Source organism: Neomonachus schauinslandi, chromosome 1, assembly GCF_002201575.2.
Source record: "Neomonachus schauinslandi chromosome 1, ASM220157v2, whole genome shotgun sequence".
Classification (NCBI taxonomy): Eukaryota; Metazoa; Chordata; class Mammalia; order Carnivora; family Phocidae; genus Neomonachus; species Neomonachus schauinslandi.
This window is the reverse complement of record NC_058403.1, coordinates 138,872,998-138,991,359: the sequence shown is the minus strand read 5'-3', so window position 1 is coordinate 138,991,359 and position 118,362 is coordinate 138,872,998. Positions and strand designations below refer to the sequence as shown.

The 118,362-nt window shown below is 42.2% G+C and overlaps 1 protein-coding gene across 2 annotated transcripts; it reads right to left on the bottom strand.

Moving 5' to 3' along the window:
* Positions 1 to 26,161: 26,161 nt before the first annotated feature.
* Positions 26,162 to 117,729, bottom strand: LRRC3B (leucine rich repeat containing 3B). 2 transcript variants are annotated; one of them, XM_021678814.1, is made up of 2 exons: positions 117,640 to 117,729; positions 26,162 to 27,429 (listed from the first exon to the last, which is right to left on the bottom strand). In XM_021678814.1, the coding sequence occupies exon 2, from the start codon at positions 27,263 to 27,265 to the stop codon at positions 26,486 to 26,488; it is 780 nt and encodes a 259-aa protein (XP_021534489.1). In that variant the 5' UTR covers positions 27,266 to 27,429; positions 117,640 to 117,729; the 3' UTR covers positions 26,162 to 26,485. The 2 variants fall into 2 exon arrangements, with proteins under 2 accessions (XP_021534489.1, XP_021534488.1); XM_021678813.1 differs by lacking the exon at positions 117,640 to 117,729 and adding an exon at positions 115,348 to 115,517.
* Positions 117,730 to 118,362: the final 633 nt, after the last annotated feature.

Genomic DNA, 118,362 nt, shown 5'->3' with positions numbered 1-118,362 from the left:
GAAGAAGAAGAAGAAGAAGAAGAAGAAGAAGAAGAAGAAGAAGAAGAAGAAGAAGAAGAAGAAGGAGGAGGAGGAGGAGGAGGAAGAAGAAGGAGGAGGAGGAGGAGGAGGAGGAGGAGAAGGAGAAGAAGAAGAAAAGTCCTAGCTCCTGTTAGGGACTTATGCAGGGAGACCAACATATGTCACTGGTTTTGTGAACCTCAGGATGAGTGTATTTACCTCTTGCCTTCTTTAGAGTGGGTTGTGTGTTGAGTGTGGGTGGGGGAAGAAAATATGAATATAAGCTGGGGTTGGATTGTTGAGGGCATCTAAAACCGAGGTCATAAAATTGAACTTTATTTCATAAACCCCAGGAAGACGATAGGACTTATGAACAGATAATCCATGACCTCCGTGAAGGGAGAAGTTCCCAGAATGATAAGCCCTTGTCTCTTGGTTTCATTGAGGGAACTCACTGACAGAGAAGACAATGATTTGTCAGGGACCACACTACTAATTAGCAGCTGTAAGTAGGACCAAGGTGCTCTGATTCCTCGTCTTGCTTGTATCACACCCTTCACATTATTTCCCAAATGCCTGATGCTTGTAGCAAAATTCGACTGAGCGGCAATGTGTCCCAGACACAGCTGGACCTTGGCTCCTCACCATCATGTCTATTTACTTCATTTACTTTCTTTGTTCCATCAAGGCAATTGGCTACAAACAGCATATGAACCAACAAATGAGTGAGCTCCCAAGGGGCTGGCATCACCACATGGTGCCACCTCAAACTCCTAACTTTCATTTGCCTCAGAGAACTCTTTGGTTGGCTGTGTGCTGGGCCGGCACTCTAAAGGACCCAGTTGGGCATAGTGTGTTCGATGGTGCTATTTGTCATCACGTAAAGAAACTACTCTGTATTGTGGCAGCAAGAACGCACCTTGGTGCATAGGTGCTGGGTTTTTGGTGAAGGAACAAACAGTTCCTGAGGCTGCAATCATTCTGCTGGCTTAAAAGAGGACTTTTGGGGCACCTGCATGGCTCAGTCAGTTAAGTGTCTGCCTTCGGCTCAGGTCATGATCAGGGGTCCTGGGATGGAGCCCCGCATCAGGCTTTCTGCTCGGCGGGGAGCCTGCTTCTCCTCGCCTGCTCCCCCTGCTTGGCTCTCTCTCTCTCTGTCAAATAAATAAATAAAATCTTAAAAAAAAAGAGGACTTTTGTGGCCTGCAGCATGCTGGCCTCTTCCGTTTACTCTGGAGGCTCTGGTCCCATCGGTCCCTCCATCTAGTGGTGTATCTCCTTAAAAAATGACTGAAAAATGGAATTTACTGAAATCCCAATCCAAGACCTTCAGGCAGAACTGAAAATCGCAATGAGACACAGGCATCTAGCCAGCACAATTTAACACAATTAAAAAAATATTCTCCCCAGGAGAGAAAAGTCAATCACTTTTTAAAGCAACACAAGAATTCTGATGCATAAATTAGGACTTGAGTAGGTGTTAGCTTCCGTGAGTCAAGTGTAGAGAGACCATGAATGAAGTCCAAATGGAAAGGATCACATAGTAGTCTTTCAGAAGAACACCTGCTATCAGTAGCCAGATGACGTGGGAATGGCGATAAAGAGCTTGATACGAGTGGGGCAAATATGGAGTAAGGGAAGGAGAGCAGACGGTGGCTTACTGTTGATTCTGCAGCCATATGGAGCCCAGATATCACTTGGGCCCTTTCTTCCTTTGGAGATTTTGAAAAATGTGGCTCTCCTTGAAATCTCCAGATTCCCAGTCACAGTTCCTTCTGGCCCCCTCCACACTGACCTGCCGTGTTCAATTTAGACACTGTCTAATTCTAGCTCGTTGTTCTGCTCTACCCTCTGCCTATCCTCAGGGCTTGTTGGGGGAAGCCACCTATGCTTATTAAAGTCTTGTGGGATCCCAGAAGGAGGGTCCATCTCACACCCCCTAACTCATGACCTTGCCTGCTGAATGCTTGGCCCATCCAACCTCCACGTATCCTATTTACCCTCTTGTCACCTATGAGCTTCCTTTCCCAGGAGATAGTGGAGTCCACAGCTGTGCCTGGTTATAAGTAATGGGATGGTATACTTGATAGAAAACCAAAGAAACTGCCTTTCTAAACAAAGGAGACAAACTTTAGCTTCATTTTATTTGATGTAGGTGTTCACACTATCTCTCCCCTACCTATCTTCAGGAAAAATCACTCTTTGTTGACAGCAACCTCACTCAGTCATTTCTATGCAGTGATTTACCCCCAAAGTAAATTATTAAACAGGTACTTTATACAATATTTTGAAGCTGCCTTAGAATCATTTCTGAAATGAAACAGTTTGGATTTATATGAATGGTGTCCTCTTTATTACTTTACAATAGAAAGAGTCCCAGTTGGGGCACCTGGGTGGCTCAGTCGTTAAGCGTCTGCCTTTGGCTCAGGTCACGATCCCAGGGTCCTGGGATCGAGCCCCGCATCGGGCTCCCTGTTCGGTGGGAAGCCTGCTTCTCCCTCTCCCGCTCCCCCTGCTTGTGTTCCCTCTCTCGCTGTGTCTCTCTCTGTCAAATAAATAAAAATAAAATCTTTAAAAAAAAAAAAAAGAAAGAGTCCCAGTAAGCATTTCCTCAACAAATATTCACTTTTTAAAAAACGTTTACTCAGAGCCTGGTTTGAGCCAGACTCTGAGGTCAGCACTGAGGACAAAAGAATAAGACTAGGTTTTATAGGATTAATAGGAATTTATGAGGAGAACAGAAGGGACAACATCTCGAAGTGGCCAGACCAGTGAGTTTAGTCCTTTACAGGCCCCACTTCCACTTGGACCAGAATACAATTATTCTCTCATGCGAAGTTTCCCTCTATCATTCAGAAACGTGCTTGATATGGAGGTAACTTCTAGACGGAGGGTGTGTTTTGTTTTTTCTCCCAAAGATGTTTGCTTTGTAAGCCTTGTCTCTTTGGAACACCTTTGTCCACTATTAAAGGATTTTTAACCAATAGGCACTGGTTTGAAGGTATTTGTGTCAGGGCGCTGAGACCTTTTCAAGTCCTTTTTCAATCACATGACACAAAGTAATTGGTCATCTTTCCTCTAGTACCACAGGACATGGGCCCAGGAAAAAAATGCTTATAGACTAGTGAATAATTTTTACATATTTTGGGATCCAAGCCTACAAGTAAAGGCTTTAGTTTGTTGTTGCATACAATTTTGGGTATTTTTCATACATTTTTCCTCCTTTTTTTTTTTTGGTATTTAAGTTTTTTGAAACCAGTATGTTTATCTAGATTTCAAGCAAACACAAAGCTCAAATAGAAAACTGTGTTTTTATACCTGCCAAGTGCAATCAGTCCCATTGATGACCATGAAGAGTTGGGTTGTTTTTAAACATTACTTCAATAATTCACAGGTTTGTGTTTAGTAAACAGTTTGTGTTGTTTCTAATACTTTGAAAAAGAAAATTCTTAACTTGAAAAATGACAATTGCCTTGTTCAACAAACCCTTCTTAGGTGCTACAGTGTTTTTTGAGTTTTTCCCTCAAGCATCCATTGCCCCCTTTGTCTACTGTAGTTACCCTAATTTTCCTTTGGAATTCACTCCTTTCATATTTTAAGGAATGTTATTTGGATAAATTTGATCATAACAAGCTCCAGAAGAGAGATCTGATTGGCTTAAACCCTACAGCATATCCCTTTCTGCTGCCCATACTTCATTGGTTCAGAGATGAGTAAGTGACTGAAACTGGAAAGAAGACTATTATTGGGGCTTCTGGACACAGATGCTTTTTTCTCTTTCCTGGAAAACATTCTCTCCTTTTCAGAATGCTATTTGTTAGGGTAGGAGGTGTAGAATTATTGCACTCATTCTAAACCATAGCTGGAATTAACACTGAACCATGAAAGGCAGAGTGGACAGAAAGAAACTAAGTATTTGACTACCTCATCCTTGCCTCTGGATCAAGCTTCACCTGCAGCTAGACTTACCTCTAGATTATTCAAATTTCCTTTACGTTTATGCCTATTTGAATTGCATTTTTTACAACTTGCCACATTAAAAAAAAGCCTGACTCATGCTTATGTCTCCTATATAATGGGTATGGGGCCACATAGATAAACATAAGTCTTTGACTTCAAATAATGAACAGCTATTTGAAGGAGAGAAAAAAAAAAAAAAACAAAAAACATAGAGTGATGCTCACAGTACAATGTGATAAGTGCTGGTGTAAAATCAATAGGTAGCATTTAGAGTAACCCAATCAAAATATTTAGTTGACAAGAAAAATTCCTTCCAACAACATGGTTTGGCATAGAGGGAGATTGGCTGTAACTGACCCTGAATTGAACTATAGCTTTTGGTGAAGTTGACTACAGGTGCTAAAGTCTATCATGATGGATCTTTCTGGAGCTGACCACTTATTTTTCCTGGTGGAAGACCTCCAGTTGAGTTATACCAATCTCCATCCTTCAACCACCTAGTCATTCTGTCAGAAGAATATTGTAGAATCCCAGAAACCTCTCAAATGAAAGCAATTTGTCCCTGAGAGGGCATTGTTTCTACATGATTATCCTAATTGCTGTAGATCTTTTTCTTTCAAAAGAAAGTGGATCAATCCTTGTCCTCCCTAAACTTTTAAAGTGATAAAAATCATCTACAAGCTGAGCTGGTCGACTAGAAGTTTCGCAGACAAAAATAGAAAACTTCCCACTAGTCACTAGTTTCCATTTCCCCCCCTTCATCACCAGATCCAAAGAAGCTGAGAAGTCTTGAAGCATCCTATAACCGAAATGCCACATTCCGTCACAAAAGAGATAGGATTGCATGGGAAGGAGCGTCTCTTTGAAAATTCAGAAAAAAGAAAACATTTCTAAAGAAATTTTGTATAGAATATGTGCTAGGGAGGCTCTGCACAGAGAAGCAAAAGGGAAAAAAGGAAGGATAGGCTGGTAAAAGAGACAGCAAAGAGAGGCTGAAAATAGAAAAGATAATGATAAGCATACAGAAGGGAAGTAATAGGGTAAAATAGGCAATTAGAGGCATAAAACAATTTTTTTTTCAAATTGTATGTGCATACTATTATTGTGATGGCTACTCTTCCTTGATCTTACTTTTTGATGCAGCAACATTTATAAACAGGATAAAAAAACTTTAAATCATGCAGTGTGTTAGGCATCTTGATGGAAAGACCTGCTTTTTGAGAATAACGCAGCAAAACATTATGTGGCAGAGAAAAGCTTTTATGAAAAGTTCCCTTTGTGTTGACTGAGGTTTTGCAAATCTGCCCCTAACAGGAGGATTTGCAGTTGGATTAGCCAGATCAACTTGCTGAGCCAAGGAATGGTTTCTTCTATCCTGATTTTTTTAAAACCTAATGTTTAAACCCAAATCCTACAACATTCAAGTAGAATTTGTTGACTGGTGATTTAAAGGAGAAAAAATTCAATGACTTGGACTCAAATCTGGGCTTCAGTAAGAATTTTAAAAAAAGACTGGCGGATGGGTGAAGGGTTCTGGTGCGAATGGGCCTGTTTCCAGAATGGTATGACAGTGATTTTAAGGAAAGTAACTTTTTACAAATGGTTCTTAGCATCACTAGAAACCCACATGTAATTATAATGAGAAATAAAATGAAACAGGATCTCGTTAGGAAACTGAACCTGAGCTTCACTTGCATGGAATGAGCGAAGTATGAAAATGACAAGAAGGTTGTTAAAGTTTAAAATCCTCTCCCTTTTGAGTTAGCAGAGATGCTATTTATAAGACAAGATGTTTTAGAAATTTGAGAAAACTTGGCTCTCCCCGCTCACCCAGGCCAGCACCAAGCCTTGTCCTCTCTGGAACCTGCTGCGTGGGGGAGTTTCAGCACTAGTTACCTGGTTTAGATTCACCAGGCCAGTCATTCAGTGAAGGGGGCATTTCCACAAGCTGTCCTCCCACGTTTCCGCTGGAGGGAGAGCAGAAAAGGCCCACCGGGTGGTCCCATGGTCTGGGCTAAGGTGATGGGTCTGATTTTCCGGAATGATTGGAAGGCTTCAATTACAGTTGATAGCACGTGCAGGTGCCTGTGAAGCCCTAGGACATTCCACGATCTATTCCAACATCCTTTACCCTGAACCATCTCCTACACGCCATCATCTTCCAGTCCACTGACCCAGGTGGGGTCATGTTTCCAAGGCTTTATTTTGCCTCTTATATTTTATTTCTCAGCCTCATTTTTTCCCTTCAGTTTTACTTGTCATTCCTCAATCCTGACTGCAGGCTCCTCTCTGTCAGTTATTCTAGCTGTCCTCCAGAACATTTTACTTTCAAGGCTCTTGGGACTCCTATCAATTGTAGCCCACTCTCTAGTTGGGACTCTGAGCACATTCAGACCCTGCCTTTTTTTTTTAGATGTGTAGGTTTAGAGCCAAAAGAGGGTCTAAGAAACTTGAGGGCATCTTTTTTTTTTTTTTAGAAATTAATGAATTTTATTTTTTAGAGCATTCAAGGGCATCTTAAATTTGTGCTTTTCTCCTGAGCATTGTCCTGTACTCCTATTCATAGCCACGCTCCTCCCTACATCCTTCCTGACGAAGTGCCAACTAGCACCAGCTTGACGGTCCTTAGCAGGTGGGAACTCACCAGGCATAGTGAACACTCAAAACATTGTGCGGTGTGGTGTTTCTGAGCGACGCATTCCCCTTTGGAGCCGCTCTTTCCCGAGCCAGACCCGCCTCCTGGTAAGTGACACCCAGTGGCCCTGAGCCATCTTTCCACAGCTTCACTAAATTAGCTCCAACCCACTTCTGAATAAACACTCTGCACATATTTGAAAATCACAGCACAGCTTCCCCTACGTTCTCAAACTCAATCTTATTTATGGACTTGTTCTCATGGCACCCTCCTAAACATCTGTGTTTTGTTAATGTTCCACTTAAGATCTTTGTCCCAGAGATGAGCGTACTCCAGATGAAAACCAAGCAGTGAAGGAGAGGCAGACAAATATGGCTTTGACTCTAGACTCTCTATTTCATTTGGTAGCTGATTATGTTAGTTATAACTTCCTCATGGCTAGATTATAAATTCATTAAGGCCAGAGACCCTGGCCTCATTAAGGCCTGATTTTCTGTGTGCATAGAGTCTAGCCCTGGACTTGACCTAGGTTTTTTGAATAATATAATGAATAAAGGGCAGCAACCTTACCCCATTGACTTAATTTGCACTTGCATTCAGCAAAAATACGTACACCTTTTACCTTTATTACTCCTATTACATCAAATCGCCCCAACCTGAACTTGTGCAATTAATTTCTTAGACCAAAGGTGTGGAATATTCCATTTTATTTTTTTAGCATTTGTAATTTTAGTTTGGATCTTATGTACTATGTGTCTTTTGGATCCAAATTCTCTAACCCCTTTCATTGGCTAGGCAAGTGTGGACTGGCTATAGTATGGTGTTCCCCTTCACACAGTTCTATCAAAGGAAGCAGGACATGGCATGGAGTATGTTCCTGGGGAGAGCTGACAGCTAGAGAACCATGGATTGCCTTTTAATTTCTGTTTTACGAACCACATCTCCACTCTTGAGACCCTTACCCTTCCCTTATGTTTCCCGTGTGAATTTACAAACACCTTCTGAAATATGACTTCCAAGCTCACTGCTGTGAGCTTGGTCTGTATGGTCATTTAAAGAGAAGAAGTTGCTCTATGTCTGTATGGTCATTTAAAGAGAAGAAGTTGCTCTATTGGACAGAATAACTGGCAAAAGTGGGGTCTAAATGCAAAAATGTTACAAGGACCCACAGACCACAAAAATGGGAGCTCATTTTATCTCTTGTAAGCAGGGGATTTAGGCCTGGCTATGAAAGTGTGGTATTGAGAGGGGACATCTTCCCCCGCTCCCAGTTTTATTGAGCTACAACTGACACGTAACTTTGTAATAAAGTGTGATTTGATAATGTATATATTGTGAAATGGTGAGTTTTGTTTTTGTTTCTCTCTCTCTCTCTCTGTCATTATTGACAAAAGTACAGGGGCTTCTCCAAAATTCTGAAGGCAGTTACTGACTAGTATATATGCTCCCTGGTGGCTTTTTAAAAAGATTTTATTTATTTATTTATTTGATGGAGAGAGAGTGAGAGAGAGCCCACAAGCAGGGGGAGCGGGAGAGGGAGGAGCAGAGTCTCCGCTGAGCAGGGAGCCTGACGCAGGGCTTGATCCCAGGACCCTGGGATCATGATCCAAGACGAAGGCAGACGCTTAGCTGACTGAGCCACTCAGGTGCCCCCCCCCCCCCCGCCCCCGCCGGTGGCTTTCTGACAAGAAAATGGACTAAAGCCTTGCTACTCTGAGTGTTGTCCATGGGCCGGTGGCATCAACAATACCCAGGAGCTTGTTAGAAAGACAGAATCATGGGCCCTAACCCAGACCTACTGAGCCCGAGTCCGCATTTTATCAGCATCCACAGGTGATTTCTCTGCATAGTAAACTGTGAGAAGCACTTGAGTTCTAGGAATGGGATTTGTAATAACCCAAGCAACTTCACAGAATACTGATGGCTGTATTCCACCCCTACAGAATTCTGATTTCATTGGTCTGATCTGTGACCTGAGTGGTGGGATTTAAAAAAAAAAATTCCCCAAGTGATTCTGATACGCAGCTCAGTTTGAGAACCATTGCCATCAGTAGTATAGTTTCTGTAGATCTGCCTGTTACTACGGGCCTGCTCCAAATTCTCAAGCTCCTGAGGAATTGAATCCGCGCTTCCTAGGAGCTGCCTGACGTGACAATGCACCTTTGCTGTGGTTCACAGTCTTGGTTTCACATTGGAATCACCTGGACTGATGCCCGGGTCCCACCCATCGAAATGCTGAGTTAACTGCTCCAAGTTGTGGCAGAAGCATCAAGACTTCTCACGTTCCCCCAGGTGATCCTAACATGCAGCCAAGATCTGGACTTCCTGGACTTTCTCAAGGCCCCCGAGCCCAGGACATTTTGCCTTAGTTCCTCTTCCCTCCCTCCCTCTTCCCCACCTCCATTCCCTGTGGAATTTCTGCAGGTGCTGACAAGGCAGACCTGCCACAGAGACTTTTCTCCCTTTGGAGTAAGGTAAGCACCCGTTCTTTGGGCCTCAGACTCATGGGGCCTGACACAAGGCAGTTTTCCATTCGCTATTTGACTTATTGGTCATCCTATATACCGGACCCAAAGTGATTTCCTCTATTTACTTGTTCACATTGATCCAATCAGTTCTGTAACTGAAAACATAACTGGGATATTAACCACAGAAGGAACTCCTTCCACCTCCTTTCCTTGCTCATAGGTTGGCGCTCTAACTGTGATCTGTGGGAAGAGACATTGGCAGGTTGGAGGAAATCAACCTTCCTGTATTGTCCACTGGGTAGTTGGTCTCAGATGGAAAGCTCTTCTACCTAGTGCTGGCATTGAGGGTGCTATTTCTGCCCACCAGTGGTCAGGAAGGAAGGGAATACCTTCTCCACTCAGTGGATCCCAAAGAGGGCTTAAGTAGTCCTTCACTAAAGGGGTTTGAGGGATAACCCTAAAGGAATAGAGAGCGGAGGTAGGGGGAGGGTGCATGGCAGCCCGCCCTGCACCCAGTTGTTGGTAATGTACATGAATCAGGCAATAAATACCCCGTAAGCCTCTGAAAGGAGGTGCCAATGATGGACCTCCTTGTTACTTGTTTGTTTTTATTTTTTTCCCACTTCCTAAAATTTTTCCCATTAACACTTTTTCATTCAAGTGTCTCCATTGTCCATTTTTTTCTTTTGGGAACTGCCAGATTTACCAAGAATCTGATCAAATCTTAGTCTCCATCTGTCTCTCCTAATGTCTCATACAATTTACAATCTCTGGCATTATTTGATAATGTTCTTTATCCTCTGGTTTTGGTGTCCAAGGCTCCCACAGTGAGGGGGTTGAGCTTGGCTCCCAGGCACTCAGGATGAGGGATCAGGGAAGTTGAGAGGGAAAGGATGAGAGAATGTTTTACTCCAAGAAATGGATGGGTCTCTTCAGGAATATCTAAAATCTAAACCCATCACAATACTGCAAAGTTGAATTTCCTTCTTGGATTTTCAAGTTTGGACAACTTGAAAAAAAAAAACTGTTTCTCATATTAATTTCATTTTGACTTTCTTTCTTATAAACTAACAACTTGGTCTTATAATGACTGACAAAGCACTCAGTACTTTCCCTGAGTTATATTTAAAAAAAAAATCTCACATTACCATAACAATGAGACTTTCTAAACTCAAATCACAAATCCCTAAACCATGAAAAGGCTCAGTCAATGCCGCACAATGTTAGTCATCCCGGTTTTCTATCTGAAGAAAGGAATTATACACTTCAGATTATTTCGAAATTGTGAGATATTGAGGCAAATTCATCATACATCAACAGGTATTGTCAGTTTGATTTAAAAGTGAAGCCTCTATTTCAAAATAAACTAGGGAACTCTGTGTGTGTGTGTGTGTGTGTGCGCGCGCACCCACATAGGTTAAAAATGGGTACTCAGAGGCTATTTACACCAGCCATAAAACATTTAAAAAATATCAGTAAGTGGCTTGTATCTTTGCTATCTACAATGGAGTTGGGACAATTTCTCAAAATATAAAAATTTATTTCATTCTGAAGTTTAGCAACTCTTTTTAGGTTGCTAATGTGGTCTTGTCCATTAATCCAGGCTTCTCAGACTATATTTCAACTTCTGATTCCAATATTTTGACATAGAACCACACCCCCAGAGTAGCAGAGAAAGATTTAGCTTCAAGCCTTTTCCTAAAAGCATGACTCCTGGTTTCCTATTTCTATAATGGGATTTTTTTTTTTGCCAGTTTGAAAGGTACCATTATTTTCTTTTAGTGATCATATTTTATGTCGCATTTCAATTTCTGTGCCTCAAATATTTGTCACCTCAACTTTGCTTTGTCAAGTCTTCATTACACCATGGCTCCCTTTTTATTCTGCACATAATGAAAAGGAATGTCAAGGGAAAACTGACACTTTTCATGAGTTTATCCTGAGGGAGGGCTTCATTTCCATTGTATCAACGATATTTTAGTATCACACTGATTACACTAAATTTCACAGAGAAGAACGTGCAAAACTGATAATGTTGCCCTTCAAAAGAGAGCTAAATGGGATAAAATTGCTCTCTCTTTTCACAAGAAATCCTTTGATTTAATTTGCATACTTGGAGAATGACCATTTGTTTTCAAAGCTCACAAGCATTTCCTGCAGGACATCATATGCCTGTGCATCTACATTTTTGCTTGTTACTTCTGAAAATAAGTTGCAAGAAACATGGAAGGTATTCTACAAAGAGAAAGCATAGCCATCTGTTCACCCTGTTCCACTCCCAGCTGACTCCTCATTTTCACCCTCTTCTCTTTTCAGACTCCTCTTACCCCCCCCCCCCCTTCCCACTTCCTTCATGGAGCCATCACCAACTCTTTCTTCCCACACTGTGTTCCTTCTTGCTCCTTGATTCTGGTTTTTGTCTCCTCAAATACACTGTAGTCTCCTTAAGCTTAGGGACCATATTTTATAATCCTTGCACTCTTACTGTGTGCTAGGTGCATAGTAAATTCATTTGACTTTTGCATTCGTTCATTCAGTCAATAATTCATTCAACCATGTTTGTTGGGAGCCCTCTAAATGTGAAGTGCTATGAAGGCAACAGGGAACAATGCAGTCACTCCATCTTATTTAGTGTAATTGTTGAACGCTCATGGTGAAATGTTTCTTAGGAAGCAGTGGCAGCCAGCAACTGAGGATGTGAGATCTTCATTTCTGGCTTCCTAAGAGCTCTCAGAGGTCTTCTCCGGCACTCAAGCTTCTCCTCACCCACCGGGCTTCCCGGGAAGCTCCCAGGGTGCCGAGACACAACCAACCACTGGGACGCGTCCATGGGTCATCCCATGAGTTCAGAGTGGGGAGAGACACCCCAGAAATTTTGAGGAATTATACTGACTGTGGATCCTGACTTTTCATTCCTGTTTTCATTTTATGGGCCACACTGAGCAAGAATCATACAGGCCAAAAGCTCCTTGGTTTTTTCTAGCCGTGGTACTCACTCCTCTCCCTTGGTCTCAGCGTCCAAATGTCAGCTCTGGGTAGCAGAAGACAAAGGACGGTCACCTCTCTCCTTGGAGGGAAAATAACTTCAAGGGGTTTCTAAGAGGCTGGAGAACAATGTTAAGGTTTATTTTTCTTGAAACTTAGGCCATCATTTACCATTTGTTATTTGCAATGGGTTATGTATTTTGATGGTCTCTTCACCACATTGTATTTTGTGTATGTATTTTGATGGTCTCTTCACCACATTGTTGAGAGAGAGATTCCTGCACTCTAGGGATGGCGAAACACAGGACAGCCAACCCTGAAGAGATAAGGTCAACAGCTGCATATTCATTGCATATCTGCACATGCAGGGGAGGAGAACACTGCACACCATGTAGGGTTACACAGGGTTGTGCTTACGGATGGAATAAAACATCAGGGCTGTGGGAGGCAGGTTTTGAAGTATCAAGAGGGTGAGGTGCCCTTCATTCCCATGGGAGGAAGTGATGGCTTGCTTGAATAATTCTGAGAGCCGGCAGGAAACAGTTGTAGCTCACTATTCAGGTAAGCAAGGACTGTGCCTGGTCCCCATGATAAGAAGTGTTGTTTGTCTAGGTGATATTGCCCATGGGAGTGGAATGGTGGAGAGGGGAAGTAGCACTTAGGCCATTCGTGTCCCTCCCCATTTTACCAGATCTCAAAGCAGCACACAATAGTGAACCTTAACCTAGGTTTTCTATTTAGGTATCTTACCTTGCACCTGACACAATCTATCTCATTTCACTCTCATAATAAGCCCAGGAGATAGTTATTATTATTTCTCACTTCATATTCAAAGTAACCTGAAGTTCATGGTATTTAAGTCACCCCAGGTGATTCCCAGGAAATGGAAAATTCAGGATTCAAAGCTGGTTCTATCTTACTCTATTGCTGTGACCTACGAAGTGACTCAGCTTGTGAGGGACACTTTGCAAATCATAACAGGCTATACTTCCAATTAACAATGAATTTTGACACCAGGATGTGAATAAGAAAGTGAAACGGAAATTCTTGATTCTCCTGCCACAGACTTATCTTCTCAATGAGCTGCAGCTCCACCGATGGGAAGCCCTTGGGTACAGTGAATACCTTAGTTCTTAAGCGAAGTGCTAATTATCTTGCAAAACCTCAACACATTTCATTCCCTATGGATTATGTGTCCTTTGAGTTTTATGAATTGTTCAAGCCAATCTCAGGAAGATACTTTACAATAAAATGTAGACACATGATTTGGCATGGTTCTAATCAATCTTATGTATGGTGATTTTTGGAAATAAGCAAAACATTTTCCCATATTCATGCCTAGAGTCATTTGCTTTTATGAGAGAATCAGATTGACACACAAAGGTGGCATTTTGGTATTGACGAAGGGTTTGCCCAAAGAATTTTTACAAAGGAAGAGTGTGGATTGTTTCTATGCACATCACATACACAGTGCATTTCCTCTTAAAATAAAGTGTGCCCTCCAGGCTTAGAAAGCAGTAACCCTGATCTATTTCTCCCCATCAATATTGGGGGTCATTCACTTATAGCAGTAGGAGAATCCTTGGGGGCACTTTTTTGCTCATCTCTTTACCTGTAGGTGTACTCTAAGGTTATTTCTTATGGATTGTAATAGTCAGCTATTGCTGCCATCAAACTGTATACCAAACAAACTAAACATCTCAGTGGCTTAAAAGTGTTATGGACTGAATTATGTCCCCTTAAAATCCATGTGTTGAGATTCTAGCTCCTCTCCCCTCACTGTGACGGTTTTGGGAAGTAGGCTTTAGGGAAGTAATTAAGATGAGACGAGGTCATGAGGGAAAGTCCTCATGGATGGGATTGGTGCTGTTAGGAGAATCCTGAGTGAATGTGTTTCTTCCTGCTGGGAGGACACAACCAGAAAATGGCCATCTATGAACCAGGAAGTGGGCTTTTACCAGACACCCAATCTGTTGGCACCTTGATCTTGGACTTCCCAGACTCCAGGACTGTGAAAAAGAAATGTTTGTTGTTTAAGCCAACCAGTCTATGGTATTTTTGTTATAGCAGCCCAAACAGACTGAGACAAGGAGGAAAGATTTTAATTCTTCCTGCTCACAGTTCTGAAAGTCAGCAGAGGTGACTCTGCTTCAAGCTACCAGATAATCTGTTTCGGGAAGTTCAAGAAATCCATTTCATGGGTCTATCATGCTCCTTAGCCCCCTGGCTGAGATACACTTTCTCATGACAAGTAGCAGAAGCACAGGAGAGTGAGGGGAAGCACTGGATGCCCCTTTGAGGCCTGGTGTCTGCTACGTCTGTCCAAAAAGAGGTACTGTAAGTCACTTAGCACTAGGTAAGAAGTGATGGGAGCATGGTCCAATCTATTACAGGAGTACTTGTTTTCCTCCTATTGGCTTTGAAATTGTACTTTCTAATTCATATGTATATATATGAAAGGCACTTCAAAATGTCACTTAATTTAGGCAAGGCTAAATCTCTGGGGGGAAAAAAGGATAAAATCATACAGGATTACTTCCTTCCCAAAGCTGCTATTTTTCTTACTTTTGATTTTTGTTTTTTTCAGATGAATCACAAAATTGTGTTTTGGAGACATCTCTCAGGTTTAGGAAAGATAAAAAATCTCATATTTAAGAAAAATTTACTGCATACTTTCTCAAAGAGAAGAGTGTATGTTATGGCTATAGCACCCAACCTGTCACAGAGAAGAATGAAATTGGAACATTCACGAATTGGATTCAGCATCTACCCATAATGTGATACATTATAATTTATTGTCTTAAGGAAGACCCTTTACCTCGACTGTAGCTATTAACTCTTTTTTTTAAAAAAAGATTTTATTTATTTATTTATTTATTTATTTATTTATTTATTTATTTGAGGCAGAGAGAGAGAGAGAGAGTGAGAGAGAGAGAGCAAACACAAGCAGGGGGAGGGGCAGAGGGAGAAGGAGAAGTAGGCTCCCTGCTGAACAGGGAGCCCTATGCAGGGCTTGACCTGAGCCTAAGGCAGATGCTTAACCGACTGAGCTACCCAGGCACCCCTATAGCTATTAACTCTTAAAATGGTTGGTAGCTTCTCTGTACTGGCAAAGTACTGTAATCTAGGTGAAAACCAGACATTCATGTAGCTATTAAATTGCATAGTCTATTACTTATGATGAACAAGAGTTATTAAATCATGGCAGCTTGGCTAAGACATACAAATGATTAACTTTGATGAATCCAATGTCCCTTAATTTGAAGAACTTCCAGCTTCACCTCCCCATGGCAGGGGGTAGCTAACATCCGGCATGTTGACAGCACTGACGGCTTGGAACGGGATATGTGATGTTAATGCTCAGAGATGCACCTGCGGCAGGACTCCATGTATCAGAAGACTTACCAACTCGGGGACCCTGGTCACTCACTGAAGGTTCTTCTGGTATACATTCTTACTTAGGGAATGAAGAAAATAATGATGCATCATGTTCTCAGGCTTAGATGAAGTAACCCAAGTATTAATTATCATGATGATGAAAACACACAGACCGTGTCCGCCTGGCCCAGAGCAGCATTGTGAAGCTAGCACTTGGCTTTGTGGCCACCCGTGTGGGGTTGCCTACTCTGCCATCCTTACTGTACTTTGGAGAAGGTGTGACCTCACGTGAGTTCATCATCCCTACGTGCTTCAGTTTACTCATCTGTGCAATGTGAATCATAATAGTGTCTACCTCAGAAGGCTGCTCTGAAGAGTAGCCAAGAAAGTCATGAAAAGTGCCAAGCATGATACTGGCACATAGTGATTGCTCAATACGTTATCAGCCGAATGTTGTTTTCATTATTTTGTGGAATCATGTGTTAAATTTCTGCAACACCAAAGGGTCCCAGAGAATATTTTGTTATACTGAGTCTTAAAATCAATATACTTCATCTTATTTTTGACAACTAGACAATAATCCTTTCATAATATAACATTTTTGATTGTCCTTTTGGACTCCATGATGTGACATGTGAGTGGCATGGGAAAGAATATTCCAGTTGTTTCCATCCACCCTTAAAGAACATCTCCTTTTGTGAGCTCAAGGTACAAGCATCTCACAGCCTAATCTCCTGAATGAAAGTGCAGAGATTGCCTGGGCTTCCCAAAAAACAGTTCACCACATATGTGGAGATGTGGGAGGAGCTAGAAGGACAGAGATTCCAGCTGATTACTATTCTCAGGTCAAGGACTAGACAAGATATTTAATAAACTGCATTAATGTGAGCAGAGTCATTTCCCTGCAAGGTGATAAGTGGTTGCATTTTTTTTATTTAAAACCTTCATTAGAAGAGGTCTTCAAATAAAATGAACTTTCTCCTTTTCTGACAACCAAAAGATATGAGATCATTTCATCTGCAATGCGGTTGAAATCAAACCTATTTTTAGCTACATCAGGTTGAGCCTGACAGTGAAACCATGTGTCCTGGCTAGAACAATTAGGTTAGTTTTTTGAAGTTTCATTAAATCCATGTATTTTCATTGAGTCCATTATTTTCATGTATAATCATTAAACATCAGAGATGGAACACAGCTATAGCCATAACAGCTACCTTGAGGATGGTGAGAATGATGAGGAGGAAGAGGAGGAAGACTAAGAGGAGGAGGAGGGCAGCATCTACAACATACCTGAACTCATCTCCCAAACACCTCTTAAATCCACCTGCTTTCTGGCTCCACTGTCACAATCCCTGCCCAGGCCACTAGCTTTTTCCACCTGACTTTAGTGCAACAAATACCTGGGTTCCTCATCTTTGATCATCGCTTGGTCCCTCTGCAATTCCTCCTGACCACATCTGCCAGAAATGCAAGGCTGATTACACTCTCATACCAGCTTTGAACTCTTCCGAGTCTCATAAGAGGCAGGGGGAGTTTTCAGGAATTCATGATAGAAAAGGCAGGAACCTTGTGGAGTTGGGATTTGGGGGTGGAGGCAAGAGAACTTTCTGGAAAACTGGACAGGACTGGTCAAGAAGAGCTATGTTGGCATTAAGGGGTTTGGCCTGGGCATTACAGAGGGGTAAACAGGGAGCCGTTAAGTGTGTCTGAACAAGTGTATAGGATGTCCCACTTATGTAGAATTTTGTATGTGTATGTAGAGAGAGAGAGGTCCAGGAGAAAGTTCAAAATGTTGAGCCGTTTCTTCTGAGTGGTGAGATTTGGAGGAATTTATATATTTCTTCTTCGTGTCCTTTAAATTACTCTCATTTTCTACATGATTCTGTATTCTCAGGTTTTTAAACATTGATGTTATTTTCATCTTGCAAGCAAAATAAAGCACGTCTTTTCTGTTGTTGTTGTTTTTCTTAACCACATCACAAGGCCAATTAAAACCCTGGGTTAATTGGGCCTCTCTACCCCGGTAGGCTTTCACAGTAGCTCAATCTGTGGCACCACGAACTGTGTTCTAATAGGCTTCCCACAGTCGCTGGCTTCGAAGTTTCTTGCCTACAAAAGTCTTTTGAGTCTCTTACTGGCTGAACCACAGTGGCTGCTAGCTAAGGGGAGCAAGCCGACTCTAATTACAGTGTTTTTATTGCTCTTTGAAAGGCGAGAGGCAAGAGACCTCATTTACCATGCTGGTCCGAGTTTTCAGAGACCCTAATCAGGGAAGCAATCATTGGATTGTAAACTGAGCCCATCTACTGTGAAATTGCTGGAAAGGAATTGATAAAGCTTCCCAGTTTTAAGTCCCTGCTCTTAAGGACAACTACTGTAATGGAGTACTGGAGATTTTTTTGCTCCGAGGAAAATTCCTAAGGAAGCTGGGGCAGGGGATGGAGTAGGAATTGGGCTGAAATTAAATATAGGGCACACTAATAATGATATCATTCTTCCAATTAAGATGTTTTATTACCTATGGCCATTTTTTCCCCTTTAAAATAGTCTTAGTTAGCTGGAAATGAAGCACTATCTGATCATTTATTCATTTTGTCTCTTTTGTTCTCATATATCTACATGAAAGTCCTCATTTCTCAGAGTTGTTATACTTACTTTTTAGTATGGGGCATTTCCAGAGCAAAGAGGTAGATACCTTCCAAAGCAAAAGTGTCTCCAAGAACTAAGGGCAACACAGAAAGATCCAGATATGGGATGGCATTAATTAATTGCATTTTCTAAAATTTTCTTACATTGCTTCATAAGGAAACCTTCCAAAATACTCTCTAGAAATCAAGGGTTAATATAATGTATTAGTCCTCTAAGGCTGCCATAACAAAATACCACAGACTGGGTACCTTAAACAATAGAAATGTATTTTCTCTCAGTTCTAGAAGTCTAAGGTCAAGGTGTCGGCGGGTTTGGGTTTTTCTGAGGCTTCTCCCCTTGGCCTGTGGACAGCCACCTTGTTGCTGTGTCCTCAGATGGCCTTTCCTCTGAACACAAGCATCTCTGGCATCTCTCTGGGTGTCCTAATCTCTTCTTACAAGTACACCAGTCACACCAGATTAGGACCCACCCTAAAGGCCTCATTTTAACTTTATTATTTCTTTAAAGTCCCTACCTCCAAGGATAGTCACCTTGTGAGATACCAGGATTAGGACTTCAACATCCAACTTTTGAGGAGGACTCAATTTAGCCAATAGCATGTGGCATCTGTTGAAAGAGTAAATGGAGAAAGAAAAAAAAAACCACACCAATAAAGCACTAAAATATTGCTTGTGCTTTTATAATGTCAGCAACAGTGACAATATTATCTGCCAACTTTGAGTAGAGATGAATATGGGATTTTTTTTAATCCCCAAAAACCAAGTGTCCTCTGGAAACAGATCATTGTCCTTCTCCTTATAATTATCCGAGACCTCTCCAAAAGTGTTCATGCCTCATAAATGAGAAGTGGATAGAGCATGAGCTTTGGTGTCAAGAGAACTTCTTGCAAGTCTGAGCTCTTTCACTTATTACCCAGAGACATGTTGGGCAGGTCACTTAGCATTTCTGGGTCTTAGTCCCCGCATTTGGAAAATGACATGATCAACTCCTTCTTGCCACAGTGGGTGTTGCTGATCGCATCAGCAGAGGCTGCTGGGGGGCTGTGGAATTCTGAGGCTTGAACTTGTGTTTGAGCCTGAATCTCATTGATTAAGACATAGTTTCATAGGAAAGGATGATTGGGTATCAAACATTTTGAGCACATAAAAGCCAGGGGGAACAAATTATTTAAAAAAATCAGAACTTAAGCAGTACCAAATAGGAAATGAGTTGGAAACAATCTCTAAATTTGAGGGCAGTGTAAAAGGCCCCAAGTAAATATAAATGTTTTTCCTGTGTCACTAAATGAAAGGTTTGAAGGGTCTTGAAGAAATACTTAGAATAAAATAGAAGCATGCAAATAATACATTTAAAACAATCAGAATCACCGATTACTTACATGTGACAGCAGATTAAAAGCAAGAGGCAATTAAACTATAGCTGGATGGACCAGGACATCAGATGTGGTTACTAAATTAGAAGTGCAGAGTTTTTTTTTTTTTCTCTTAATTTTCTGGCATGTGAGGCAAAAAACGGAAACTTATATTAACTGTTCACATGACACTCATTCTCCATGAGGAGACAGCTGTTTACTTTTGTATGGCAGCAAAGTTTTGCCAAGCACGATGTCTGAGAAGATATTTCCAGCACAGAATGTCCTCTAGGTCGGAGTTACTACCCTGACTGGTCACTCTAGATCTCTCGGGAAGAGAGGAGCCACCAAAAAATTCAGTGGTCAGAGCCCAACCTTCAAGGATTCCAGTTCAGCAGATCTGAGTTAGGCAGAGGTATTTATATTGTTCAAAAGCTGTGCCAATCTGCTGATCATTAGCCAGGTTTGGAAAGCATTGATGTAGGGTATACTCAGGGATCTTAGTTTAGGTACTTCCAGTGAGAAGACAGTGAGACAAGGATTTGAGTGCAAAGTGTTTATTTGGGAGGTGAAAGAAACACAGATAGGGTAGTGGAGAAATAAGACAAGAGAGGAAAGACAGTGAAGGCAGTGCGTCATGAAGCCCGTTAGCACAGTGGGCCACTGGAGCTTCAGCCTTCTGGGGAAACAGTAACATGGAGTGGGACACATGCTTCTGAGAGCAAGGGAGCTGGGCATTGATGCACCAAGTGCCCAGTAGTCAGGGGCTGAGGGCTACTCCCAGAGGGTGGCGGCTCCCCGGTATCCTCAACCTTCTGCATGAGTGCTAGCCGGGGTAAACCCTCAGGTAAATGCGTGCAGGAAGTGCCAGTTGAAATTTGGTGGGTGGACACAAAAATGGTAGGGTTGTGGACAAATATGGCCGCCACAAAACCATGGTCACCCACTTCACTACCCTCCTGGGAGCAACTGTGGAACTGTGGTCCTCATCCCCATGACCCAGAGCTATATTCACATCTGCCCTGCCCAGGATGGTGGTTTACTTTATGTGTACATGGAATTTCAGAGCTGGGCACAGAGGGATGGGTGGAAAATGTCAATGAACCACTGCAGTCCCCAAACACCAGTGCTGTGACCTGGCTGAGTGAGCTAAGGCTTGCTTTCTCTTTTACACCTCCTTTCTCCCCTGTGCAAATTAAGGAAAATGAGTTACCCTGTCTTTCTTCATTTATTATCATGGGACTTAAGACAAGACTTCATAAAACTAAAGGATGAAGCATAACTAGGCAGTGGGGCCTAGGTGGAACAAAGGACTTTGCAGATAGCTAGACCTGCTCCACTGCTGCACGTTAGCTGTGGGGACTTGGGTGGGATACATTCTGGGTCTTAGTTTCTTCATCCATAAAATGGGAACAGTGAAAATATCTACTTGGCAGGGCTGTTGTCAGAACTAGGGAAGGTAGAAACGGAGCCTGGCACTATGCCAGGTAAATGAAAACTGTTGTTAGGGAAGGGGGACTTATTTGACAAAAGGTTCTTTTATTTGGTAAAAGGTTCTTTATCTGTGACTTACACACAGGGATTCCTCAGTTCCTGTTTTAATGTGAAGATAGAAGGTCTTGTGAATGGTACAGTGCTGAAAATGTCAGTTTAGGTCAGTCCTATTTGTTTCCCCAGAGCCTTCTTCCAGGGAGTGCTCTCCCTGGTTTCTCTCCTCAGTTCTTCATTTCACATTCTCCTCTTGTCACTGCAGCTTGCTCCGCGGAGAGCCAGGGAATTGGCGAGAGAGTCTGTGAGGATGAAAGACTTTGAGAGCAGACCAGCATCTTTCATATATCTTTCTTCCAGAAGGAATGTGGACAAGCCTAGGGAAGCTGGATTTGTGTAAATTAGCCCCATCCCACTCCCTGTAGGCCATTTTATTTTAAAATCTATTCGACAGTCAATGTCATTAGCTCAACAGATGGCTTGTTAATCTTTAGACCAAGAGCCAGATTTTAAATTGCCTTCCATTTTGCAAACTCTTCTCAGAAGAAAAAAGTAAATGAAACATAAAAGAAAAAAAAAAAAAGAATTTCAGTCTAACTCCAGGGAGACCCACAATGTATTCATTTCAGGCCTAGCTTTTAAGGTCAGCTTCAGCAAATTTTTGTCGGTTGGATGCTCATATATCTATAGGCAAAGAAAGTAAATGCATTGATTCTTTTTTGAAAATAGTGAGCAAAATGCAGAACATTTGTCAGCCAAAAAAAGAGCGTAACTCTCAAACATGATTAACTCAAGCATGATCAGATCAAAACTTGCCATTAGTGACAAGCATGCATGTTTTCTCTGAACTTGGGGACAGCCTTGAAAATACATCTAATAATTTCCCTGGAAATCCCAAAGCTCGGCCATCTCTAGATGAGATTATGTAAAGATTTTGTTTTCAGTGATCTAACTACCTCTTTTCCTGATGCTTTCAGGACCCAATTCCCCACCATGTTACCCCAATGTACACATGGACACGTGCACGCACGCGCACACACACACACACACACACACTTCTTAAACAATTCACACTAGCTTCTGGTTCTTTTAATATTAAATAAATTAGAGCCATAAAATAAGGGTGGGTTTTCTTTTACTATCTCCAACCCGTGATACGGTTGGACCCTATGTGCATCTTGTGGCCTCAAGATTGTAATTTCTCTGAGTTGGCAGGAAAAAGTGTTAGACCTTAAGGAGCGCCCCCTGCCAGATCCACGTGGCCCACTAATTCATTTGGTGCATCTGGGGCCATCCATACAAGTGTGGGCAAATGTGGGATGAAGAATTCAGGTCTTCCTCGTCCCTAAATCCTGATTCACCTATTTGGATTTGGAAAAGGGTTGGGGAGGGCATTTACAAATGTGTGGCCAATGAGTTTGCCTTTGGTCTGCTTTTTCTGGGTCAGACCAGCCAACGTGAAGAATCAGTGACATCACTTTGGGAAGAGAGAAGAAGATCAGACAGAGGCACGGGCTTCCCTCCTGCTGGCAGGGCTGCACTTGACCACTAGGAGTTTATGCGGCTACTCAAGGAAATACATGCTAATCAACCCTCCCTCCCCAGGAAACTGCCCCAGATCATTTTCTCCATCTCTCCCCAGAGAAGCCAGATCCTGCCTAGTGTTGAGCATGTTATCTGGGGGCTGTTTGTGAAAGGAAAACAGATGATCTCATCCTATCTTGAGGGAGCAAGCAGCTTTTTAGAATCACAGATATTCTTCATGACAACTCTCTGACAATGTAGGAACCTCAAGTGCCTTCTGAATCCTCAGAGAAACTGCTGCTGAGAGCCGGGACATTTTCATGGTATCTATATTCTTACTTTGTTCTGTTTCTTTGAAGACTGGGAGACAGGGCATTGGGAGAGCCAGCTGGTGTCCTGTGAAGGACACTGGATGGGGAATATGGGCACACGCGTGCTAGTGCCCACGGCTGAAGGGTTTCCATTTCAGCGGGTGAGAGCATTTCTAGGACTCTTCCAGACCCGAGATTCTAGGATTTCGCCTATTTCTAGTAACCTGAACATTTCATTAGGCAGAATTTTCCATTCTCTAGCTGTGCCAGATAGAGGAGAGAACTTACTGAATGAATTGGAAGTCTCGAGCCAGTGAGGAAAACCTACCCACATCTCAGACTGCCTTCTGCTTGTTGATGTCAGAACAAGAATTATTGTGGGTAATCATTGAAGGACGTAAAAAAGAACAACGCGTACCTGGCAGAATTGGTCTATCAGTGCGTTGCAACTTGCCAAAGTGTTCTTGAAAGTTACATCTTCCATTACATAACTTTTTATCACTTTCTTAAAAAATGTTCCAGTTGGGCTGGCGTGTTTTATGATTTGCCTTGCTTCAGAGATAAGCACATTGTCAATGATTAGACGAAACTTCCCAGGTATTTTTGAACTGAAAAGTTTGAGGTTGGCAGAGGGACGCCAAAGGAGGGGGTTGAGCAGAGAAGCTGGTATTTAAAATATTTAAAAGGCAAGATGGTATGTATGCGCCTCAGATAATAAGATGATAGTGAATTTCAAAAACCTTACAGTCCTAAAATAGGTAGCTTTCCATGTATATAAATATGTACAAGGGTTCAGAAACTTAAGGAGCATACTGGGATGGAAACCGAAGCAGGCATTTTGGGGCTTTTTCTGTTCAGCCAGCTGTGGGCCTCAGGAAGCCACTCCTTAGCATCATGTGCTATCGGTCCAGTAGGTTGGAACATCCTTACAAGCTGATGGGAAGTGTATTTCCTTCCAGTCCTGGTCATGAAGGGGCCTTATAGCCTGTTATTGGTTTGTTTGTTTGTTTGTTTGTTTTAAAGAATTAATTTTCTCCTCCAGTGGCTTAACCACTCCAATTCATGGCAACCTAACTTCAAGTTGTTTTTTTTTTGAAACACTCGTACTTACAGCACTGTTAACTGAAAATCTACACACAGAATCTGGGCAGGGGAATGGTTATTAACCTAGGATGCACCTCTTACCTCTACGTATGTACAGAGTTACCAACCCAAAAGTGGAAATTTCACATTGCCACCTCTGAACCAGCAGGTGACTATCTTACAACACTCTTCAGAGATTTTTTTTTATAGGTACTTTCACTTGACTAATGTAATTGGCCATTAGGAAAATAAACTCTTATTAGTATGAATATAAAGGTTATTTCAGAAGCAGCTGCCTGAAATGGATTATGTGATTTGTGAACGCTTTCCTAAAAAGAATGTGACTCACACACTCAAATAAATGTAATTGATTTTTTAAAGGGTTATCTTAGCAATGGATGGACTTTCCTATTCTTTAGGGGAATAAAAATTTGCATTCAGTTAGGCATCTCTCTGTGGTAGTACTTACAGAAATATATTAATGTTGTCCTCCAGGGGGCGTTAAATCTTTAGCAAAGCTCCAGTTTCTCTGGCAGGCGTTCAAATCCAGTTAGCAAAAGCAGACAGTCTGGCTTCTTTCTCACTGGGATACAGAAGTGCTAGGGCCCATATTCTGAATTGCACATCTCAGACTTGCAGACAAGGCCTTACATTTTTTAGTAAAGCTAGGGTGGGTCTGCCAATCTCCTGGCCCTGGGGTATATGCCAATATAGCCTAGACACGTTGCTCTGAACACTCTACTGCAGGTCTTGGATTGGCCGACTCTCATGGTCCATGTCAGTAAACTTTTAAGAGACTATTGATATGGATGGGACCTGCTGTGCTTTCCAAGGGCAGAAATGTGATTCCTGGAGGCCCCAAAGACAACCTGGTGTGGGTTGGAGAAGGCTCTGTTGGTCAAAATTGCAAAGGACCCATCCTTCCTACTTAAGCCCCACAAAGGGCTATTTTTGTTGTTACTTTGTTAACGAGAACATCACTTAGGAAATCTGCAAACCTCTTGGTCTGGAGAACCAGCAACTTCAGCAGTAAAGTGTATGATTGTAAAGCAATACAGTACAGAGATTAAGAGGTTTCTAGGTTCTATAATTGACTGACAGGATTTCAGTATCTGCTATACTTCTTATAAGGCTAGGATCTTGAAGTAATTGCTGAAACTCCTGTGTCTCTGATCCCTCATTCACAAAAGACTATCTCATAGGGTAACTGGAAGGATTAATTAATACAACCCAAAGAAAGTATGTGGTGCATCCTGAGTGCTCCATAAATTCTATTAGTCATTCTTATTTGCAAGAATTGAGATCCTCCTGATATGGCTCCAGCTTTGTCTCTCATTACTCCCCTACATAGACTTCTTCATCCCAAATACCACCCTATACTTTTTACCTCTTTGCTCCCCCTGGTTCATCTATCTTCCTTGCCTATATCACTATCTGATGAGATCCCGCCCAAGTTCCAAGGGTTATCTGTAATGGCACCTCAAAACCAAACGCCCCCAACAATTCCCTACTCAAGAACTGAACGCACTTTCTCCTATCTCTGAACAGTAGCAGAGATGCGATATCTTGATCTACAGGTATATACATTTGTCAAAACTTATGGAACTATACACTTAACATGGCCACATTTTTTTAGCATGTAAATCATACCTCTACAAACCAACCCAGTAGGAGCATTATAAGAAGGTCTCAGCCTTTGGAAAGAGAAAGCCGTACTTCAAATTCAAGTTCTAGTACTTTCTACCTGTTAGGCCTTTGAACTCCTTCCACCTGTAGTTTTCTCTAAATGGGGCAGTTGTCACGTTCTCCTTTTGTAGTGAGGGTTGAGAGACATAATAATACAAAATGCCTCGCACACAGTTGATGCTGCACTACTGTTAGAACTTCTTTTTCAGCATCACTAGTTCTATGTTACTCACATACCCCTGCCCACCAAAAGGTGATCTTAAGGACTGAATGTGTGCTGTCCTTTTCTTTTCCATGTTTCTAGTATAGAGCAAAAGTTGTGTGTTTAGCTATTTATATATAAATATATATATTTATATAATATATATATCCAACTTTTGGATAGCGAACACCTAGCAGCATCCCAACTGAAGCCTCTGCAGGATGCCACACTGTGTATTATCACTCGGGTTTGCTAAGGCTCAGTATTTTAAAGTCCGACAGATACTTTCCTTGGTCAATAATTCAGCTACGGCTCCCCGGTGTACAGTAGGGCTTAATAACACAACTTTAATTATGATAGTTCTTTAGGTTCATAAGGGTTGTCTATTTCTCTTGAAAGCAATGGAATGGCCATACTGTTTTCTGGACCAATAAGTCACTCTGTTTTCCATGGTTCAAAGTTAAGCTTTTATTTGGTTTTAAATTAAAAAAATAAATTTCGTTATTAAATAGTGAGATGGATCTAAGTTATGTTCAGATAGTAGCTTACTCAGGAATATACCACTGGGGGTACAAGTAAGGGGTGGGTCACCTAAACTAAAATGATTCGTTATGTCATCATGTTTGTTAAAAGTTCAACAGTGGCATAATTCAAAAGAAACGGAGATACAAAGTTTTAAATGTTTACAATGGATGGGAGAAGTAAACCACTTAATCTATTGCAATTGCCAACTAATTTCTTTCTCAGTGCCAGTCTGCTTGGACTCTATACCACAGTGCTAATGTCATCGGGCTCATCTGCTTTCTTCTGCCTGCTCGGCAGGGATTTCAAGTATTCAAGGTGTCTCCGGGCATCCTCCTGATTTTGCCTCACATAATACACCACATAGGAGATCACCATGGTGAACCAGCCAAACATGGTGACCAGCATGGCATAATCAGTAGTCTTTTTAGGGAGGTTACAAAGGTCAGCATCATTGGCAGCATTGAGGAATGGTCTCCCGGCGTGTTCATCCAACACAGAAGTCTTACAGATCACGTTGTGGGCTGTCTCATGGTTAGATGCCATGCTCCTCAGAACTTGCTGTAGAGTACAGTCACAGTGCCAAGGATTGTTGGCAATTCTGGCCCTGGCCTTCAGGTTATTGAAGGCATTTTTGTGCACGCTTTGAATCCGGTTGTCAGACAAGTCCAGAGTCTGCAAAGTTTCAGCTACTCCTTTGAAGGCATGCTCATCGATAAACTCAATGCCATTTTTGGACAAGTTGAGAACTCTCAGTTGATGGAGGTCCTTAAAAATCTCATTGGGGATAGATGTGATCTGATTGGAGTCCAGATACAATAAGACTGTTTCAGGAGGAAGATCTCTAGGTATTTCCTTGAGATTTGCATTGCTACAGGTGACATTTAAACCCCCAGAGGAAGAACAGAGACAGCCCTTGGGACACATACTGGCAGAATGAAAGCACAGTATCATAAGAACAAAACTTTGTAGGAGGAGACACATGGAGAGGGAACGGGTTAACCACAGGTCTACCAGATTCATGCTGGAATGTCAGCATAATCACAAGCCCATTCCTCATTCACTCCAACAAGCAAGCGTGGCAACCGTTCCAGCCCTGTCCACACTGTTGACTTCCTTCTTGCTTGGTTCAAAAGGTTGCAACTAACACACGTGTCTCTTCATTATTCCTGTCCTTACTTGGGTACCTAAAGGAAAGGGAAGCAGATGCAATTAGCTTTTTTGCAGAGGGAGGTACATTGCAATTAAAAGTGCTCTCAGGCGTCTGGCATTCTATGTGGGCGGGAGAGTTCGTTATGTAGTTAATTTTCATCAATAGCACTGAGAGTTATCTGCATAATGGAAGTCTCCTGCTCAAATCCCAGGTGTTGGGCTAAAGGACTGTCAATAAACGACAACATTTCCGAATCATGTTGCCTTGGTTTTAGTTGTGCAGGATTACAGCAAACAGTCCAGATTTCTCTCATCTCTACTGGTTCTCTCACATCCTGAACCCCTTCTAAATTAGACAGCAATAAAATTTAATTAGACCTTCCCCCCTTCTATGGTAACAGATGCATTAGTGCAATTTAGAACTGCTCTTGAGCAGCAATGAGAAATAACACCGATATTTCATGGTTAATGACCATAGATAGCAATAATTGTCATGGCTTTTGAATGGATGTCCAACTGGAATATTTTCTCTAAAGAAACATCTTACTTGAATTAAGAAATGAATAAATGTATTCCAACTTTCACAACAGAATGTTGCTAGGGACTGATAGACCAGGATCTCCAAAAGAGCTGTCTCCCTGTTTTTCTCTGTTTTCTAAACAACCTATCCTCTCTCCAAAAGATCTTCAAATATGACACACACCTCCAAGACTTTTTATTTTTATCCATTTATTTATTTATTTTTAAGATTTTATTTATTTATTTGAGAGAGAGACAAAGAGCAAGTGGGGAGAGGGGCAGACGGGGAGAGAAAGGGAGAAAATCCCAAGCAGACTCTACGCTGAGCATGGAGCCCAACACGGGGCTTGATCTCACAACCCTGAGACCATGACCTGAGCCAAAAGGAATAGTCCGACACCTAACTGACTGAGCCACCCAGGCGCCCCTTCAAGACTTTTTAAAATATAAGATAAAATTTAAATATATTAGCCTCTAAGACTTTCCCAATAACTTATTTTATGTTTCATATATATATATATATATATATATAAATATTGTTGGAAGGGCCTTCTAAATGGCAAAAATTAAGTGATATATGAAAGGATATAAGCTTACTCAAAAACAGAGATGAGAATATAAGTGAACCCTCAAAACCACTTTTTCATATAGAGAAGACAGGCATCTTCGAGACCAGTTCATGGAGGAAGTGAGTGGATTTTGGAGAGATTATGTGATTCGCCCAAGGTCAAATAGTTTGTAGGTGGAAGAGACAGGACTCAGGCCAAAGGCTTTGTTCTGACTTATTAATCTCCTAACTCTTTCCACTACCCCCCTCCCAACTCTCTCCCAATCTCATCTGCTCTATGAGGACAGTCAGAATCCAGGGAGCATTGCTTGTTGTGATTTCTGATGCCGTTATGTTGCAGCTCAATCCCAAATTGAGTACTCTATGGAGTACGAGGGAGCTCCATGTCTGACTTCAGAGCGTCCTCTTTCAGGATGTGAGAAACAAGGAGAATGTTCCTTCCTCTCACTGCAGTGAGCAACAAATGACTTTCTGCAAACTTATCTTTTCTAAAGATCCCAGATGGATAAATACAGAGCGAAATGACTCCAAATGTTACCAAACTCACAGAAGAGAGGATTAATGTGAGCTGAAAACATAATGAATGGGGTTGTTAATCATGGAAAAAATGAGATTAGCACCAGCAGAATGGAGTGGATGTGCTTTTGGAATCCTGAGTCCCTTAAATGCCAGAGAATGCTAAAGAAGGACCCCTAGGCTTAGGAAGCCATCCATCAATAGCTCATTTCATTTGAGGTGAGTTTCCCTCCCTTCCATGTTTTCCTTCAACACTGCATTGCATGACATTTGGGAACTCTAGTGATTGCCTAGGTGGGAGAGAGAAAAAATAAACAGGTGTGGAGGGGAGGGCACTCAGAGAGGAAAGAGGGTGGCAGAAGGATAAGGTAAAGGATGCTAGGATGAGGACATGACAAGGACACAGGAGATGGGAGGCATGAATTTGAATAGAGAAAATAAAGAGAGTCTGTGTAATCAACCAGCTCCCATCAATCAAGTAGGTACCACCAGCCTAGATCCTGCTGGAAAGTGGGAAGCCTTCTCTGGAGGATACTCCACATCTCTCCAGAGACTGATTCAGAGTCTATCTGTAGAAAAACGTTCACCAATTGAGACTAACAGTTCCATGAGGGCAGGCTCTTGTGTCCGCCTCATGTAGAAACAACAGCAAACAATTAAAAAGTGAAAAGTACACTAGTTTGTATACCAGCTGTAATCCTTGTTAGCAGTGTGCTCCTGGGCAAGTTATTTAACCTCACTAAACCTCATTTTCCTTATCTTTGTATAGAAATTATAAAAGGACCCAATTACAGAGTTGATTTGGGAATTCTGTGAGATAATCCACATAAAGCATTTAACCCAATGCCTAAAAAGCAGTAAGAGTTCAATACTTGTTGGCTACAGTTACTATTATTACCCCAGATACATTCTCAAATGTTACCACGGTGCTTGGTATGTTGTAAGGGTTAAATGAATATCTATTGTATGAATGATCCAATAAAATATTGAAGAATCTAGCTGTGCTTTTTCTTTCCTATGATGACTATTTTTATTTTTAATATAAACATTGGCTCATCCAATGTCTATTGGTTTTACATATTGACATGGTAGTCTTCGGTAAAAAATCACAAGTGCAGGCTCCTAGTTGATGGAAGGAATAATGGAGCTTCTTTTCGGTAGGCTCTTTGAGACTTAATCTTGGTTTCTCCAGAATGATCAGTCCAATGGTCATGGTAATAGCCAAGAAATGATTAGTATACATCGTGAGTTCTCAACATCAGAGTGCAATACCTCTTCATGTCCAAATGATCCACCTATACTGAATAGAAAGCCTATTAGGAACACAAATACAGAGTATCTCTTGCATTCAGAGATGGTGGACTCAAACTAAGTATTTCATTTTCTTTCTATGAAAGCTCTGGGATAGGCTAGATGACTGGGCTGCTCTGACTCAGCCTCTAGAACCTCCACACTCAGCCAGGACAAACTGAGAAGAGATGCAAGGAGTAGAGAACTGAGCCCTTCAATGTCTAGGAGGCAGACAACAAGGGCCAAAGTTATCGAGTCAAGGTCATCTTCAGCAGGGAGGATGGAAGAACTGCCTCTCCACTCTATTATGCAGAACTACTATTTTCCAAAGGGATTAGCAGCTTGACATTGTCTTAAATTGCTGGATAGGTCAAGAGGGGTTCTTGGAAAAGAAAGACATGGCAGACGTGCCTCATAGCAAAAACGTGGGTATTCTTTTGACATCGGTTACCACCCAGCATTGTACAAAGCTAAAGAGTAGATAACTCAGAAACGAACATTCTAAACCCCAAACTCCCTCCTGTTTTGTTTCAGTCAGGTCTACTAAAAAATGCAAAGTAGCAAACAAACCATCCTGTTGGGAAAAGAGAGTGCCTCCTTTCTAACTTCAGAATGAGGATGTAGAGCACAGAGAAGGGCTGGGGTCACAATGGTGAATGCAAGAACAGAAGCAGCATCACTGCCTGTCCTCCTGATAAGGAACAAGACCAGCAAAAGAGGCAGAGCAAATTAAACAGCATCTTTTCTACCTCTTGATTCTCCCTCTCCACTTCTCAACTCATTACACTACCCTATCCTCATTCCCTCATTCCCTTCAAATATGTCTGAGGCAGGAAGCTACGGTATTTTTGGATGTGGTATTTAGGTATGAGCTGTGCTCCCAAAGGGGGCCATTTTATCCACAGACCCATGCCTTGTTCACATTTCCCTGTCACACAGGTTTCCAAGCTACCACAATTAATGCCTGGATTGGGTGGCAACCATCAAGTGCTGTTTCCAGAAGGAAAAAAAAAAAAGTGCATTTAGCAGACTGCCTGAGAAGACAGATCTTTCAGAGGTTGATTAACAACTCTATCTTGCTTCCTGTTGCTTTCTTCTCATCATTAGGGGACACTCAGGGACACTCAGGGCTTCTAACACAAAGCTTTCATTAACTCTTTTGAGATAAGTGAGTGTACCAATTCATAAAGAAATACCAGACACACTGATTTCTCCCAATTACATTCCATGAAACTCTGCTACCCACAAGGATTTGATTAAAAAGCACAACGCAGCAACACAAGAAGGCCTTTCGATTTGGGAGGTAAAATTCAAATCAATGGGAAAAAAAATAAACCTCATAAATTAAAGTACTTGAAATTAAAGCTTCCATATGGCAAAAAGTAAGACAATACACAAAATTAAAGGACAGATGATAAAATAAAGGGTTGATTTCTTTAGTATACAAGAAGTTCTTACAAAGGGATAAGAACCTGATCCAACAGAAGAATGGACAGGAAAACAATATATACAAATGACCAATAAATTATATGAATAGATCCTTGATCTCACTGACAGTAAAATAAATTCAAGTTAAAGTACCTAACATCTTGGTTAAAATGAGGAAGAATATCTACTGTCAGTTTAGGTGTAAAGAACAAAGCACTCTCAAAACTTGACAAGCAGATACTTGGGGCACTCTTCTTGTATGAGCAATTTAGGAATATCTATTCAAATTTTAAAATACAAGAACAAGTTAGACTGAATTGTACTGATATAGAGGTCTCCAAAGATGACCTCAAAAAGGAGCTTGGAAAAAGGGGTTCTGATAGCATCATCTTATTTCTGCAAAATTTTTAAAAAGAGGAAGTAAATGTGCAACATAGGTATAGAATTTATATGTTTACATATGCATAGATCATTTCTGAAAGGATATGTATGGAAGGAAATGTATAAGAAACCATTAATAGTGCTTAACTGAGGAGTAGAACTTTGGGGGCTGACAGGGTGAGAAAAGGAGCTGTTTTTGTTTTTTAATTTTATACCCTTCTGATGGAATTAACTTTCTGTGGTATAAAGGTGTTTTGTTTGTTTTTATTTACATAAAAATTAAAAAAATTAATACAAAAGGACCAGGGATTAACTGAAAAACCAATCTGAACATAATGTCTCAGAAGGCAAATTTTGAGCACATGAAACAGTTGGACAACGGTGGCCAAGAAGGTTGTGCAAATAATAAGACATTAAATTTAAAAAGCTGAACATGTTTCAATATGAGAGCTGAAGATGCAAAGGGACCACGGTGAGACCATATATAAAGATAGATCTTGAACTCCCAACCTGCTGCAACCAGCTCAGGAAGTCAAACTACAACCTCTGTAGCAAATATCCCAACCCAGCGAGATCATTAACTGCCAACTTCCCTAATTTTCATTCCTACTTCCAGTTTAGGACTAACCAGGGAAACACAAATTGGCTCCCCTCACCAATCGCATAGGATGCTCTGGTTCTAGCTAGACTGCCTCCAGCTTCCCTATGCCAAGAGCCACAAATCAGGGCACTTCTGAAGCCTTTCAGAATTTTTCCCACTTTCAAGCTTTTCCACTCCCCTGCCTGCCTATGAGTCTCTACCAAATGCTGGGGATGGGTGCTGGTTCCCTTGCTATAGAAAGCTTGGGAAAAATGGCCTTTGCTGGTTCTCATTTGGGTAGTTTTCATTTACTTCCACAAAGACTGCAGTTTGAGTATGTGATATTTTCAATGTAATATTTCCAAAATTAGCTTTATAACCTATTATAGAAATTATATAAGGATGTCTTTATATGCTCAGGTTTTCTACAGACTAAGTATGGGTTGCATAAGACATCAATGTATATAATTCCTGACCAAAAAATTAGGCACCATTGGGAGCTGAATGATTCAGGGGAATGAACTGTATAAATAATTTTCTCTACTGCTGCTCTTTGAGATCACGGTCATGGAGACAACACCTTCATTCATGTCTTTAGCACTGAGCTCAGTCAGGAACTTCAGTTCTACCTTTCCATTCACAACCACCTATTACCACAAGATTCAGCCTGGGCTTCAAACTGGGTGTCCCTAAAAGTAAAATCATTTTCACCCTTTATCGCCACCCAACTACCTTCCTCCTTTACCATACACTACTTATTCTTCCCTCCTGATTTTTTAAGAACAGTTTCCATTTTCATCCTCCTTGCACCCCTTCTCTTGTGCTTTGGGTCCCCACTGCCTCTTTCTTGTTTAAACTCTCCATCCTTTTGCTTTGGAAGGAAGCAAAAGCATCCTTCCTGGACTGCCCATGTGAAGCTTCTGTTCTTCTTCCAACATTGGGTTAAAATAACCCTCTGACCATGTATTTCCGCTGGTTGAAAAGCTTTCACAATCCCCTGTTGTTTATAACAATCCTCCTTTTCCAATCCTATGTCCCACTACGCTTCCTCACACAGACACAGAAACCTGAGCTCAATAAACAGAGACCAGCAATTACATAGCTGAGGATGAACAGCACTTTGTTCCACAAATATGAGATTTATCGGAAGTCATCCCAACTGAAGACCTCTCCAGCTTGGAATCGTTTTCCTGATGAGAAAAATCAGGCCCAGGAGGCATTTAGGTGGCTGTTTTATAACAGCAGCTATCATCACTTAGTTAAGGATATGAAATGATAAGGCTGACGGATACAGAAGGAACTGAGGATCCTTATATTTAGAAGGCATTTAATCTGCTTGCAGACCCATAATTTTTAAAGTCAGGAGCTCCTGAAATCTTGAAACTCTTGCTTTTGTAATTAAAGCTATCTGTTTATCTTTGCTACCAGACCACGAGTTTTCAGAGGGTAGGATCAATGTCTTACTCATTTTTATATTCTCTTATTGCCCATGGTAAGAATTTAATAAATATTTATTGAAATCATTAGGATCTATTCTCATTTCATCATTAAAATAGCTATTGTTTACTTGGTATTTATTACATGCCAGGTATTTATTAAGGAAGAACTCATCTAACATGGGTAATGGATGATAAAATTTAAGCTCTGACTAGGTCCCTGGTTAAATGGATATAGAATTCCAAAGCGAGGGGTCAGGTTGCCATGTGAAGGTTAGCTGACAATGTTCTTTGAGTCTAACATGTATGTCCTTGCCCACTTTGAGGGTAAAAGGCATCAAGAGGTACCTATCCTGTCATCTCCTCAAGGAGAAGAAAGAGTTATTATAGGATTCCTGGAGCTGTGGTGGAGATGCAGAATGTCCTAGAACAAGAACAAGGTTGACCTACTGTTTGCCAGTAGAGTTGGGTAATGTTTTGATGTTGGGGTGAGCCTGCACTCCCAGAGTTTGTCAGAAAAGGGATAGAAAACTATTTCCTATATGTCAGATATGGCCACCTGAGGGAAGGAGATCCCCAGTGAAAAGTATCTCAGGTCCTTTCTCATGGTCCCATAGGATTCCTTGGTAGGGCAGAGGGGCATGAGCAACAAGAAACTGAAGGGCAGATGCTTAGATTTGGGGGAAGTGACTTTCTGGAATATATATACCACAGGGGCCAGGGGAGCCATATGGGTGGGTAGGGGGCATAAAGGAGCCCTGGGAGAGAAGCACCAGCCCCATCTCATTCTACCTTCCAGTGAGCCTCTGAGCAGAGCAGCTGAAACCCAGTGATGCTGAAGGTCTGGGAGGGGGGGTTAAGGGTCAGAGAGGAGAAATTGAGCTACCCACCATACCTTCTTTCCCTTTCCTTTATGCCTGAAACAAAGAAGAGGGGAGAATAGCTGAATATTAGATGAAATTCAGAGTATTGGCTAATGTCTTGAACTAGACATTTACATTACCATATTGAATTTTTACTTTGGTTTAAGTTAATTGAGTTTGTGACTTAAAGTAATGGTAGGACAATCTATTACCTGAGACTGGCACAAAATCATGGGGCTGACTGATGTTTTCATTCAGGGACTAGAGGAAGATGATCACCTGCACGGAACAGAGATGAAAGGAATGGTGGAAGCAGAAAGTGAGTTGCATTGTATTCTGGATATACATCTATCACCTTGTATAATCCTCAGTACCACATGAAAGTTAGCAATTATGACCCTCGCGCAGATGAGCAAATTGAAGCACAAAAAGGTGATGTAACTTGTCCACTTGTCATAGATGCTGAGTTAAAGAGGCACAATCTGAACTCAAGTCCTTTGGCTTCCAGAGCTCATGTGGTCAAACATGGCACACACACCTCTTTACAGAGAAACTACCGTAATTTTTTCCCTCCTTCTCAACTGATTCCACTAGGATGAGGAGCAAGGAGCATGATGGATTTTACACTAGGGGAAGTATTGCTAAAAAGGAAGACTAGCAGGATAGGAGGAGGGAGGGAGAACAGCTGCCATATGCTTCTGAAGGGGTTCAGAACAAGTGTCCCCAGAGAGCACCAGTCTGGCATGATGATTATTCTGAGCTGAAGACAATCAAGTCCTAAAAGACTCAGGAAGAGCTTTATACCTCCCTTTTAAGTGTCTCTAAGAATTCAGATAGAGGGCCTGGTTTAGGAAGAGAGCTACCACCACAGGTAACTACAAAGGGTATGGACTAGGTGTGGTGAAATGGGTAGAGGTCAGCAGAGCCTGTTTTTTCAACTTCCTTTCTGTGTCCCATTGCCTCTGCATGGCTCCACAAACGTATGTTTACTAAACATTTGCTCTTCCCATCTTTCTGTGGTCTTCCTTCCCTTTGAAGCCTCAGCCCCCTACCCCCTTTATTTTAGCTCAGAATGGCATGCACGTCTCAATTGCCTGTCAGGGAGCCTCTCATTGTCTTTGTGGGACTCCCTGTATGTAATTAAATTTGGTTTTCTCCTATTAATCTGTCTTATGTCAATTTAATTAACAGACCGGCCAAATGAACCTACAAATGTAGAGAAAAAATTTCCTCCCCTACTCTTCTAAACCAAAAGCTCTAAAATTACATTTGTCTTAGATATGTGAACTACCATTACATTAGATGCTTGTGGGGCAAGTCCATGGATATGCTCTCATGTAATTATCTCTAAACAGCCCTTTTAGTGAAACATGGTAAACATCATTGGTCCTATTGTAGTATATTTGAGGAACTCACTGAATGGAGACTGCTTAAAGTCACACAGCTGGTTAGAAGGAGGACAGAACCTGGATGCAAATGTCCTACAGAGTAGATTCCATTCAACACTCATTGGTTTATGTATCTCTTCTACTGGCCACTTTTTGATATGGAGAGTCTGTAAACACAAGTACTGAGTTTTAAATGCCAAACCAGTCCTCTGTTGACCGCTTTCTACAAACTTTGGGGAAGTCAATAATAAGAAGAGAAACTCCTTTTCCTTTAAGAATCTCTTAAAGGCTACTCATACAAAACTTTTATCAAAATGACATGATATCCATCTGTCCCAGATCTCAGTCAGCTCAGGTACTGCTTTTCCTATTTTGAACCTATTTCACAAAATAATTCTTTAAGCAAACCCTTAATTTATTGGGGGGGAAAAAACCGCTTATGAACACATTGCCTCCTTTCTACATGATCTAATGTCCATAGGTTTCCAGGGTGAATTTAAACATTATTCCCACCCACAAACCCACTGGAAAAACAGAGAAAAGCAAAGAAATACACAAACAAAAACCACTTTTTTTTTTTTTTGGACCTAGTATCTATATCTCTGTGGGACTAAACACAGAATAAAGATAAGACTGTCTTTGTGAACATCTGTATTTATTATTCAACATGCTGCAAGTTTATAGGGAGACTGAGTGGGAACACATCCATCTCTCACTTTCTTTCTGCTTCTCTATTATTATTTCTCAGCAAGTGCCTATGACATTTAACAGTGAGATTTTTACAAGCTCTTAACACATAATCTACATAAATGTACGTTCCCTAAAACTCACCAGGGTCCTGAAGCAACCTGAAAGCTGCTTTTAGAAAACACTAACTTATGTTGAATTCAGTTGCATTTCTGAGTAGGATGAATGACTGTTACCATTTAAAAACAACAACAACAACAAAACCCTTGTTTTGACTAACCCTACCCATTGACTTGGTGGGAAAAGTACAGGATTGAGATCCAAACCAAGGTCTAGAAACTGAATTCAAACCCCAGCTTCTTAGGAATGAATTCCAGGAACTTAGCAAATCACTCATACTTCTAAGCCTTTGTTGTCCTAGAACTATAATCAATAATATCCACTTCATTGGTCTCATAGTTATGAGGACAAAATAAAATAAATATATGTGAAATGTGCTTCAGAAACCATCAATGGACATTTAAAGATTATGCTCTATTGTGGGTTTCAGTATTTGGCTGTTTTCCTAAAATATCAGATCATTCCTTTTCCAGAGATGTACATGTCTTTTTCTTTTCTTTTTTTTTTAAAGATTTTATTTATTTATTTATTTGACAGAGAGAGAGACACAGTGAGAGAGGGAACACAAGCAGGGGGAGTGGGAGAGGGAGAAGCAGACTTCCTGCCCAGCAGGGAGCCCGATGTGGTTCTCAATCCCAGGACCCTGGGATCATGACCTGAGCCGAAGGCAGACGCTTAACGACTGAGCCACCCAGGCGCCCCATACATGTCTTTTTCTTAATCATAACCGACTAGGATATGATTCTAACATAACCTATAATAGTATTCATGCCAAAATATATTTAACCTGAATCTAATCAAGAGGAAAGGATTTGACCAATCCAGAACTTGAGACACTTTGCAATGTGACTGATCAAGACGCTTCAAAGGGTCATTGAAAGGAAGGGGATGGTTATAGGACACAGTTGTTGTCTGCTTGGAAAAGTGGCACGTATATATACTCACAGCTTAAGACTCTTGAAACTTTGAATCCGTATATGAACAAGAGAAGGAGCATCTAATTGGAATTGTATCTCCAATTGAATCCATATATGAACAAGAGAAGGTGAACCTAATTGGAACTGTATCTCCAATCACTGGGAGTGATTGATTAATCAAGGAAGGCTTCCTGGAAGCCTTCTGATAAAGCAAGAAAGTTTTAGGAATACTCATTAGAGTATGGCTTATCTCCTCATATTGACACAGAATAGAAACCCACGGTGAAATGAGAAGCAATTCTTTGAAATTGTATTTCATGTATGCCAGGACTACGAAGGACTAGCACACTGACAGAAACACATGTGTAGCGTGGACCTGGTTTTAATTAGGCAGCATGGAGATCATGGCTTAGCCACTTGCAAATTATATAACCTCTCTACCCCATAGTCTTCTCAATTAAACATGGGGGTAATAATTTCTCTCTCAAAGGGGTTTCATGAGGATGAATTGAGATAGCACCTATAAAACACCTAGAAAAGCTTCCGTTATAGGATAAAATCTCCATGCAAGTTTATTATTACTTTCCCCTCTACCACTACTATTATTGTTACTATCCTCACCATCATCACCTTAACACCTTGTCTTCTCTCTGCTAGGAGAGTGTAGGGCCAGAGTGTGACCCTATCCTTAATGCAATAAAGGGAATAACTACGATGGTGGACATCTACTGTGTGCAAAGCACTGGACCAAACACTGTACTTTGAAGATGGAGAGAAATTTTGTCCCAGGATACATCATGCTCAGCGTTTCCTCATATCTACTTTGGATGATCTAGATGATGAGATTTGGGACTTTTGAGCTGATGCTATTCAGATGAAATTTTGGATTTCGACTTGATGTCATAATGGGTTGAGAGTTCGGGGGATGTTGGGATATGAATGAATATATTTTGCATGGGGGATGGATGTGAATCTTCTGGACCAGAAGGTAGATTGTAGTAGGCTGAAAAATGCTCCCCACTGGATTCTCATTTTCCTCTTCCCAGTATCCCTGCCCTCCTCGTATCAATACTCTTTCAAAACCTCATATAAAATTCATCATGTAAGTCATTGCTCTGTGAAAGAATTCCTAAGCCATAGAAGGCTAAATTATCATATAGGAATGATGTTTACTAGAAATACATAATAAGATGGGGATGATTAGCATGTCTTTTATAGTGTGGGGGTCCACAGGGTGTATCATGCAAACAAAGTCACCTCCGACCGTGACAAGCAGTGCTGGTAACAATTGTACTGGGACAAATGCTCAAACAAGAACCGTCCCAGACAAATGAGACACGCGGTTATCTTGCTTATAGGCAACATCCTTAAAAGTTAGGAGAGAGCCTAGTCAAATCTACAGTATGCCTTTTTAAAAGAATATGTCAATCCTTGACTGAGACTAAAACAGACTTTTTGTTCAAACTTCACATTCTTCCTAGACATCGACATAAATTATCTTCTGTGAACTATTAACTTATTACATTTACAAATAATATTATAAAACAGGTAAGTTTTATAAGTGACAAAGACTGCGTAGAATTCAAACATCTAACAAATCAAAATTTTATTCTTCTAGGTAATTTTATAATTGCCATTTTAGCCTAGGTGACAATTTTGTTCCTTTTTTTAAGATTCTAAATTGTGATCCTCATTATTTTAATACCAGCTCCATGCCCCAGTGAATGGAGTTATATATTAGATCTATCCAAACATTATTCTATTGCTAGATATTTTGATTTTCTCCCATTTTTGCTAATAACTTATCATAAATAATGTGGAATTGAAATAAATGTTTCGAGTTGATACATTTTTCCCTTTTGGATCATTTCCTTAAGATAAATTCCTAGCGGTGGAATTGCTAGAGTCAAGCTTCTCATCTGAATTCTGTTTATTGTCTACATCATTGAAAGGGCTAATTGCATAATGATGGGTAAGTCTTTAAATGGCTAAGAGTTGGTTGCTTCTGTTCACTTTGTATTGAATATGTGTCCATAGCATCAATGCCAAAATATGTAGAGTTGTTCCACGGGGCAAGTAGCAGCTTGAGGAGTCTGAGTCACCCTCTCCTGGTTTTAGTCATTGTGGATCTTAGTCATAGTGGCATCTGATAGGACCACTGGCTCAGTCCATTTGCTCCCTGGTGAGAACAGAGCAAACCAAAAAAGTAGAATACTGTATTTGGTCCAAAATTTGTATTTTAAAGAACCATTTATTTACAGCCCATATAACATTTTCTTGGCAATAGTCCACAGTTTTTCTTAAGAGAAGTCACTGGGGGAAACAATGCCTTGCATGGTTTTTGGTTTTTGTTTCCCATTAAAAACATAACTGTGCAAAGATGTATGGATAAGAGTGTTTCTTCACTGGGGCACTGTTTGCTATAGCAGAAAATTTTTTAAAAAGAAGGAATTAAAAAAGTAACCAGAAGTACTTCAAAAATCCACCACAAAAATTGATTAAAAATAGTACATTAATACAAAAGAAAGAAGCAATCTACATATCCTGATTAAAAAAGGTGTCAAAGATATATTAGGTGAAAAGTGTACGTGTATGATCTCATCTGTGTAAAACAAAATAGAAAGATTTACACACACACACGCAAACATGTATAATTAAGAAGTTAAAGGACAACAATAAAAAATGATAGTCTTATCCTCTAGGGGATGGTTATGGAGCTGAAAAAACGGAGAAGAATTTTTACTTTTTATCTTATACCTTTTTCTACTATTGCCATTTTTTGCCATGAGCATGATCATAATGATTACTCGGTAATAAAGGGAGTGGCCAGTAGGCATTAACAGATAACCTCTTCTCTGTCAGGAGCTACAGGGATTACAAAAGTATGTGAGACATGGTGTCTCTTCTGACCAGTTAGTTACCATGGGCAATCATGTAAACTTTCTGAATCTCAGCAGAGTGTACAGGAAACCTTATAGGCCTGAAGTTAGATAAAACCAGGTTTAACTCCCAGTTATGATACCAGCTAGGGAATCTTGGGCAAGCAGACTAACTGCCCAGTTTCCTCAACTATAAATGAAAAAACCCACCTATTTAATGGGTTTCTGATAATGCCTGGTTCTGATAGTACCCATCTCATAGCAGATGCTTGACAAATACTATTGATTCTGAAGACACTTTCAAAGGGATGAGAATCCAAGTTCAGATTTCCCACGGGTTCTGTGGAATACCAGGTATCTGAGAGTTCCAGCAAATGAGTATTCTGCAGTCACCTGAGTCTGAGAAATACCCTCTCGGAGAGTCACAATGGGCATCAGCCTGTGAGAGGTTCTGAGAAGTTACAGCAAAGTAATCTGTTAGCTCAGAATTTCCCAACATACTTGGTCCCCCTGCCAAAGGCCTCCCCACACCCCATTATTTTTATAGCATAAACACCCACAGAATTTATTGGCTAAATTCAGATCTAATTAAACAATATTTAATTCTACCTCAATTGCTACTACTAATACACTATCACTTTACCCGAATATTTGGAGGGGTATATAGTGACAAGTTTTGCGAATGAGAATTCCATTTGTTCTCGATCCCTCTCATGCTGTATAATATTACTATAGAGAAAGAGTCAATGACAGCTAATGTCTATTATAGGCAGAGATGAAAAAATGAATAATCCACCACTAGGATGGTTTTATTTAATAAAAGAAGTAGACTTTGTTAAAACTATTCATGCCTTGGGCGCCTGGGTGGCTCAGTTGGTTAAGCGACTGCCTTCGGCTCAGGTCATGATCCTGGAGTCCCTGGATCGAGTCCCGCATCGGGCTCCCTGCTCAGCAGGGAATCTGCTTCTCCCTCTGACCCTCCCCCCTCTCATGTGCTCTCTCTCTCATTCTCTCTGTCAAATAAATAAATAAAATCTTTAAAAAAAAAAAAAAACTATTCATGCCTTTAAGTAAATGAGAATGAATGGGTTATTATTATCTTTGAATTATACACTCTCCTATTTCCTTATCCTCAGGCACCACCTTCATTTTTGATAAGATCATTGAATAACATGATCCTTAAAGACCCTGAAAACCTTATAGAGTGGTCAAAGAAAGGGCTTTGGAGTTAAACATGCCTAAGTTTGCCTAATCTTGTCATTCAACCACTTACTAGTTACGAATTAGAGCTAGTATCTTACTACTTATCAGTTTGTTTTTTTTAGGTTACATAACACTGGACCTCAATTGTTTTCATCTATAAAATGAGCATGATAATACTTAATTTCATGTGCTGTGGTAGATTGTTTTCAAAAACGGTTTCTATTATTTCCCATCCTGTATTATCCATGTCATTTTGCAAGGTAACCTTAAATTCCTCCCATCAAGAAGTGGAGTTTAGGGGCAGCTGGGTGGCTCAGTTGGTTAAGCGTCCAACTCTTGATTTTGGCTCAAGTCATGATCTCAGGGTTGTGAGATCAAGCCCCACGTCTGCGGAGTCTGTTTGACTCCCTCTGGCCTTCCCCTGACTCACGCACACTCCCTCTATCTAAATAAAATAGGATAAGATAAGACAACATAAGATAAAATAATTTCTAGGCTGGCCTTGGAATTTCCTTTGACCACAGATGAGGCAAAAGTGACATTATGCCAGTCCCATGCCTATGCCTCTCCAAAAGGCCACACATGCTCTTGCTTTTGCTCTTGGAACCCTCCCCCACCTCAAGTCACCTTGTGAACAATCCCTGCCTAGCCTGCTGGATGATAAGCAATCAGATAAAGGAGGGGAGGGGCAGTCGTCCTAGCTGGGTCACTCCAGCCTACCGCGGGCCACACTTCCAGCATGCGATAAAGTCTCGCCTAGATCATCAGAGTCAAATTCTGACCGGCAGCTGACCACAGACTCCTAAGTGAGCCCAGCCAAGACCAGAAAAACCATCCAGCTACCCATGAATTTGTGAGCAACATAAATGACACTGAGTTTGGGAGTGCTTGTTAGCTAGAAGTCAGCTGATACACATGACTATTTTAACAATTAAGAAAGTTAATATATTTATGTTTCTTACCATGACAACCGATTGGTATTTGTTTAATGTATATATACTAACAACTAATAGAAGAGTATGCTTCTTAATAAAAGTATCCTGCGGATGTTCTTCAGCTTAGAGCAATTATAACATTCTTGAATAACATCCGTAGTTACATTATCAATAGAAACCAAATTATGTAATTATATTTGCTGACTATGATAGTCAATCATATTCTAAATTGTTATGGTAATCTCCAAGTAGCCCAGAAAAACTAATACATAGATGGAAGATATCCATCTGATTCCTAGGTCAAATGTGAATAAGACATCTTCATATTGTTGGCTCACATATTGCTAGTACCTGGCACAGCGACTAGCATAGACTCAGTGCTCTATCAGCGCAGCCCAGTGGTTAGGAGCCAGGGCTCAGTCTGAATCCCAGTTCCTTCCTTCAGTAACTTTGCCTTGCCTCTGTTTCCCCATCTGCAAATGAGGATAGCAGAAGTATTTACTGCTTCTATTTGCAGGAAGGAAGAAGTGATGTTATTTAGGTGAAGTACCTACATGGCACATAGTACACAATAAATGTTAGTTATATCTCTTTGTTGAGATTTTTGTTTTAAACATATTCCTGGATACAGAGCCTGTGTGGCAGTTCTGGGCATAAGTGAGTAGCCATCCTAGTGTTTGCTGGATCTCTCAGGCTCTCAGAAGCTATCTATCCTGCAAACACAAAGGCAAACATCAAAGAGACAACTACAAAGAAAGCAAAGTTTCTAGAGATTCAGTGAAGAATTGAAATGTCATGTCTTAGCAATTGTGATGAAACAGAATTGAAATAAATAACATTTTATTAATTCAGGAGCTATAGCCGGCATGTAGACACTCTGAGGTGCTCACCTGTTGTTTGGTCTTCAAAAGGTTCCCATGGAAAGGAACCCACTCTCCCATACACAGTCCTGAAGGGCAGAACCCTGAGGCTCCACCTCCCCTGATTTCATTTTGGCCATTAACCTGTTAATGAGCCTACCCAGACCCGGGACCTCATAGACATTCTCACTGAATAATCTAGGCTGATGACCTGAGGCTGACACTGGACCCTGATTTCAATTAAAGGTGAACAGACCATTTATTTGCACTCAGATTACCCTTCCCTCTAGAACCTCAGGTTTTCCATTCCAGAACTGCTGTTTTATCAAAGCAAGTAGAATTGCTGCCCCTCCAATCTGTTAGCAGAAACTAAGTGGTGTATAAATCATCCCAATCTTCATGTAATTTGCCCCTGATTTCAGATTTAGATTCTTCATTCTTGAAGCTCTCTAATGTACAGTTTCAAATTTCATCTTCTCAGTGACCACCTGGGGATCGTGGAAGATACAAATGTCCTCATTTATTTTATCCTGTGATACGTATTTTTTCAAAAAACTTAAGTCCTCCCTAAAGAAAAAGACAGAATGGAAAAACAAACCAGTATTTGTAGAACAATAAAGTCATACAAAGAACTTGCCTGGATACTGTCGGTATGGCAATAATTCTAACAGGAGGATCTTCAGACAGGCTGCCTCCGATTTATCTAATTATGCCAATGGATAAAAGAGGCAGCCCTTTACAGATCAATGGGTTGTATCTAGTCTAGAAATGTTCTTGCCTCTTCCTGTTCTCCACCTGAGCCCTTTATGTTTCCAGTTAAACATAAGCTTCTCTCAAATGTAAACAAACAAACAAACAAAAACCACAAAACAAAACAAAACAAAAAAGGAAATCAGAATTGAGATTTATGGTTTTCTCTTTTCCATACTGTGTAGTTCATTGAAATTCCACAGGGAAATGTGTAGCCCTTAGTTGGCTTGATTTTTCTTTTGGGAATCACCCGGAAAAATTAACAGCTACCCAGGGACTGAGCTCTTGTCAACAACAAGCCAAATAAAACTTTCCAAACTCATTTAATTGTCTGCAGGATGCAGTAAGGCTTCCCTTATCTCCTTGCTCAGACATCATATGCCAGTTCAAATAAAACTGAATTGGTATTTTCCATCCTAGCATTTACTCCATCTCGGTGAACCAACCAGCCAGGTTAAGATAAGTAAAAAAAAGTAAGAATCAGTCCAGGTGAAGCTAAGAAAGACAAACAGAAAAGAGACAGCCATTCTCAGAAAAAGATAATATAAAATCCCATCCTGTCTCTTCTAAATGGTTGCACAATCAAAAAAAAAAAAATAGGCCATCATAATATTGACATGCAGTCACAAATTTCCTTGCCTGCAGCATGGTTTCAGGAATTGTGACTAAATTGCAGTTGTATTAACCAATTCTTATACATGCTCAGCTCAAAAAATGTTTGGTCAGGAAAGAATGTATTATTTTTACTCAACCTGTTGCTTTTTGCTTTGCATGGAGTCTCAGGATGTGGTAACAGGAGGGGCGGTGAGGCTGGACTAAATTCCCTGATTTAGTAACACTTGGTCTAGGCATGAGCACACAGCCCCTTCACCCCTGCCCCTGGCATTCTTTTCCTTTTCTCTCTTTCCACTTCAGCAATTCCTCAAGTCACAGATGGAAGGGCTGGGTAGAGCAGAGCCAAACTCCCCTATGTGGTAGGCCTCTGGACCTTCTGAGTGTCTCAGCTATGGGCATCTCCAGAGCTGCCTTAGGGCCAACGACAGATGAGGTGCTTGGGACATGTTTGCTCAATGAAGGGCCGGATGGTTGAAAGCACACGGAAGCTTCTCAAGAACCTAAGCCCCTGATGCAGGGGGTTGGGTCGGGGGAGACTGGAGTCCTGGGGATGAGTCACCTTCCTCTTACCAGTGCAGACTTTTCCACTTATCTGCATGGCAGTCCATGTTGGAAATGGAGGGGGGAGAGAAAGAGCCACTAATTATGAGCTGCTTCTTATACAATCAGGTTCAGAATAAAAAACAGAGCTTCTCAAACTGGGGACATGGAGAAGGCAGCATCCAATTCATAAAATCTGACATCTAACAAGACAAAGGAGGGTGAGTGACACCTGTGCTCCCCACAAGCCACCCAGAGATGACCATGGTCACAAGAGGCCATGGTCTGGGAGGGCTCGCCATTGTTGACCATGTAGGGATGGATCCTGGTGTCCCAGGTGCACTGTCTTCGGGCCTGTGACACTGGCCTGGCCCATGATTTTCAGAAACACGTAGTCCAAACAGGAAGGTAAAATATTTATGGGGTGTGAGTGGCAGAAAGAGACTGACTACTCTGTACTAACTGGATGTTTCATTTGAAATGTGCAGCATTTCCCTCTTTGCCTCTACTTTGTCTCAGCTCTAGAAGGTAAGCCATCATCATCAATCCTTAGGGAGATGGAGCATCTGAGCATCTACAAGGCCTGCTTGTGGGCTGTTGCTGAGAACTCTCTGGAGTCCAGGAAAACAGGGTAGAGCTGCGGACACAGAGCTCTGCACAGCTGCAGAAACAGCTGGTCCTCCTCCGATGCTGGGGAAACTGAGGCCTTGGTCACATGACATGCTGATTCTTCTGCTATCCACACTTCAGATTCTTGTCATTTGGGGGATCCAGCCAACCAAAACTATACTGGCATGCCTTATTTTATTGTAGTTCATTTTGCCCTACTTCACAGATACTGCCTTTTTTTTTTTTTTACAAATTGCTGCCACCCTGAATCAAGAAAATCTACCAGTACCATTTTTCCCACAGCATTTGCCCACCTCATGCCACTGTGTCACATTTTGGGACTTCTCAATATTTTAAACGTTTTCATTATCATGATACTTGCTATGGTGAACTGTGATCGGTGATTGCAACTCGCTAAAAGCTCCAATGATGGTTAGCATTTTTTTTTAGCAATAAAGTCTTTTTTAATTAAGGTATGGACATTGTTTTGTAGACATAATGCTCCTGCACACTTAATAGACTACAATACAGTGTAGACATAACTTTTATATGCACTGGGACACCAAAAAATTTATTCGCCTCGCTTTGTTGCCCTGGTCTGGAATTGACCCTGCAATATCACAGAGGTTTGCCATTCTTGCCCTGCCATAGCCAGAACTAAGAGGGAGTCCTTGAAAAGTGGTGCTCCAGGCGGCACCTGAGTGGCTCAGGTGGTTAAGTGACTGCCTTCCACTCAGGACATGATCCTGGAGTCCGGGAGTCCGGAGTCCATAACTTCCACGTTATGTCTTCCCAAGTGCACTCGTGGTACCTGAGCCTCTTTCTGAGATGACCGAGATGAAAGCTTCGATGGGGTGTCTTTGTAGTGTCAACAAAAACAAGGATCAGACAGAAATCTTTCCAGAGGCCACTTGTGGAGCGGCTCCTTGATCAGTGGCTCTGTTCTGTGGCCACATGAGATAAAGCGTGGGAGGAGAGGGAACCAAAGCTAATTCTTGAGTCTTCAAGCTATGGATTATCTCAACCCCTGGATTCTCCCCCACTTCCATCTGCCTCCTAGGTCCTGGGTCATTTTCACTGCTCATTATCCCGAGCACCAGAGGGAAGGCAGAGGAAATGAAGGGAGATGAAATTCAAATGAATCGATTCTGCCACTTGTTAATAGCTTAACTCGCAAGTATACAAGGGGGAGGAGGCTGCAGCTCTTCTGTGGGTTTCAATTCTCTGTGCTATTCTGGTCCCTCGTGCTGCCAGGCAATATCGAGTGGGCTGTATGGAAATGATCTGTGGGATGAAAGAAGAAAGGAGGGGGGAACTGCCTCCAACAGTAGCTTCTTCGAATAAGAGGAAAAGGAATTATGTGCTCAGTGGCAGCATGCCACACAGAGTAGCCCAAATTTTATTAAACAAACTCATGTTTGGAAGCATCTTATCCCCTCAGAACTGGAGGAAAAGGGATGCTGAGACCATATTTAGAGCAATTATAATGCAGAGGATGCAATGATTGTCATAGCAGCAAAGAGAAAATGAGAAAGTATTCTTGAAAGATGATGCCAAGGACAGCGAAGGCAGAAACAAGCAAGGACTGTATCAAAACCTTAATGGATACTGAAAGGGAAGAAAACCACAGTAAGACCTTTAAAAACCCACTGTCCCCAGCACAAAGAGGATGGCAGGAAGAGGAAGGAACTGTGTTGCAGAAGGCAATGCCCTTCTCTCTAAGCTTTGGGAATAGGAAGGAGCAGGACTATAGTCACCAATGTCCTATCCTGCTCTGTGGTGGGACTGGGAGGTGCCACCCAGATGCCCCTCTAATGAAGGGCTTGTCCCAGCTCCTGGGAGTGCTGGTGATAGAGAACTCCCCGTTGTCAGCCCCTTGGGGGCTTGTCTCTGTGGCAGAGTTTCGCTTTGCCCTTCAGGGACAGCCCACATCCAATGACGGAGCAATGTAGGAGGACAAAGGCCTGGCCTTCTCAGCTCTATCTGGGGCAGCTCCAAAGGGCCATTCTAGACTCGGAGCTGCCTGAGGGGCTGGCTGAGGTTGCTGTTGGGTGTGCATTATAGCTCAATTTCTCTCTCTCTCTAGTCCACCCCATCCCACTCACAAATGTGGATCTTCAGGGTATTTCTTAAGGAACCTCTCCCATACAGAATCCTACCTCCAGAGACTTCTGCCCTGGAAGCTCAACATGCAAGGGTCACTACTTTTTCCTCAGCCTGCCTGGCACTTAGAACTGATCCGTTTCTCTGAGCTAAAGAGTTACTTTTATATATGAGGTTGGCGTATCCAGGAAGAGAAGTTATGAAACACATCAAAGAAGAGACCCAGGTTGGAGAGGTAGGGGACGTCGGAGAGAACAAGACTATGAATGAGCCAAATGGGAGTAGAATAAAGAGACTGGCCTTCAAATTCAATGTTTAAAGAAGCAGTTTTGAAATAACCACACAAAAGACTGGGCACCAGGAAGTCACAATGACATGATTTAAGAAATGTGTATGGCTCCCATGCCAGGTCCAAGCCCTGGGAAGAGAACAGGGAAGGGGACAGCATGAGTTTACCTGAACAAGGCAAGAGGCAGAGTCTGCATGAATCCTATACCATAGCTGAGTCCATCAATGGGAAAGTAACCTTTTTTTTTTTTTTTTGCTAAGCCTAAGAAAACAGTACCTCTTATTTGGGAGAATTATTGGCAATACAGTCTCAGAGAATGCTTGCCACCAGATAAGATCATAACAGAGAGTCTGGACGAAATGACTGGTAGATCTGAACACACTTCCCCACTGAATGGCATTAGACACAGTCTTTGGACCCTCCATCTGAGAAGAATAAAGTAGGAAACAGCTGAGTGGAGATTCATGAAACCAAGGTCTTCCTGAATTGTCTTATAGGAATTTTTCGTCACTTGAACTGCCTGAGAAAATTAAGATACAGCCAAAAAATAGAATAATATAAAACAAGGTGGATACACACATACATACACATGCACACACATAAAGTCTACAAATCTTAATATTTAAAAAAAGTCAATTACAGAACAGTGTGTGTGGTAGTATAATTCCCTTTGAATCAGCAAAACCTTCTAGGGCATCAGGTACTACATCTGATAATTTCACAATTACTAGCTCACTTAACATGCATAACACTTTTTGAGGAATGTACTATTGTTGTCCCCATTTGCCAGGTGAAGTTGAAGAACAGCGAAGTTAATTAATTTGCCCAAGGTCACAGAGTGAGGAAAGGATAAAACCAGGATTTGAACCAAAATCTATGTTAACCACTATGTTGGGCTTTCTTTCATTTATCACGCCTGCATACATAAAGAGCATATAGGGGTTAATTAAAAAAAATCTCTCTCTATCACCAAACTGAAGCTGGACCTTGCCAAGAGGAATTATAGTGATAGCATCTATATGGGTTTATCATGTGTTTTGTGGAGATGTGGCTGCCATTTCAGGGCTTCACAAAATTTTCAGGGCTCCTTCTTCTGGGAAGTGGTGGTACTGCACTTCTCCACCCTGTCTGAGGTTAGCCGTGGCCCTGTGATCGCTTTGACTAGTGAATTCTGAGCAGAATGTAGGTGAGTTTTCAGGCCTCCCTGCCTCCCACTTCCATATTCCGGAGTCAATGCAGACACCCTCCCTGACCTATGCTAGACACGTGGTGTGAGTGAGAAATAAACTTCTGTCCTTTTACCCCACTGAGATACAGGTTCATTACAGTTGCTTATCCTCCTTCCACAGATAAAGAAACTAAGGTTCAGAGAAGTCTCACGCCTTGTGCACAGTCACATACTAGTAAGATGGGAAGGACTTCGACAATCAGAGAGTCAGAGGCAGTATTATTTCAGAAAGGAAGACCAACTTTAGCAAAGTCAAGAAGGTAAAAATGTATATTTGAACAATTGCAAGTAGTCCATTTTTTTATTTTTGAACGGAGAGAGCTTCTGACTGGAGGAAAAGTAAAAATCAGAGTTCCAATTGTCACGTGAATAATGAGTTCATTCTGAACTTATTAGACATGTTTACAGGAAGTCAACAAGGGACCTGAAGCAAAGGACCGGAAACTAGCAGAGGAGAGACAGGAAAGTATGAGCATAGATGCAGCTAATACTATCATCCAGGCCAGGACATCATCAAGATCTTCCTACAACCTGCCCAGTTCCTGACACTGCATGGTCCTTTCAATGCCACGTAGACTGAGATTCTGACTTGATTTCCTGGGAACCAGCTGGACCGACCAGTTCCATGCAATTGGCTTTCACCTTTGGTTCCTCTGCTGCCATCAGAAAACGCAAAGCCTTCACAGAGAGGGTTGGAACTTCCCTGACTTTGTTTTTAAGAAAAGCGGGGGGAGCTTCCAAGGGAATTGTTCATCCAGCCATGATCCTGACTGAATAATGAGCAAACCATCTAAATTGGCTGATTCACAAGCAGAAAGGGGAAAAGGCCACAGTGGACAATTCAGCCAGAAGGATCTTGAGGAAAATATTGAGAGGAACAAGCCCTGAGGACTAAGGGTCGGCCTCTGTCAGACATCAGCATGCCTTACACTCAGGAAAGAGTCCCAAGAGCTGGCGCCACGGTTTGCCTGGCCAAGTGCTGTGAATTCAGAAGAGGTTTATTCACAAGAAATTCCGTTACAGGCATCTCAGGAAAAGTGAGCAGCCCAGCTCTGCACAAAGAAGCAGAGGGATACAACATGGAAATGTGGAGAGGCTGCTCTCTTGAGCCAGAACAGATAACTTTTGGGCTTGACAGACTAGCAGAAGTTGTCCTGCTTTCAGTAGGCAGTATCTCGGGGATGGAATCTGGGATTAGCTTCACTGCTGAGTCTCAGTCACTTGTGGGCCCACATTGTCACTGCCCTTCCATGTTGGGTGAGGCCTTTGAAAACTGCTGAGCTTTCATTCCTGATCTGCATTGTACAAGCCCTGGTGGGGCCCTGTAGTGAACCTCTCTGCTCCTCAGGGATCCAACTCCATGCATATCCTTGCCAAGCCCTTCTTCATTTCTCTAGACCTTGCTAGAGCTTCTGCTTAGTCCAAACCGATGGGGTCCCAGGAACTCTAATACTGCAACTGCTCGCATCTGGTTTGGAGATGGCAGCTGGGTCCTGATGCAGCCTATACCAAGCCAGTTTTTACCATGCCCCTAGAAGTGTGACTTGCACTGCTGTCCCCTTCCCAGATAAGGGGGTGCGGGAAGCCCCTCAGCTGCATTAGCTTCACTTTCCTGGATCCCAACCTTTCCTCATCTCTTCCCATATCCGCAAGGTGCTCCTGAAATCCCCGCAGGCCTGGGAACTAAGCATGACTAGAATATAAAAGACCTCAGAATGGAGTTGCTCGGGTTTAACTGGCATAAAAGAATGCAGACAGAATTGTTTTTGCATGTCATTCTTAATACATGCTGCAGAATGCCTGTGCAGAGAAATATAGGGTGTAAATTAGGAAATCTCAGACGTTGCATTGTTTTGGGTAAACACAATGGAAACGTGAAATAGGAAATACAGAGCTAATTGATGTAGAAGAAGGAAAAACAGCAATCTTTTGATGCTAATATTCTGCAGGCGAATGTCACATGCACTGTGCAAGGGGAAAGGTAAACACCATCCCACTGGGGTAATAATGCCCCTGGTGTGAGAGCCCCGATGCGGAGACTGCACAGAGGTCCAGTGGTGCTTTGAAGTGAACAATGTCACCACCAAAAGCAGTGTTTGATTTTTCTCTAGGCTGGGGACTGTCTTTCCAGTGGCACTCGGCCAAGAAACATGTTTTTCCGTCTCAATGACAGGACTTCCTGGGGGTAAAGAAATAGCTCTGCCCACCAGGAACAAAAGCAAAAGAAATGTAGTAAAGGAGTAAACCAGGTGACAAGAGAGCAACCAAAGAGGTTCTCTTCTTTAGGGGACAATGTGTGCGTGCTTGGCGGGTCTGGAGCCAAGGAGGAGAAAGAGAGAGCGAACTTGCGAGGCTGCAAGGGAAAGGTGACAATAAGCGGTCTCAATCCTAGGCACAAGATAAGTGTGAAATAAATGGGTTGGACAAAGAGGAGATGCTGGTGAGAGCCCCCTCAGCGAGTCCTGAGTGAGAAGGGCTTGGGGCTCACTGCATGAATTGGCTATACTCTAAAATGGATCTAGTTAATGGCTAAATCTGGTAAACACACTGCACATAGCGATTTTTTTTTTTTTAAGATTTTATTTATTTGCAAGAGAGACAATGAGAGACAGAGAGCATGAGAGGGAGGAGGGTCAGGGGGAGAAGCAGACTCCCTGCCGAGCAGGGAGCCTGATGCGGGACTCGATCCTGGGACTCCAGGCTCATGACCTGAGCCGAAGGCAGTCGCTTAACCAACTGAGCCACCCAGGTGCCCTCACATAGCGATTTATTAAATGAATTATTTTGTTGATAAGCTTTGAATTCAAGAGCCTTTGCCCGTTTCAGAAATACTTTTATTCACACCAAGTTCATCAACCATCTGGTTGCTACTCTAGTGCCAGACGGTGATTGATGTTAATGAAAATATGCTGGTAAGAATGATGATTGTAATTGTAGTCGCTGACATTTAGTTAGCCTTTACTTTGGACTGTATGCTTTGTACACATCATATCATCCTATTTCACATGCAAAGCTACCCGGAAATGTGGGAGCCACTATGGTTCCCTTTTACAGATGAGGAAATCAAGGCTCCGAGAAGCATGCTTGAGTCAGGTGCACAGTCTGGATTTTGACCCAGATCTGCCAATTCAAGAGTCTGAGCTCATAAACATTATGGGATCTCATCTCTTGCTGGGCAGAACTGATGGGGTTTATATCTATTCCTTCCTACTATACACTGTGAGGAAGAGTTTCATGCGCTACAAATATGTTCTCACACCTATATTTAATTCAGCTTTAGTTTTCAAGTAAGTTCCCCGTTACAACTACATATTCAATATTACCCTTTTATTAACCATAAAATCAACACCTATAGTTGTGTTTGTTAACACAGTTTAGTGGGATTCCAAAGGATTGACGTTAGATTACCTAAGGCTAAAAGAAATTCCATGAACACAAAAGAACAACAACAAAAGAAGGACAAGTAAATGCCAATGAGAACAGAAACTGTATATTAATTATTTCACCTTCCAACCTTTCCCTACTGATTTCTTGCTCCCTCAAAGGCTTTTTTTTTTTAAAGCCTGACCTAGACCACAGTATTTAAATTGTCCTGTGTAGTATGTATGTGACAAAAATACACATTTGGGAGAAAAAAAAGAACAGTTTTTCTTTTCTCTGTCCAATGGTGCCTTCAGGTTTTAGCTTCCAAAAGAAAATCCTATGATTAATAATGAAATAGGAATGATAAAGCCCCCTTTCTGGATTAGGATACTTATCTGAAATATTTAGAAATCTGTGTTCTAAGATATACCAAGATAGGTCCCCTCTCTGGGCTGGACTATATTTTGATTCTTTTAACCACAATGAAACAAAAGATGTTGAGCCCAAGAGGGAGAAGCCAGCTATAGTTTCCTCTACCAATCCCAATGCCCAAACAATTTTTGCATATTACCCACAGGCTCTGTGCATTCTGTTTGAAGGTGGGAGAAGGTCAATTGTTGGAGCAGTTCTGGGCTGCAGGGTGGGAACTGCATGTTTGTGAGTTGGGGTGACATAGAAGCTTCGGGGAACTACAGAAGTGCCTCATGTGTGACATTTCCGGGATAATCTTCCACCAACTGGATAAGATAGAAAATCCTATTTCCTAGGCATTGGGAAATTTGTAGTCTCTGCCCATGGCATTAGAGTTCATCCAGGGGAAATCCTATCAAAATCTTTTTTTGTTTCATTTGTGAAAGAAAGACATGGTCGATTCCTAAGTAGATTAACAAGGCCTATGTTTCAAAAGTGCAACTTAGCAGGAATCCTAAACATAGAAACTTCATGAGAGTTTACCATATAATTTTTTTTCCTCCCTCAGAGAATATTTTTACTGGGAAAGTTCTTGAAACCTTGGAATAATCATCACAATTTATTGACACCGTTGGATTAACATAAGAAGGAAAATCTTTGATATGGCAAGAAGCAGGAGATTCAGCTTTTTATAGAAATTTGCCCAAGGATCTTCCACCAATTTCAGTTAATACTAAAGCTCTGTGCATTCATTTCTCAATAAAAAAAGAACAAGACAGGCTTAAATATCAAGCACATTTGACATTTCTTCTATAAAAACAAAGTTGTTTAAAAAGTTGTTTTATACAAAGTTGTATAAAAACAAAACTAGTTATCAACTGTTATTTTCAGCAAATTACTTTAACCTCTCTGTAACTCAGTTTCCTTATTTATAAAATGGGGACATTGAAAACTGCTGGGTTGGCTTATCTGCTTCCACAGTCTCATTCCACTGTTCTCCATTGCACTCAGGTGGAATAATAAGGACAGGTGATCCAAGCCTGCAGGTGAAACGGAAGAGAATGTCATGCTGAACCAAGTAACCTTTGATACTCTGGCAAAGGTAGTGCTCAGAACACCTTTCTCCTAAAATGGAAAAAAATAACTTGCAATGAGGGGGGCCTGGGTGGCTCAGTCGGTTAAGCTCTGCCTTCAGCTCAGGTCATAATCCCAGGGTCCTGGGATTGAGCCCCAAGTCGGGCTCCCTGCTCAGCAGGGAGCCTGCTTCTCCCTCTCCCTCTGTCGCTCCCCCTGCTTATGCTCTCTCACTTGCTCTCTCTCAAATGAATAAAATCTTAAAAAAAAATAACTTGCAATGAAATGGATCTTCAGGCAGCTATTCTCTTCTGCAGCCTGCCAAATATAATAACATGGTCATTACCTTTACTAATGTAATAATACATCCTTAAAGTTATTAAGTATGGACTTCCCTGCTGGATTGTGATGGGTAGGTGATAGACTGGTGTCTGGTTTCTAAATTCCAGTTTCTAAATCATTCATAAGGTATGCCTTGTTTCTCTTCCATGTATCTGATTGGGGAAGGGTAGTGGTCAAGGAAGGGCCAGCGATTTCAAGTAAGAGGTCCTGAATGAGGATGCCAGGCACAACTTTGTGCCTCTTGAGTTGGGGGTGGAGAAGAGAATAAACCCGTAGAGGACAAGGATGCTGTAAAACTGTCCTGGAGGGAAAGAAGGTGACAAGGGAAACATCCACTTTCTCGTTAGCACAGATGTCACTGCATCCTGGGACTCCAGACAGGTCTCCACAAAATGGACTGCTTGCCTTAGCAAATGGTAATGACATTCAGTCATTCAACAGCCATTTACTGGGGTCTGCTATGTCCCAGGCACCGATTAAAGAGCCATGGATGCAGAAATAAAGATAACAGAATGAGCCTCTGACCTCACAACAAGGACTACAGACTCCACGTGAGCGAGACAGACACCACCTCACCACCTCCCTATTCAACCATGAGTTCCTATGTCTCAGTCTTAGTGACAACAGGCGCCATGGGGAGGAAGAAAGAGTTTGAGTCCAGGGTCGGCAGTGTGATTCTGGGCTGATGACTTAACCTTCCTAAAATTCCATGAATTTATTTTCAAATGAAAGCAAAACCCTATGGACACTAGTGTATCTTCTTTAGTCTCTACCTGTTAATTATAAAGGAAATGCAGAGAGACGCTACTTTCTTGTTCTGGCAAGAAAATCTTCAGGAGGACTGTCAATATAGGATGTTTAACACTATAGATATAGGATCCTTAACATTGTGTTACATTGTTATCTATCTAGCACCCAGCCATCATTTCTTGGGGAGATTACCCACCATCTCATTTCACTGGCTACCCCAGGACTCTGAACTGTTCAAGAAGTTGTCTAGTCATGCTAGCACGATACCAAATGTGTAACCAGACTGTCACAGTGGGCACCATTTCCACGAACAGTAGAAACAGAGTGAAAAGGATAAATAACTCTACAAATTGTTATCAAAATGTATTAAAGAACTAAAAAGCTCTTATGTTATTTTGACTCTTCGCCAAAGATGCAACACATGGAAATTGAAATTATGCAATTTGAAAGGGAGGAGGAGGAGGACTTAGGACAAGCAAAAGAGATTTTTTCCCCCTTGAAATGCAAAACAATACCTGGGAAAACACAGTTTATTTTTTTTTTTAAATACATAGAGTCAAGAAAATGTAAATCCCAGAATTCCGGCCAGTCTGCCTTTTTCTTATTTTATAGTTTCCTTGACCTTTAATAACTTGCTTAAAAATCAAAAAGAGCATGGAATGAGATCCTCCGGAGAACTCACTCAGAGGGAATTTACCTTAACTGCCCTGGGGTGAGAAGCAGATTCTCACCTTCCTCAGGTTCTCCCTTTTGTCTTTTACAGTGCAAGACTCCACCTCAATGGAAATCCAAAGGTGGGGAAAGGGGGTGGGTGGTGCCAGGAGGCCCAGGAAAGACCTGAGTCCTGGTGTTGGGGAGGACAGCTTTGATGATCCTTGGCTTCCCCTGGCCTGTGGACCAGCAGCCCTGGCAGCACCTGCAAGATTCTTAGAAACACAGAATCTCGGACCCCACCCCAGACTTCCTGTGTAAGGATCTACCCTTCACAAGGTCCAGGTGATTTTCTTGCCCTTGAAGCTGTGACTCGCCCTGCCTCGACCTCGCCTGCAGGCTGATGAAGGAGAGCACATGAGCACTGCATAGGGGCGGGTAGTGACCCATGGAAGAAATGAAGTGCAGGGACCCCCTTCTCTCCTGAATGCAGCTTTTTCACCACCTCCAGCCTTCCGTCACTCACTTTCATTTGCTCATGTGCTCACTCAACAAAGCAACAAAGCTCCTCTTTTCTTAGGAGCCTCCTAGGTGCCAGGCACTGTCCCTGCCCGCATTGAGGGTACAGCAGTGCACACAGCCGACCAGGTCCCTGCCTTCATAAAGCTTCAGCGAGGGCGCAGGAGAGTAAGATGGACAGGAGGCAAACAAGTAAATAAACCATTTCATGTAGCGAGTGACTAGGGAGTAATAATAAAGCAGGATAAGAGAAGCATGTTGCGGTGGGATGGTGCTATTTTAGATAGGGGTTGGGAGAAGCCTCTCCAAGGAGGTAACTTTGGAGCAAAGAACTGACTGAAGTAAGGAAACCCATCTCTGAAGAGAGTGGGGGAACAGTGTTCCAGGCAGAAGGAACAGCATGTGCCAAGACCCTGAGATATCCTCAGCTTCTTTGAGGAAGAGTGAAAAGTCTAGCCTAGCTGAAGCAAAGTGAATAGGGGCACAGTGATAGAAATAGGTTTGGAGAGGTCAGCAGAGGCCAGACCCTGGAGGTCTTCAAAGACCGCAATGGGGGGGGGGTTAGATTTTATTTTAAGCGTGATGAGAAGCCACTGGAGGATTGTGAGTAGAGAAGCAAGATTGTCTGGTTTATACATTGAAGAGATTACTCAGCTGGTTGTGATCACACCAAGGCCGCTGGCCCTGACCTCTCCTGCAGAAACACCTACAACGCCATAGACTGTCCATCCCTATGGGTTTTGTACCTCCTTGTTTAAGTATTTGATGACTGGGTCAAAAACTGAATGAATTAGTGAGTGAAAGGTTCTGATTGCCCCAATTTGGGCTCCCCTGAAGCAAATAATCCTATGCTATGCCATATTGATAAAGATCTTTCCTTGCCATATCTATTTTGATTTGCTGTAGGATAACAGATATATTGTCAGCAGAAAGCCCACCCAAATATTCCTGGAAGATCTGAGCTTTTTAGAGAATTCCAGATTTCCCTTTGTTTCTAATGGGAGACGGTGAAAAATACACATTTCTCTCAGAGGCAGAACTTACGAAAGAAATTCCTCCCAGGAAGGTCGTCTCCCCTCCTTATCTCAAAGACTTTCATAGTAACCTTCAACAGAATGTGAATTGGGTATCAGATGACCTTCAAAGTCATTTTTTTTATCTCTGGTTCTTGACCTTATGATTTTATGTTCTCTGATTTTCCAACCTTTCTTCCAGAATAAGCTTCAAGAATCAGCATCATGATTGGCATGTAGCTTTGAGGGTTCCCTGGCTCTTAGGTGCAAAATCTGGTTCCTCAGACACCAACACTGACCAACCATCCCTACTTCTGCCAGACGTTCACAAGTTTCATCAAGAAGCCCTCTCTGGTGCCTTTGTATGTCCCTAAAACATTTTTCAAAAATCCTCATCTGGCCATTTATCACCTTGGTAGCTCAATTTTGGCTAACAATGAGAATGTGTTACATGTGTACCTGTGTTTCTCTGGAATTATAGCACTACTGTCCTTACATGCTCTAAATAACCTCCACATTTTTATGGCATTGGCACAGGGATGCTTCCCGTGTTCCTCAACCAACTGGCCCACTACCCAATCTGCTTTGACTCACACAGACCATCCCTTCTTCACGTACAAACCCACTAGCTCCTCCAGAATGGGCCAGGATCACGGTGGAGGAGCCCGTCTCCTGGCAGTAGTGCTAGCTCCATGATAGGCCCATTACCAACCCCAACCACCCCCCACCATTGTGACCATTGCCCATCACTGGCCAAGCCTCCCTCATATTTGCCTTCATGTGGAAGCTTATGGGAAGTGCAGTCTCTGCAGAACAGAGCACTGGGGGTTAAGTAGTCTCAAAATCAACCTATACACATTCCCACTTCCGCAGAGGAAAATATGGCTTCCTTGTGTGATGCCTTATTACTGCACAGTCCTACACAATTTTCAAAGTGCTTCATGCACATTATTTTCTTTGATTGTTCAACATCCCTGTGAGTAAAGTAGACATAGTTTTTATCTTCATTTTGCAGATAAGATTAATGACTCATCTTCACGACTAGTCAGTGATGGAGCTAGACTGAGAAGCCTACTCTCTGACCCCTAGACTAGTGCCCTTTTCATTCTACCATGACACCCCACCCAAGTTCTACTTTAGGCTGGGATTCTGAAGCCCAAACATCTCCATTTTATATGCCCATCCACTCAGTGCCTGCAATGAAGCCAAGATTCCCACCTTCCAAAACCATGCTTCTAGACCAGTGCTCATAGATGTGCAAAATATAAACATGAAATAAACCAAGGATTGATATAGTGCTTCCACATTTTATCTTGCCAGCTACCACCATTATTTCATAAAAGAAGTGGCATGTTCACCACCAAAATAGAAAGGAAAACATTTTAGAATAAGAGCTATTCTTTCCTAAGAAACAACCATTAAATCATTTTATACCACTGCACTCTATTTTAAAAAATATAATTATATTTTCACATTTAAAATGCAGAAAAAATGAAAACAATTTTCCTTTAACTATATTTTATACGTAATGATTAATTGACACAGTTTGTCAATCCAAGTATGTCTCTCTCTAGATATATTCAACACTGCAAGGAAAACCAGTTATTTAAATTAGCTCATTTCTATCAATACTATCAAACCCCCAGTTTCACATACTATTTGGTAGAAATGGAAATGACACTCACTAGGGCTTCTTCACACAGCTTGGAATATTCTGGGCAAACTGAAAGAAGCTGAGAATTAATTGTTTCTATGCCACTAGCCGCTTTTCTGACTCTGTCTCCCCCCAGAACTCCAGGAAGACAGTAGGTAGTTGGCAGGGTGTGCATCTGGCTGAAGGTAGCTAGCTCTGCAGGAAGGGGGCTGCGGCACCTAGAGCCACTGCTGAGATCCAGAGCTGACATAGGGCTGACTCACAACTCTGTTGCAAATCATCTGACTGGGGTATCACAGGCACTTGCATTGCAGATCTGATTTTAAGAATCAGCAGTTGGGTATGTGCTATGGTGAGCGCTGTGAATTGTGTAAGACTGATGAGTCACAGACCTGTACCCCTGAAACAAACAATACATTATATGTTAATTAAAAAAAAAATCACTGGTTGTATTTACATGCTATTCCCGAGTGTCTCCATTTTATTTTAAGAAAATGACATACGTTCCTACCTGTATGGTATCTATCTACATACACAGGTATCTTCCTATACGCAATAGAAATTAGGTGGGGGAAAACTCATAGGGAAGACATTTTATGAGAGTATAGAGAAAACATACGTCAAAGACTAGAAAACATCAAGAGAAGGATTTCTTGGGTTTTCTGCTTGTGATACCCCAGGGTGTTTCCAATTACTTCAAGTCAAGGCATGGAGTGTCAACACAATAGCCCAATATAAAATGATGTTAAATTCATTTTAGATTATATTTAAGCACATCCTATTTGAGAGACAACCAGGAGGGATGATGAATAGGATGTGAAACATGTTGACAGGTCAAACCTGGTGACTTTTCACTGAGAAAGAAAATATGAGAGGAGTAGTTTGTAGGTTGGAGCAGATAAGGAAGGGGCAAGTTTGAACTCCTTTCTAGGAATGCTCAGTTTGATGTACCTGTGGGACTTTCAGGTTGTGAGATCTCATAGGTACTCATAATCCGTTTAATCATCTAAAACTATTTGTTATATACAGGTGACCGTTGAACAACACAGGGTTTAGGGGTACCAAACCCCCCACAGTTGAAAATCTGTGTGTAGCTTTCGACTCCTCAAAAACTTTATGAATAGCCTAATGTTGACCAAAACCTTCACTGAGAATATAAACAGTTGATAAACACATATTTTGTATGTTCTATGTATTATACACTGAATTCTTATAATAAAGTTAGAGAAAAAAATGCTAAGAAAATCATAAGGAAGAAAAAGTACATTTACAGTACTGTACGGTATTTATCGAAAAAAATCCACATATAAGTGGACCTGTGCAGTTCAAATCCATGTTGTTCAAGGGTCAACTGTGCAATTAATGACTGGCAAACCCTGCCCTAGGTTCTAGGGACTAAAACAAGAACATGGGCTCTGCTTCCACAGAGAACCTACATTTTAACAGTAACAATTTCTGAAGTAACTGATAAAATGCTTTGACTATCTGAAAAAACTTGTTTTTAAATATATAATTCATTTGGAAATTTTAAAGAGCATCTTTTTTTTTTTTTTAATTATCTCTACACCCAGTGCAGGACTCAAACTCACAATCCCAAGATCAAGAGTCGTACACTCTACCGGCTAAGCCAGCCAGGTGCCCCATCTTCTTTTTTTTTTTAAATAAGAAAACAGGAATAGAAGTCAAGTACTGTCACATTTGCATAATTGCAACATTTTACTTTTGTTATTTTGATCTGGCTAAATTAGTCAAAAGCCTACATTTTATTTCAGTCCATTTAATTTCATCTTAATATTTTTCACATTCATGAATAAACATGTTTGCTTTTGTCCTATGACAGTATGACAAAATATATTTACCAAATATTCATAGTTAACCTGTTGAATTGGATGGTGCAACCTCCCACAGGCTTCAAAAATACCCTCCATGAGTTAATTTTGGGAGATGGTGAAAGTCACAGCCATATTATTTATTTTTTTTAAGGATTTTATTTATTTACTTATTTAGAGAGAGATCAAGCAGGGGGAGAGGCAGAGGGAGAGGAAGAGAGAGAATCTCAAGCAGACTCTGTGCTGAGCATTGAGCCCAACACGGGGCTCGATCCCGTGACCATGAGATCATGACCGGAGCTGAAATCAAGAGCCAGATGCTTAACCAACTGAGCCACCCAGGTGCCCCATAGCCATATTTCTAATAGTGCTCCATCATGAATCCACAAACTACCCCAACACAAACCTATCTTGTAAAATGCAGAGTATACTTGTTTCAGAAATTCAGGAGGTTTAAATGACTTCTATTAAATCACGGGATTAACTCAGTCCCAAATCTCATCAGCAGCAAACCTATTTACTTCTTTGTTACTTATTTATTGTTATTTATAATCTCCAGGAGGCCAGAAGATGAGATTGGGTCTCCTGCAGCCTACCAGCTCTCCAATGTGGTGCATAATCCGCGGTTCATTTTCAGGAATGTGCTATAGCTGAATGTTTCTCTTTTATTTTAATAAAATGGCTTAACTTCCTACCTGTATGGTATCTATCTACCTATGCAGGTATCTTCTTCTCTGTCATAGACACAGTAGAAGGCAAAGCAGCCAGAGAGACCCAAGCCAGGAAGCAAGATTGAGGGCATGGTTTTTACCCCATCCTGTGCCAGGGGACTAGCTTCACTGGAATTCTCTTCTGTCTGGATTACATGCAATAGGTGTGGAACTAGCAAGCCCTCACTAGTAAGTGTCTCTATCCAACCCCTATCTCCCTTGCACTGTCCCATTTTCTAAGACTCTCCCTCAAAATCTCCTTACACAGCTGAGAAAACTTTAATAGAAGTACATTTTCATTGTACTGCAGCTCAACTCTGGTGCCATTTTTCTCTCCTTACCTACATATTTTGTAATAACCCCTTCAATATCATTGGGTTTTCATCTCACACAAAAGATATCTAAAGATGCAGCACTACAGTTGCTGCTTGAAATGAAAACCTTAGCATAAGAGAAATAAAAGACTGCATAAACTCAGTTTTAGATACTTCATGTTCTGATTTTTTAAGGATATGATTTCTATTTTAAAAAAGCAATCTATGAACACTTTAATTTTTCTTGATTTGACATTTGCACAAAAAATACTGCTCACCACTGCAACAGACCTTCTTTTGGGCTCTTCAAGAGCAATCTCTAAGATTCATTTCATGTGGCAAAGTTTGCATTTGCTGAAGCTAGAACTGGAATTCCAAATGCTACAAAGCTGGGCAAGTGGAGTGAAACATTAGAACAGTGAGTAAACCTAGGCTGCCACACAGTATTCTCATTTCATGTGCAGCCTTGCTGTTCCTCACAGTCATCTTGTAGAGGTACTGTGGTGAAAAATGATAAAGAATATTGTTAACTTTCCAAAGAGTGGCCCCTAAAAATAGTATGCTATGAAGTTTTTTCTGAATTAAGATGTTAAAAAAAGATTTGGATATTTTCTATTCAAAATGGATTGATTTCAAAGACATGAAAAAGGAGAAAATATCAAATATGTTGAATGCAAAAATCTTAAGTAGCTACTAGTGCTGTGATTGTAATTTGAAGGCTAAGGTTTTAGCCTCTGATACATCAGATAATCTGATTTTGAGATAATGGATAAACAATTTGAGATTTTATGTCTAATAATAAAAATGTTAATACCAGGCTGACCAGGTTGGAGGCTGGGAGCAGAGACTCAGTATGAGCTGCCCATCCAGGAAACGCATAGTAAATCTAATGTTCTTTTTCAAAAGGCAGGTCGTCTTCCCAATGTAACCACCCAAGTGAAGGGTCTTCTTCTTCTTCTTTTTTAAGATTTTATTTATTTATTTGAGAGAGCGAGAGAGAGAGAGAGAGAGAGCACAAGTGGAGTGAGAGGCAGAGGGAGAATTAGACTCTCCACTGAGCAGGGAGCCCGTCCTAGAGCTCTAGGATCATGACCTGAGCCGAAGGCAGATGTTTAACCAACTGAGCCACCCAGGTCTTCTCTTTTTTGATTCTTTACAGTTAACTGGACATTATGGGAAGACATTCCATATGCTTGTATCACAACTTTTATTGAACAGCTAAGAACTCACCTTGCGACTGAACAATGAAAAGAAGAAATCAGGCTGACAACTGCATGGCGTGTTACAACGGACTTATCACCACCTTTCTCCCTCAAAATTACTGACTGTGATTGCCGGGATATCATATAATTAAAAGCTGTGTTCCCTCTTCCTTGATATATCTTCAGCTTTGCCCTTTGAAAAATCAAGAATACTCTCTTCCAAATGCATTTTGTCTTCCAAAAAACTTACTCAATTTTAAATTTAAGGATTCCATATAAAAGGCTGACATTGCCATATCAATGTATATGTATATATTGGATATTTTTATATTCAATATTTTTCCTGTAAATCCAAAAATATATATACACAGTTGTGTAACCAGAAAGCAAAGGTTTTTTTCGGGGGATGAACACCCCAGTTACTGGACAGCAATTTCTTTCAACTGGTTGAAGCTTAGAGCTGCGGGGAGGGGGTGTGCACAGAACACCATGTGTTTGAGAAGTCTATAAAATGAGTTTAACAATGAATCATTGTTACTGCAGTGGCTTTTCAATCTTCTAGCAACAAAACAGATCTTGTGTTTAAAATCTACAACGTTTATTATCTTGGCCTTTCTGGGAGAGTTTTCTGTTAGGGAAGGATGTCAAGCTCAAGTTTGCAAATACAGAAGAAAGAATTCTAGGACACAGTCTGAAGACCTAGACAATGGTCCTGGTTAAAATAATCTGCTTCACATCTCTGAGCGTCAGTTTCCTTTGTCAGTAAAATGGAGCTAGTTTTGGTCCTTTAAATAGAGATATTCTTTCTGTAAGTTACATGAGAAAAGGACTCTGTTCACCTCTCTCAATGCAGAGTCACTATGATGCCCCTGGCATAGGATGTGATGAACACACCCTGAATGAAAGAACTAAAATATCAGAATTCTCCTTACTAGTTCTTTGTATGTGCTGATAAAGACATTAATGGTTACTGAGGTTTATGATGTGCCCAGTACCACACTGAGCTCTTTGTGTGAATTATTGCTTTCCAGTTGCCTAATCTAATGAGGTAGTAGTTATGATTAACTCTATTTTATGCTTGGGGAAACTGAGACACAAAGTGGTCAAGTAACTTGCTCAAGGTGACACATAAGTAGGACTGGAAATTCATACCCAGGCTTATTGTCTCTTTGGATGCAATAAACAAATAAGAAACAAATGACTTTTGCCTTCAGCTTGTTAATAAAACCTTTGATTCCTGATATTTTTATAGCACATGTGATATTTCATAGGATTCCCAGAAAACCTTGGAATAGCAGGACCTTTATTTGATAGATTAAAAGGCCCAAAGCTCAAAAAGAAGAAATAATTTGCCCAAGGATCTGAGTGGCATAGTGAACAAGAGTTCAAGCCTCTGGAATAATAATACAATGAACATTCCCCTGTATCGCCCACCATGACCTTTTATCAAGCAGTGGGGTGGGAGGTAGGGGACAGGACTCCAGACTAAATCCCTTTGGTTATTTTGAGAAACACAGCACTAATGTGTCTCTCCATATTCTAGAAGACTGCTCCACATCTCTCAGTTGTGAAAGGCAAAGTGAAGAAATGATTTCTCTTCAGAACTGAGCATGTAGCTCCTTTCCTAAACCACCCTCACGTCTCCTGTGATGAAAGAAATAGATTAATTAACAACATCCACAGATAAAAATGAAAGGACAAAGGAGAGAAATGATTAGAATAAAGTACTAAACTGATGGCAAACTCATCAGGGACTGGAATATTAATTCAAACCACCTAAAAAGAGAAGGCTAAGTGGGATGGAGAGGGGTAAAAGCATTTTATTAAGCTCTGGGAAATGTGATTACATTTGGAATGCACTGGAATGGGTGAGGAGGACTTGATCTTTTGCCTGGGAGCCAGTGTGGACCCCCAAGTAACAGAACTGAACCCAAACAAACAAAACAAAACTAAAATAATTGGCTTGGAAAGGGCATCTGTTAACACATCCTGCTTATGGAAAATCCAAGAAATCATCTTTCACCAGCAACCGTAGGACTTTAAGACTCAACTTTGCCGAGAGAAAAGTAATGAAGTGTGAAATAGTTTTTTCCTCAGAATGGCAAATAAGAAACCTCCTTTATTTTCCAAATTATTGGTTTACTCTTTTCAAAAAGGATAGATTTCACTAAGAGAGTCAATCTTAAGGAATGAGAATCAAGCAATTAGTGAAGTTTGGGGTTCATGACTCTTGGGGTCATCAGGGGTAAAAGAGAAAAAATCGTCTCCTTGTTTTACAAATGTTGGTACATTTCAACAGTATTTTTGCTTCAACAATCAAATCTTTTATCTTCTAGCTAAGCCAGTACAGGTTTGTTAATGCAACTAAGGAAGAAGGAGCTTCCAACAATGTGAGCAATTTGTTTCTTCTCAATGAAAGGAGCAAAGTAAGAAAAGTAAAGGCAAAGGAAGTGTTCTGGAAGCATGTGACTGGCATGGACTGAAGTATGACATGGTGGAAACAACAATAGCTCCACAAACCACTCATCCCTCAACACGAGCACAAGGACTGCTTTGGAACTTCAGTACATCTGTGGGCCTACTATAAGATAGTTGAATTTATTTAATATTCATTGACTGAAAAAATAACTAATGACAGTAAGCTACTCTAAATTCAGTAGTGCTTTGAATGAATTTGCATTTATTAATCTCAATGAATAGCATCTTTGTATGTTTACCCAATGGTTGAACATGTGTGTGTGACATATTAATTTGTTCAATCTACAGTCAATGTTTGATAAGCATGCAGATTTGAGGACCCTTATGAGTAATTCGTGTCTCCCCAGGATTCCTCAGCTGCCAGATGGGAACTACTAAACCCTTTCTCTTCTACTAAAGACTCCATGGACTAAAAATAGACTTTTAGAAGGCATTCTAAATCCTGCAAAAATTTGCAGTCTATCTGCATTGAAAAAGAGCCAGAGTATCATACACTAAAATGGCAACAGTATTCATTGCTGGCTACAATAGTTTAGGGAGGTTTATTTGCTTTTCTGTATTTTCCAAATTTTCAACAGTAATTATTTATCCCTTTTGTAGTAAAAACAAAAACAAAAAAACTTAACAAAAGGTCCCCATGCCATGACATCAGGAAGGCCCTAGCTGTCCTCTGTAAACTTAAAAGCCCAGATTCTTGGAAAATGTCCCTAATAGCTGCTCCTACTTTCTCCTGGGGACCCAGTCCTGCAAAGCAACGTGGGAAACCATGAGAATGAAAATGTGCATTCTGGGGCGCCTGGGTGGCTCAGTTGTCAAGTGTCTGCCTTTGGCTCAGGTCATGATCCCAGGGTCCTGGGATGGAGCTCCGTCGGGCTCCCGGCTCAGTGGGAAGCCAGCTTCTCCCTCTCCCACTCCCCCTGCTTGTGCTCTCTCTCTCGCTGTGTCTCTCTCTGTCAAATAAACAAATAGAATCTTAAAAAAAATGTGTATTCTACTACCATGACATACCCCACAAAAAATGAGTTTCTGGCAAGAACAACTGCATCTTCAGCACAAAAATAATTCTGTCATGCTTCTGCTTACATCCTTCAATGGCTCCCCCATTGACCTAGAGGAAAATTTCAAAGTCCTCAGAGTTTTCTGATCCTGCCCCCTTAACCTCTCTAGCTTAATGCCTAACCACTCTGTTAAGTAACCAACTTTGGCTTGGTCATGGTCTTCTAGAGCCATCTTGCTTGCTACTTCTTGAAAGAGTTTAGTCATTTCCCAGGGCACATCCTCTGGAACGAAGGCTCTCCAATTCATTTATGGAGGGAAAAAGACAGCTCCACTATTCTATGCATTCCTAAAATAGATTAAGCAAATCCATTTTCTTTAGGATTTCACTGCAATCCAGATATGTCCCCATCATCTAGTTATTTGAAAAATACAGGTCCAAAATACTGTTTATGCAAAAATTAATGATAGGTCCAATGTTGAGTCTAAAAACTCAACCATTGATGGCGTACTGAAAATTGTTAGTAACTCAATGATCTGTGTCTACGTATGCAGGAGGGATTGTACAACATTGCCAAGTGTGGTGTTGGCCACTATTTATTTCCCAATTTCCAGTGTCACCTTCTTCTTTGAAGAGATATTCAATTTTTGCTAGGTACATGACCACCTACAATAAAAAATCATATCACCGACCTCCTTTGTAGTTAGGAGTATTCATGTGGTCAAGGAGCTATAAAGAGGAAACATTGTGTGGTACTTCCAGAAATCTTCTTATAAGGGAGAAGGCACACTCTTTTCTTGCTCTATTCTATTGCATGCAATGTGGATGTGATGAACAGAGTTTTACCAACCCTTCTGGACCAGAAGAATGGGACCACACTCTAGGGATAACAGAACAGTGAGCCGAAGGAGGCCTATGTCCCTGAGTGAATAATCTCTATAGCTCTGATTCCAGTTTTGGATTGTCTACTCTGAGTTGTTTCTAGGTGAGAAAATAATAAATGTTTGCCTTCTTTAAGTCTCTATATTTACTGGCCTTTTTTTTTTTTTTTCCAAATCTCTGTCCTTACAGCCCAACTTAATCTTAAAGGATATATGAAGCTTTGTATGACAACCAGACATTTTAGCAGAATGCAGAATTAGGACTCTTTTTTTTTTTTTTTTTTTTTTTTATTTTTTTTTTTTAAAGATTTTATTTATTTATTTGACAGAGAGAGACACAGCGAGAGAGGGAACACAAGCCGGGGGAGGGGGAGAGGGAGAAGCAGACCCCCCACTGAGCAGGGAGCCCGATGTGGGACTCGATCCCGGGACTCCAGGATCATGACCTGAGCCGAAGGCAGTCGCTTAACCGACTGAGCCACCCAGGCGCCCCAGAATTAGGACTCTTAATAAACTTAATAACGCACTAGGTTCAGTTAGTTATTATCAAGTGTTAGTGATCCCTAAGAATTCACTTAGAAGGTTAGCATCCTCATCAAATCTCCCAGGAGCTGAAAGGCCATGGGATTGGGTATACTGGTCTAAACTAAGGTGTGTTTCTTTTTCTCAAAAGGGGGCCTTTAGTAACAGTGAAAAAAATCACAGAGGGAGCATTCCTAGAATTCAAGGAGCCCAAGCATTGCTACAAAACAGTTCATTCTTAGTTTTTAATGTTGTTGCTGGCAAAAGTTATTACTGATACCTTTCTTTTCAGCCCAAATCTCTATCTTTAATGAAAATGTTACAGTTGATAAGCTTCTATTAAAAAATAGCAATTTCAATTTTATAAAATACCTCACCAGTACTCTTCAAAACTGTCAGGATCATGAAAAACAAGGAAGGATTGAGAAACTGTCATGGACCAGAGGAGTTGATAAGGGTAGTGTGGATCTTGGATTGGATCCTGGAAAAGAAAAGTACTGTGGTGACATCCAATACAAGTCCAGAGTTTGGTTGATAGTGATGTGCCAATATTGGAATTTTCATTGTCACAAATAAAGCAGAGTAACAGAAGATGTGAACAATAGGGGAAAGTGAGTGAGGGTATGTATACAGGAACTCTCTGTTCTATCTTTACTTTTTTTGTTCATCTAAAATCATTCTAAATTTTAAAATTTTCACTCAAAAAACGGCAATACCTATTGCTCAATAGTCTGGTGGACTGGTTGTGATAACTGGTAAAAAACCATGGAGTTGTAGAAGGAATACAATAAGTAGTAATATCCTTCCTTCCAGGGAAACCCTTAAAATCCCATCAACCTTTTCATTACAGACAAATTCTTTGACAAGCACTTCTTCTGTCTTGGCATACCTGAAAAAATTATTCTCTTATCATAAACTTAAATAAATTTGAAGATGGCTGTTTTTCTGTCATTTTCTTTACCAGCAATTACCTATTTGTCATAGGTTTTTCCTCTTATACTTCTTTCTTCCCTGAAGTCTTTTTTCTTTGTAGTCTTTGTAAGTTTTACACATATGACTAAATTTAGGATCCAAATCATACTAAGTGCTCTCAAAAAGGCATCTGACAGTAAGCTTTGTAAGGGCAAAGTTCCTCCTTCTCCATGGTTCTCCCCCTCCCCTTCCTCCCCAGGTTTTAAACAGAGTAGGTTCTCAGTATGTTTCTGTTAAATTGATTTAAATTAATAAACAAAGAGTACAGTGAAAGGACCATTTCATGATTCCTGAGTGATTTATTACCTTTGCAAAGATTCCAGCATAATGTCAAATTTAATTACAAAACCAAACGTTTAGCTCTCTCATATTTATTTCAAAGCACCAAGTTAGACAGATTTTCCAGTACATCATGAGCTACTCTTGTGAACATCAGATGCCTCTGGGAGCTCCATGAACTCTTTCAAACAACCAGGATAAAAAACAGTGAAGGAAATCTTCTTTTAGTAAAATAAAATCATACCTAAGCTTTGACCAAAATTCCCACAATTGCCAAAATTCCACTTATTTCTAAAGAGCATCTGGCAAGCCAACAACTAATTTCTATTTTTTTTTTAATTCTAGATCATTTCTTGCTGATTTAGCCTATTTTAGTGTCTGGTTATTCATTTCTTACACTACATCTTTTTCTTACACTGTATTTTTAGTTTGTTGCCTTAACTCTTTTCTATATTACTACACTCTACTCTTTTCTGATTAGATAACATTTTGAAGTTTGTTTTGGTAAATTATAATAAAAGAGAACACACAAAGAAGTCAGCTGGGAAGAAAGACATGTCAACAAGACAATGTCCAGTGGTGATTCCAGAAAGTACTTTTAGCAGATTTTAATGAGGAGGACAAGAGAACCAAAGATGATATGAAGAAATAGTTTAGTTAAGTGTGATCTTCAATTACAGCAAAGTGAAATTTGATTTAGAAGTTAAATACTCACATAACCAGTCCTTCAAATTGGGATCTGGCCTTGGAGTAGAAATGGGGCCAGCAGCACTCTGCTCTGGAAAGCTCAAATCGTCTTGGGCGTTAGTCAGGACCCAATCCCTGGAAGCAGCTGCTGTTGATGTTCTATCCTTATTCCCTTGGATCCCTTGATGATTCTGGTGTGTTTTCATTCCTGGCAGGCTGTACTCATGACTTTATTGTAGGATGACCCTTAGGCCACTGTAACTCACTTTGCATAAATCAGTCCTTCTCAAAGTATGATCTGCAAATCAGGAGCATCAGCATCACTTGGTAACTTGTTGGAACTGCAAGTTCTTAAGCCCAACCACAGATCCACTGAATCAGCAACTCTGGAGGGAGGGCTCAACAATCTGTATTTTAATAAGCCTTCTAGGTGATTCTGACACGTGCAGTTTGGAGCTCCACTGACCTAATTATATACATTGAAAGCCAAGTGACCGGGAGTTTATATTTTGGGGGAGAGGCGATCTTTGTTGTTGATATTGATAGATGTGAGTATATCCAACAACCCCACCCTGGTGGGGACAAATCGAAAGTGGGACCCGAACTGTCTCTAGAACTCCCCTGCAGAACTGAGACTCTCTTGATAGCACTCCCATCCTTGGCCTCCTTCCCTTCACTTCCCTGCCTCACTGCCCTACTCCTTTACTAGTTTTTTCTAGGACCAGTTCCTAATAAATCATTTTCACATGAGCCTTCAGCTCAGAGTCTGATTCTAGGGAACTATACAAAAATATGTCCTATAGTGAAAACAAAAACAACAACAAAAAAAACTCCACTTCATTGGTTATATCTGGTGGCCTGGCATGACATTGTCAATTACTACTAGACTCTAGACGCTGTCCTAGAGGCTAGGGATAACAAGATGAGTAGGGCCCTTTCTGTCTTCAGAGAACTTAAGCCAGTAGTAGTGAGGAACAGACACGTGAATGGATACCGTCAATAGATCAATACTGAAATTCAACAGTGCTAGGAAAACATTTTCCCCAAAATTCCTGAAAGAGGCAATAGGTCAAGCTCACTGCTGAAGTGTGGATGAGGACTCATGAGTCAGGATATGGAAAGTGAACAAAATATTCCAGCCCAAATCAAAACATGAAAATGAGCAACAGAGAAAAAAGCACATAATTTGGTGTTCGTGTGGTATCAAGTTCAAATTGGAAAGGCGCAGGTGATGAAGCTGAAAAAAACCGGAAAGTACAGAAAGATTTCCATGCCCTGCAAAGTAGCGTGGCCTTTTTCTGTAAATGGTGGGTATCTGCTGATAGCTTTTAAGCATGAGAGTAATTTGTTCAGAAGTGCATAGAAAGATCCTTCTGGCTGAATTAAGAGGGGCTATTCCATCCTCAGGAGACCAAGTCAAAGACTGCAGAGATAGTCCAAGCAAGACGTACCAGGGGCCTGAGCTAGAGGAGAATATGTAACCCAAGAAATATTTAGGGAGTGAAATTGGCAAGATTTTGACTGCATAAATGTTGTACTGCATGACGGGGAGGAACTAGGCAAGGACAAATCCAGGTTTCTGGCTTAAGTGATGCAATTAACTTCAAGTCATAATCATTTCCATTTTGTCAGTTCAGAGTGAGGACTAAAACAGTCATGCTCAGAACTGCTCCCCTACCTTGGGAAAGCAAGATACAACTAATATTTTAAATCAACACAATTGACGGAAGACTTCATCAGTGTCAACAGACACAAGGCAACTCTGATTAGCACAGATACAGAATTGCCTAATCAACAAAAACACCAGGCACAATTAATACACAGCACTTTCAGTTAAATGCAATTTAGGCATGATTACTTAAATGGGAAGTTTATGAAATTACCCAGGATTTCTTAAGTAATTAATAAAATTTTAAGTCTGGAGAGAATTAGACGTAGAGCAAAAGTTTCCTAGAGAACCAACAGTAAAATGAAGATGTATGTGTGTGTATTTGGCTGTGGGCAGCAAAAACATAATCAATGTGAGCCGTCATCAAGGCAACCTGCAAAATGAATTCCACAAATTACTACTTGGACAGAAGCAAACATAACACCTAACTCTGGTACATAAATATTACCATTACATGTGCCCGTTTTCTCAAAGCCAGAACTTGCTGCCTGCAGAAGGAGAGAAGTCTGTAGAATAGACTTGGAAGAGATTTTTACTGATGCCATTGTACCTGGGAGGGCCTACAGAGTAACCCAGGACTCTTGCACATGATGCACTGGAAGCAAAAGTGATGGAACAGCAAAGCCAGCGCAAGAACGCATCTCCCCTTCTGCCCAAGTGTCGGGGCTCTTAGAAAGGCCCCCTTGGTAATACAGATGCATAGATTCACACCTGTCCTTCCTTTCTGCTCCCTTTGACTTCAACTCCGTGGTATGCAAAACGAGAGAAATAGCAATAGGAAAGACCAGTTTCAGGCTTTCGTAGAAATACGGAGATGTCAGTCGGCTTCATCATCCCACCATCAACCTGAAAAAAGGCTTTCTTTAAGAAGCAGTCTGGGTCGGCAAGAGTCCATCAAAATCCTAAAGGAGAACACAGGCAGCAACCTCTTTGACCTCAGCCGAAGCAACTTCTTCCTAGAAACATCGCCAAAGGCAAGGGAAGCAAGGGCAAAAATGAACTATTGGGACTTCATCAAGATAAAAAGCTTTTGCAAAGCAAAGGAAACAGTCAACAAAACCAAAAGACAACCGACAGAATGGGAGAAGATATTTGCAAATGACGTATCAGATAAAGGGCTAGTATCCAAAATCTATAAAGAACTCATCAAACTCAACACCCAAAGAACAAAGAATCCAATCAAGAAATGGGCAGAAGACATGAACAGACATTTTTCCAAAGAAGACATCCAAATGGCCAACAGACACATGAAAAAGTGCTCAATATCTCTCGGCATCAGGGAAAGCCAAATCAAAACCTCAATGAGATACCACCTCACACCAGTCAGAATGGCTAAAATTAACAAGTCAGGAAACGACAGATGTTGGCGGTGATGCGGAGAAAGCGGAACCCTCTTACACTGTTGGTAGGAATGCAAGCTGGTGCAGCCACTCTGGAAAACAGTATGGAGGTTCCTCAAAAAGTTGAAAATAGAGCTACCATATGATCCAGCAATTGCACTACTGGGTATTTACCCCAAAGATACAAAAGTAGGGATCTGAAAGGGTACGTGCACCCCGATGTTTATAGCAGCAATGTCCACGATAGCCAAACTGTGGAAAGAGCCAAGATGTCCATCAACAGATGAATGGCTAAAGAAGATGTGGTATATATATACAATGGAATATTATGCAGCCATCAAAAGGAATGAGATCTTGCCATTTACAATGACGTGGATGGAACTGGAGGGTATTATGTTGAGCGAAATAAGTCAAACAGAGAAAGACATGTATCATATGACCTCACTGATATGAGGAATTCTTAATTGCAGGAAACAAACTGAAGGTTGCTGGAGTGGGGGGTGGGGTGGGAGGGATGGGGTGACTGGGTGATAGACACTGGGGAGGGTATGTACTCTGGTAAGTGCTGTGAATTGTGCAAGACTGTTAAATCTCAGATCTGTACTTCTGAAACAAATAATGCAATATATGTTAAGAAAAAAAAAAGAAGAAGGTAGTAGGAGGGGAAGAATGAAGGGGGGGAAATCGGAGGGGTAGACGAACCATGAGAGACGATGGACTCTGAAAAACAAACTGAGGGTTCTAGAGGGGAGGGGGGTGGGAGGATGGGTTAGCCTGGTGGTGGGTATTGAGGAGGGCGCATTCTGCATGGAGCACTGGGTGTTGTGCACAAACAATGAATCATGGAACACTACATCTAAAACTAATGATGTAATGTATGGGGATTAACATAAGAATTAAAAAAAAAAAAAAGAAGCAGTCTGGGTCGGTGAGAGTGAGAGGCAGTGGTGGGAATCAAGTGCTATCCCTACCACCAAAGTAGCTGCATTCTTTCCAGGAAATTCGTAAAGACTCCAATCCCAATTTGAATAAAGCAAAGGTATCTGTCTGTCTGTCTGTCTTAAAACATAAGCAGAAACAATGCCATAGCTACAGCAGAGCTGAGAAGCTACATGGCACAGATTTCAGAGGAGGGGCTGGGGCTGCCAGGGTAGAGTGGGAGGCAGAGAAAGTTAAGGAGTGAGAGGGGGCCCTTTCAGGGGACAGAGCGGTAGAACCTATTTATTACTCAGTACGAATGCATTCAATATTTCAGTGACTGGTGTGCTGTACCACGTGGATCAGATGAGTATCTGTCTTAGCAAACAAGAAGTTTTCTTGTATTAAACTCCCTAAATCCCCAAATGTAGAGCACAGGTAGGACATGACAGAGAATTTAAGGACAGTAATTAATTAAATTGACTATAATGATCAAGGGGAAAAAAAGATAAGGCAGGCTAGCTTTAATTAGAAGACATTACTTAAATTATCTAACTCAAGAGAAGGAAAAAGAAGGGGTTTGGCTAGAAGTTCTGAAATTCATATTCCTGTAAAAATGAAGCTACTATAACTGGTTTCCGGGGACAGGTAACAGAATGCTGGGGTGACAGGTTAAGGATAGCAGCATTTCTCAGAAGAGTGTCAGGATCCTCAGATAATTACTAAAAGTTTCTGAGGGGTCACAGAGATCGCAACCTGTAACCCTGAGAACACGGTTGTCTGAGCAAGAGGAGTAACCTCTCTCCATTCCAGACCTTTCTGCACTTTCCTGACCATCTAGCCTTAAAAGAAACAGAAACGTCAGAGACTGACTTTGGACTTTGATCTTGAGCCGGAGGAATCTAAGAACACCAGGAAATACAGCGTGGGACATTGATAGCAGCAGCATGAACCAAGTCCCGACTGTAACGCCTTGACAGATGTGGCATATGCAGGATGCACATGACCATTGTCACAAATCCTGCAGTGTCAGTACGACAGCGAAGAACTGGGAAAGTGTAAGGTGGCTGGACAATCGACAGCACATCCATTCAGTGTGATGATACGTAGCCATTAAAATAATCTTTGTAAAGACACTGTAATAATGCTTTTTTAATAAACATAATGGAAAGGGAGGATATAAAATTACCTATAGAGTATGACAGTAACTAACAACAACAAAACACCTAAAGTCATAAAAACCACCCAAATATTAATAATATTTGGGTGTGGGGATTGAGGTTTTAAGTGGCATTTTTTCATCCTCCTATTTGTTAGTATTTTCCCAATGTACTTTAAATAAGCATGTATTAACCCCATGAATTAAAAACAATAATGTGCTTTGGATGAATTGTACATACCTACACAGATTCTATAGGCAGTAAATGTGGTCTTCTGAGAGGAATTACCCTTTGGCTCCAAATTGAAGTGCTAACACTTCGTATTCTCTTCTCAGGAGACCTTCCCCTCAACTAAGGCCAATGTTAGTGCGTGTGGTGCATGCGTGTGTGTTGTGTAGTGAGGGGACTTCTCTTAAAGATGCACACATTTCTGGGGCGGCATTTCTATGGACTGGTTTGAAAGGCACTCATAATTCATTCCAGGTGTTTTTGAAATTGCTCAAATGTCTAAGACAAATTATGGCAGCTATTAGGGCCCCACGTGGATTAATAACAAGCCAAAGATAAAACTGTCTCAAAATTAACTTCTACCTTGACAAGTTTTATTATTTTTTAAAGGAATATATGGTATTCTGGGGCACCTGGGTGGCTCAGTCGTTAAGCGTCTGCCTTCGACTCAGGTCATGGTCCCAGGGTCCTGGGATGGAGCCCCGCATCGGGCTGCCTGCTCCACGGGAAGCCTGCTTCTCCCTCTCTCACTCCCCCTGCTTGTGTTCCTGCTCTTGCTGTCTCTCTCTGCCAAATAAATAAAATCTTAAGAAATATATATATATGGGGCACCTGGGTGGCTCAGTCGTTAAGCGTCTGCCTTCGACTCAGGTCATGGTCCCAGGGTCCTGGGATGGAGCCCCGCATCGGGCTGCCTGCTCCACGGGAAGCCTGCTTCTCCCTCTCTCACTCCCCCTGCTTGTGTTCCTGCTCTTGCTGTCTCTCTCTGCCAAATAAATAAAATCTTAAGAAATATATATATATGGGGCACCTGGGTGGCTCAGTCGTTAAGCGTCTGCCTTCGACTCAGGTCATGGTCCCAGGGTCCTGGGATGGAGCCCCGCATCGGGCTGCCTGCTCCACGGGAAGCCTGCTTCTCCCTCTCTCACTCCCCCTGCTTGTGTTCCTGCTCTTGCTGTCTCTCTCTGCCAAATAAATAAAATCTTAAGAAATATATATATATGGGGCACCTGGGTGGCTCAGTCGTTAAGCGTCTGCCTTCGACTCAGGTCATGGTCCCAGGGTCCTGGGATGGAGCCCCGCATCGGGCTGCCTGCTCCACGGGAAGCCTGCTTCTCCCTCTCTCACTCCCCCTGCTTGTGTTCCTGCTCTTGCTGTCTCTCTCTGCCAAATAAATAAAATCTTAAGAAATATATATATATGGGGCACCTGGGTGGCTCAGTCGTTAAGCGTCTGCCTTCGACTCAGGTCATGGTCCCAGGGTCCTGGGATGGAGCCCCGCATCGGGCTGCCTGCTCCACGGGAAGCCTGCTTCTCCCTCTCTCACTCCCCCTGCTTGTGTTCCTGCTCTTGCTGTCTCTCTCTGCCAAATAAATAAAATCTTAAGAAATATATATATATGGGGCACCTGGGTGGCTCAGTCGTTAAGCGTCTGCCTTCGACTCAGGTCATGGTCCCAGGGTCCTGGGATGGAGCCCCGCATCGGGCTGCCTGCTCCACGGGAAGCCTGCTTCTCCCTCTCTCACTCCCCCTGCTTGTGTTCCTGCTCTTGCTGTCTCTCTCTGCCAAATAAATAAAATCTTAAGAAATATATATATATGGGGCACCTGGGTGGCTCAGTCGTTAAGCGTCTGCCTTCGACTCAGGTCATGGTCCCAGGGTCCTGGGATGGAGCCCCGCATCGGGCTGCCTGCTCCACGGGAAGCCTGCTTCTCCCTCTCTCACTCCCCCTGCTTGTGTTCCTGCTCTTGCTGTCTCTCTCTGCCAAATAAATAAAATCTTAAGAAATATATATATATGGGGCACCTGGGTGGCTCAGTCGTTAAGCGTCTGCCTTCGACTCAGGTCATGGTCCCAGGGTCCTGGGATGGAGCCCCGCATCGGGCTGCCTGCTCCACGGGAAGCCTGCTTCTCCCTCTCTCACTCCCCCTGCTTGTGTTCCTGCTCTTGCTGTCTCTCTCTGCCAAATAAATAAAATCTTAAGAAATATATATATATGGGGCACCTGGGTGGCTCAGTCGTTAAGCGTCTGCCTTCGACTCAGGTCATGGTCCCAGGGTCCTGGGATGGAGCCCCGCATCGGGCTGCCTGCTCCACGGGAAGCCTGCTTCTCCCTCTCTCACTCCCCCTGCTTGTGTTCCTGCTCTTGCTGTCTCTCTCTGCCAAATAAATAAAATCTTAAGAAATATATATATATGGGGCACCTGGGTGGCTCAGTCGTTAAGCGTCTGCCTTCGACTCAGGTCATGGTCCCAGGGTCCTGGGATGGAGACCCGCATCAGGCTCCCTGCTCTGTGGGAAGCCTGTTTCTCCCTCTCCCTCTCCCCCTGCTTGTGTTCCCTCTCTCGCTGTGTCTCTCTCTGTCAAATAAATAAAAACCAAAAAAAAAAAAAAAACCTATAATAGAGAAACCTTCATGACAAAAAACTCTTAACAGTTACTTTCCTTGGTAACCACACATAACTTGGCTCTCTTACCCCACGGCACTGAAGCATGGATAAGAGACAAACAACAGGGCACCTGGGTGGCTCAGTCGTTAAGCGTCTGCCTTGGGCTCAGGTCGTGATCCCAGGGTCCTGGGATCGAGCCCCGCATCGGGCTCCCTGCTCGGCGGGAAGCCTGCTTCTCCCTCTCCCACTCCCCCTGCTTGTGTTCCCTCTCTCGCTGTGTCTCTCTCTGTCAAATAAATAAATAAAATCTTAAAAAAAAAAAAAATATATATGGTATTCCACACAACACATTGGCATAGTTGTCACCATGACCGCTGAGGTGAAAACTATTATCACTCCACGTAAGGATGAGGCAGAAGCTTAGGCAAGATAAGATAAATTCACTCAGGGCCATGCAGCTAAGAAATGAAAAAAAGCAGGATCTGAACTGAGTGCTCTCTGACAACTGTATCTCTTTGACCATATCTTATATTGTCTGCGTAAGTCAGTAGTCCTCACAGACCATCTTTCTCTGTCAATGTTTGCTCTAGAACAATACCAGAGAAGTCAAGCCATGTTTGGGAACGCAGAGACACATGTTATCTACTGAAGTTTCTTATACTTGTCACTTCAGAAATCTAAATGAACCCTATCGTAGAAGCTACAGTTAAAGAAAATGATGATGTCATTGTCTGATGGCTCTCCTTTGATTAAATCAGCTTTAAAATATTACCTCCTTGCACCCGTAAAATTCACTCCATCCTTGTTTTGTCTCAAATCTGCTAATTTATTTAAGAGAGCTAATTGTATCTAACTCTAACATTTACTCTGAAAGACTTATGACCTGCTGCCGAAAAGGAAACACATTCTGATCTGGCAAAACTAAATGAAATAGAATAACGTTCTGGTTTAAAATTCACTTGCTTGACTTGACTTCTGTGGCTTTCTGACCTAAAAGAAAAAAAAAAGAAAAGAAAATTAATCTCTAACTATAATTTTTATAATTTAATAATTAGGAGGCACTTCCGTCACACTCATCCAGGAACCAGAGACATGGAAATCCTGGCCCCAGCAACACAAGCAAAGCCCCTGTGATCTCGATTCTCAAGTCCCCTGAATTCTTGAGTGGAGGAGGGATATAGTAATACAATTATGAGGGGGGGGCCCTACAATATCTCTTACTAAAATTCAGAGGGAGAAAAATGTGTGCAGCTGGAGCATTAAAACTCTAAGCGATGGCTTTTGCAGAATGAGAAAATATGCTGGCACGAGACAAGGCAACAAGAAAAATCATGGACTAAATCTGAGTGCAAAATTCTATGGTGAAATGGATTTCATCACAAAACACCTTTCCAAATGAAGAGCTAAATTCTAGAGGCCTTGGAGAATCATTGCAATCCAGATGGGCTGACACTTCAGAGAAGAACCTACAGGGAATAATATTTCACAAAATAGAAATGAATGAAATCAGCTCATGGGTTTCTATTGGTTTTTAGCCTCTGCAAAATATTCTGTTTTCAGAAAACCTAAAGAAAGCAAGTCCAAAAAGATTTCTTTTTTGTTGTTTTCTGTTTAAGTGTCCAGACAAAACTAGTTCTTCCTGAGGAAGCAACAAAAATATAAAAATAGAGACTCAGGAAACATAAGTTGGGTCTTCACACAATAGTATTTAAAATATACCAACGGTAATTCGAATGTGTCCATCTAATCTTTGAACTGCCTGTATAGTCGTATATGATCTGTACGATTTTGATGCATTATCTTATCTCAACTTCCCAACAATCCTGGGAGATTGCAGAACCTCATTAGGCCCATTTCACAGATGATGGAACTGACACAGACAGACCAAAGGACTTATCAAAGGACAAGTGCAAATGGCAGAATCTGAACTCGAACCCCCATGTCCTTGCCATATATGAGCCCAGGACAAGCATGATGAGAGAGAGAGTTCGGCAGCCAGCCTGCTCAGATTCAAAATCTGAGCTCTGCTGAATTGGAGATGGTACTTAATCTCTCCGTGACTCAGTTTCTTTACCTATAAAGTGGACACAAGGACAGGGCTGTCGTGAGGATAAAATGAGTTAATACATGAAAAGTGCCTGGCGCCCAGTAAGCACCATACTGGTGGCTACTATCATTAACTATGTACCGATATTTGGTTCCGCTTCCCCTTTTAAACATAAAAACGTTTTTATGAAATTATGTCTCTAATATTTATACCTGGATATCTCCAAACTCCCAACGTACTATGCAACATCATTAGCAAGTTAGCATCTGGTCGCAAGCCAGCTCCTCAATTCTCTATGATCCTGATATCCCCCTGCTCCTGTTCACCATCCCTTCTGTTGGGTAATTGGTTGTAGTCATGCTCATAGTACTGCTCAGATGGAATGGGATCCGTTATCTTCCTGTTCACTGCTAGCGTAGATGCAGTCTTAGAACTGGAGCTGCCTGAATCACGCAAACTCATTCGGACCCAGAAGAGGCACTTTGTAAAATACTGTAGATTAAAAGAAAACATAAAAGATCCCACTTTCCTCCTGATTGCAATTTTTTATCTACTGTCACAAGTGCAACCTGGTTATTACTCCTTATTGCAGAGACCACGTCATCTGAAAATATTTTGTATAAAGAATGAGGCCTTGCAGCACCTACCAGTTTGGCCGTCTTAATCACCCTGAATTTCAATTCCCAGAAATTGAGTGTTGGAAACAAAAAATTCCTTGGAGAGCTCATTGTCACTAGCTATTTCTGATGAATGGCCATTATTCTCTTTAAATTTTAATACATTCAGAGGAAATAGCCATACTGTATGAACTAATGAAATGTGCTACATGAACAAAATACTTTGAAAAAGCTGACGCTTAGAGTTTGCTTTTGGAATTATCATAACTTCATTTGAGGAGGTTTAAGATACAGATAATAATAGTTGTGCATGCATTAAGTATTAATGAGGTGCTATGTGATGCTCCTAGCTTACAGCCAGTCAGTGAAAAGGCTCAATAAATGTTTATTCCTTCCCCTTCACTGCCCTGCCCCCCCCCCCCCAAAAAGGCCTGGTAAGAACGGTCTCAGCCTCATCAACTCCTCCATCCCCCTCAAAGTGTGGTAGCTTGTTAGAAATGCCAAAGACCCCACTGCACTTCCACTGCCTCAGACTCTGCATTTTAAAATGATCCCAGGCAATTCCCAGGCACGTGAAAGTTTGAGAAGCCCAGGGTGGCCTCTCTGCAGGACCTTTATTTGCAATTTTCTCTTTTACTGGAGGGGCCATTCAAGGAATGGACACTCTGCAGGTAAAGTCAAGATTAGGCTGAATTTGATAGTCAGTACTAGGATCCATGTCAGCAACCATTCTAGAACTAAAGACAGTTTCTCTCTGATTTGCACTACTGTCTCTTGTTATTTACTTATTAAAGCTTGAAAAAGCAGATGCGGCCTCACCTGCCACAACTCAGAACCATAAAAGAGTGAGTCATCCCACTTCCATGGTTAGAAGAGCCACGCTGCTCGGCGATTCATAGCTGGGTGAGCCCAGGATGAATGAAAGGCCCAGGCCAATCAGCCCTTGTGAAACTCGGCTTAGAAAGCAACCTCTAACGTCATGAACGCCTTGGCTGGAATTAAGAAGTTTCAAGAGATTCCAACACGAAAAGAAAAAAAGAAAAAAAAAGAGGAAAAGGAAAATAACTTAATGAATCACTCTAATTGTGGCAATACTCAATGCAGAAAAGAAAGTCTGAGTCTGTTTAATTGATACCGTCAATTCAGAAAAATGATTTAGCAACTAAGAAAGTTGGAATGTCATCATTCAGGATAAATTACTCTCAAAGAGAGAAATGGGAATTGTAAGAGCCCATGTTATATCCCAGGGGAATCAGTCACTATTATTGTACCAGCCCACTGGTCACTCTGTTTTTGGCCAGAAAATGTATTTTAAAATTGAATGTAATTCAATAGGCAACAATTGGGCGGCAACTATATACCTGAATGGTGGGGATTTCAAACATGGGGGTGATTCACGCTGTTTCCTCAGGAGCTTACAGTTACTCATGGTGTGTGTGTCGGCAAGCATCTATTTCAATCTTTTGAAAAAAAAAATTTATGCAAATGCCCTACTTCAGTCAGCGGGGAAAGGGCAAAGCATTGAATATGGGGTTCAGAAAGCACTCGTCAGGTAATAGGGCCTTAAGCAGAAGTCCCCGATGATATCAAAAACAAAAATATTAAATGCTTTAATTATCTCCTTGATATTTAAGGGTTTTCAGCCACTTTCACATAGGCTACTGGTGTGTATATGTTCTGGAACGCTACAAAGAAGGTAAGGAGGTGCTTTTCCTCCTAACTGAACAGAAAAGGCTCTGCAGCTCAGAGAGCTCAAATGAGTGAGTCATGCTTACATAGCTAGAACTGGCAGAAAAAAAGAATGTGAACTTGGGATTCCATAGCTCAATCCAGGTCTTTATCTACTATCCCATGCTAAGTGCTAAGTTGCCTACAAAGCATATCCACATTACCTTATTTCACTCTAATTTTGATCTTAAATTACCCCGTGGAGTGGAAAGCACCAGGGGTGATTGATCCTGATTTTCAGATGAGAAACTAACTTGTCAAGTGGCTCTTAGTAATGGGTCATCAGGACTGAAAAACCCAATCTTTGGGTTCCTAGCCTGAGGAGCTTTCCTCTGCTCCCTTGATCTGAGTATTCTCGGCAATTCATTTCCTCCTCTTCTTGGAAACCTGGCTAGACTATATTCCACAGCCTTCCCCGTAATTAGAGGTAGCCATTTGACTGAATTCTGGCCAATAGAATGGGTGTGCAAGGAATGCATGCCCCTCGTAAGGCTTGGCCTATGAAAGTATCCCACGCTCACTCCTGCAAACCTCTTTGCTCCTGGCTGGCTGGAAAGGTGAACAATGGCAAATGTGGAGGCCAGGTGTTGGTGGTAATAGAGCCCTAGTCAGCTGGGGTCCCTGAATGACCTCATGGAGCAAAGTCCCCTTTCCCTCCCACCTTACCATCAGCTTCAAACTGCCCTGGATAACCATGTGATTAAGAAATAAAACTTTTGTTCTGTTGAGTCATGACATGTTTGGGTCAATTTGTTCAAACGGTTAGGTTATCTTGGCTATGAAATGCAACCAGTCTCCCCGGATGCCAGCTCACTTGGGGTAGCAGCAGCAACAACGTGAGTCTTGCTCTGTTTCACAGAGATGATCAAATCCTTCCCTGCCGTGATTGTTCAGAGTGCTCATAAATCATTGAGCCAAAATAACGTGGTGGAGACGAGCACCCAGGCACAGCCATTTGGAGGCAGTGTAGAGAAGTAGAGGAGATTAACTCTGTGAGCAATCCTCAGTCTGCAGCTTGCTCTGCATTCATTAGCTATGCAAACTCTGCCTGGTCCCTCAGTTTCTGAGTCTTGGTTTCCTCATCTATAAAAGGGTGATGATAAGCAACAAGAATGTGACGGTGAGTTTTAAGCCATGTCACAACTGAAGTGATATGCTTGGCACAGACCCTGGCCCGTAAAGGATACGTGGTAACCAGCAGGCATTATGAATATTTAGCACGTGCACTGTTGGGCTTCTCTGTCCCCACAACACAACCAGAGTTGCCGCTGAAGGTAATACAGGTAATTAGTAATAGAAAAGCAGAGATATGAGCTCTGCTTCATTTGGTATTCTAAAGAGGACACAGCTAACGAAGGGCAGTTAAGACAATGAAAAAGATACAGGTAGCCGCTCTTGATGCAAACAGGGCAGTTAGTGAAATGAACTGAAGCATATTTGTCTCCAGCACTACAGGGTTTTATTCATAATCCTAGGTCAACCTATCAAGTAAATCTATTTATCAGCAGAATGCCTTAGTCATGCAATTGTAGCAGGCTCTAGATTGGATTCTACTAATAGTCTACATAAACAAAGCAGCATGTAACTCAAGATAAGGACATTATTATGCCTCTCAAAGGCTTTAAGAGAACTCCAGAGGGTTAGCAAGAATTACAATTCCTTCTCCATCGGTCACTGGCTTTAAAGATAGGGCCATAATGTTTGCTCTATGACTGCAGGCTTATTTCTCTCATTATTTTCTTTGCCTAGTAATTTTGAAACTACTTTGGAAAGTTTCCATTTACCATAGCGCTTAGTGAATATAAAACACAGACACACATATATGGACACCACAGTGTTACCATTGCTTCAAACCTGATCGACCCCTCACGAAAATAAAATGCGCCCATATAAAACTATAGCCAAGCAGTATGCTATTTTCAAATTCCATGGCATTCCAAATTCTCATTATTCTCTTATTTGGCACCGCATTTTTAAAATGACAATCATGGAGCGTCTGGGCGGCTCAGTTGTTTAAGTGGCCGGCTCTTGATTTCTGCTCCTGTCATGATCTCAGGATTGTGGGACTGAGCCCCTCATGGGGCTCTGTGCTCAGCAGGGAGTCTGCTTGAGGATTCTCTCTCTCTCTCTCTTTCCTTCTGCCCCTCCCCCACTCAAGTGCACTCTCTCTCTAAAATAAATAAATAAATCTTTAAAAAAATGACAATCACTAAATCCAAGTGTATCTAGTTACATTATATGTTACCAGTTAAGTTCATTCACATTGACAGCAAGTACATTCTTCCTGGGATTATCAAACCATCGGGAGCTGCCTTTTCTGCAGACGTAATAAAAGGGAATGATTAGACCTGAAAGAATCCTCAAAGAGCTGTTGTTGTGATTTTTACCATGCTTCTCAGCCACATCCCTTGTAGGAATTTTAGCATTCAAGCTGACACCTGGCAGACTGTGAGAGCATTCTCTGGGGCAACACTGACAAAATGCCCATTGTCCCCGAGCAGAGCCAACAAGGGCCACTGGCCAAAGACTGGGTGCACCTGCCTCTGAGTTGTCTTGTTTCCATCCCCTCTTCTCCAGACTCATGGCCACCGCTCTTTAACACCTCTTGCAAATCTTCCCTTTTCACAAAGAGCCCAGGCCTCAAAGTCGGAATCATCGGCAGGTGAGGGTAACTATCAAGAAACGCCTTTGTTTTATTTCTACAGTATTGGATCCTATGGTTAAACTTCTATTTATGAAAAGTGCTATTAGTTTTCCACTAAGGGAGTTGTGTTAAGTATTGATAGAGATACGTATAGATATATATTCTTTATAGATATATTTAAGTAAAAAATAAGTCTATTTAGGGCGCCTGGCTGGCTCAGTTGGTTAAGTGTCTGCCTTTGGTTCAGGTCATGATCCCAGGTCCTGTGATCAAGTCCTGCATGGGGCTCCCCACTCTGCAGGGAGTCTGCTTCTCCCTCTACTCCTCCTCCGTGCTGGTGTGCTCTCTTTCTCTCTCACGCTCTCTCTCAAATAAATAAATAAAATCTTAAAAAAAAAAGTCCATCTAAAGAAAAATATTAGGAAATTATATTCAAAGATCATGAAGATGTAAGCTAATGGCTAAAGTTAGGAAATGCCATTTAAAAGCAACATGAGGCTCCAAATGGGTTGCAGGGTTGTGGTTTCTGCTTTCCTGTAGGCACCTGGTACACGCGGGTGCTATGTTCATTAAAAAACAATACAATAAAACATCTGCAAAGAGGAGTCGGAGAGGCCTCTGGGAGCCTCTGCTTTCCGTTTAACATACACAATTAGCAGTTTTAGGAAGCAGCCTTTGGGAGGTAAGTGAGTCCTGCAGTGTACCCTTTCGGTTTCTTTTTCAGCGGGAACAGGGCGTCTGGAAGGCAAGCCGCATCTGCCCCGGCTCACGCGCCACAGGGCACGGCCTCCGAGGGCCACGGCGGCCACGGCCTCCGAGAGCCACGGCGGCCACGGTGGCCATGGCGGCGGCGGCCTGTCTTCAAGGGCGGGCATTCCGCAAGAAATGGCAACTGCCTTGTCCAAGGAAAATCTGCTTTTTCTCCGCTGTATTGAATGTGGAGCAAATGTTTTAAGTGGTCAAAAATAACAGGTTTGGTCATTATGGTTGTTTTCTTTTCTCTCTAAAATGGCTTCATGGACGGCAAGGGCAGTGCACGTAACACTTGCTCAGACAAGTTGCAAATGACAACTTCACGTCTACCCCTGTGTCCTCACTCCTGCTGGAGCCTCAGTCCCCCGTCCCGGGATCCCGCTCTCATCAGGAAGGGATTGGGCTCACAGGCAAATACACAGGACACCAGGTGCCCAGCTCTGGAAAAGAAAAGAAAGAGTTTTCTTTTCTCTTTTTCCATAGTCGCGGGGAGGTTAAAATAGAACAAAACAGTCTCAGTTTTCAACAAAAATTAGTTCTGCCCGCCATAGGAGGACTTGTGAACCAGATGCCACTTCTCAATGGTTTAAGAAACATGTGACCTGGAGAATCACCTCAATTTTGTCACCTGTAAAGTGGGGTTCTCTTATCTGACCTGAACATCAAAGGGGTATTGTAAGAAACATTTAGATGATATCTTCAAAATGCTTACGGTTCTCAGGGGGAAAAAATGGTGTATGGGGTGAGACTATAAAATGAAGCATCCAGAAATGAATGAAAACAAACAAACAACCACTTGTCTCCAACCTTTTCCTAGGAAACTATATATAAGATTTCATCCACCTGGTAGCCAAGCCCCTTTACAGCCTATCATGATACTCAGTGATATTATCTCCTGCTAATTATTCCCTTACGCCTCCAGGCCACAGCCAAAAAGGTCAAACAAAACAATAACAAGAACAAAAAAACTCTGCACTTTTCCACTACAGGCTTTCTCATCTCTGTGTTTGTTTATGCTGTTCCTGTTCTCTGGAACATCCTCCTTACCCCCTGCCAGGGAAGTCTTTGCTATTTCTCTTTCCTCTGAAGTACATCTAGAGTATATCCACATTTCTTGTCAGCATTTATTATACTAATCTTACTGTATAGCTGTGTATCAGAACCACCTAGCAGATAGACTACTGATGGCTTAGCCCCAGCCTTAGCAATTCTGTTTAATGTGTGCAGAGTATAGCCTGGAACTTGGAGGATTTTAGAATCTCTCCAGAAGATTTTGGCATATAGTGAAGTTTGAGAACCATTGCTATACATACTTACAGTCTTCTCTAGGCCTCTGCTATTGGACGGTGAGTTTCTTACATTTGCTCACCTTTGTACAGATGGATGGCAAGCCTCCATTTCAACGTTCTGAATGGATCCGGGCCTGGGCTTGCTAAAGCCTACCCTGGTCTCGGTTCAGGACCCCTACATTTCTGACGGATTTTTGGTCTGATTCTATGGTATTACTGTGCAGGTTATTAGAAACAGACCACCAGGAATAGGAAGGCATCACAGTTCACCCAGGCTGTGGACTGCTTCTACATCTAGGAAATATATCATGCAGGCTATTTTAGGTTCTTTTTTTTTTTTTTTAAAGATTTTATTTATTTATTTGACAGAGAGAGACATAGCGAGAGAGGGAACACAAGCAGGGGGAGTGGGAGAGGGAGAGCAGGCTTCCCCCTGAGGAGGGAGCCCGATGCGGGACTCGATCCCAGGACCCTGGGATCATGACCTGAGCCGAAGGCAGACGCTTAACGACTAAGCCGCCCAGCGCCCTATTTTAGGTTCTTAATTAGACATGGAAAAAATAGCCATCTGATGCCATGAAGTAAGGACACTACAGACTTTTTCTCCAATATCCACATGATATAATTTGCCTCTAATAAACTAATGCCACCCATGAGATGAACTGTTGTTTTCAGTATGGTGGCCTTCAGTATGGCCGTGCATAACTATTTCATGGCACGCATATGGGTATAGTCTGTTCTCAAAAACAAACAGCTCAGAGTGGGTTATGTTATAACTCGTAGTCAAATCTAACACCTGACCCTGAGTGGTAATCCGATAAATGATTTAAGGGTCTAAAACACCCAGCACGATCAAGAGTTCTCAAAATCTCTGCTGGACTCCCGGTTATCTTACTGTTGTTTAAAGGACACCGTCAGCTTTCTTCTCTCTGAGTTCTTCTTTCTGACAGTTTACATGTTTTGTTTAATACTCCATCTCTCTCAGCCTCCCAGAGGCTTAAATCAGTGAGAAATGGCATGTCAGTTTCTCCTAAAATATTATTAATGACAGACCAATTTCTGCAACATCTGAACTCACATGAATATCCAAGCCCATCTTTGAGAATATTTCAAATCAATCTTTCCACCGTCTTTGTTACTCTGCTTGAAGAAAAATGACAGGAATTCTAGATTTCATGGAGAAACTGCCCAGACATAGACTGTGGCTAGCACAAGTCGGCTGAACTGAATGTCAAGGGAGATGCAAGTCATTTTCCTTTCATTAATTCTCATTAATATCTTTTTCTTAGCTCATTTTTCCCTTTCCCACCTATATCTGTTCTTTTTTTTTTCTTTTATCCACTCTTTTAGGCATTTTTGTTCTCTCTTCCGTAGTCTATTCCCTGACATCTCATTCATTTTTTTTTAAAATCTCACAAGCTCAGCCTCTGGTTTTGGGGTGACCTCTCCTTATGTATGACTTTACGGGGGATGTTGTCATCCCTTCACCTCCCCGACCCTGGCCATGTCCTGCACTCATGGCAGTGGAAACGGCAACTCCCTCCAGAAAGAGACTCCAGCACATTCCAGATGCAGACTAATGCCAAAATAAAAATGTGCATGCCGATGGACAAGAACTGGGAAGGGAAGAACCCAGAAAAAAATGAAAATATTTTTTAGCATGGTGAAATTTCAGGAGATGCTTTGTTTACGTCCCTTAGTGCTGTGATAACTTTGTTATGGCAGTATTTTATAGCAGAAATTTAAACTTTCAAATAAAAAAGGATGCACTTTTTAAAAAGTTGACTTCAAGTCTCTAAAACATCTATGAGTTGTTGGGGAAAAAAATGTGGGGTTGAGGGGTGAGTAATTCAAAGAAGGAGACAGAAAATAATGAGTATCTTTGTGGAGGAGTCCTTAGTACGGACGTAGGAAACTCGCCCATCCTCCTTGTGCACACTTGACTCTGTGAACTAACCCATTCCTACACGTTCTTTCCCCCAAGGACCATCTCTTTTATTCTCGAAGGATTTGAGCTGACGCTGTTCTCCTAACCCTCTGAAGCCCTGCATTTAGTTCCCCAGCTCTTCTGTGCTATTCCTTCTGCTTCTGTCTTCTACCCCACTTCACAGCTGTGCGGTGATATCGAACACTTCCCGGCAGCATATGCTCGTAGGAGCAGATGCCCAGGCAGTGAAGCCTGTGGGAAATGGAGAGGACCCCATGAAGGGTTGGGCTCTGCCTCACAGGGCCAAGCTGTCCTTCCTCCCTGGTCCCAGGGACAGGGCAGGTCCAGATAATCACACTGGTATTATCATTTTCTCATCTATTAAATTGCTTTTTTTTTTTTGAGAATTCATTGAGATGTTACATACTAAAGGGCCTAACCATAGTAAATTTTCAATATATATTAATTTTTATTACACACTCCCTTCTAAGTTAGGCTTCCAGGCTGAACCAACGGGTACAAAAGTTGGGGGCAATTTTCCATTGACATCAAGTTTAGGCAAAAAGTCACTTCTATAACCCGTTTGAAGGTCTGCTCATTCTCCCCACTCAGATGAGCTCCAGAGAGAAGAAAATAAATTAAAGATCTCTGTGGGGTGTATGATGACACTTTGTTCATTCATTCACTTAACAAATATTTACTGAGCATTGACTATATGTCAGACTATCTTCTTGGTGTCTAAGATACAACATTGATAAAGCAAATTTCCTGGCCCCATGGAAATTGAGAGTAGCAGAGAAGACAAATACTAAACAAGTGAATAGACACACACACACACACACACACACATAATATGCTCATGTATAATATGTCAGGGGGTGAATGCTATGATGAATGCTATGGAGAAAAACAATCTGGGGTCAGAATGATAGAAAGTGTGGGCAGGGGAGTGACTGCATATTGCAGATGGTTGCTCAGAGGAAGCTTCTCTAATAAGGTGACATTGAGTAGAGCGTTCTCTGGGGACCTCCTAGGAAATTGTTCTTCAGTAAAACAAACACATCTCACACATACGGATTCTCAGTATTGTCAGGACTGACAGAATGACTGGACTAAGTCATTTTTATCATACCCCTTCTCTACATGAAAAAATGATTTTCAGTGATAATTATGATATGGGACAAATATATTTATGTCATGTAAATATGCATTAAAATATGCACCGACCAAACAAAACCATGTACTCTGAAGTATCCAAATGTTAAAATCAAACCAACAAACAAAAACCACAAGTGGTCACAGAAGATAAAAGAATTAATGTAACTCGAGATCTATTCCTTTTTATGATCATTGTTTTCCACTGTTAATTCTAAATCTACAATTTAAGTGCAAGAATACATGATACCATGGGGACTGGGGACACAAGCTCTTCCTGAAGCAAGGGAAGGATCCCAGATCTGTTAAGTCCTTTTTATTAAGTGGACACCTGATGCCATGGGTGCTAGTCAGCATATTGGGACTTCTCCAAATGAACATCCATATATAATTCAACATTTATCAGATAACAATAATAATGTGCTAATTTGGAGTTTGCATATATTATTAACATTTAACAGTAACCACAGCAACACGTATTTTTGGGAGAAAAGAGCATTTTATCATTGACATTGTTTAGACGTGCCAGTGTTTAGCGATAATAAGAAGCAGAACCACTCAGTGAGTTTTATGACAGTTTTAAATCCCCTGTGCACCTGCTTAATGCCTGCCCCCAGGGTATGCTACGCCCCCTGTCCCACCCTAGACATGCCACTGATGGGGTAAGCTGAGTGACCCTCTCTCCTCACTTCCAGATCTAAGTGTGACCCTGCCTTCTAAGTATGTTTTACACTCTCCTTCATGGACCCCTTACAGGCTCTGGAATACAACAGCCAGTATCTTGGAAATAAAGTGAAATGACACAGTTGCTGAGGCTCAACAAAAAAGCCTATTTGATGCCCATAGAAATGGAGCCCCTCAGCCTTCATGTTTATTAGAAAGAGCATTACCTCACTCTTGAGAGCAAATAACAGATATTGACTGAATATTTATAATGTGTAAGATGGCAAGCTAGGCAGTGAACAGGGGTTTGTGAAGTTATGAGACATGGTCTTGGGACTTAAGACATAGCTTGGACACAGCTTAGAAAAGGCAAAAACCATACAGCAAATAAATTTAAGAGATAGAAGCTTATTAAAAAGGAGGGGTTACTTTAATTAGGGGTGGTCAAGGCAAATGTTTGACCCAAGCCTCAAAAGGATGCATGAGGGCTGCCTGGATGGCTCAGTCAGTTGAATGGATGACTCTTGATTTTGGCTTAGGTCTTAGTCTCAGGGTCCTGAGATTGAGCCCATGTCATGCTCAACGGAAAGATTGCTTGTCCCTCTCCCTGCCCCTCTGCCATTCTGTGCTCTCTCTCTCTCTCTCTCTCTCTCTCAATCTATCTATCTAAAAGAAAGAAATAAAATCTTTTTAAAACAAAGGATGCAATGACATTGGATGAGTAAAAGGAAGAGGAGGGAGGAAGTCTTCAGTGGAGACTACATCAGGGGTGTAGAAAATGCAGTGTGTTAAACAGTCAAGCAACAGTTTGGACGATGTCCAACATGAACATTGAGATGCACCATGGAATATATTAAGGGAAATAAAATGGGGCCATGGGTGGCCTTGAAAGGCAGGTAAAGGAGTTTGACCTTATTGACAGCCGAGGGTCACCACATGCTTTAAGCAAGGGGGTAACCAAATCAAAGTGGTATTTCAGGAAAATTAATCTGGTGGTAATATGAAGTAATATGAAGGACTGAGGTAAAGAAAGGGGGTAAAGAAGGAGCAAATTTGGATACAGGCATGGAAGTGATAAAAAAGAATTTGAGGAAATTCTTCTTCAAATACAAGGGAATGTATGACATTAGACAAACGGTCAAACATCACAAAATTAAAACTCAGAGTTTGGATTAAATTTTAATTTGGGGAACATGAAGATATGGCTCTGGGGAAAATATACAATTGGCACCTAGTCAAATTCCCTTATATTTGGTGACATAGTATTCGGAGCTAAAGATTCTGAGCTACATTCCCAAAGGAACAATTTAGAGAAGTCAGAGGGGCAAAGAGTTCTCTTTGAACGGTAGAGCTCTAATGTTAGTTTCTCCACAAAAGCCAGTAGAAGCTTTCCATCTTCAAACACAAGCAAACAAACAAAGGAATCACTTGCATGAAACTCCAATAGAATTCCATCTGGTGGTTGGCCCCAATTGGGACAGCCTGGCCTTAAGTCAGACGATACAATATGAAAACCTTCAGAAATGTAAGATCTACCTTCTACTTCTAATTCTTTTCTTGGAAACATAAGTAGCTTCAATTATAAACACTAAAAAAAAAAAAAAAAAGAACAAAATTAATCCTCAGAATGAGCTCTATTTCAGGGCTGCACTTAATGTGTGATCTCTCCTGCGCTATTTAATTCACCTCTCCTCTTTAAATAAAGCTCCCTACAAAAAATCTTCAGCTCTTCAAAAGAGAAAAATGCCTCACTCTTATCTGTGAGTTGTCTTAAGGGAGAGATGCAAGTTTAAAAGAGTCTAGATAGACAGTATATTGGTCTTTATTATAAATAATTTTCTGAATTTAAGGCATGGTCCATATCACAAATTTCATGTCCATTCTTCAAGTCACTCAAATTCAAAATAATATAATTGAAATATTTTGCATCAAGCATCAAAGTCCTTGTGCTACATATTTTTTTTTTTTTTTTTTAGTAGACATGAGCATCTGTATGAGGGTTTCTCTTGGGAGAAAAAAGACCCCACATCCTAGGAGGTGAGAGCAGGATTCTGATCTTCTGGTGAAGGGAGAGGCGGAAACAGACTGGATATTCAATCTCCTTTTATGACTCAGTTTACCAAAATCCTTGCACTTTGAGAAACAGGAAGAACATCCATTTTGAGAGCCACAGGTGAAGTAATTTTTCCCAACATTTTTCAAGATTTGGTTTCAGTTTCTAAAACTGGAGATTTCAATTTCCACTGAAACGTAAAGAAGCCCTTTCCTGGGGAAAGGGAGAGAGAGTCGGGAGTGGAAAAGGCAAGCAGCCCTGTACACTGTGTCTACAAGGTGGCAGAGAGAGAGGGGTTTTCACTGTGAAATCAACATCGTTCACTGCCTGATTCAATCTCTATCAGGATGGTTTTCACACTTACAAAAACCCATCTTTCTAAACATCATGAATAATGGATGGAGATTTCTGAAACCCCTTCCTTTCCCTCCACAATTTAAATCAAGCTCTTTCAAAGCCAACTTACTACATCTTGATGGAAGCCTGAAAAGGTTATAAATAGTAAAGGTTGAAAATTTTCCACAAAGGTAGGTAGATGAAAAAAAAATCCTGATACCATACACAGGCAAGATGTACTCAGCAGCTCATTAACAACACTGTCTTCCTTCATCACCGTGCTGATGTCATGAAAGAACACAAGGAACAAAGAGGGGTTGGGGCACCGCTGCGCTTGCCTCCAAGCTGAAACCTCTACATTATCCTGCTTCCCCAAAACCAGGCGTATGAAGCTAAACTTGGCCCAGGGAAGCTGTATGTAACTTGAATTCTTAATACAGTCTCCCTCTGACCCTGGCCGTTGTTTGAATGCTGCACGCTCTGTGCGCTCTAGAGGATTGAAGCTTACACCTGTAAACTGTTCGCTGAGTACAAATTTCCAAGCTGGAGGAATTGTTTTTTCTCTTGCTTCAAATTCCTCTAGGTTTCATGGGAAACTCTTGTCAATGTCACAAACACCAGATCTTTACAGAAAAAGCTGTAAGAATATGAAAAGGATACTTCAGGCTGGGGCAATGGAAGGGGTACTTCATGGATGAGGTGGAGAAGGCTTAAGAATAATAATGTTATTTGGATGGTGTTAAATTTCTAAAGGACCCTCAGAAACCTGTACCATCTGATCTGCAGAAGAGCCCTGTGAGGCTGTTCCACCTCTCAGGGAGTCCCCAGTGAGTTTCATGCAATAAATACGTATTGAGCGACCAGTATGTACCAGGTGCTGCTATGCCCACAATAGTCAAGGCCTCCGCTCCCATGGAGCTCAGGGCTGAGAGTGAGAGACAGATAATAAACATCAAACACAAATAAATCACCTAGATAACTTAAGATAGTGAGAGAAGCCATGAAGAAAATCCATGAGGGCCATATGTTAGAGATGAGGAGGCTGTTCTTAGGGGTGACACTCAAGCTGAGAACTGAAAGAGGTGAGTAGCAAGCGATGGGGTGACCTGAGGGGGGGGCCATGTCAAGCAGAAGGAAGTGCATGTTCAGCAACTTTGAAGTAGGGACCTGCATGCCATGTCCTACAAACAGCAAGAAGGCCAGCATGACTGATGGGAGCTATCCTACTTGGAAGTACATGACCATGCATAAAGAAACAAGATGGAGGAAGAGAAGGAAATAGGGCTCATATTTGTTGAGTGTTTACTACGGGCCAGGCTTTGAGCCAAGTTCACAGTAATAAGTGGTGGGGGCTGGGACTCACACCAGATTCCCTGAGTCCAAATCCCATATGTCTTATACTATGCCATGCTGCCTGGCCCACACCCTGCCATCTGGAAGGCCAGCTGCAGTTCACCCAGGTAGAAATGGGAAAGAGAAGGAAAAATAATATTCTGAATCCCACACAAGATCCTTTTTACCTGTTGGCCTATGTCCTGAGTGGTTTTCTAGGAGGGGCAAATTTTGGCCCAAATTTTAAAAGTTGCAATTTCTCTAAATGCAAAGGAACATTGTCTTCACTTCCTATCTTTGGCGGCCTCTGGTCTAAAGAATCAGCTGACTATCTCTGCACTCTGAGGCAAATTCAAGCACTGAAGATAGAATATAGTTATCAGATGAAACTAAAAAGGTGACTGGAAAAGAAAATAAAGCATATTTAATGCATCTAGGAAATGAATCCAAATGGATCTTGATTAGTGTTGCAAGGAGAATGCAATATAAGTTCTTTCCACCACCTTCCTTTAAGCAAGCTTGAATACTCTCTCTGACACTGCTTTTACCTGAGCTCAAATTGATTTAGAAACCTGTCATACTGAATTAGCAAAAGAAGATAGTAATTCAGAGGGGTGCCAATGTGGCATTATTGAAAAAGGCTTCCTCTGCAAGATTATTTGGGGACAATAACTCACTTTCATCACCATGGGTCAGTATAAGCCTTTCTGTGACCTTTCTGTGGCTTTTGGATTTAACCTTTTAGAAAGCCCACCACATAGATGAGAAGTGCACAGAGAACACCTGCACCCACCAACCAGAGAATGAGGACAGATGCGAGAGCAAGAGCACATCCATGTGTTGGCTCCATTCTGGTCACTTGGCATGGACCAACACAGACCCTGTGGCAGCCTGGCAGAACAGCTGGGTTTCAGAAGACCCTTAACCTTGACATCCAACTCAAAGGTCAGGAGAATTAGGAATAAATAGCACAGACATGTAAAATAAAATACTCTCCCTCATGATCTTAATGATGGGCCATCTCTTCGGAGAAGCCTTCCACAACCATCCTATCTCCCCCTGCTTCATCACTCCCTGTCTTGTTACCCTCATAATTTTCTTTTTCTTTATTAAGATGAAACAAGTTTTGAAATCACCCAATTAATTTTCATTACTTGCCTGGCTACTTCCATCCCTCCCATCCCAGAACATGATCTCCATGAGAAGTAGAATTTTAACCATCCTCCACCAGCCCCTAGGAACAATGCCTGGAGTAGGCACTCAATAAATATGAACTGAAGACTTTGGACTTGACAAAAATCTCATTATATAAGAGCAGAGGCTATACTGTGTGCAAGTGTGTTGTTTTACCAGCTGTAACAGTGAAGCCTATGCAAGCAAGAATCCAGGCAGTCACCATGAACCGTCTGCTGACGAGAGACTGGCTGTATGTCTACCGGTTACTTGGTGGAAAGAACCTTAGCTGTGGAAGAGCTGAAGGGCAATTTTGGTTCTCCACACTAAAGTAAGCATACTCCTGAGTAAGCTCAAGAAAAATGTCATCCAACTCTTCAGCACCTACTTCTTTATTTTTGTTTTTTTTTGTTTTTTTAATTTTTATTGTTATGTTAATCACCATACATTACATCATTAGTTTTTTTCTTTTTTATTCCTTTATTTCATTTTAGTAGGATTTCTTTTTTTATTTTTTTATTGTTATGTTAATCACCATACATTACATCATTAGTTATAGATGTAGTGTTCCATGATTCATTGTTTGTGCGTAACACCCAGTGCTCCATGCAGAATGTGCCCTCTTTAATACCCATCACCAAGCTAACCCATCCTCCCACCCCCCTCCCCTCTAGAACCCTCAGTTTGTTTTTCAGAGTCCATAGTCTCTCATGGTTCGCCTCCCCCTCCGATTTCCCCCCGTTCATTCTTCCCCTCCTGCTATCTTCTTTTTTTTTTTCTTAACACATATTGCACTATTTGTTTCAGAGGTACAGATCTGTGATTCAACAGTCTTGCACAATTCACAGTGCTTACCAGAGCACATACCCTCCCCAGTGTCTATCACCCAGCCACCCCATCCCTCCCACCCCACCCCCCAACTCCAGCAACCCTCAGTTTGTTTCCTGAGATTAAGAATTCCTCATATCAGTGAGGTCATATGATACATGTCTTTCTCTGATTGACTTATTTTGCTCAGCATAACACCCTCCAGTTCCATCCACGTCGTTGCAAATGGCAAGATCTCATTCCTTTTGATGGCTGCATAATATTCCATTGTATATATACACCACATCTTCTTTATCCATTCATCTGTCAATGGACATCTTGGCTCTTTCCACAGTTTGGCTATTGTGGACATTGCTGCTATAAACATCGGGGTACATGTACCCCTTCGGATCCCTACATTTGTATCTTTGGGGTAAATACCCTGTAGCTTCAGCACCTACTTCTTGATCTGCATAACGAAAATTGTACATTATCTCTGAGACTTCTCTACCTCTGAAAGTCTAATATTTTTCTCTAACTCTTTATTTTGAACAATTTTAAGGTCTAAGACTTCAGAAAGGGTGCAAGAATTGCACCATGAACACAGTAGACTGACCGGCTGTTAAATATTCTGTCGCAGGGTGCCTGGGGGCTCAGCTGGTTAAACATTGGACTCTTGATTGCAGCTCAGGTCATGATCTCAGGGTCCTAAGATCGAGTCCCGCATTGGGCTCCATGCTCAGCAGGGAGTCTGCTTCTCCCTCTCCCTCTGCCTCTTCCCCACTCTCTCTATATCTCTCAAATAAATAAATGAGTCTTTTTAAAACGTAAATAAATATTCTGTCATTTGTTTTCCCTCTTCTTGTACATATGTGAGTATGCATGTGTGAATGTGTGCATGTGTGTCTATGTGTACGCACATGCATGTGTGTGGTGTGTGTATATGTCTATGTATACGTATACATGGGCATTAAGTGCACAAGTGAATATCTATGTATATTTGGCTTGAATTATTTGAGGGTTCATTGCAGACATTGATGTACTTCATCCCTAAATACTTGAGCATAAATCTCCTTAGACCAAGAATAGTTGCCTCTACTGCAATTATCACACTCAGGAAATGTAAAATTTATAACTATACAGTTTTCTAATAAGCAGTTGGTTTTCAAATCCCTTAAATGTCCCCAAATGTCCCTTATAACTTCTTATTTTTGATCCGGGGTCCAATCGAGTATCATGCATTATATTTAGTTGTCATCTTTCTTGAGTCTCCTTTAATCTAGGATGGTTCCCCAGCCATGTTTATTTGTTTATTTTTGGCCCTTTACAACACTGACATTTTTGTAGTGTTCTGGCCCAGCTGTTTTACAGAATTTCCTTTCATTTTAAATCATCTGATTTTTTCCTCTAATTATATCCAGGTTAAAGTCTCTCATTCTAAGTACCTAACATGACCAATATAAAGTAGATGTGAAATACTTATGGTTCCCAAAAGGAATATTTAGGTTGAAATACCTAACCAATGAAGAATAAGAACACTTTTGATATAGGTATCAGGTCTTACCTGATAGAAGAGTCTCCTCCATCTGTTAAAAGCCTCATCAGTGCAATCAAGTTAGTGCTTGCCACATATCAGTCACTCACATACCACCTTCAAGAATTTTGTTATATCCAGGTTTGACTTGTGTTAGCCTTTATGCAATCCCTTACTTTAATTCAATCTATTTATTTAAACTATCATCCTAAGAAATAATATCCATAAAAACGGTTTTGCTATGCTTGCTATATTTTTCTAATACCTATCAAAGTACACAAAAATATCCAAAGCAAATTTATGCACATCTAAAATGATTTCCCATACCAAAGTGGGCTTCTTGGGGAAGTACTGAGTGGAGTATGGTCATACTGCTGTGTGTGTCGTGCATGTGTGTGTAGACAGAGTTGGCATAAAAGGCCTTCTCAAGAACTAAGGAAACAAGAAGGTGCCAAGGTTGTCGGGGCAAGCCAGGGCCAACACCCAAACAAATGACAAGTCCTGCAATGCCCGAGAGGCACAGCCGCTATCTCCAGTCCCCTGACAGCAGATTGATTGCTTCTCTATTCATTTCCCAGGCCCTCAATAGGCAGATGGAAAACAGGCTCAGGAAAATGCTACTCAAGCAAACTCAGACACTGATGGAAGGAATCACTGTGTCCTCCAGAAGATCACTTTTTGTGGCCTGTAAAATACGCCTATTGGATCACAGAATTCCTGATGTTTCATACCCCTCTACATCTGCCAGAAGGAGACCGAGGCCAGGGATGCTGGGTGGGTTGTCCAAGGTCACACTGCTAGTCGGTGGCAAATCAGGAACTTCATCTACAACTTCAGATCCCCAGGGCCAGTTCATTCCATACCTCATGCTGAGGCCTGAACCTATATAGTTTTTTTTAAATATATAAAACCATACATATATACACCATTACACATATAAAACCATATTTGTACACACACACATATAATCACATACATATACATATATATAAACACACACACACACACACACAACCACATTCTGGCTTCCTGAATCCCTCCTAAATGCTCTTTTAATCACAAATGTTCCCAGCCCCCAAGAGAAGGGCATTCTTTGAACCTCACTTCTGTCAGCTTGGCTACTCACCAAACAATCACCTTTCTCTGTGTCCCTTCATATGTGAAACATGTAGCCTAGGCCAGCCCACACTCAAATGCTTCTAGTAGTTCTACCCAACCTAATTTTGGCAAATGTACAATCCTACTCAAAAAACTGAGCATCGGACCTCCAGAAAAGTATTCTAGGGCTAGACCTCCCACCTCCTTTCTACCGCAGGTCAAAGCTTTGTGGAGCAGAAGGCCTGGGTGGCTCAGGGACAGGTTGGAACAGCCCACACCTGTCCTGGCAGTTGGTAGATACCCAGCTATCCATCAGCCCAGGATGCTCTCAGGGACTCTCACTTTTCTTTCATCCCAACACGCAATTGGTTACTAAGTTCTGTGGCGTCTGTCTCCCTAGAGTCTGTCTCTTCCATTCGCTCTTCTCCTTCCCTACCGATACATCTTGGTGCAGGCCCTCATCTTCCTCCCCTACACTGTTACAAGGTCTCTCCCCTTGCCTGTCCACCAAGCCACCCTCTACACCCGTGACTCTCACAGTGTGGTCCAGGGACTTCTGGGGGTCCCTGAGACCCTTACATTAAGACGAGACTCTTTCCATGATACTATAGACATGATTTGACTGTAGATATGATATAGACTATTTCCATAACACTACATATATAATATTAAAGATGTGATCTGCCTTTTCTATGCTTATTCTATCATAAGTATACGGGGTAGTTTTCCAGAGGTTTTCTGACATGGGATATCACGACAGAGTGAATCCAGAAGCAGATATGAGAATCAGACTGTCTTCTATTAAGCCAGATGTTAGAGATGTACAGAAATGTATAAAGATGTCACTCTTCTCACTGAATTTGCATTCTGGAAAATAAATTATTTTTCATAAAAATGTGTTTTTATGTTAATATGTAATGGGTTTATTATTGCTATTTTAATGAATTAGTAATCATTTTGTTAATATCTCAGTTTTAATTTCTAATATGGGAAATAAGGATAATATAATCCACATAAACAAAAACTGCTTGGGATCCTCCATACAGTAAACCCCTCATTCATGATAGCCCTGCTTCCCTGTTCCTATCCTAATTCATATTAGGTTCTCCAGGTCTCCTGCCCCTCCTCTCTCTGTCAGGTGCAATATCAGTTTGATCTTTCCCTCAATCCATCCAGGGTCTCTAAAGCCCCTTTGAAGCCATTCTCACCAACTCACAGCCCAAGCAAATATGACTCTTTTCTCTGTGACCTCACTGCTCCCAGCACATACATGTCGCACTCTGCCTGTAACGCTTTCTTTATGAGCTCAGCTTTCCATAGATCTCTCTCTCCCTCCTATGTCCACACGTTCTCAGAGGTCCAAGACAGAATCTCACAATCTATATCTTTGTATCCTGGGTCCCTGGAATAAATGTGTATTTGTTAAATGACCTGAACACAGGGGAAATGGAATAAATGCGACAGTGGACTTCTAAACATCAGACATGGGGAAAGAAAGTGAATGAGAAAGGGTGGAGTCAAAGAATTTCATATGTCCAAGTTGGAGAGGGGTCTGCATAAAGCAGTGATTTTTAAAATCACTAGGCACAAGGATTACTTAAGGAGCTTATTAAAAATGCAGTTTCTCAGCTTCACAGACGCAGCTATTCTGACTTTGCTGGTTTGGGGCAGGGCCTAGAACTCCTCACTTCAACAAAACACAGGCTATTCTGATGAAGGGGGTTCTCGGAACACACTTTATGACCCATTAGCAAAAATAATACAGCGGAGGGGAGGGCTGCTCAGGGCAGCAGTTACTAGATTAGGCTGGGCTGAATCACCTGAGGTAGGGAGAGCAAGGAAGACTTGATGAAAAGGCAGTTTCCTGAGTCTTCAGAATCAGAATCAGAGGTGCATCCAGTGAGGCTTAGAGTCGGAAAACTTTACTCCCATGGTTTAAGTGCTTAGTCATAAGAATGTGGAGCCGGGGTATTAACCTCTTTTCTTCTTCCAATCATCTCTACTCATCCCCGACCCTCCCATCTATGAAGCAGAGACCATATGGTGCTCCCGGATGTAAATGGTAAATACTCATAAGAAAAGGCCCTTTGGAGGGTCATATAAATGGATCCTAAATGGATGGGGAGCTTTTGGGAAAATACTGGATTAACAAGAAGACCAAAATAACTTTCATAGAAAGGACGAAAAAATGGAAGGACAAGCAACTCCCAAGTTTTCCAGAGTTTAAATGTCCACACTGTGCTTATGGATCTTGCTCCCATTGTTTCCCCATATAATCTAGACCCACACCACCCAATGCAGTAACCACTAGTCACAGTGGCTACCGAGCATCTGAAACGTGGCTCCCATGATTGAGGAGCTAAATGTTTAATTTTATTTGTGATTAATGTAAATTTAAAACCCAATAATGCCATTTATTGGAAAACATTCAAATATATTTGAAACAACGTGGATATGTGAACCTGCTTTTTCAATTGTCAATTTTGTGAAATCTGAACATAGGTCAAGTGTTTCTGATGAAAATTCAGTGTCCAAAGTGCAATGTGCTGTATAAAATACACACTAGTTTCATAGACTCGGTATAAAAAAAAAACAAACAATAAATTTTAACTCGATCATATGTTAAAATGATAATTTTGGATATACTGGGTTAAGTAAAAAACATTATTAAACTTAATTTCACCTTTTTCTTTTAACATGTTTCATGTGGCTACTGGAAAATTTTAAATTCTGTAAGTAGATAGTATTATATTTCTGTTGGAGAGTGCAGTTCCATTTAAGATGGTATAGAATGTGACTATTGAATATTGTCATTAAATATTATGAAACAATCTTGGAACATTACTTTATAGAGGGAAATGAGTGTTCCTCTATAAATTAGTCACCCCAGGGACTGCAGGCGGATTCCAAGGATGCTATCATTTTGGAAACTCAATCTTTTCCAGATCTCACCCCTACCTGTCTTCCCAATGATGGAGCAGCCTCCAGGACAGCTAATGAGTCCCTTCTGAAAAGAAGCCTCAGAATTTTCAAGTTCCAGTCTGGTGTTTACACACCTGATCACCGTCTACCTTTAGCAGCCTTACTTCAAATGACTTTGGCTTATTTCAAAACACCAGACCCACCCTTAAACAGCTTAAGAATTCATACTGATGAGACTATTCACAACATTATGCCATTGGCTCTCAAAGAAGACCCAATGCTCTACTGAATAAAGGCAAAAGCATCTCTCTCCAAAGAGACTAGTTACTAAGCCAACCACACTCTTTAGGTGGAATTCTAGCATGTTAAATAAATTACCAGACGGTAACGTTCTTTTCTAACCCCTTCTGTGGGTTTCATCTGTCTGAAAACTGCTCTCATTGTTATTTCCCATGTTATCAGGCATTGACTCACACCTTGAGGCAAGGGTTTTGACTTGGGGTTCATGGTCCCCCATTGAGAGGCCATGACTACAGTGCAGGGGATCCACAACCGTGGGAGGTCTTTTCTGACTTTCCCCCCACGCTGATCAACAACTGGAATTTGGCATTTTCTTCAACTCTAAAGACAAGCAACAGACTACACTACTGTCATCAGTATCTGATATCACCAATGAAAATCACAGCTTTTTTTTAATATGTAGCAACACAGTTGTTCAGAAATCCTGAAATATCATTTATGCATATCACAACTTTAAAATCATAATAGTTCATTCCTCCTGCTCATAACCCCTCCTAATATAGAGAGACAATTATTGGTCAACGTCTCACCTAGTAGTCATTCAGCCACAAAAGGGAAAAGGTGCATCTTCTCACTCAGTGATCCAGACATCTGGGTTGTTTAATGGCTGCCCCATCTACACTTACTTATTCTTCGTGGATAAACAGAAAGAAGTCAACCATTTAGATCATTTGTTATAGTTTCGCAAAACTGGCCAGTCTAAATGAGAATGTTTAATTCTTCATAAGTTAGCACTGCCTTTTGAAATATGCCAGGTATGTGGGCTGCAAGTCTAGACCAGGCAAGTTCAAACACATCGGATGGTAAAGCTAACTACTGAAGTGTGTTATTTAAAGTGATATTTTTTTAATAATGATGACAGATTTGGCAGTGATATAGGTCACGCATGATATTGTAAGTTCAGTGAGACAGAGATTCCAGTAATCCCTGAGAATCAGTGTTTTGTGGGTATTTTTGTTGTTGTTACGGTTCTTTGTAATCTTATGTACTTCAATTTTTACATTTAAAATATTTTTAGATTTAATTTAAACAAATTAAAAATGTTAATTTTACATTAAAAAAATAAGAAAGAGTACATAGGTTTTACCAGACTTCCAAAAGGTTACATAGCAAGAAAAATGGTTAAAATCCCCTGAACTAGGCATTGCATTACTAATCCAGGACCCTGAACATCCATGTGTATTTACCAGAAACACCTGCTGCAGGTAGAATCCACAAATGTTACCTGGCACTGGTCACAGTCATGTTCATCACCCCTACTCCACCCACACTGAGGAGAAAGAAGATTTCTCTGAATTAGGGTCTACTGTTAATCAGCACCAAAAAAAGGCAAAGTAGAGAAAAGACCACTACTTTTTAAAAAGAAGTAAATGCACAATTTCACCTGTTAACACCATAGAAGTTGATGATGAGTTAGAGGTTTTGGAGCTTGGGAAATCAACAGTAACTTCTTAGTGACTCAATAAATTACCATTAATTTCTCTAGAAACCAGTTGGCTCTTCCACCTGCAACATGCAAAGTAAATTAAAATCTTGCCTATTATTACTGAATCTATTTCCCTCAGTTAAGTACAATATGAATGTATATTTAGAAACACTGCAACACCTTCCAATTTAAAAGAAAGCGATGTGGGGCTTATAGGGTAAAACCAGGTGAGGCAGAAGAAAGCAACGCACGTTGAAGACCCATATTTCTCGGCACTGTTGTCCCAACATTTAGAAACACCCTGGCATAAAAACAATGCTGTCACTTTTGGAAATTTTGTTCTTTTTTTTTTTTTTAACACCAAAAGCCAGCTTCAGCCCACAATTTAATATTGTCAATACATTTTCTTCATTACACAACTGGCACACCAACTTTTACTAAGTACTTCACCCTTCAAATCCCACACCCACACATTCTGAACTCATCTGCACCCAGATATGAATAAAGATGAATAGCATCTTGAGGAAATAGCTTCTCCATTCTCCAATGGCAAAAGCCATGGAGCAAACACCTCACAGTGTCTGAAGGATTTCTCAGAGGAATGAGAAAAAACTCTAAAGCCACCATTTTGTCAGGAAAATTACGTCCTTCCATGGCAACTTGCCCATTAGGGATTTGAAATCCAAAGGGACCTCAGAATTCCTTTCCAATATAGAGGTTTGGTGACTTTCTTATAAAGAAATGACTTTTCTTTTTTCTTTCACTAAATTTCAGGCAATTAGGTTTTGGTAGGTCAGCAGCCCAACTCAGCATCTCTTTATGGAGAATGGTTCTAGGAGACCTTGATAAAATTGCAAATGCTTGGAAATAGTCACTTGCTTGCATGCTGGGTAAATAGGAAAGCATGCTGACTATATTTATTTTACTATCATTATGTCTCCATGGGGTGGGCTAGTAAAAAAGTGCAAGCTGTTAACAGCTTGGTATATATATACATACACACACCCCAGACACAGTATACTCAAAGAATTTATTTTTCCTTCATCTCAAACCATGACTGCAGAAAATCCCCAATACTCGAAAGAATTTTTTTCCAAATGTTTGTTTCTAAATTGGATGTTTGTCACTCCATTCATTAGTGTTCGTTCATTTGACAAGTTGTTAATGAATGCCTACTACATGCCTGGCTGGTGGTGAACATCACATACAGTGGTATAAACACAGGCAGGTCTTTGCTCAAAGAAATGTTTCACAAGGTGGCTAGGTGCCCAGACTAACCTATAGTAACCTCCCGTATTAGTCTTCTTGGGCTGAGGTAACAAAATACCACAGCCAAGGGGACAGCATGGCCAATATCTTGTAAGGGGTCTCTCCTTGGGTTGTAGATGGCCTTGTTCTTGCTGTATCCTCACAAGACCGTTCCTCAGTGGATGTGGGTGGAAAGAGAGGGGGCAACCTCTCTGGTATCTCTTCTTATAAAGGGCACTAATCCCATGATGAGGGGCCCACCCTCATGACCTCACCTAAACCTAATTACCTCCCAAATACAGTCATGTTAGGGGTTAGGACTTTAATACCTCTTTACTGTCAAATGTGCTATGTCACCTATAATGTGAATTCAATAGACTTAACTGTTTCAAATCCATCTCAGAGGAGTAGGACTTTGGTTCCTCTGCGATTTGGCTGCTGCAGTGGTTAGGGCTGAGGACCCCAGACACCAACAAAGGATGAGAGCTACAGCAGCACCAGACACCTCAGTCCTGAAGACCCAGGTGGTTTGGGGTTTAGAGGAGAGTAAAATAAACTCAGGTCAGCATCTAAAGCAGAAATCATAAGATCTCTGCAGTGAGGTCAAGATCCAGAAATGATATGCTTTTAAAAATCAGGTGTCCTTATTTCATGCCTGCCTCTTTGAAGCTCCTCATGATCAAGTTCAATCAGGCAATACAGCGAAACAAATAAAAATAACACAAAATCAGAATAACAGTAAGATTCAATGTATTATACTAGGCCTGAGGTTTTCACAAAGCTGCAATTACAGAGCACTTTTAACCAGGCCTGAGGAAGTAGGCTAGCTGCATACTCACCCCTCTGCTATGGGAAAGCCAACATCCACCTGGCCCGGCCCCTCGACTAGAAATGATTTGACTCTTCCAAGGTTCGATCATTTCCTTAAAAGCCTATATGATCAAAGCCAGCCTGGAATGGACAGGGATCAAAGAGGAGAAATTCCAGAAATCCAAGTGCAGGCTTTGACTCTGACTAAAACTTCGTGCAGCTGACTTCCTTTCAGACAATTCTCTGCCACCTCAAAGAAACCACTAACACATATCACAGAGGTTGAATGCACCTTTCCCCATGGTCCTGAGTCCATGCAGAAGCAATCAATAACTTTCAGCTGGATCTCTGACATACAGACTTCCAAAATGGAAAGTCAAGCTCCTTCATGTTTTTCACAGAACAAAGGGGTAAAAACACTCCTACATTGCTCTTCCCCCATCTAGTGTCAAAATTGAAAAGGCAGGTAAGGACATTCAGGTATCTTTGGGTGACTTAATTCACGCTTGGGGCTGTGCACATAGCACACAGAGCCTGGGAATAATTCTAACGTGTGTCTGGTTCTTTGCAAGGGCTTTTATCTGCAGAGTCCAAAAGGATCCTTACAGTAAGTTACGTGGGACGAGAAATATGATAGCCATATGGTAGAAACCCGGGGCTCAAAGAGTCAAAGGGACTCTCACCTTTGGTCACACAGTTAATGGCAGAATTCTATTCAAAATAGAAATTCCAAGTGCAGATTTTATCATCATCACACCAGCTTGGGAACTAGAACTCCATTCGTCATCACACCAGCTTGGGAACTAGAACTCCATTCGTCATCACACCAGCTTGGGAACTAGAACTCCATTCACCATCACACCAGCTTGGGAACTAGAACTCCATTCTTCTGCAGGAGGCTGGATACAGCCTGTGGATGTGTTCTGTGTTTTGTTTTGTTCTGTTTTTAATTGAATTAGTTCAACCATTAAGCTTCAGGAGTTTTCCCATAAAAATCTGGATTTCTGACTTTTTTGTAAAAACCAAAGCTCAGATCTGTCCTCATGCAGGCAAAGGAAGAGCAGAGCTAAGAGGAGACTGGCCTGAGGAAGTGAGCCTTCGGCTCAGGTCTTGATCCCAGGGACCTGGGGTCGAGCCCCACATTGGGCTCCCTGCTCGGCAGGAAGCCTGCTTCTCCCTCTCCCACTCTCCCTGTTTATGTTCCCTCTCTCGCTATCTCTCTCTCTGTCAAATAAATAAATAAAATCTTAAAAAAAATCTTAAAAAAAAAAAGACTCCCTCTCCCTCCATGGGCTCATGCTCATGACCCTAGCAGGTCATGCTCTTCCCACTTCTGTGACTGTGCTCACGTGACTTCCTTCCCCTGGGATGCATCTGTCTGTCTTGCCAGTTTGGTGGGGGCATGAGAGCAATCTTTCAGAATTCAATTCAAAGGCCCCTGGCTCCATGAAGTCAGTTCTTGGTATCCCTGGAAGAACTAACTGGCCTTTGTTCAGGGCTCTTAAATACTTTCTTGTGTTATTTTATTAAACCTGTTTTCATATGTGCATATTCAGTATTGGGCACATAGTAGGCAATCAACAACGTTTTGATTGATACTAAAAACAAAGAAGTAAGTAGTACTTACCATGTGTCAGACACTGTTCTGAGCACCTTATACACAGAAACTCATTTCAGCCTCACAACATTTCGCATAGAGAAAATGGAGGCCTATGAAAGGTTGAGACATTTTCTTGGAGTCACTCAGCTTGCTGTTAAGTTGCAGAAGGGGAATAAGAACGGAGTCTGGCTACCTCTGGATAGATGGGTGGATGAAAAGATGGAAGGGAGAGACAGAAGAAAGGAAAGAGAGAGGGAAGGAGGGAGAACCAGGCAGGTGAACTGTCAGGAAGAGGGAATGGCATGTTCTGTGGCAGGAACTGTAAGGCTGTCGGTGGGGGCAGGGGCAGTGTGTGTGCTGATAAATTTTAACAGCAGATTCTCTGGGAATAAAGAGCCCTGCTTTGCAGTATCTGTGAGTTTCTGTGGTGTCAATAATCCTACCAGATGGAGATTTTGAGCTATCAACATGATATCACTGAACACAGAGTTGGAAAGAGGAAGGGTGACCAGTTGGTGGTACTCCCCAGTATGAACTCCTCAGCTGGAACACACCAGGGTACAGGATGTGCCCAGGAAAGTGACCGAGGATGAGACAGGTAGGACCAGGTGAGGAAGGAGCTATTAAGTCATACTAAGGATGTAATTTCCTGGACGCAACAAGGAGTAATTTGCCAGTTTTTAGCAGGAAGTGACACATCACACGGTTATGAAGACGGACACACATTCAAAACTTCAGGAACCCCTCCTTCATCTTTCCTACAGCTTTCCTGAGTGACAGTTATGGCTGCAAGGAAACCTATCAATGATTCTACCCTTTCTTTACTCTATCCCTTTACCCACCAGCTATACTTCCTTCTACCACTACCCCTGACAACCACCACCATCCCCTTATTCTGGGCTCCTGGGCTCCAGGGGTCAACAGACTCTCAGGACTGTCGAGTGTAGTGTCTGCCTATCACTATTGGTTCTGTGGCATGTCAGGGCTGGGAGACCTAAGCAAAGAAAGTGAGCTTGAACCAGCTGAACAGGAAAGCCATCATAGGGAATATAGATAAAACAATGCCAGATGCGCCCTTGACATTACAGACCACAGAGCTGGTAGGGGCTCTAGAAAGCCTCCAGTTTACTGGGGAAGTAGAGCAGAGGGCAGTCAACTTAACCAGCCCAAAGATATCAAGCTGGTTAAGGTCAAAGCTAGAAGTAGAATGAGGTTGCCTGGTTCCCAAATACTCCACCTGCATATAAAGAGGAGGTTTTCTGAAATGTTGCCTCCCCCTGCAAAGTCAAAGGTTTTCTTAGGAGAGCTTTTTCTACTGAGCAGGTTCTACTTCACCAAATAGAACAAGTGGAAACATGGTGATCTCCAAGATCAAGGACATCCTGTCATCTTCTCACAACAAGGGACAATATGAGCGATCTGTTTAGAAAACACTCTCTGACCCCATTCCCCTCTCTATCACTCACAGCCTTATTATCCAGCTTAAGAATTCTCCAGATCTGGACATTTTCCCGTGGGTCTCCATCCACCTGCCTGCACTGAGGCCACTTCCTGATAACCAGGAAGTGGGCAGGGAAAGGAAGTGCACCTTTCAAAGCCATTGTGGCAGCTCTGCTTTGGGGGAAAAAATCGTTGGGGGGCGGGGACTTAAAACTTTCAGCTGATATGAAATGCAGTCTGATAATTCAACCTCACTTCAGGTGAAACTAGCCAAGGCTACATACAGGGCATGGAGCCAAGGCAGCCATCGGGAACTGAAATACAGGCTGATATTCATCTAGCCAGGAGCCAGACTCTGCTGCTGCTCCAAGGAAGCCCATTTTCTAGTTCTCACAAAGGCATCCCACAGCTTGCTTTTGCCCCTGACCTGTGACTCTCTTTCTGCTAAAGGTATCCTTTATTTGCCAATGCCCACCAGTATCTATAACCATGATCCCTAGGAATAGGGCAGGTAAAGCCAGTTCCTGTGGCCAGAAAAGTGAAAATTGGTCCAGAGAGAGAGAGAGAGAGAGATCCCAGAGAGATAAAAGCAGCTAGGAGGACCCTGTTACAACTTGCCCACGCCTGTTCCAATGCACACCTACAGTGTTAGTTGAAGATACTAAAGCATATGGGTTTGGGGTTCCTGGGGTCACAGACGTCTAGAGCATCTATCAATAGAATTCAAGTGATCTACAAACTTGAATGGGAAAAAAGTGACAACTTTGTTTACTAACTTTGAACTACCATTTAGTATTTCATTCCATTATGAACACAGGCTACAAACCTGACATGTGGTAGCAGAACCAGCGATTTTGCCACTGATATAAATCAGATATTTTCATATCAGAACACAGGTGTTGCAGTTATCTCAAATCAGCTTTGCTGCTGATTCCTACTTAGGAGAGATGGTAGCCATCCGTCCCACCAATAGGTCTTGTTGTTACATATACATCAGCAGGTCACAGTGGGGTGTGTGTGTGTGTGTGTGTGTGTGTGTGTGTAGTGTAGTGTTATAATCATGTGCATTGCATTTTAAGAATTTAAACACATCATTCTGAGGTCCCTAAGATTGGCAGACTGCCAAAGGGCCGCAAGGCATCAATGAGATGAAGAGCCCTTGGCCTGGTGATTGAGGAGCCCCATTAACAAGGGACAGGGGAACGTATGAGACCATGCCCTCTGGCTGAGCAGCTAGCCTGCCTGCCTTTGTGTTGACCTAGACCTTGAGGAATTATTTGGGTACATTATTTTTCCTTGTACACTTCTTTAGCTCTTTATCACTCCCGTTCACTTTCTTTAGTCCCTGATTTCTAGGCCTTTTAATCTTACCCTTCAGGTTTGGCTTACTATCAAAATCTCATTTCGTCTTTCTGCACTAATGGCTGGGTTCTCTTCCTTCAGGTGGTCTGTTTTCCCTCTTGGCCTTCCTTACCCCTTCTCTCCTCCACCTACTCTCTGAGGCATCTCGGTTACCTCTCTCTCGGCCCTCCTAACCTGACTGGCTATCAGTCATCCCTCCTTCTTGGGTTTTGCAGTAGATGCTTTGGACACCAAGAATCTACACTATACCCTGCATTAGGGAAGGGAATGAATTTTGTCTACAGGACGTGTTTCTAAGAAGCAACCAAAAAACAGACTGACCACCTGGACAAAGTACAACAAAACATTCCATGGTAGGAGAGTACCCTACCTTCGCCAACCCGAGCTTAAATATAATTTATAGGAGGATGGAAGACATTCCTGCTTAATAATCCCTGATGACCAGATACCTAGGGAAGGTCAGCAGACTGGACCAGGAGTCTTCTGAGTGCATAAATTCCCAGAGTAGCAAAAGGAAAGTATACTGCTTAGTCACTGCTGACAGGGTGAGCCCTCTGTAAGCAGGCCTAGACCAGCATCGCTTTTCTAAATCAGAAGTGATGAGGTTAGACTAGAGGAAAAGCCAGTGTGACTTCATGACCTTTGTGCTTTAGCTTTGGACAAACATGCAAGTGCACTGTACCTCCTCCCTGCCCTCACCAGGGGAAATATTTGTCCTGAAATAGCCAACTCTCCCTGCAAGGTATTGAATACTCACATGTAGACTGAAAATTATATCAATGGCCTAAAATAGAAAGGAAGAAAGAAAAAAAAGGAAAGAAAGAAAGAAAAGAGAGAGAGAAACAAAGAACCTAATCTGCATTTGAAAACATACCTTAGTTTTGTCAACTATTAATCTGTGTTTGAGCATGGCTCACAATATTTTATTTTTTTATTTTGTTTCTATTTTATTTCTAAGAAAAGGCACAAATCTTAAAAAAAAAAAAAAACCTCTCTGAGACTATAGTGACACTTACATTGGACAGTTGCTAACATAAAAAGCAGCTCAGAGAACTTAGGATAAATTGAAACTACACATTTTCTTTGAGCCTCTTGAAGAAAAAAAATCTTTTTATCAGTGTGGTTCTTTTTTAATATTTGTTCATTTGTTTATTTTAAATGAATTATACCGCCCTTACAAGAAACTCATCCCTTTTGAGAAAATCGTATGTTCCAAGCTTGTTAGCTCTTAAGAAGATTGCAGACTTCATTCTCACATACAATGGACATTTCTAGGTCATGTTGCAATGTATTAATTCACTAGCTTTTTATGAAGCATGTATAGTTATATACTAGTATGTCAGATATAAGAGCTTCCCTCATGGTTCCAACCACTTGTAGAATAAAGCTCATCAAGGTCACAATCTGCAGATAAAATATTAAATTTATTGATCATATGGAATATTCACACTTAAATATAAATTAAGATATTAGATATTTATTTTAAAAAATCCATGAGGGTAAAGCTTCTCGGGTTCTACTTAGTGATCTTTTTTCCCCCCTGCCAACATCTTCTTCAAACTCCACAGAAACTTATTATGTGGCTTCTCTTGTTATTAAAAGTAGGTCAAGTTCAGATGCTCTGGTCCTTGATTATGTTTTTTTTTTTTTTGATTTTCAAATATCTAACCCAAACTGAGAACTTTGATTCATGCTATGTATTGCTCAATAAATGTATTCATTGTGTTCCAAATAAAAGGGCTTCGTTTTTTCATAACCTTGCCCCAGAACATGTTGTTTAACGCATAATTGTTATTCTGCCAACAAACTGCAATCAGTTTATATGATTTAAGATAAATACACGCAAAAGGAATTGTCCCAGCAGAAGTGTTGTGTGGGCCCTTTAACACTCCACCACATAGGAGCCACAGTAAACTAGGCAGAGAGCATGACTACCATGCCCATCACAGAAACAGGATGAGGCTCCAGCTAAGTCTCCTATCATCCCTGAAAAGATATGAGTTGGGAACCAGGATGTCTGCCCAGATCAAAAAGGATTCTTCTTCCTGTGCTTCCTAAAACAGAGACCATTTCTTTTGAATTTTGTCATACCTGATTTCAGTGTTATGTCTTTTTTCCTCTCACATTGCTATAATTTAACTGAACCAGCATTCCACCTTCAGAAGGCTACTCTTCTAGGATAATTTGATTTTTCATGGTTCTCCCTTAAGATTAGTGTAACTATGCATATTTTTTCTGACTCACATAAGACAATATTCATTTCTTTTTTTTTTTTTTATTTGACAGAGAGATAGAGAGCACAAGTAGGCAGAGAGGCAGGCAGAGGGAGAGGGAGAAGCAGGCTCCCCGCCGAGCAGGGAGCCTGATGCGGGACTCAATCCCAGAACCTCGGGATCACGACCTGAGCCCAAGGCAGCCGCTTAACCGACTGAGCCATCCAGGAGCCCCGACAATATTCATTTCTAATAAATTCTCTAGAAAGTGAATGCTTCCCTTGAGATAACTGGGGACTCTGGGATTTAGATCAGTCAACCCAACACAGATAGCAAACTGAGGTGGTGGGTAGGTGGGGAAGGGGGAAGAAGAGCATCTCTTAGTGCAGACTCTCCATGGCCATTCCTGTCACCCCAAAGCCCTTTATCAGCCAGGCCTCCATAGACTCCCCACCCCAGGTTCTTGATAGCACTGTCCCCCCACCTCCGACCACCTTTTCCTCCTCCACCCCGATTCACTGTCTGAGGGCTTCTGTCCTGGCTTGCCACAGCATCAGGGATGGAAATCCTATTCCAGGGGGCATAAAAGGCACCAAGTTTCCACTGTCTGTCTGCCTGTAATTCTTACCCCTCATGTGATTCTGAGAAACAGGCTTTTCCCAGTCCCCCTCTCTGTTTACTCCAGCTGACTTTTTCTTGATTTGTCTCCAGGGGCAGGACATCCTGATACTATAGCTACAGAGAAAAGACAGGGAATGTTCTTAGAAACCAGAATTCTGTCCTACAAGAATGCCTAGGGGTATATGGAATCCCTAAATTGCTGGAGAGGTCCCTTTGTTATAGGGGCCCAGTGGGTGAGAAGGTGGCAAAGAACTATTTTTCCCCTTTCTGACCCCCAAGTATATCCACTAGAAAGATACTGTTTTGCCTCAGATTTCTGTTTTGCATCAGCCTGAGGCTTGACCCAAGGGTCAGAAAACCAGAAGAAATAATACCAAATTATTTCATTGTATTCAAGAGGATTTCTCTTATTTTCCCAAATACTTGGGCGTGAGGACAGACAGAACTATTCAACTTGACAAAAAGACTGCTAAAATGATTGAAAATCCATTTAATTTTATTTAGAGTCATCTAAAGGTTTGCATGGTTAGTTAGATTCTGTTGATCTGAAGGCGTATATGTATTGGGTTGCAACATTTTTTACAAATGAGCCACATTTGTGATGGTTTATCCATTATATGACAGTTACTTTTCCTGGTTATGCTGATTGAGGCATTTATGAAAAATAGAAAAGTGAACTTTTCTTAATAAACAAGTTTTTTCCTAATTAATTTTAAGAGGCTGAAAAGCAACAGCAGTGGATGTAATCTGTTCATGCATCAACATAGTTTATTTTGACCTAGAATCAGAAGACAGTGCTTCTAGTACTAGTTATGCTAGGAACACACTGAATAGCCTTGAGCACATCACCAAATCTCCTCCCTACCTCTGGATTGGGAGCAGCGCTATCTGAGGTCCCTTTAGCTCTAATATTCTGTGATTCAATCACCAGAAAGGGACTCATGTGCAAAAAAAAATAATTTCTACAGTTTGTGACTATAGAAATCTCTGTGCACCTTTGAATTCCCCCCTTGCCAGTTCTCCTCATACTTAAAAAGGGAATGTCTACCAAAAGGTCCAGAAAAGAAGTCCATTGCCAGCGGCTAATTTCCTAAATTTACTTCCAGTACCAGGATCTCATCCTGCCAAGATGCACCCCCAACAGACTCTGAGAGGGGCAATATGCACCATCAGTCTCCCCAGTGCCATAGGCAAGAACTGGAACTTATATAGCATGCCCCTGGGGTCTGGAGTAAAGGGCTGGAGCCCTCACCCATACTTCCTTGTGGACAAAAGGTCTTCAGTACCAAATGGGGCTGAGAGCTTGGAGCACACCCAGTGTTCTCCACCCACAAGAACTAACCACCTTCACAACTTATTGGCTGGATGACAACAAGCAAATAACTTAATTTCTCCATGGCTTAGTTTTCTCACCCATAAAACTGGGAAAAATAACTTTATCGTCCAGGGTTGTTGTGAAGAGTAAATCTAAAACAGTTGATGCAAAATATCAAGAATAGTGCCTGGCACAGAGTAAGAGCTCAGTAAATACGAGCGCTGATTATTATTATTATTATATTATCATCATCATCATCATCATCATCATCCTGTCTCCCAGGATAGCTCAGCAATGGTGAAGGGACACTTTGGTGTGGATTTGAAGTCTTCCTTCAAGAGTTACAGGAAGGACATGTTCCAACCTGTTTCTAGGGAAGTGGTCTGAGCACAAACCCAGGTAATAAGCATCCGGAAAGAAATGGGCCCTGGGGTGTCGGAAGCTAACTCACCCGGGGTGACGGACTTAATTCTGGGATCCTACCTCAGGTATCCAGGTACTTCGGAAGAAGCCAACGCTCTATCCCCCCGCGATGCCTGGCCTGTGAGGGTGTGGCCTTTGTGCTCAGGAGCTGCACCGGGAGTCTGCGCTGAGGGAATCCCCGTTCCCGCTCCTTGGAGCTCTGAAGCTTGCCGCGGGGAGACTGGGAGCTCGCTGCTCCAGGGGTACCCCAGGATGGGCGTGACCGACCTCAGGATTCCTCGGCGGAGCCCTGACGAGTCGACGTCTCTTCCGGAAGGGTCTGGCCAAAGCGTGGGGCCCAGAAAAGGGGAATGCGCGGAGCTCTGCTCTCTCCCCGCTGGTTACAGGAGAGCAGCAGACTTATGCAGGGCAACCGCAGAGACGGCTGTGCCCCTAAAAGCCTGCACGTGGGAGGCCTGAGCAGGCAGGGCCAGAGGGTTTTAAACAGCTCCAGAACCCACGCAACCTCCAAATTCTTCTACGGGCCAGTAGGAACCGGGAATCGGACTCTCAGCCAAAGGTGCTCCTTGGAGAGGGGCGTGCACCTCCTCAGAGAGAGAAGGGTTAAAAGAGGTGCTTCCAGGCCTTTGGTAGCCCAGTGTGTTCCCCAGCTGGACAAACGGAGCCTGGGGAACTGCCCGTTCTTTGCAACAGCAGTCTAGGTCCCCTCCCGCAGATGGTCTTCCATTCCAGATTGCTGGGGTGCAAAGGAGGAAAGAGCCTTGCCTTCCCGCATCCACCAAAGCGTCTGGAACAACCAGAAAGATCTACCTAGGGGCCCAAGCGTGGACAGACCCACCTGTGCCCGGGGTCCCCGGGCCTGGAAGCCAAGTCTCCCCTTACCTGATGCCCACGCCCCCTCGCCTGCCCCGCACGCCCTCCAGCTCTGCGCTCTGGAGCCTGCAGGAGCAGCGTGGGGCTCCCCCACTCCTTCGCTCCGCCCAGGTGCGATTTGTGGAGGGGCGGGGGGGAAAGGTGGCTCCCACTGCAGCCTCCGCCCCTGCTCTCTCCTCCAACCTGTTCGAACCCCTGTCTACTGGCTAGGCGCTGGGGACTCCCCCCTACTCCGCACACACGCCTCCCCTGGGGGCCAGGAATCCCCTTCCCACCCTGCGGCTGTGCAGACCTCTTTGACTCCGAGCGCGGGGCAGGAAAGATGGGCGTGGGTCTACGGACGCGGCTGCGGAGGTGGAAGGGTGTATAAGAGGGTGCCGGAGAAAGGAGCGGACCTCTTAGAGCCTGGAAAGGCATCCCTGGTCCATGATCCGATCACTCAGTCACCGCCTAAGATGCCAACGCATTCAGAATCTCGCCGGGAGGTTTGTTTCTCCTGGAGGGGAAGATCGCCCCATCCCAGGCACCCAGAAGCCTGCCTTCCCAAGTCCCCCTCGGGCTCTGGCATTCCGGGGCTCCATTCTGACTCTCTGCGCCTCTCCAGGTGCCCAGCCCCTCCCCCATCTGTATTTACACACCCGGGCCAGAGCCCTCAGGACTCAAATCCTTTTTCCTCCACGTCAGGTGACCGCTCGGGGCTGGCCCCTTGCCCACTTTAAAAAAGCAGAGCCCTTTGGTACCCTTTCAACCAGATCTATCCCCGACCCTCGGTTTCCTCCCCCACCCCTCCAGCAACATTTCCCTCACCAAACGACTTACTTCACCCACCCGGATCTGCACTAGCCGTTCCCGCGGCGCACAGCCGCAAGCCACTCCAAGGGTTTCATTACCGAGTTGGGGGTGGCATTCGCAAGGATGGACCGGCTCCCGCCGTGCTAGACAGAGCCCCAAGGGTAGCCTCAGCCTTCCCCCTCCCCCCCCCCACGACCCACCCCTCCTATTTCATTATCTCTGCTCCTATCCAACCCCCACAGGCACGATGAGCACTGTTGGGTCCCAAACCCTCGCCTCTCTAGCGGGAGCTGCAGGGAGTGAAAAGTCGACTAGCAAGAACACCGAGAGAGAAATGGGCAGATGCAAACGTCAGGGGGTGGTAGTGGGGGAGGACTGGGGGAAGGGCGCACGCGAGAACTAGACGTGCAACTTGCACGGCACGGGGTGAGCACCGCGCAGGGAGGGGGGCACAAAAGTTTGCAGACTATTGCACGGCAGTCGGCTGCACGCGAACAGAGGGTCGACTCCCCTTCGCTAGAAGGGGGTCTCTAACAGGATCGGCGCCAAGGGGACCGGAGGTTTGGACATGGCTCTGACCTGGGGTGACAGTTCCCCTCTACTTGTTATGGAAGGGATGGCCTAGGCACCCGGGCAGAGGGACGACACCGCGCTTTGCGAAAAAAGCAACAGGCGGCTGCACCTTACCTTGCGCCAGTCCCGGGCCGGGGTGGCTGCTCCATCCTCGTGGCGCAGGGAGGAGGCGTTGGATGCGTATGCCTGGGGGTGTGCGCCGCCAGAACTGCAGCGGCCGCTCTTCCCACTCGGCTGCTAGCCGGGCTGCCCACCCCGAACCGGGCCGGCCGGGAGGGCTCGTTCCGGGTCGCGGCGGCGGCGGTAGTGCGCGGCGGCTGGAGCGCGGGACGCGGGCAGTGCGTGGCTAGCTGGCGTCCTCTGGCGCCTCCGCCGAGCGAGGGCGCGGCCCCGGGCGGCCGTGCGGAGCACCGCTGGGCTCCCGCTTCTGCGGCGGCTGCTGCAGACCCTGCGCCCGGCCCCGGAGCCTCGCAGGAGGAGGAGACAAAGACGCGAGGGAGGCGAAGCGCCGCTCGCCCAGATGGATCGTCTCAGTCACTAGAGGGGAATCGCCTCCAAACCCGGGCTGGGGAGGAGGGAGGAGGGGCGAGGAGGCAGGGTACTGGAAAAGCAGCGGGGAATGAACGTGACAGTCGGAGCCCTGCCGCCGCCTCGCCGGTGCTGCCCTGTTGCCACCCGGGTGGAGGGTCCGGAATGGAGAGGGAGGGCGGGGGCTGAGCGTTTGCTGCTGGAGGAGAGGAGCTGAGGTGGGAGTATTGGCTCCCTCCGCCTCCCTTGCCTTCATTCGTCGCCCCCCCCCCCCCCCCCCCCCCCCCCCCCCCCCCCCCCCCCCCCCCC

Coding starts and splice junctions, on each gene's coding strand:
- LRRC3B (XM_021678814.1), bottom strand. CDS start 27,265: ATGAATCTGGTAGACCTGTGGTTAACCCGTTCCCTCTCCATGTGTCTC.